General features: G+C 41.8%; 1 protein-coding gene and 1 pseudogene across 4 annotated transcripts; one reads left to right on the top strand and one right to left on the bottom strand.

Annotated features, from left to right (window-relative positions):
- Positions 1-25,436: 25,436 nt before the first annotated feature.
- On the bottom strand, positions 25,437-131,825 carry SHLD1 (shieldin complex subunit 1). 3 transcript variants are annotated; one of them, XM_082645684.1, is made up of 3 exons: positions 131,791-131,825; positions 121,211-121,392; positions 25,437-29,876 (listed from the first exon to the last, which is right to left on the bottom strand). In XM_082645684.1, exons 2-3 carry the CDS (start codon positions 121,386-121,388, stop codon positions 29,434-29,436), a joined length of 621 nt encoding a protein of 206 aa, XP_082501810.1. In that variant the 5' UTR covers positions 121,389-121,392; positions 131,791-131,825; the 3' UTR covers positions 25,437-29,433. The 3 variants fall into 3 exon arrangements, with proteins under 3 accessions (XP_082501810.1, XP_082501809.1, XP_082501811.1); XM_082645683.1 differs by lacking the exon at positions 131,791-131,825 and adding an exon at positions 123,196-123,316; XM_082645685.1 differs by lacking the exon at positions 131,791-131,825 and adding an exon at positions 123,099-123,173.
- On the top strand, positions 106,186-111,016 carry LOC309817398 (RNA guanine-N7 methyltransferase-activating subunit-like protein; annotated as a pseudogene). The gene has a single exon. The product of its transcript is annotated as an RNA guanine-N7 methyltransferase-activating subunit-like protein (transcript).
- Positions 131,826-144,179: the final 12,354 nt, after the last annotated feature.

Raw genomic sequence — 144,179 nt, 5'->3', positions numbered from 1 at the left:
TGTTTCCTGAGTGTACCCGCCAAGTTCATCATGTTCAAATGCGTTATGTGTAACATAGGATAGAAAAATGCTTGCACATTGTTTACACATATAAGTACTGTAGTATAAGGGGGAATGCTCCGATAGGACCAGAAATCATGAAGAATCCTCGAGAGATAAAGGCATCTGGGTAGAGAGTGAAGGAGAAAAATCACAGCTCCTAAGATAGGACTAATGCAAAAAATCAGAGGAGGTTTGGAGTTCTGTCAAGCCCAGAAGCAGGGGAGGAACGTGGGTGTGAATATTGAGTTTGAGTGGGGTCCCTAGTGGAAGCACACACAGATGGTGTGGTCCTCCCCTCTTCCAGCACTTGTGCCAAGCAGTAAGTAGCAGAGATGTCAAGACCTGCATCCTGTTCCGTTGGGTTCTTTCCACCTCTTAGGAGCAACCTCTTTCTATCTCTGATACCTTGATGTCCAGGGGCCTATTTCTCCTCTTTTCCTAAAAAATCCTTCTCTATATGACACTCTTCATAGGGATTTTTGAAGTTTGGTTTCATTCCAAAATATGTATCTCAATTTGTGGAATTTCTAGCAACAAGCCAGAAATAATGGTCATGACCTTGAAATCACAGTAACTTCAGGCCAACATGTCTGATACTGGAAAGCAGAAGCAGTCCTGTGCTGATTGTTTTGAAATCTCCCTCGTGTACTCTGTCTGGCCTTTTTCTCTGTGCTCATCCTCAGGAGTCATGAGCTGTAAGTTGGTTCCATCTCGTGATTCTGAGAGATCTGGTGGACTTAATAAGCACTCTTTGCTCTGAGAGGAGGCATTCTTTTGGCGGTGCTGAATTTTAAATTATTTATGATGAAGATTAGAGCTTACCAACTCCCAGGCAGGCCTCTCCTTTACAAAAATGTATTCTGTAGAAGTAAACTCCAGAAAAAATCCATGTAGGCTAATTACAGTTTTATACCTATGAATATTTTATTTCTCAATAATTCATAATGGTCCTCAAGGAGCCATTACCATTAAGTAAATATGCATAATCAGAAACCTCCCAAGACTGTAATTGCCCATATTCTTATTCTGGGTAACATGTATATATATAGTGGGCCACTTATCAGTTTTATTAAAGGATTGTTCTCCATCTCTTTCTCCCACTTTCCTAGCTGCTTTCCTTTCTTTTGCATTCACTCACAAAGCTGAGAAAACACACCGAATAATATTATCCTGCCATAAAAACTCAGTACTGCCTAAAACTAAGTTACCAATGGATAGGCCAGTCTCAACGTTTTTGTCTTTTAGAAGGCATATTATCCTATTACATATGAAAATAAATATTGGAAGACTTACTGGATTTGGTCTTTTCCCCCCAGAAGTAAAGTGAAGGCAGACTTCATAGCTAACTAAGGAAAGGAGAAAGAACCTTTGCAGGCATATGGCCCAAGGGGCAAATAGGTACCCGGCTCCTGCAGACTAAAGCAGAAGTCTCAGGGTTCATCAGACCTGAATCTTGGGCCAGTTTCTAGCCTAGATGTGGAAGAGGAAGTAAAGGGGCATCCAAAAGTCCCCACTGAATCTATAGCCCAAGGAGAGGTTGAAGAAAGGCCAGAGCAGCCCGAAGGAAAGCAGTTGCTTCAAGGGAAATGGTTGGGTCACTGAAAAGTGAACTTGAATTACCCCCACTCCGGAATTCACCCAAAATGCCATGAAATGGATAGACAATATTTCTTCAAAGCTAGAGCAATGGTTTGTCTGCATAATAAGTAAGTGTTTTATTGTGATACTCTGGACACTGTTTTGACAGTGGGAATGTAGAGCAAGAAAGAAAACAAGAAGAGTATATAAGGGACAGAGTGTCATACACACAAGTTCCTAGCCCCTGCTCTAAGTAAACCCACACAAGGGTGTTCTTGGATGCTGCTACCTCTTGATTTGAGGTAAAAGGGCACAAAGAGGGACTTCCCTGGTGGTCTAGTGGTTAAGACTCCATGCTCCTAATGCAGGGGGCCTGGGTTCAATCCCTGGTCAGGGAACTAGATCCCGCATGCTGCAACTAAGAGCCCGCATGCCACAGCTAAAGATCCTGCATGCGGCAACGAAGATCCCACATGCCACAACTAAGACCCAGCTCAGCCAAATAAGTAAATAAATAAATTTTTAAAAGGCACAAAGAGGCAATGAAAAACTCAGAGAAGGCATTGAAATGCCAAGTCAGTCAATGGCCCCCAAGCCTCTCATTTCCATAATCTCTTTTCCATTTCTCCCAGGCCCTCTAGACAAAAGGGAGACACCAAGATAACTTTGGGAGGTAAGGAGGAAGTAACTTGGGGATGACACTCTGTCTCTTGTCATTCTGCTCTAGAGTAAGCATCCAGATGACCCAGCTTCCATCATCTTCCTGTCTCAGTACCTGATAACATCCCACCATACCAGTTCTAAAAGTGAAGGGGTAATCTGTACAAAATGTGCTATTACAAAGCGCTAATGAATGCTGGGAGGCTCCAAACAAAGCCAACATTACTCCTGGAGGCATTTCAGAGCAACATGTCCCTAGAGACCTCCAAAGGGAGAGAATCCATGAGTACAATGTCACACACAGCGAGAGGTTCCCCAGGGACCCACTTCAGTTAAGGATCTTCTCAGAATCTCTCAGCTCATACCTGTGGGTTATGGCCCACTTGGTGGGCCAGCTCTGCTCTTGCCTCACACGGAAACAATAACTCCCATAATTATATTCTTGGGGTGAGGGTGGGGCTGCTTAAGTGGACATTTCTGTGAACACTGCAAAGTGCGTGGTGGGAAGCCCTTCCAGAACTCCTGGGAGGAGGGTGCAGGCGTTTTTTAATCTCTGTCCCCTGACAGCATTTGATCCAACTTCAGTGGGTTAAGGAGGTTTTTGTCTTGGGGTGTCACTTGATTGCCTCTGCTGATTTCAAGTGTCCACAACGAATACACTTTACCCTGTGCCTATGGGCTCAGCCTTGCCCGAATCTTAGGACCCCTCTTAGCGTCTGTTAGGAGAGATTCACAGAGTTTAGCATCAGGCCACGTTTCTATGTGGTCGGGTTCAATCTGGAGTCTGACTTTTTGTGACTAGTCTCATTTCTGATTCGTCTCTGACCTGTCCTCAGCCAGCTCTACTGTAGCCCAAAACTATACAATGTATGATTAAGAGTTTGGGACCTCACTCCTGTAAATGGTGTCTCCATATTTTCAGGTGCTCTCAAGACTTGGGGTCATCCTCAACTCCTCTATTCTCTCACACCAATAGCTGATCTTTTAGAAAATCCTGAAGACACTTAATTGAAAATAAGTACAGAATCTAACTGCTGGTTTCCACCTCTAACTACTGCTACCACTACAACAAGTCACCACCATCCCTCAGCTAGCTAAATGAATGACCTCCTCACTGCTCTCCCTGCCTCCACTCTGGTCTCCTTATCGTTCATCCTCCATATAGTAACCAGACAGAGACTGAAATGTTTAGTCATGTCACTGCTCTGTTCAATATGCTCCAGTGGCTCCCATTTCACTCACAACCAGCCTTTCATGATTTGGCTTCCTTTACCCCTCTCACTTCTCGTCTCATGCACCCTGCTCCAGCCACACAGGCCTCTGTGCTCTTCCTAAAACATGCCAAGCATCCTTCTGCCTCAGATCCTTGGCGCTTTCTGTGGCTTCATTGCCACCTTTTCAGGGAGGCCTTCCCAGACCTCCCCTCTCCCACTTTGCCAGGTTTCCTTATCCTTTCTCCAGATTTATTGTTCTCCAAAGTACTTATTACCACTAGTAAAACAGCACATTTATTTTACTTATTTGTTTGCTGCCTACCTCTCCCACTAGATTGCAAGCTCCATGAGGGCAGGGGTTTTTGCCCTTTTCATTCTGTACTCTATTCCTGGCACCTAGAACAGGGCCTGGTACATTGTGGCTGCTCAGTGCATGCTGCTGAGTGAATGACTGATGCACAATCAAATGTGGGAATCGTGATTAGGGAGGACATTCAATCAATAGGAGAGTGGGTGGTCTACTTTTGAGAACATTAAAACTATGACATTGTGTAGCATTTACTGGGTTAAATTCAAATGTTAGATTATTTTTAAAAACTATTCAATTATGTTCATTGGCATTTACAATGTTTGGATATTTGCTATAGGCTACAGTTTTTTGTAAATACTGCTAAGCTGTATGTTTCTTATATATTGAAATATTATAAGAAATCCGTAATAATGAGTAAAGAATTGCTAATTTTTCACTTTCAGTTTCTAAAAATTAATAGTTTTTGAAAAGTTAGAAACACTACAATGAGTGAGGATACAAAAAGTTTACTGAGAATCTGTTTTGAAACTTTACCCAGAGTCAGTCTTATTCCTGGAGGACAAGTAACAGTTTCCAGGAGGCGTGGGCTTCTACAGGAAGCATAGATATTTAGTAAATGTCATAGGAAGCCACAGACAGTTGCTTTTGTTTGTCTTGTCTCCCATGTTCTCAATTTCATTTAAAACATCATTTTACTTTTGCCTTGGCTGACAAGTCAGCTCATATGCCCATGGGGGCTTAAAAGAATGTGGCAACCTGAGTTGCCGTTTGGTTGTAGGATAAGCAGTTTCTTAACTACTCTGAGGCCCAAGTGCCCAGGGTGAAATCACAAGATCTGTGGCTTCCCACGTGCCGACTGTATGTTTTCCAGCCCAGATGAGTTTAGGTGGAGCAAGATGTGATCCAACCATACCAAGTTCTCAAAGGGCAGTGACTGCTCTCTTGAAAGTAAATTATTCTTTATCACAATAGTAGAGACAATTGTGTCTGCAGCAGATGCCCTCTGGTCCTGGGGGCTGACAAGCAAAGAGAGAGCGTGAATGAAAATCATCAAGCACATGCTTAACTTCTCACCTCAAGCCAAGTCAAAATGGAAGTCTCTTTGGCTTCTTCTAGCAGGAACCCAAGTTGTCCTTTGAAGCCAGGACAAAGCCAGCAAAGAGTTCACAATTCTTACACTTTAGCAAGTGTCATCGACTGTGGTCATGCTCTGTTCCACTCACATTTTAGTATGTGGCTAGAGGAGGGAAGAATTAAAATTAAATTTTAATTTTAGATTAAATGGACCATTCAATCTGATGTAACATATTTGTATGTGGCCTGTGATACTGTGATCTATAATAAGAAATATACATTTAGTCTCTGTCCCTGTTTCTGGCAAAGAGCTCTTAAAACCCTTGGAATTTCCTAAGAGTGATAAAGTTGCCTTGATATTCAGAACAAACATCTTTTGACTGAGTTTATGTTAAGAAGGTGACTTTTGAAAGCACCTAAGGATGGGAACTGGTTGCTGGGGGAACCAACCACATGACTGGAGAGTTGGAACTTTCAGTCTCATCCCCTGACCTCCGGGGAAGGGAGAGGGGCTGGAAGTTGAATTCCTTAATCGATCATGACTATGTAATGAAATCTCCATAAAAGTCCCAAAGGATGGGGTTTGGAGAGCTTCCTGGTTGGTGAACCAAAGTGCTTGCGTGTGCCATCATGCTAGGCCCCAAACTCCATGAGAACAGAAGCCCCTTTGTCTGAGACTTTGCCTTGTGCATGTTTTCATCTGGCAGTTGATTCATGTCTTTTAATATCCTTTGTAAAAAAACAGAGGTCTAGTGACTAAACTGGTTTCCTGAGTTTTGTTAGCCACTCTAGCAAACTAATTAAATCCATGGGAACCCTTCATTTACAGTCAGTCAGTCTTGGACTTGTGATTGGCACCTGAAATGGAGGGCAGTCTTGTGGAACTGAGCCCTCAACCAATGGCATCTGATGCTATCTCTGGGTTGACGGTGTCAGAATTGAGTTGACTTGTAAGACTCCCAGTTGCTGTCTTACAGTTGCTTGGTGGTGTAGGGAAACCCCAAACTGCCCCCCCCACCACACACATTTGAATTGGTTCATCAGAATCTTTATGGTCAGAGGAGGGGAGAATTAAGATTAGATTTTAATTTTAGATTAAATGGATCACTCATTCCAATGTAACAAACATGCTCTGAGCTGCTAATTAGATACACAGGTAGATGTAGATGTAAAAGATGTAGGTTACGTAGATGCAGGTGCTGATATAGATGATGTGGTTTATGTAGGTATTGTAGATGTTGCTGTCAATCACATAGATGTAAATGCACATGTAAATGCTGTAGATATAAAGACAGATGTAGACAGAGTAGATTTCAATACAGGTGCAGATGTGCATGGCATAGCTGTAAACATGGATGTAGATTAAATTTTTTCAATCTCAGCACTATTGATATTTTGGGCTGGATATTTCTTTGCTGTTAGGGGCTGTTCTGTATATTATCCTAGTTTCCAGGGGCACTCTCTCCCCCACCCACAAGTTGTGACAATCAAAAATGTTTCTGGATGTTGCTAAATGCCTCTTGGGTGCAAAGTTGCCCGGGTTGAGAGCCAGTGATGTAGCCAACGTAGGTACCGATGTAGATTTAAGCATCAGTGTAGATGATGCATATGATGAACGTGAAAATGTAGCTGTAGATGATATAGATGTAGGTAAAGTGTATTTAAATATGGATGTAGATGATGATGTAAGAGTAGATATGAATGATATAGCTCTAAACATAGATGTAGATGATGTGTTTGATAGAGATAGATGGCATAAATATAAATTTTATGATCTGGGCAGGAAAATGTAGGTGTTAATGATGCAGATGACGTAGATTAAGTATAGGTGATGAGATAGATATCTAGACAGATCAATATAGAAGTAAGTTTCCCAACTTGAATTTAAGTTCTTTGAAGGTGGTATATATTCATATCTCCAAGAGTCATTTGGAGGTGTTCATTAATGATCTGTTGATTGTTTAATTAGTTCTACCACTTAGGAGCCAATAAAGTTCTCTTTAGTATTTCAAGTATGCTTTCTATTAAGAAAAGATTATCTTTAGGAAACTTTGTGGTAATTTAAAACCCCAAGTTATAAACAAATGTATGTGGGTAGACATTGAATACACTTAAAAAAATATCCTTCAGGGCTTCCCTGGTGGTGCAGTGGTTGAGGGTCCGCCTGCCAATGCAGGGGACACGGGTTCATGCCCCAGTCCAAGAAGATCCCACATGCCGTGGAGCGGCTGGGCCCATGAGCCATGGCCGCTGAGCCTGCGCATCCAGAGCCTGTGCTCTGCAACGGGAGATGCCAAAACAGTGAGAGGCCCGCGTACTGAAAAAAAAAAAATCCTTCATATATTTTCCCAACATTTGATTATGAAAAATTTCAAACATGCAGAAAACTTGATAAAAATTTTTTATTTATTTTTCGTTGCACTGGGTCTTCATTGCTGCATGCGGGCTTTCTCTAGTTGCGGCGAGTGGGGGCTACACTTCATTGCGGTGCATGGGCTTCTCGTTTGCAGTGGCTTCTCTTGTTGCAGAGCACGGGCTCTAGGCGTGCAGGCTTCAGTGGTTGTGGCATGAGGGCTCAGTAGTTGCGGCACGTGGATCCTAGAGCACACGGGCTTCAGTAGTTGCAGTGCTCAGGCTTAGTAGTTGTGGCGCACAGGCTTAGTTGCTCCACAGCATGTGGGACCTTCCCGGACCAGGGATAGAACCTGTGTCTCCTGCATTGGCAGGCAGATTCTTAGCCACTGCACCACCAGGGAAGTCCCTTGATAAAAATTTACAAATAAGAGCTGTATACCCACCAGCTTTTACCATTAACATTTACTATCCTTACTTATCTCATGTCTATCCATCTAGCCACCATCTGTCCATCCATCACCTCATCTTACTTGTTGATGAATTTCAAAGCAAGTCCTACTTATGTTTTTAATTGATTTCTTAGAAGACTAAATTCCTGAAAAACTACTTACTTCCTATATTTAAATACTATAATTTTACTTGTGATGGTCATAGGTCACTTGGGATGTTCTGCAGAATAAATCTTTGTATTTATTTAGTGTTGAGAAGGTCACCATGACATTTACTAAAAATTTGAAGCTGAAATTCAAGCAAGGATAAGCACAGAGCTTATTAAGGAGAGACACTGAGAACAGGGAGGCTGTGGCATTTCTCCCACCTCTCTTTTGGGAGAGTCTTCAGACCAAGGGTAAGCAGCTTCCTGTCAGGAATGGTTTAGTGTGGTGTTGCCTGAAGGCAGAGAAACTTCCCAGGTGATCTATTAAGGTCCTTTTCATTAGAGCCAACTGACCGAGACCTCCCAGTCTTTACTAAAGGTTGATAATCAGGGTGGAAGAAGAAAAAAAAAATGATGAAAACCAGAAAGACATCAGATTCAAGCTATCCCTTCAATAATATAAGATTATACATCAAGCCTCAGATGGACTTTCAACTCACTCAGTGAATCTTGGTAGGATGTTCATACACCAGACAACAACTGAGTAAATGTTTCTGCTCTCACTGAGGTCCCAGCCTTTCTTCCCAGACATCGCCACGTTGCCAACTCACAGCTGGCTGGCCCACAGTTTACACTGATGCTATCCATAGTCCTAAAGGAATCTGACCTTCTCCTTTGGAGATGAGAAATACTATATCCCCTCAAGATCCCATACCCCAAACTTATCATGTTTAGCAAATAGTAAATCTCTCCAAAACATCAAAGCTGACAGGGACCTGTCTAACGTTCATTGGCTGTGGACTGTGGCATTTTCAAATATCTAGGATGTTACTGAATGGATGGAGGTTGGAGTCAGTCAGTCAGTGAGATGTCTTCAGTTATTCCAGGGCTGTGGTCAGGGTCTGAGTTGCTAGCATGTTACCAGACAGGGAGGAAAGAGGACTAAGCCACAGAGTGACCCTGTAACATGGGCGGAGAGCTGCTGAACAATGAGTAGTGAAGTAAGCAATCTGTATCAACTGGAAATTTGGTTTGGGGGAGGCAGAGGATGTGCATCTCCCAGTTGATTCTGGGAAGATTTACTCTGGGCTCTGAATGGATGGGAAGCAGAAAGTTTGTCCACTAGTCTGGAGGAGGAGAGAACACAGTGTAGCAGATGCTGAGTATACTCTGCCCATATCACCCTGGGTCTTGACATTTTGTGCACAGCAGACTGACTTCCAACTGCTGGAGGGCTTTGTCTGGTGGTTTGGGTTTGCTCTGCCTAGACACACAGCAGGCCAGAAGTGCTGGGGAGTTAGTGCCTTCCCAGCTGCAGCCTTCGACCAAACACTGTGGAACTGGTGTTTTTATACCCCATCTCCATAACTCCTTGTTCAGGATAACTGAGGCTTACATTCTGCACTGCCCCCCCCAGAGTCCTCCAATAGGGTTGAGTTCCAATTGTCCACAGTCGCATCTTCCTTAAGCAAGCACCTCCTATTGGCTTCCGTCCCTCATGTCTCAGTTCCCCACTCCCCTACTCAAATAAACTACTTGCACTTGAACTTGTGCCTCAGAGTCTGCTTCTAAGGGAACCTAAACTAAGACACACAGGCAGCTGACAAATGCTTTGAAGATCCCTCTGTCTCATTATTTTCTCTCTTGTAATCTGTTAAGACGATCAGAAAACAGAGAAGACAGGGACTGCCAAGCACTCTTACCTCAGCCCAGGAAACGCAAGGACATCTTTTCCTGGTAACAAAAAAATTCTTTGCCTTTGGGAACAGCTGTCACAGTGTCAGTTCTGGCTTCATATTACTTACTCATACAATACTACCTTCCATTATAGAATTTGAGAGCCATCAGAAATACACTGAGAGAACAGTGGCAGAATCCTAGCTGTTGCCTCAACAAATCTCCTATGTTCCAGCTCATCTCTGCCCCAATCTGATATGTAGCAACATGAAATATTTTCAAATGCAAATCCAGTCACTAATGGAATCCTTGTAGAAGAAGTTTTAATGCCCTTGGAAGTCACTGCTCACACTGAGCATCTGAGTAAAAGTCAGGTGGACAGATCGATCTTCAGTGTTCCCCCAGAAATTAGGCCAGGAGACAGTCATTGGACTACTAGGACACAAAAGAAACTGTTTCTCCTTCAATGAGGTTAAATCCTTTGCAAAATCAGCACTTAGAATAGTGATGTTTGTCTGGGGATGTAATCCATTTTCTGGAGGTGGTAGGAAATATCTCTATATTTCGTAGAATTAAAATAACTCCTGTTGTCTATGTCCTTACACTAACAGAAGTTCAATTGCGGAGATAAAGTGTCATCTGCTATCATGGGAGGATAATTAGCATCCTAAGGCTCTTTCCTCTATGATGTGGGTCATGGTGGGAAGCAGGATTCACTTCCTACTGTAGAAGCAAGCCAAGCTAGATGGCCCTTTCCCTGACCCCTGGCTGAAGAGGACAGTCACATTATCCAGCCTCAGCAACTCAGGTGTTCCCACCCCGGATTTTTAATTTAGACTCAGGGACAGTTCAGAATTCCATGGCAGCAGAGGCACTTGGGCTCTTGGCCTCAGCTGTGGTGGTGTCCATCGGCCAGAGGAGCAGCAGGGCCAGGGTTAGAGACATTCAAATCAGTCCGTCCCTGCAGCATGACCTCAGCTGTGTTCCTGCTGCCCAGCCTCTCTCAGATCCTGCCTGTCTTTAAAACCCAGTTATCCAGGCTTCTGGTCAATTATGTTAGCCCCCATTATCCTTCTACTAAAGTTAGCCAGAGTCTACTCCTGTTATGTGCCATCCAGAACCCTGAGGGGCACAGAGAGTGATATCCCCAAGTGTACAGGGTCTCCCCTGTAGGTCAGAGACCTAGCTCTTGTCTAGGGGGCATCTAGATGTCTAGATAACTAGTCAAAGGGGCCTTATCTCCTTCGCTGCAGGGGGCTTGATTGCATAATTGTTAAGTTTCCTTTCCTGTTCTAAAAGTCTATGACTCTACATGGAGTGTTGGACAGTGAAGACACAAAACCACTTGAGCTTCTGTATCCTTAGTGGTAATAAGAGGGTTTCTGGAAAAGAAAAATGCCATTGTGTGAAGCCCACAGACGGATCTGGTCCAAATCGAACAATCAAAGAGTATCTCAAGTCTATATTGTGCATATGTCGCCAAATATCTCAATTCTATATCGTGCATATGATTGTATCTGGTAAACATTGTTTGGGGCATATCAAGGCAAAGGAAACCTATAGTTCAATTAACAATGTTCACAGGTGTCTGTTATATGAATGGTCCTATTGGAGACAAAGAATCAGAGAGATGTTAAGACAGGGAGAGTGACTGGCACTTTTACATACTCAGTAATGTGAATGACTTTGTAGCCATGAAAACAGTCTGGAGAGTGGGCAGTGTGGTCATAACATGCATAGATCATGGAGTTTGGTGGGGAGAGTAGAGGTCATTTGTTTTTAAGCCCTTCCCATGGTCACACTATAACAATTTCAGGAAAAACCCACTTGAAACATTATGAATCAGGGAAACTTTTGTAGTTAATGATAAACCAATCTAGAGAGTGGTTCAAAACAGTTTTTGAAGGAAAGGGAGACGATTATAGATTAAAAGAGGCTTAAGAGATATATCAGCCAAAAGCAATGGTAGATCCTTGTTTAAATCCTGATTCAACTAAAACTGTAAGAACACTATTTGATGATGTTAAGGAGTTATTGATGATTATCTTGGAGGTATTAGTGGTATTGTGGTGCATTTTTTCCCCCAAGTCCTTATCCATTAGACATACATGCTGAATCTATGGGTGAAATAAAAGAATGTCTTGGATTTGCCTTAAAATACTGTAGCACAGTGTTACTAAAAGTGTGGTCTGTGGATCAGTGCCAGTTTGCCAATTGTGTGCTATTTGTCTATGGTAAGTGCAGACATTGACAATGAGTGTTTAGAAACTGTGACAGCACTTTGCATTGTCATGGCATCCAAGCAGCTATGAGTGGACTTGTCTCATTGACCAGCACAGAGCCCAGTTGGGTATTGTTGAACTTGCATGCCCAACTGCATGTGGTCCATGACAGATTGGAAATTAAATAGAAGGATTCTTCACCACTGATAGCTTAAGAAGAATTGCTTTAGCACACACACAAAGAGGGGCAGGGGTGGGTAGAGATAGATGAAAAAGAATGGCAGAAAGTTGATGACTGTTGAAGCTAGGTGATGGGCACATAGTACAATTCTCTCTATTTTTGTGAAGGCTTGAAAATCTACATCATTTGGTTTATTAAATAGTTTTTAAACACCCAGCCTGTTAATGGAGACATTTTAAATACATACATTTTCAATGCATATATTTATATCTAAACATATAGTATATATGTATGTGTGTACTTCAAATAAAATAATATAGAAATGACACAGAATTCATAGCTCACACAGCTTACATAACATATGTAACTTTATTTTACAGAAATCTTAGGTAAACAAAGTAATTTCCTGGATCATAAGCTTGGTGAGCTTTTATTATATAATTATAATAAACAGATTATATAATAAACGCCTTAAGGCCAAGGATCCTGTGAGATATCACCTCTGTTCCTCCACAGCACTCAACCCACAGTACTGCAGAGTTAATGGTCTCTAATAAACCCTGGCTGATAGGCTAAACTCAGGAACTGAATTGTTATGAAGAGTGGTTTAACTCTCTATGCACTAACAACACACCACTCAATCAATTTGAAAATCAGTTTCCTGAATCCACCCTCACAGAGATTTGTCACGGAACATTTGAGACTGAGGAGGACTTGGAGCTTTGCTAATGTCCTCATTTTGCAAATGGAAATGAGGGTCAGAGAAGTTGTATGAGCCTCACTGGATGTTCTGCTTGTTCGTGGCAGTGTTGTTGCTTCTGATGCCTACAACTGGACTGTTCCTTCTGCCATGATGTTTCTCAGAACGTACAAGTCCACCTCCCACCCCCTGCCCCTTGCTCCTGGTTTAAAATTATATGGTTTCAGTTGTAGGAAAGAGAAAGAAGTTGTCAAGCTGACTCCACCAGGAGGCTGAACAAGAGGTGCGACTATAGAATAGGTTCATGTAATGGTCAGTATTTGCCCAACACTGCTCTGTGCCTCTGGCCTTCAGGAACTTTCTGTCTATATGGGGAAAACAGATGTACACATGTTAATAGAGGATGGTCCTGATGTGTAGGATTAAAGCATAAATGAGTAGCTGGGTACAGCCAGGGGTGGGGGGTGGGGCTGGAGAAGGGAGGAATATCTTGGAGGCCATAAAGCTTGGGCATGAGGTCAGAGAACCAAGGAGAGGGAAGAATCCTAGGGTTAGAATCACACAGACCTGGGTTTGTGCTTCACCCTGTTGGTATTAAAGAGCTTGGGAGGTTTCTGTGGGGAACAGGATGGGATCCAACACTGACTGGATTTAGAAAGACCAATATGGTAGCAACAGTGTGTGGAAGTGTCTGACAGCAGGGAGAACCATGAGGAGGGCCTAAGGAGAGGAAAGCGTGGAGCAGGTGATGGCAGTGGGAAGAGAGAGAAAAGGCAGATGTGAGAACTTTGACTTTTAAGTAAAAAAAAAAAAAAAAAACACCCCAAATCCCCCCAAGACTATGTGATGTGCCAGATGCTGTTCTAATACCATACAAATCTGAACTTATTTCAACACCCTGAACTAGTATTATTGTTATTCCTGTTTTACAGATGAAGAAACTGAGACACAGGTAGGTTAAGTCACATGCTCAAGGACACACACTGATAAATGGTAAAGTCAAGATCACACCCAGGCATTTTGGCTGCTGGGTCTCAGCTCTTCACCACTGCATGCTATAGTGAAGTAAAGGCGTTAGAGGTTAAAGTCATGATGACTCCATCATGACTAAGTGACTTAGAAAATGTTAATGCCATTGACAATTTAGATACATTAAATGAGAATATTAGCCTGAGGGAAAGCAGATACATATACTTGGATTTTATATATTTTGTTTAAGTGGACAAGGCTGCATCTGAGTAGAATGTCCTGTGGGAAATTAGAACTACAGGACAGGAACTCAGGAGAGATGTGGTTGTTAGTTCCTTTCTGTCAGCACTTGAAAAAAGTTGTGCCACTTCATTCCGGCCTCCGTGATTTCAGATGAGAAATCTGCTGTCATTTGAATTGGTATTTGCCTGTAAGTAATGCATCATTTCTCTCTTGTTGCTCTGAAGATTTTTTTCTTTAGTTTTCAGAAGTTTAATTATGATATGTTTTGATGAGGAGTTTTTTAGATTTATCTTATTTCAGGTTCACTTAGCTCTTGAATCTGTAGGTTTCTGTCTTTCACCACTACTTCAGCCATTATTTCTTTAAATGTTTGTTTAGTCCTACAGTCTCTCTTGTCTTCTGGGATTCTGATGATATATATGTTAGAGCTTTTGTTACTGTCCCACAGGTCCCTCTTTTTCCCTAGTCTCTTTTAGCTCTTTTTCAGATTGAGTGAATTTGATTGAATAGTCCTCAAGTCCAGTGATTCCATCTTTTGTAATCTTCACTTTACCATTAAGCCTATCCTGTGAGTTTTTTATTTTAGTGGTTGTAGTTTTCAGTTCTATAATTTTCACTTGGTTCTTTTTTGTAACTTCTATTTCTTTGCTGAGGTTTTCAATTTTTTCATGTTTCTGGGGATTTCATAATTGCTGGCTGAAACCATTTTATAGTGGCTGCTTTAAAATCTTTGCCAGGGCTTCCCTGGTGGCGCAGTGGTTGAGAGTCCACCTGCCGATGCAGGGGACACGGGTTCGTGCCCCGGTCCGGGAAGATCCCACATGCCGCGGAGCGGCTGGGCCCGTGAGCCATGGCCGCTGAGCCTGCGCATCCGGAGCCTGTGCTCCGCAGCGGGAGAGGCCACAGCGATGAGAGGCCCGTGTACCACAAAAAAAAAAAACACAAAACAAACAAACAAACAAATAAAATCTTTGCCAGATAATTCCAACAAATGATTCGTCTCAGTAGTGGTGTCATTGATTATCTTTTCTCATTCAAGTTGTGATTTTCCTGCTTCTTGGTATGACAAGTGATTTTTTTATAGTATTTGGACATTTTGCATATAATGTTAAGAGACTCTTGATCTTATATAAATCTTCTATTTTACTAGGCAGCCACCCTTTTTAGTTTTTTCTTTAAGGCTTACTTTTGTAGGCTATCATTTCAATGACAGTTTAGTTTTCTGAGCCCTTGCAATGTTGTTCTGATCCACATTGTTCTTCGGGCTCTGCTTATGCTCCAACTGGATCCCTACACATGATGCCTACATGGGTTAAAGGTGCTTCCCTGGGCTGCTTGGTGTCATTAGGCAGATGAAGGGAGACGCCCTGGGTTACCTTCTGTCACTGCATAGAAGGCTGGAGACACTGAGCCTGCTGGCACTACTAGTGAATTTGGAGGGGCTTGCCTGTTGTCACCTGGTGTGGGACAGTGCATGAGCTTGGCTTCTGCTTTTCTCTGTTTCCACCGATGTGGGCAGATTGGGTTGACTGTTGTTGGGGGCTGGAGGGTAGGGCATGGGATGGGTTGGCCGACCTGCATTTTGCTGTTACCACCACTATGGGCAGATCAGTCTGCTGCTGTCTGTGACTGTGGGGTGAGGGATGGGTTGGAAATTCATTTCTGCTTCTTGCTGCTGCTGTGAGCGGGTTGGGCCTGCTGCTACCACAGGGTATGAGTCTCCCCACTAAGGCTTTGCTATCATTGTCTTTTCCTGGTCCTTTAGCCAGAGAGAACAGGCTTTTCTTCCTTCCTCCTCTCCTTCTTTCCTTCTTTCTTTCCTTCCTTCCTTCCTTCCTTCCCTTTCTTGCTTGCTTTCTCTCGCTCTTTCTTTCTCTCTCTCTCTTTTTGTCCACTGTTGTTGTTTTTTTAATCTGTTGTCTGTTGTTGGTTTCAGGTTGCAGGTTGGCTGGTACCCAGGATCTATGGAAGATAAAAGAACACCCAGGGAATTCACCGTGGTGTTGTTCTTCAAGACATGAGGTCCACTTTCTTCTTTCCATCTTTAAGAGTCCTTCAGAGTAGGATTGTCTGTAGAATTCTTTCCATGGCATTTGGTTGTTTTTAGATGGGAGGAGCCAGGAAAAATGAGTCTATATCATCTTCTCCTGGAACTGGAAGCTGCCTCAGGACTTTGAGCAAATGTTTTTGTTTAAGCCACTGTATTAGCTGCTGACTGCTGCTGTAATAAATTACCACAACCTTAGTGGCTTAAAACAACACAAATATATTATCTTGGGGCTGCATTCCTTCCAGAGGCTCTGGGGAGAATCCATTATTTGCCTTTCCAAAGAATTCTATCTGTGGTCCCCTTCCAGCAATGGCATCCCTCTGACCTCTGCTTCCATCATCACATCTCCTTCTCTGACTCTCAAACTCCTGTCTCCCCTATATAAGGACACTTGTGATGATATCAGTTCTACCTGGACAATCCAGGATGACCTTTTCATTTCAAGATCCTTAACTGAATCATACCAATCATATCTGCAAAGTCCTTTTTGCCACGTAAGGTAACATATTCCCAGGTTTCAGGGATTAGGTCATGGACATCTTTGAGGACCAGTCTTCTGTTTGTTACAAAGCTAATAGATGTACTTTTGGATATAGATTCCCCAGCTCACCAGCTCTTCTTCACAGAGGCAGCAAGAGTTATGTTTCTTCTGCATGTCTCCAAAGATAGCTTATGCATCCACAAACATTTCTCTTTTGCCTCCATTTCCCCCACACAAATTGTAATTTACTGCATAGGCTCTTTTTCTCCTTGCTTTTGTTTTCCAGTTAATAATAGAGTTTGGAGATCTTTCCAAATCAGAATAAAAAGAACTTCCTCATTCTTTTACAGCTGCATAGTGGTCCATAATGTGGATATGCCATAATCTATCTAACCACTCCTTACTATGGGACATTAAAGGCTCTGCTGGGATTTGAGGGGGTGACTCACAATGGCCTTACTTTCAAGGGGGGAGGGTGCTAGTCACAGTCATGGCTGAAAGGGACTTCAATTGAGCAGCAGTAGGGTAGAGGCCAGATTAGAAAGGGATGATGAACTAGTGAGCACAGAACATTACTGCCATTCTTACAAATTCACAATTTCACTGTGCTCTATAATTTACAAAGGGCTTTCAGGCACATTTTATATTAAGATATGTTGAATATTCATTAACTTATGAGAGTCTCATAAAGACTTTGAGACATAACAATCACCTATTATCTATAATTTGCAGATAAGTAAATTCAAGCCCAGAGAGGTTAAGTGACATGCTTGGGGGTGAATAGCAGCAGAGCCATCTCAGGGTCTTCTCTGTTTCCAAATTCCGGCATCTTGTGTCTTAGCTATTTCCTTGGACCAGAAGGTGGAAGCAAAGGGAAGAAGAGGAGCTGGACAGAGCTAACATCATTAAATGAAGGTTTTTGGTTTTTTTGTTTTTTTGTTTTTTTGCTGTGTGTGTGTGTGTGTGTGTGTGTGTATGGGTGCGTGTGTGTGTAAGTTTTTTTTTTAAGATAAAGGAAACCTGGAAATACATGATGGAAAAGTGAGAGGAAATGGGAGAAGGCTGAGGGTACAAGACAGTGGGGAGAGAATGTGAAAAATCAGGGAAGGGTTAGGCAATGCATCCTTGAGCCAGGAGTTCTTGAGCCAGAGTATCTGAGAATTCCACACCTTATATCCAAATGGGCCACACACCTTCTAGAGAGTTAGTGGGGCAAGCATTAATCAGGATCCCAGGGGTATCTGGCAACGGTAACCAGAACACTTTCATAGCTCGAATACACATGAATTACATTCTCATAAAATAATAAAGTGTGCTTAAGGCATCTGACATTAAGCTGCAAATGCTGAAGGAGGCCAAGGAAAAAATAACTGCGACAGAGTGGTCCTGAGTCTTGTGTCTTCTGTGAATGCGCTACCCGGAGAGACCGCAGTTGGAAAGGATTCACTTGCGTGGATTTGTAGAATTCTTTCTTCAGCTGCTGGTAAAACCACTTTCTCCAATGCACAGCTTTCAGGTATTTAAGAAAAAAGCAATGAGAGAATAAGGCCAGTGGGTTGCAAGCAGGTAAGCAGGCTTGAGTCTGGTCCACAAGCCTATTTGCTGAGAGAATCATTTATCCCAAAGGGGCTGTCATTTGGGTCTCCTTAACATGGGCTTTCTCCATCCAAGCAAGAAACTGGCGTAGGTCGCCACAGAAATGACTGCGCAGAGGTAGTCCAAGCCCGCAAGGGACAGTTTGGGTTTTCTGAACACTGTGTTTTTCTGGTAAACGAACCATGAGGACTGATCAGCTCTGAAAGGTCTAAAACCATGGCCCATGGACCAATAACATTCAAGGATGTGGCCATAGAGTTCTGTCAGCATGAGTGGGAATTTCTCGACCCTGTTCAGGAGAAGTTGTACTGGGATGTGATGATGGAGAACTATAGTAACTTGGTCTCAGTGGGCCATTCCATTTCTAAGCCAGACATAATTGTTTTATTGGAGCAAGAGAAAGAACCCTGGATGGTTGTGAGGGAAGAAACAAGAAGCTGGAGTACAGATTTGGATTCAAGTTATAAAATAATCAGCGATAGAAAAACTTTTATATCTGGAAAACGTTCATCTCTTTTTCTGCATCAGAGAATTCATAGTGGTGAGAAACTCTATGAAGATAAAGAATGTGGGAAGGCCTTTAGTTATGCCTCAAACCTTGCTCAACATGGAAGAGTTCATATTGGAGCAGATAGCCAGGACTCCAAGATGGCATCAGTCGTACCACTGAAGGAGAAGTTCCTGGATGTCAAATTAGGGGAGCTGCCACACTGGATACTAATGCAGGATTTCATCCTTAAATACATTGCTGGAGCATTTCAAAGAGGTTATTACCGGTATTACCACAAGTATTTTAACGTGAAGAGGGGAAGTGTTGCTGGGCTTTCTATGGTGCTGGCAGTTTATGTGCTTTTCAGCTACTGCCATTCTTGTAAGGAACTTAAACATGTGAATTCCCTGGCAGTCCCGTGGTTAGGACTCCACACTTTCACTGGCTAGGGCCTGAGTTCAATCCCTGCTCACGGAACTACGATCCTGGATTTGGGGGTCTTGGTTCCCCAGCTGGGGGTCAAATCTGAGTCCCTGTGGTGGGAGTGCCAAGTCCTGACCGCTGGACCACCAGAGAATTCCTGGCCCCAGGGAATATTAATTGGCATGAGCTCTTCCGGAGGTCCCCATTTCAGCACCAAGACCTGGCTCCACCCAACAGCCTGCAAGCTCCAGTGCAGGACGCCTCATGCCAAACAACCAGCAAGACAGGAACACAGTCCCACCCATCACCCATCAGCCTAAAGTTGTACTAAGCTCACAGACACCTTAAAACACACCCCTTGACATGGCCCTGCCCACCAGAGGGACAAGACCCAGCTCCACCCACCAGAGCACAGGCACCAATCCCTCCCACCAGGAAGCCTACACAAGCCCCTGGACCAATCTCACCCACTGGGGGCAGAGACCAGAAGCAAGAGGAACTATGACCCTGCAGCCTGCAGAAAGGAGACCACAAACACAGTAAATCAGACAAAATGAGATGACAGAGGAATATGTTGCAGATGAAGGAATAAGGTAAAAAGAAAAGAAATCTTCCATAAACATGAGTAGCCAAATGAGTACCACTGAAGAGGGCACACTCTACATTCCTGACCATGACCTTTGCCTGGAAGCCCAGAATCCTTTCATATCCTAATGGAAAATTAACAATAAAAGATGACTGGTTAAAAAAAAAAAAAGGATCTCTCTCTCAGCAACTTTCAAGTATGTAATACAGTAGTATTAACTCTGCTCACCATGTTGTATGTTACATTCCCATGACTTATTTTATAATTGGAAATTTGTAGCTTTTGACTACCTTCACCCATTTCGCCCACTGCCTCTGGCAATCATCAATATGTTCTCTATCTATGGCTTTGGTCTCACTTTTGGGGTATTTTTTTTAGATTTCACATATAAGTGAGATCATACAGTATTGGTATTTGTCTTTCTCTGTCTGACTTCACTTAGTGTGATGCCCTCAATATCCATCCATGTTGTCAAAAATGGCAGGATTTCCTTCTTTTTATGACTAATATTTGACTGTATATATGCCACATTTTTAAAAACCCATTCATCTCTTGATGAACGCTTGTTGTTTTCATGTCTTGGCTATTGTGGGTGGTGCTGCATTGAACACTGGGTTATAGATATATTTTCAAGATAGGGATTTTGTTTCCTTTGGATGGATACCAAGAAGTGGAACTGCTGAGTTATATAGTAGTTCTAGTTTTATTTTTTTGAGGAACCTCCTCACTGTTTTCCATGGTGGTTGCACTAATTTGCATTCCCTCCGGCAGTGCATAAGGGTTCCCTTTCTTCCACATCCTTGCCAACACTTGTTATTTCTTGTCTTTTTGGTAATAGCCATTCTTACAGGTGTGAGGTGATATTTTATTGCAGTTTTGATTTGCATTTCCCTGATGATTAGTGATGTTGAGCACCTTTTCCTGTACCTGTTGGCCATTTGTATGTCTTCTTTGGAAAAATGTCTATTCAGATCCCCTCTCTATTTTTTAATTGGGTTGTTTGTTTTATTTTCTATTAAGTTGTATACATTTTTGAAAATATATTGTGGATTGTAAATCAACTATACTCCAGTATAAAGTAAAAATTTAAAAAAAAACAAAAACAAAAAACGTGGGCTTTCTCTGAATGTAAACTTGCTCATGGAGATTGTGCTCTCTGACAGATAGGGAAAGTGGTTTTCCCCTGGAAAAGAAAGTAGAGTCTGAGAGAGTCAGCCACTGCAAAGTAACCTGGGAAAATGGGAATAGAGAGAGGAAAGGAATAAAAAAATGTTTTGAGTAAAAATGCAGACAAAAGCAAACTGGCTTGTCATTTACTTGGATGTACACAAACCAACATGTGAATGAAATTGATCGTATCTGCTTCATCTTGCTTCCACTGAAGTATTTTAAAGTAAATTACAACCATCAAAATGTTTTACCGCTGAATGCTTCAGTACACATCTCTAAAAAATACGGACATTTCCTACATTTTACTTTATAAATATAAATAAGTATCACTGTTTGCCAGCCTGGATGTGCTAGGCATGGGTGAACAAGATAGAGCTCATGTTCCTTTGGTGGGAGTGGGAGATAGAGAGGCGGGAAGAGACTTAAACCATGTACCACATCGTTACATTTGTTTGGTGTAATCAAGTTATGAAGGTGATGCTCTGTGCTGTAGCCATCACCTATGGAAGGTAGCCCCTCCCATAAGGGAAGGTGGGAGGGAGTGGTCCCAGAAGGCTTCTCTGAGGAAGGCACACTGTGGGTGACCCTGGGGTGGGAGGAAGGCCAGCATTCTGGAGCAGGGAGCAGAGAAGGATAGCTTGGGGTTAGGTATGGGCTCTGACACCACCTCCACTACCTATTAGTTCTCTGTGCCTCTGTTTCCCCATCTGTAAAATGGGGCCAGTAACAGGGGTGTTTGAAATGATGGTTGACACTTATTAAGGAATCCACAGTCCTACCCAAAACCTGTTGGTTAAGGAGATGGCATGTTGAGCAACTGAGAAGCCACTGTGGCTGCAACAAAGTAAGGGTGAAGCCCTGGGATGGGCAGGACCAACTGCTAGACCAAGGGCAGCGAGAAGCATGGAAGACAAGTGGCAAGGTTGGGTCTATATTTTTAATTTTTCAGTTACTTATTTCATTGCAAAGGTAATACATGCTTTAATTTTGGACTGCCATGTCCCCCCACCTTTGTTAACACTTCACGGGATTGATCTTTTCAATTTCTTACCAATCATATATATTCTAAAATGGCAACACTTTTTAAAAACTGCATTTCTTTTTTCTTGGCTGTGTTGCATCTTCATTGCTGTGCACAGGCTTTCTCTAATTGCAGCGAGCAAGGACTACTCCTTGTTGCGGGCGTGGGCTTCTCATTGCAGTGGCTTCTCTTGTTGTGGAGTGTGAGCTCTAGGCACACGGGCTTCAGTAGTTGCCCTGCATGGGCTTCAGTAGCCCTGGCGTGCAGGCTCTAGAGCTCAAGCTCAGTAGTTGTGGCTCACAGACTTAGTTGCTCGTGGAATGTGGGATTTTCCCAGACCAGGGATAGAACCTGTGTCCCCTGCATTGGCAGGCAGATTCTTAACCACTGTGCCACCAGGGAAGTCCCTAAAAACTGCACTTCTGTGATAACTTACATCAAGCGGCTATTCATACTGTCCATTGAGAAAAAATTGCACAACCTAACAGTTTGGAGTTATGTTTTTATTCAAGGAACTTACTGAGGACTATAGCTTGGGAAGGCAGCCTCCCAGATAGCTCTGGGGAACTGTTCCAAAGAGCTAAGGGAGGAGCCAGGATATACAGGAGCTTTTGCTGAAAAACACAAAACAAAACATGTAGTTGAACATCAAAAGATTACTGCTAATGCCCAAAACCAGACATTTCAAGTTAATGATTTTAGTGCTTTAGTATGGGAAGATGCAAGAGTCTGGGCTCATTGAAGTTATTCCTTTGATATGCACCTTAACTATGAAGGGCCAGCATCTAGTTTTTCTCTGTCCTGAGTTCCCCTCAGGGTGCACCATCAGGGCAGCTGCCTTGGCTGAGGGCGTGATGGCTGCAACAGTAATTGTTTGCTGAAATGCCAGGCAATGCTTTTTGTCCACAATATTTACTGACAATTTGCATTTCTTCTGTGAAGTACCTGTTCATACTCTTAGTTCATCTCTCTATTCATTTGCCATTTTAGCATTTATTTACAGAAACTCTTCATATATTACAACATTAAACTCTTGTTTGTTAATATCTGAGCAAATTTTTTCTCAAGTCTATCTCTTGTCTTTCAACATTTCTTTCCTTCTTTTTTAAATAAACATTTTTTTTCTATTATTAAGATTTCATACATAGAAAAGTAGAAAGACTAGTGAATCTCCATATACTCATTACCTAGATGTGGTAACTGATAACATTTTGTCATATTTGTTTCATTATCTTGTTTCTGATAAAGTATTTTAAGTATTATAAAATTTTTTTAATTTAATAAAAAATTATAGACATTAAGACATTTACCCTAAATCCTCCAGTATACATCTCTATTTTTTTTACAAAACCATAATACCATTATCACATATTTATATCTTTCAAAGTTTTTTACTTTTATGTAGTCATAACTGTCAGTCTTTTATTGTTTTGCATTGCTGTTTTAGGAAGTGCTTTCTCATGCAAAGATTATTAAAAAACTTATCTTTATTGTCATCTGAAATTCTATAGAGTTTTTTTTTTGCACTTAGATCTTTAATCATCTGGAATTTATTTTTGTATATATTGTGAGGTGGAGATCTCACCATTTATAGAATATTTAGGTAGTTCAACATTTACCAGAGTTTTGAAATGTTGCCCTTAACACAGACTAAATTCCCATGGGGACTTCCCTGGTGGTCCAGTGATTAAGAATCTGCCTTCCAGTGCAGGGGATGTGGGTTCAATCCCTGGTTAGGGAACTAAGATCCCACATGCCGAGGGACAACTAAGCCCACGCGCCACAACTACTGAGACCGTGTGCTCTGGTGCCTGCATTCCACAACTAGAGAGAAGCCCGTGAGCTGCAATTAGAGAAGCTTGTACACCGCAGCAAAGAGCCCGTGTGCCGCAACGGAAGGATGCCACATGCTGCAACCAAGACCCAAAACAGCCAAATAAATAAATAAATAAATTTTAAAAACTTCCATGAATATGGCAACTTATCTTAATTTTGCTTAAAATCTTAAAGTCCCACTGTCTTTAGAATAAAATTCTAATTCCTCATCTGGGCTTAAAAGGCCTCCCCCTGCTTACGAAACTCATCTACCACTCTGCCCTCTGCAGACTGTGCTCTAGCCCCAGGGACCTCCTTCCATCTGGGCACTCAGAGCTCATACCAGGCTGTTTCACACTGATTTCGCATATGCCATTCCCTCTGCCTGGATGCTCCAGCCTCTGTGCGGCTGGCTCTGGCAAACCTTGCAGCTCTTAGTTCAAATGGCACTTCTTAGAGTCCTTCTCAGACCACCCAGTCTAAGCACCCACCCCAGGCACTACTACATCCCTTTTATTGCCCCAAAGCACCTCTCACTATTTGAAGTTACCTTGCCTTTGTCCGTCACCCTCACTAGAGGGTAAACTCCATGACAGCAGGAGACCTTCCAGGTCTGGTTCCCTGCTGTTGGGTCAAAGAAAGTAGACTTTCATCATTTTGATAGGAGTCGCCAAATTGCCCTGAGAAAAGCTTTGCCACTTTACTTTCCCCTTGATAGTCAATCAGAGCACTTGTCTCCCTGTACCCTTGCCAGAACTAGCGTCCTTCCAACTTTTTACCACCTCCAAAATACAAAAATCAAGAAACAAAAACAGACAAACCCAAAACAACTAAGGGTATCTTATTTAAATAAATTAAAATTTAACCTCATAAATTGCAGTTCTTCATGTTTGAGTATGGTTGTTATGCTTATTAGACATTTTTTTCCCTCATTTTGATCTTGTTTATGACCTTAAATATTTTTTGCCTGCAGAATTTTAATATTTCTAAAAAGTCAAATTTATCACATTTTTCCTTCAGGATTTTCAGGTTTTGTGCCATTCTTAGAAAGATCTTCTCTATTCCAAAATAGCTAGATAGCTCTTTCCATATATGTATATGTATACACTCATTTTTTATTCTAACATTTTTATGATTTTATTTAAAAAATGTGAACTCTTTAATCCATCTGGAATTCATTTTGATATCAGGAGTGAGGTGAAGAATCTAACCTTTTTTCTTTTCCTTTCCTTCCCCAGGGTGGGGAGCCAAATGTGCTAAGACCATTTGCTAAAAAATCCACTTTTCCTCATGGATTTGAAATGCTACCTTCATCATATATTCACTTTCCATCTACATTTATATCTATTTATGGGCTGAACTATTTTTCTTTCTCTGTTTTTCTTCTCTAGTTGCTTTAATCACTGTAGAGTTAGAAACATTTTCACATTTGACAAGGCTAGCTCCTCTTTAATTTGCTAGCTATTGATGCATATTTTGCTTTTTAAAAGGATTTGCACCGGGAATTCCCTGGTGGTCTAGTGGTTAGGACTCTGCCCTTCCACTGCTGGGGTGGGGGTGGGGGGCCCAGGTTCCATCCCTGGTCAGGGAAATAAGATCCCACAAGCCACGTGGTATGGCCAAAAAATAAAATAAAATAAAATGATTTGCACTACGGCTGCAGGGTAAAGAGAATGGAAAAGGTGGATGTGGCTTCACCTGATGGAACTTCCTTGCAGTATTCCAGGAGAGAGATGGTAGAATAGAGAATAGAACACAGAAGTTACCATAGATTACCCCATTGTATTCCAAATTTTAGTCATTTTCCAGTATACCACCTTTCATAATTATTGATATATCTAAATGTCACCTACACTATTAAGTTAATTTTTCACTACTTCAATTCATTTTAAAATTTTAAATACTTACATTAGGTGTATCCTATGTAATATCTGTAAAAGCATAGATCAGACATAGTAGTTATAATATTTTATAGTTATAAATGAATAGATAACAATGAAAATAAACATTGTCCATCTAGCGCCTAAAGTTCTTTTGTGTACAACCAGTGGTTTGAGAAACACTGATCTGAGCAAACCATTCTGATCAGTTCTTTGAAAATCTCCACTCAGCCTGGGCTGGCTGGTAGTGCCTGCTGCCTGAGCAGGACGCTGGTTAACAGGTGGGTTCAGTTTGCAAAAATCTTCAAGATGTTCACTTATAAATACTTTTCTGTGTGATTATAACCAATAAAAAGTTTAAAAAGTAAGTTTTTAAAAGTTTTAAAAGTATCACTGTATTGTTTCGTGCTAATTACCGGTCATAAAATCTATTACATATACAGGTCATGCAAAGAAACAGATTAATGAAGTGAATAAGAGTTACACAAACTTAAAACACTGGTAGCAGTTCTCTTCCTTAGAATTCTGAGGTTTCTGCAAGTAAATCCATCCTCCCATAGATCTCTGAAATGGGCCACAGATGATATCCTAGATAGAATGCTCAGAGGATCATAAGATGTCAGTGAAGTGATCTGTGGGGCAGAATTAGACAATGATGCCAGAGGCCAGAGCCTTAATATCCTTATCTCTTAGTCTTTATTAAAGGTAAACAGTGATAAATGGAAAATGCCATCCTAACTGCATGAAGATCAAATTAAGGAGCGAGATTGCAGGGAATCAAATATTTTGTACTGACCTGTCACAAGCACTTACTCAGAAACAAGTAAACACACACCACAGTCTTTTTTTACCCTAAGGTGATCCTGGTTTTTAGACTTCTAAATTCTCTGCTTTCAGAGTTTACCTTTTTTTCTGAACAGCCACAGCACTGATATTAATAAAGTTTACAAAGTCACTGATATTAAAATCTCACTGCCAAACAGAAGCTGCTGCTTCCCAGCATGGAAATTCAAATAGCTTGTATCTTTTGTCCTTCAAAAACAGTATAAAATAATCTAGTTTCCTTCTGTTGGTAGCCATGGAAACTAAAGTCCAATATTTCGGTGACAGAATCATGCTACAGACTACAGCATTCAAGGGCATCTATGGATTTGCTACACATCAATAAACAATAAAACTAGCAACTTCAAAATTCAACCTGTAGATTTTCAATTATAAGTCCCCCTGGTTTCATAATTATTGGGTGGGGGGCCATTGAAGTGGAGAAAATGCAGATGATTGCTTGTCAGAGGAAGATCTGGAGTCTTGTTTTCTCAAAGACACGTTCATTTCCTATTTCCTTTCTGTTAGGTCTCCTTCCAGTGGTGCCTGACCTTCGAGGTGGATATTCTTCCTACCTCTAATCATCCCAAAGCTGGAAGCCTGACTATGTAATTCCCGACTTTTAAAAGGGCTTCTCTCTCCAGTCAAGCGTCCCTAAGAGACCCGGCCTGAGGGGGTGCCCTCACTCTTAACATACACATGTAGGCTGATCTATTTGCATAATCTGCTTTCTGGAAATCTTACGGAGTCTTATGCCAATTAAATTTCATCCAGAGTTTCTCAAAATCGAATTGTTCAGTATTTCCAGCTTCTCTCACTGTTCCCCCAGTCAAGTGATAGAGCCCTTTCTGTCGGTACAATTTGTTCGAAGGACCTTCGAGAGAGGGATTAGCGCGGGGATTAGCGCGAGGCTTCTGATTACAATTTCAGGGAGCTCAGTGCAGGGAGATGTCCTTCTACCAACCAAATCTCAAACGAATATTCGGGACACAGCTGAGGAGGAGAGAACCTGCCAGCACAGGCCTGCTCAGGCTATTTAAAGCTGCTCTCCCTAAAAAAGAATGAAATAATGCCATTTTCAGCAACATGGACGGACCTAGAGATTGTCATACTGAGTGAAGTGAGACAAAGAAGGACACATATAATATGATTTCACTTATGTGTGGAATCTACAAGAAAGGGTACGGGGACTTCCCTGGTGGCACAGTGGTTAAGAATCCGCCTGCCAATGCAGGGGACACAGGTTTGATCCCTGGTCCGGGAAGATCCCACATGCCGCGGAGCAACTAAGCCCATGTGCCACAACTACTGAAGCCCGTGCGCCTAGAGCCCATTCTCCACAACAAGAGAAGCCACCGCAATGAGAAGCCTGCACACCACAACGAAGAGTAGCCCCAGCTTGCCTCAACTAGAGAAAAGCCCACGTGCAGCAGTGAAGACCCCAAACAGCCAAACATAAAAAAATTAAATAAAAATTAAAAATATAAAAAAAAGGGTACAAATGAACTTATCTACAAAACAGAAATAGAGTCACAGATGTAGAAAACAAACAAAACAAAGGGGGAAGGTGGGGAGGGATAAATTGGGAGATTGGGATTGACATATACACACTACTATATATAAAATAGATAACTAATAAGGACCTACTATACAGCACAGGGAACTCTACTCAATACTCTGTAATGGCCTGTATGGGAAAAGAATCTAAAAAAGAGGGAATATATGTATATGTATAACTGAGTCACTTTGTTGTACACCTGAAACTAACACAACATTGTAAATCAACTAAACTCCAATAAAAATTTTTTAAAATTATAAATAAACAAAGCTGCTCCCTGGCAAAGCAAGGGAAGGACAGGGGTGAGGGGCCAGCCATTCAGAGGGTGACAGAGGGTGCTGGCAGCAGGCAGGCAGAAGACAAAAATAATGAGAGGAACGAGTCCACTTGGGCAAAGGATTCCTTTTTCTTTTCCACCACAAATTGACAAGCCTGCATCCATCAGCCTAGCTTATCATAAGTGAGCTTACACGTACTTTGGTGGGTGGTACACAATTTTTTTTTCTCACCTTTAATGTTTACAATCTGGTGGAGATGAAAAGACTTTTAAAAAAAATTTGCAAATCTTAGCTGTCATTTTAGATGGTTCAAATGTTCCTTCCATACCCAGTTAATGTTATAAAACAGGAAACTCTGGCTTTGGAGAGGCAAAGGTATGATTAAGATGTGATGCACTTTTTGGAACCATATTTAAGTCTTTGTATTACTGGGGGACGTACGTTCCCAATCACATGGTCACAGTTTTACAATTTGTTAAAATTCTTATACTTGATTCAGCATAAGGCTTTGTTCCCTTCAAAAAAACTCACTGAGGGCTTCCCTGGTAGTGCAATGGTTACGAATCCCCCCGCCAATGCAGGGGACACAGGTTTGAGCCCTGGTCCGGGAAGATCCCACATACCGCAGAGCACCTAAGCCCGTGCTCCACAACTACTGAGCCTGCGCTCTAGACCCCGTGAGCCACACCTACTGAGCCTGCGTGCCACAACTACTGAGGCCCGCGTGCCTAGAGCCCATGCTCCACAACAAGAGAATACAACACAGTGAGAAGCCCGTGAACAGCAACGAAGAGTAGCCCCTGCTCGCCGCAACTAGAGAAAACCCCCCATGCAGCAACGAAGACCCAATGCAGCCAAAACTAAATAAGAATAAAATAAATACATTAAAAACAATAAAAAAAACTCATTAAACGGAAGCCTATTCTCTTAGGTCGGCTTCTTCCAGAAGTAGAATCTGAGTCAAGGGTTCAGGTGCAAGAGATTTACTAAGGAAACGCTCCCAGGAGACACCAGTGAGTGGGAGAAGGACAGGGGAAGGAAGGAGCCAGGCAAGAGTGAGCTTTCACGTGAAGCCCCAGCCTTGGCTTGGTCAGGAGGAGAGCTCTGGAACTTGAATCACGCCTCAGAGCATGTCCTTCCTGGAGATAAGGAAGCTGGACTTTCAGACTCCCAAACCAGTTGGTCACCAGCCTTAGGTCAAAGGGTCGGGTAGGAGATGGGGTGGCCATGGAGGCAATAAAACCCCCAGACACTGCTGGCTCTCCATTTGGGCCGAACTGGCTCCAGGACCAGATCACAGATGCCAGCCTTTGCCTGCAAAGCACTTAGCTGGGGGTTGGGCACACAGAGCTGGCAAGAGACCTGAGGGGTTCTGGGTGATGCACCAACAGTCTCAGCCACAGGGCTACCCCCCATATGCTTGCTCTCACCACCAGGCAACAGTTATGGGTCTTTCATCAAGTTCTGCTGCAAGAGGAAATGAATAATTTCTTTTGAAAGTCCTGGGGTCAGCTTTTCATCCTCCAGAGACGCACTTCCTTCTCTGGTTGGGTAAAAGTGGGCGTCCCTGGAATGCTTCTGTAAGATGGAGCAGCCGTCCCGGTTGAAGATGACCCGCGCCATTTGAAAACTGCGGAGGGTGTACTTTTGGTTCTCCTTGGCCTTCAGTTCATTGATTTTCTGAGACAGGCACTGGTAGACAGATGTGGAGAGTGAATTTCCAGAGGCTGGCTGTGGATGGCCAAATACTTCATAGAATCTGTCCAGAGATTTCCGAAGTCCAGCATCCTCTGCCTTGGTCTCTGGTGGGCCCTTCCCAGAAGGGTCAAGCCAGGAGTTCTCAGAGGTCCAGGAATCATTTTGTTCAGTATTTAAGTTACTACTGTCTGCAAGACAAAACATATTCCAATACTCAGACACATATTTTAAAATATCAGAAAGCAAGGCAAGAGCAGATGATGTTTCTTTTCAATGTAACACACTCACTATTCCTGGGTAACTGGCAATGGACAGAATTAGCTGATTTCAGAATCTGTTCCCACTATCCCGGGGTTCTGCCACTTGTTTGCTCAAAGTAAGATACTTGCATGTGTCAGGGGTTCTTAACCTGGGAGTCCTTATATAGAAATTCAGGGTGGCTGTGAACTAGTATGGGGGAAGAAATCTTATTTTCATTAACCTCTACCTGAAATTAGGAATTTCATGATGAATGTAGGCAACAAACTTATTAGCAGCAGCCCCTGTAACCCTGTTACCAACAGATCACAGTTCTTTTCATTTCATATTAGAGCTTGTTGAAGATGTTTTAAAAATACCATTTATGCTTATCATTATGCTATAGAACAAACTGTGTCCCTCCAAAATTCATATGCTGAAGGCCTAATCCTTAATGTGACTATAATTGGAGATGGGGCTTTTAGGAGGTTCTTAAGGTTAAGTGAGGTCATAAGGGTGTGGCCCTAATCAGACAGGACTGAAGGCCTTATAAGAAGAGGAAGAGACCCCCCTCTCTCCCTATTGCCTCCTACCCCCCACCAGATGTGCAAAAACCAAGGAAAGGCCATGTGAGCCTGTGAGGACACAATGAAAAAGTGACCTTCTGTAAGCCAGAAAGAGAGTCCTAACCACAACATGACCATGGTGGCACCCTGATCTCAGACTTTCAGCCTCTGGAACTGTGAGAAAATACATTTCTGTTGTGTGAGCCACCCAGTTTACAGTACTTTGTTAGGGCAGCCCGAGCAGCCTAAGACACACTACTCTGAAATCACCATAGTTATTAGTTCGGACACTAGATCTTATTATGTAAGTCAATAAAAAAGCATTACAGGGCTTCCCTGGTGGCGCAGTGGTTGAGAGTCCGCCTGCCGATGCAGGGGACACGAGTTCGTGCCCCGGTCCGGGAAGATCCCACATGCCGCGGAGCGGCTGGGCCCGTGAGCCATGGCCGCTGAGCCTGCGCGTCCGGAGCCTGTGCTCCGCAACTGGAGAGGCCACAACAGTGAGAGGCTCGCGTACCGCAACAACAACAACAAAAAAAAAACATTTCATATTCTTTACAATGTCATATCTTTGTTCTTTAAATATTTTAATAACTACATTTCCATATTTTTTCCTTAGTAATCCTATATGTTTTACTTCATGCATTTAAAAACATTATTCTGAGAAGGGGTCGAGAGGCTTCACCAGATGCCAAAGGGATCCATGGCACAAACACAGCAGTGACCCCTAATGTAGACGATTCTGGGCATTTATGCAGTTCAGACATTTTCTTTTCTACCCCCTACAATAATCCTATAGACTCTTTACCTCCAAATTAAAATTACCACCTTTGTGCTTTTTAAAGGAGGGGTAACAAACTAAGTGATTTAATAATAGACAAGAAGAAACCAGAACTGAAGACAAACCCTAGTTCTTGTAACTTTCTGTACCTCTCTGGACACCCTAATTCTTAACATAGGAATCTCTTAGGTCTTTTGAAACAGAATGTTCCTATCGATGTGTTCTAGAAAAGACTTCATACAAAAAATTAATTTGCAAGTTGTAGAATTCCTTATAAAACTACCAGGTTTATTCTTTAAAATTTCACACTTTAAATCAAAATATATTTTCCTTTTTTCACTCTGATATAAGCTTTATTAAATTACTAACTTTAATTCCACACACACCCCACCCTTGGTAATTCAACAAGTAGTTATAATAAAAAATATTTGTACTTGCTAATGATGAGGAATGTTGAATGATGCAGTGGGTGAAGTTTTAGAAAAGGAGGCAGGATTTGGGGTTTTGACTCTAGTTTTACTACCAGGTAGATATGACACCTTTCTGAGATTCGGCTTTCTCATCTACAAAACAAGAGTTTTACTAAACAATCTCTCGCCTAGACCTTCTATGGTAATACAGGGAATGGAGAAGTATAATCCAAAGCATTAGAGTATCCAAAAAGAATGTGGACACACGTTCTGTGAGACACATGCAGGGTCACACGTGGACAAGCATTCGCTGACTCAACACACATTTACAGAAAGGTGATGATATAAATGTAACTCATTACAAGTTGCTACAAGATAAGCAGAGAATGCTGAAGACCATGTTCTTCACCTGAGATAGTTAGACCTTAACTAGGAAGAGGGGACATACTTCTAGACATCAAACAACTGGAAAATACTCACAGGATATACATAAATACACAAAGATGTGATGACACTGACTGGGGACAGTGTGGATGCAAAGACAAATGCAGAGTAAGGGAAGGATCAGCGTGTAGCAGAATTAGTGAGGAGTGCCTCTTTGGAGAAGGCTACGTGCAGTCTTATTAGGAAGGGACCAGAATCAGAAACTGTGGAAACAGGAGGGTTAATGAACAAGGCCATATGGCAAGAAGAAGCAGAAACTAAACTACTCCATGGCTGGTTGTCATTATCCCCCTCTGCCAGCTGGCTGTACCTTCAGCAGCCTGAGACCCAGCCTGGAGGCAGAAGGAGAGAGAATTCACAGAGTGGCCAGACAGGCTCCTGGGACAGACAACAGCGACCATGCTTTTTAAAGAATTCAGTGGCAGGGATGGCTTACATTACACTGGATTTCAGCAAGCCTAGTTTATGTCCCAGGCCCCTCAAGCCTAAAAAATAAAATAAAATTTTTAAAAGAGGAAAAGAAATTTCCTTTGCTGCTGCTATGCCCAGAGCTCCTGCCTAGTTCTGCCTAAGTTCCTCCCAACAAGCCCATTGCTGAACTGCAGGCTCCTGGACGGGCAGAGGGTGAGGGAGGCAGAGGCTGGCCTCTTTAGAGTCCTGAGTCAGAGAAACTGCAGGAGAGGGCTTCCTGGCCACCTCACTTGGAATGCTGAACACACTTTCCAATAGCAACTTTCTTATCCACATAGGCCAATAGGTTCTACAACGTGGAAGTTGATGTGGATAGAGTGGAAAGCTGGGGATCATCTAAAGCAGAGTGATGTGTAACACAGCCTCCAAAGTCAAGCAGACCCAAGTTCAAATCCCTGCTCTGCCAAATTCAAGTTGTGCAGCACTAAGTTACTTAGCATCTCTCAGACTCGGTCTCCTGGTGTGCAAAATGGAGACACTACCAGTTATCGGCTCATGATTCTCATGTTGTGAGAATTAACTAAGATAATATATGCAAAGCACTTAGCCCACCTTGAAGAATGGCTGATTCCAGGCTGGTGATAAGAAAGTACAAGATGAGCCTGGAACATCTCACCGTTCTCTAATGCTCGAAGAATGCTGGGGGCACAGCAAGGGGGAGCTGAGGCCGGCTCAGAAGGGATGACCTGGCCAAATCTGGAACAACTTGAGCATCAAAATAATGAGAGTTAACAGATTATAACCCATTTATTAAAACAGAAAACCATGAATCCATAAAATAATTGAAAGTTTGAAGAGGAATGGGATACTTACAGCCTCAGAGTACCTCCCCATAAGATACTTATTAGTTACAAAGGGAAAAAGAATAACTTTAAATATAGTGGAGAAGCGTGGCAAATATCACCATCCACAAGTCCCATCAGTAACGGGACAAATCAAAATCATGTGCCACCTGACCAGGTGTAACGGGAAGACCCGGCATCACTTCTTGGATAGTCCTGCCAAAGGTGCATCACCTGAACCAATATGAGGAAGCGGCAGACAAAACCAAATCAAGAGACATTCTATGAAATAAATGGCCTGTATTCTTCAGAAGTGCCAAGTTCATGAAAACCAAGGAAAGGCTAAGCAGTTGTTCCAGACTGAAGGAGACTACAGAGACAGGACAACTAAATGCAGCACATGATTTCCTCTGGCTCCTTTTGCTCTACAGAACATTCTTGGGCCCCGTGAATGGGGTCTGGGGATGAGATGGTAGTAATGTGTCACTGTTAATTTCCTGATTTTGATGGTTTCATCGGGCTTTGTAGGAGAATGTCCTTGTTTGTAGGAAAATCAAGGATGGTGGGCAACAGGTTGGTGGCTTACTCTCAAATAATTCATGAAAAAAATGTTACTTGTACTTGCAAGTTTTCTGAGTTTGAGATTGTTTCAAGAAAAAAATTAAAACAAACCTCTGGAGGAATAATTGTTAACATTTCTTTGGGTGGCCTACTTTCAAATTAAAACGAACAAAACAAACTTAGTCCAGGGCTTGGCAAATGTACCTGCCTAAGGAAGGTACTGCCATTAGAGAGGCGAGGGGAAAGGGGAAGGGGAAGGGTCCCATCATGGCAGGATGAGGTGTTCCTTCCCCACAGATGATCTGGTCCTGGGGGGTAAGGCAGGAAGCCAGAGGCTGAGAAGTGTCCATGGGAAGAGTGGGAGAGAGAAGGAGAGCTCAGCAGCGACACTCCAAGTAGCAGGGCCTGTACTTACTAAGTAACTGGTCAATAACTTTGATATGCAGATTTAAACTTTTTCATCTGTGTCTCACTGTTATATTTCATTTAATTTTTGAAATTCAGTATCCACGAAAGAATGTAAAAAACTAGTCTGTCTCCTCTATTTTACATGCAAATGCCAAGTAGACAGCAGCTCATCTTCAAAGAAACCCTCCTTCCCCTTTCCAGAAGAGTAATGACAATATGCATTGAGTTATTTACTACATCCGTTCTTTTGAACACTGCCTCCAGTTCATTTCAGACTCTGATTTCCTTTGAAAATTTGCTCTACTTCCAACTACAAAGCCATCTCTCTAATCATGTGGCTCGTATGGCCTTTTGGGTATATTAAATGTTTGGGTAAATTATTTAAATGTAAAACATTTAATTTAAACATTTAATATGTTTGGGTAAATTTAATCTAAAAATTCGTAAGAGTTATTGTACGCTGTTCAGTTGCTAGGGAATGCACTGCCATTCATGCATGCTGCACAAAGCAGGTGTCAGCACTCACTCAGCATTGACTGTGCTCCCACTGGGTGTGAAGCACGGTCCTGGTGGAGTAAATCCAACCAAGAATGAGGCTCTGAGGCATCTAGGCTGTCTTCCTCACTCCATCCTGGGAGGAAGGCATCCAAATCATTTTTAAATGTTTTTATTCTAACATAAAGTAAGCCATTTCTTGATCTGTTCTCTAAGACATGAACTTTTCGGTCAGCTCTATCCTGTTGCTGTTGCAGTTGAAGGGTTTTGTTTTGCTTTGATTTTTATTTATGTGTAAAGAAACCTGCTGCAATGATTTCACAGATGAGAGACAGGCAGAGAGATACAGGGGTTTAAAAATTTGCACAGCTAGTTAGTAGTGAGGCTCACACTTGACATTGGGATCCTGACATTTCATTTCTCAGATAATTCAAGGATCAGTTTTGGCTTGCAAACAACTCCTTATTTTTACATTGGCTCATACTATTTCTTAGCTATTTGTACCTGCCATTCCCTTGACCCATCTCCAAAAAAGGTAAACATTTCATTAAAGAATTCCCAATTAACATTTATAGTACAAATAAAAAACATTATATCATGAAAAAAATTATTTAAATTTAAACTTACCCAAACATATTAAATGTTTCTTCACCAATATACAAAGCCCATCACTTCTCTTCCTGATGCACCTACACATGGACGGAAGATGGATCTCTGATAACTTGGTCAGTTCCTGCTCAGTGGAGCATCCTCACAGCTATATTCAAACCCCACTTTATTCTACCTGTTGTTAGAGCTCAGACCTGTAGGGCTCTCAACTGGGGACTCTACTCTAGGGACAGACGGGGGACATTTTTTTGGTCAGTGCTTGGAAAGCGCTACTTGCATTTAGTGAGTGGGATCAAGGATGTAAACATTCTACAATGCACAGGACAGTCCCATATATCAAAGAATCATCCTCCCCCCAAATGCCAGTAGTGCCCTCCACCCCCAGAGAGCAACACTGGCTCAAAGGATTCTGGAAGGAGTGGGAAGTGAATGCTGAATCCCACTGAGTTGTAATAGATTGATTTGCCTTGAGCTCCCCAAGGCACCTTTGCTACTGAGCCCTGCATAGTGAAGGCCCTTCTTGCTGGCACCTATTTGCATCATGGTTTCCTTCCCTCTCGGACCTTGAGATGGCTTTTTTTTTTTTCTCAGTAAGGGCCCCAGTCCTAATGATTTTGGCATTATATAAATTGGGTGGAATTTCCCTTTTTATTTCAATATGCTTTCCATCATGAATAGATTTCTTTAGGATTTGCAAAAAGAGAGAAGGATGGGGCTTGACGCCACAATGCTCTTACATGCATTGCTTCCAGGTCATCTACCCACCCGAACATCCGTTTGTTAAATTTTCTTTTGACCAAAGAGAGGAGAGATAACGTATAGATATTTGAGGTTCTTATAAACCTAAAACTATGTTTATATCTTGAGGAGTTACAGAGGTTATTTGAGTTTAGTAATCCGAGATAGTGAATTAGCATGGAGCATTTGAGATTCATGGCTGCGTTCTGAGATGAATGCCATTGGCCGTCAGAAACCCGGATATTTGATGGGGGTTTCTTCCAGTGACACTTCTGTGCCTACTCCTGCGGCTGGTAAGTGCACAGCGGGGTTTGACCTCTGCGGCACATTTTAGCTTCCGTCCTTAACAGGTTCCCTTTCAATGGGCTTGACGTCTAACTCTGCCTCCTCCAGGCGGCGGCATCAATAGCCGCCCACTCTGCCTATTTGTCCAGAGTTTCTTTTACCAGCAACTGCTAATTGGGAGGATCTGTGGCTTAAAGGCTGTACAGAGCTGAAAGAAATCTACTCTAAGACAATAAAAATATGGCAAATTATCAGGATTCAAGGAAAGAAGGAACATGTGCTTTGTATGGTCTTCTATGTTGCTTAGAGGGGAAGCTGCCCCTTTCTCAGGGCACTGCATGGCACACTCCTAAGGGTGACCCTGCTGCCTTGGTTTGTCTGTTGGAGGCTCTAAGAAAAAGTCACGGGCATGAGAACAAGGTGAATGGGAGGAGGGCACACTTTGGAGGCACTGACTCATCTTCCTGACAGCAGTCAGAGGCCTCCCAAGGTCTCCACATGGGTGAGCTACCAATTTTAGTATATTACGGTTTGTGGTCCAAGGATGTGGGGCACCACTCTGCTAGGCTGCATCTTCCTTCTCACCTACCTTTCCTTCATATCCTCTCCTATGCCTCTCATGCCTGCCTCCCCACCCCATACTTTGTGGAGGATTGAGCAGGATCACTGGATGGACAAGCATAAGTCCTACCTCCAGCCCCACAGGCTGCAGGGTGCTGATACCTCTGCATCCTGGCTTCTTTCCTGATCCTGGGACGCATCAAGAATGTTCCCTCTTCAAAACCTTCCCACTTGCTGTTCCTCCCTGTGGAACACGCCTTTTCCACATATCTGCACAGTTGGTTTCCTCACAACCTTCAGTTCTCTGCTCAGATGTTACCTTCTCAGTGAGGCCTTCTGTATGAGTCAGGATGGGCTAGGGTATGCTACTTAACAAGCAAGCCCCACATCTCATACAACAACAAAGGATGGTTTCTTACTACTTGCACTCTGTGTCATACTACAGGTGGATCTGTGTCATCCTTGCCCTTTCCCTGGAACCCAGGCCACTGGGGCAGCCACGACCTCAACATTGCTTAGTGACTATAGCAGAGGGAAAAGAGCACGGTGGAGCAGACCGTCACCAGGAGAGCTCTGTGACTTCTGTTCACATATCATTGCCAATGTTAAGTTGTATGGCCAAACCTGATTTCAAAAGAATGAGGAAGAAAAATTCTCCTGTAGGGAGAGGCAGAGATTACTGGTGAACAATAATCTAGTCTGCCATACGTTCCTTGAGCACACCATTTAAAATTACATTTCCTTCACTCCCTAGACCCTGGCTGTCCCTATCTCCCTTGTCTGCCTTATACTGTCTATATAAACCTAATAGTACCTAATAATATATGATTTGTTTGTTTATTGTCAATCTTCTCCTACTCAAGGTTTTTTGTCTCTCTTGTCACCTGGTGTATCCCCAGGGCCAGCACATGGCAGATACATTTAAAAATTTTTGATGTTTTGTTTTATTTGATGAGTTTTACTTTCAAATGCACATGTAAATGTGTGTATTACTAGGGTGACCACTATTCACGAGCGTGACTGGGGTGTTTGCCCAGGAAATCCCCAGTTTGTGCCTATTGTCTCAATTAATTATTAATAGCACCCTTTTTCACTCTCAAACGGGCCTTGGATTACACAATCCACTAGGTGAATACATGAATCGTGATAAATTACATATATAAGCTGATGCTGGAGGAGGGGGCAGATATATCTTGGTCAACAGTGAGACGTTCCACCACACATACCTGGGGCGGGGCGGTGGGGGTTGAGTTTGATGCCAGAAATAATCCCAGTCTGTGGTATAGATAATGTACCTACAGACTTTTTTTTTTTTTTTTGCTAAACCTTCTGTGGATTTTTTCTACTGTACTCCAAGACCATCCTCTTTTCCTTTCTCCTCTTTTTCATACCTGGTATTTCTCCTACCCTCTTGCTGTCCAAGGACCTTTTTATTACTGCCCTGCAAGTGAAGGGCCTCAGTTCACCCTACCCCATCAGCAGCTTGCTTAGATTCCTCTTTCTGGCTTCATCTGACTGTCCCCCTCCCCTTAAGGTATAACACCAGCCCTGTTACTTACTTCCTATCTTATTAATAAGTAAAATTAATGACAAGAAAAATCAATCAGCTTAAGCCTCCTTTTGCCTGATGGTTTATACACTTTAGAATTTGCTGCTGTTCCTTTAAAGGACAAAAACCTTTAAAGGGAGCCCAAGGAGGTGTGGACATCAAGATATTTAATCTCAGTTAACACCTCAAAGGATGGATGGTCTGGTCAGGTGCTTTTGAAACCACAGTCTAGGTCTGTACTTACTTACATCTGAAAGTAGAAACTGGATGAATCACCCATGCTGTCACCTTTCATCCTAATGACGAACAGATGCAATGGGCAGAGGACAGAGACCTCTAAAAGGCAACTGCTGAGAAATAAAATGAATGCTGGAAAAATACAAAAATATGTGTGATAGGTGAACAGCCCTAAAAGTAGGTGCCCAGGGCAATTAATAAGGTCAATCTCTACTGTCTGATTCATAAGCTATCTTAATTTTACCTTGGCATTTTATGTTTTTTTCTAAAGAAATTAAAATGTTCTGAAAATTACAGGGAACTATAATATCCAAGTTCACACCACTCCAGATTGACAATTAACATATGTCATATTTGCTTCAAGTCTTTTTTCCTATTAAAGAAGAATTAAACAATTCAATTAAAGTTGACATAGAAATAGAAATTCCTACATAGAAATTGATTCCTTCCAGCCCATTTTTATACCTTACGTATATACGTATCCCTAAGCAAGACAGAGTGTTGCTTTATGTGTCATGATCTTTTTAATCTTATTTTCAATATACAAAGTTTTGCTTTTTTTCACCCAACCTTATGATTTTTTACTTCTAGCCATTATTGATATATATATAGATAGATAGATATATAGATAGATAGATAGATATATATACATGAATTTAGGGACAGGCTGCATTAGTTTTCATCCATTCTCTTGCTGAAGGACACGTAGGTTGTGCCTAATTTTTCACTATCACAAACAAGGCCTTAGTGAGCCCTTGTGCACTTGTGAGACTTTCACTGGAAATGCATACAGGAGTAGAATTGCTGAGTTGAAGGAAACATGCGTTTGCAATTTCACTAGATCCTGCCAGATCACTCTCCAAAGTGGTTGCAGCATTTTCAGTCCCACCAGCAGTGTCTAGTTTTTCCTGTTCCTCCACAGCTTGGCCAAACCCTGATATTGTCAGACATTTCAAGCGGTATCTCATTATTGGGTTCACATTTCTCTCATTACTCGCATGGCTGAGCTGCTCTTCATATACTTATTGGCCACTTGAGTTTCCTTACTGTGAACTGCCTGTTCATATTCTTTACCATTTTTCTTTCTGTTTTTTTGTCTCTTTTCTATATTCTTTTTAACGGCATAGAAAATGAACTATAAAGAAAACAATATCTTTGTCTGACTTTTCTCCAATTAATCTCATGACTAGTTTCTTTCCAGTCTGAAGGGGATTTAAAAAAAAAATGTGAGGATGAAAAAAAGACTTCACGAGAAGCCTCAAGTTCTGTTTTTGTTTTAATGGGAAACCTTCTAAAGCAAAACAACTCTCTTGGTGTCAGCTTATCATTACCAAAAAGTGATATTATGTTTCCACTCGATTTAATAAAAAAGTCATACACCAAGCCTGATCCAGGGGCAGGGATCACATCCAGCTTACCGAGTCTCATTTTCCAGGCAAGAAAATTAAGACAGGACCAAGTCTCCAGAGTCATTTAATGCAGGGATTGGAAACTAGAACACAAAGAAAGGCTAATCTGCTCATTAATTTTCTTAATTAAAATCATTTTCATGTAACTATCATTTGCCATAATGAGGATCGCTGTTGGTTTTACATGTTGGTGATGATGAGCCAGGCAAGGGGTTCAAGAGCCTCCCGAGATGATTCATAATTGACGTTTAGAGACCACAGGCTTGGATCCTAGAAATGCATAACAATTCTCTTCTTTACTATGAGACTGAGGATTAGCCTGAGGCTTGATTTACAGCTTGGTTTTGTATTTTGTTAAGTAGTAACCAAGTTAATGGGACAGAGAACCTGACCCTTTCACAGCTGGAAAAGCCACGGGGAGTTACCTTGTTCAACTCTCTCACTTTCTGGACCAGAACTGTTTAGCTAGAGTTGGAACAAGAACTGTGGTCCCCACAGACATAGAGAATAGACTTGTTGCCAAAGGGAAGGGTGGGTGGGGGAGGGATAAACTGGGAGTTTGGGGTTAGCAGATGCAAACTATTACGTATAGAATGGATAACGACAAGGTCTTACTGTATAGCACAGAGAACTATATATAATATCCTGAGATAAACCATAATGGAAAAAAAAATTTTTTAAATGTATATATATATATATGTATAACTGAATCACTTTGCTGTACAACAGAAATTAACATTGTAAATCAGTTTTTTCAATTAAAAAAATTGTTAGAAATAAAGTACTGTGATCCATTGATTGTTAAAAAAAAGAACTGTGGGGCCTCCCTGGTGGCGCAGTGGTTGAGAGTCCGCCTGCCGATGCAGGGGATACGGGTTCGTGCCCCGGTCTGGGAGGATCCCATATGCCGCGGAGCGGCTGGGCCCGTGAGCCATGGCCGCTGAGCCTGTGCGTCCGGAGCCTGTGCTCCGCAACGGGAGAGGCCACAACAGTGAGAGGCCCGCATACCGCAAAAAAAAAAAAAAAAAAAGAACTGTGATCCATTGACCCCGTCCACGTCTGGGTATGAGGAGCCCTGAGAAGGGATGACCAGGAGAGGCCATCAGATAAGGGACCTAAGCTCCTTCAGGAGCCACTGCAAATTAGGAGCTTCACAGTAACACTTAAAGCCTTTGTTTTAAAGTGTTTTTCCCCCAGGTGGTTTTTAAAATCTCTTTTACATGGGATGTTTCAGCAGATTTGTTTCAAATCCTGGCCTAGATAGTAAGGAACAATTGTGAGCAGAAAAAGCAAATGATTTGGATTTAGGTTGCTATGGCAACGTTACCATTTTTGAATATGGCTGTTTACTTCAGCAGAGTTGATTTAAATTTGAGCCGCTAATTAAGATGATGCTTGAAACTTTAACCTTAACCTTCACTGTAAGAAAAAAGTAAGCACTTTAAAAATGTTGCTTGAAGTGTTGCTGGAGACATATTTAGCAAGAATATCATTCCCCTTTGCTGGAGAAGCAGAAACCCAATCCGTTTTCCTTGAAAAAGAATGAGGGCCTACTCACAATCTGTCCAAATCCACAAGTCAGTATTTCCTAGTTTTAAGATTTAAAGAGGAACAGAACAGAATTCCTGTCAAAACTGAGACAGTTCCAGTGTTGACACCAGCAGTAAGACTTTCTGAGAGTGACAGACAAGGGAAGTCTGATACTTCTCTACACATAGCAATATTTTTGTTAGACACATATTTGTGTAAACAGATTTCACTCCACATCAAATCAAAGTTAAGTACATCTATGAAGTGACAGATTGAACTGGAAACAAATACACCAGAATGTAAATATATAGCTGAGTGTTCCCCCTTCAAAGTAATCACCCTGGGGAGTGGGGGGCAAGCTCTTATTTTAAAAATGTTGATGTTGCTGAGAACATTTTGGAGCCTCTTAGAAAGTGACTTTGCTTGCTCTGGAAACTTTTTTTTTTAACATCTTTATTGGAGTATAATTGCTTTACAATGGTGTGTTAGTTTCTGCTTTATAACAAAGTGAATCAGCTATACATATACATATATCCACATATCTCCTTCTTGTGTCTCCCTCCCACTCTCCCTATCCCACACCTCTAGGTGGTCACAAAGCACCGAGTTGATCTCCCTGTGCTATGTGGCTGCTTCCCACTAGCTATCTATTTTACATTTGGTAGTGTACGTAAGTCAATGCCACTCTCTCACTTCGTCCCAGCTTACCCTTCCCCCTCCCCGTGTCCTCAAGTCCATTCTCTACGTCTGCGTCTTTATTCCTGTCCTGCCCCTAGGTTCTTCAGAACCTTTTTCTTCTTTTTTTTTAGATTCCATATATATGTGTTAGCATATGGTATTTGTTTTTCTCTTTCTGACTGACTTAGCTCTGTATGACAGACTCTAGGTCCAGCCACATCACTACAAATAACTCAATTTCGTTTCTTTTTATGGCTGAGTAATATTCAACTGTATATATGTGCCACATCTTCTTTATCCATTCATCTGTCGATGGACACTTAGGTTGCTTCCATGTCCTGGTTATTGTAAATAGAGCTGCAGTGAACATTGTGGTACACGACTCTTTTTGAATTATGGTTTTCTCAGGGTATATGCCCAGTAGTGGGATTGCTGGGTCATAGGGTAGTTCTATTTGTAGTTTTTTAAGGAACCTCCATACTGTTCTCCATAGTGGCTGTATCAATTTACATTCCCACCAGCAGTGCAGGAGAGTTCCCTTTTCTCCACACCCTCTCCAGCATTTATTGTTTGTAGATTTTTTGACGATGGCCATTCTGACTGGTGTGAGGTGATACCTCATTGTAGTTTTGATTTGCATTTCTCTAATGATTAGTGATATTGAGCATCCTTCCATGTGTTTGTTGGCAATCTGTATACCTTCTTTGGAGAAATGTCTATTTAGGTCTTCTACCTATTTTTGGATTGGGTTGTTTGTTTTTTTGATATTCAGTTGCAAGAGCTGTTTGTAAAATTTGGCGATTAATCCTTTGTCAGTTGCTTCATTAGCAAATATCTTCTCCCATTCTGAGGGTTGTCTTTTCATCTTGTTTATGGTTTCCTTTGTTGTGCAAAAGATTTTAAGTTTCATTAGGACCCACTTGTTTATTTTTATTTCCAATTCTCTAGGAGGTGGGTCAAAAAGGATCTTGCTGTGATGTATGCCACAGAGTGTTCTGCCTATGTTTTCCTCTAAGAGTTTTATAGTGTCTGGCCTTATATTTAGGTCTTTAATCCATTGTGAGTTTATTTTTGTGTATGGTGTTAGGGAGTGTTCTAATTTCATTCTTTTAAATGTAGCTGTCTAGTTTTCCCAGCACCACTTATTGAAGAAGCTATCTTTTCTCCATTGTATATTCTTACCTTGTTTATGAAAAATAAGGTGACCATATGTGCGTGGGTTTATCTCTGGGCTTTCTATCCTGTTCCATTGATCTATATTTCTGTTTTTGTGCCAGTACCATACTGTCTTGATTACTGTAGTTTTGCAGTATAGTCTGAAGTCAGGGAGCCTGATTTCTCCAGCTCCATTTTTCTTTCTCAAGATTGCTTTGGCGTTTTGGGGTCTTTTGTGTTTCCATACAAATTGTGAAATTTTTTGTTCTAGTTCTGTGAAAAATGCCATTTGTAGTTTGATAGGGATTGCATTAAATCTGTAGATTGCTTTGGGTAGTATAGTCGTTTTCACAATGTTGATTCTTCCAATCCAAAAACATGGTATATCTCTCCATCTGTTGGTATCATCTTTAATTTCTTTCATCAGTGTTTTACAGTTTTCTGCATACAGGTCTTTTGTCTCCTTAGGTAGGTTTGTTCCTAGGTATTTTATTCTTTTTGTTGCAATGGTAAATGGGAGTGTTTCCTTAATTTCTCTTTCAGATTTTTCATCATTAGTGTATAGGAATGCAAGAGATTTCTGTGCATTAATTTTGTATTGTGCTTCTTTAACAAATTCGTTGATTAGCTCTAGTAGTTTTCTGGTAGCAACTTTAGGATTCTCTATGTATAGTATCATGTCTTCTGCAAACAGTGACAGCTTCTTCTTTTCCGATTTGGATTCCTTTTATTTCTTTTTCTTCTCTGATTGCTGTGGCTAAAACTTCCAAAACTATGTTGAATAATAATGGTGGGAGTGCTCAACCTTGTCTTGTTCCTGATCTTAGTGGAAATGGTTTCAGTTTTGTACCATTGAGAATGATGTTGCCTGTGGGTTTGTCATATATGTTCTTTATTATGTTGAGGTAAGTAAGTTCCCTCTATGCCTACTTTCTGGACGGTTTTTATTATAAATAGGTGTTGAATTTTGTCGAAAGCTTTTTCTACATCTATTGAGACGAGATTAGCTAATCCAACAGCACATTAAAAGGATCATACACCATGATCAAGTGGGGTTTATCCCAGGAATGCAAGGATTCTTCAGTATATGCAAATCAATCAATGTGATAAACCATATTAACGAATTGAAGGAAACTTCTTTTGGATGTCCTCATTGGTGGCAAATCTCCATCCACAGAGGAGAGAATTATCCTTTTGGAAAATGTCAAGAGGCATTAGGAGTGAAATCTGATAAATAATGTAGGTGATCCTGCAGGGTAACTGGGCATGGGTTAAAAAGCAAGGTTTATCTCCAAAAGGAAATTGCTTTTCTTATGTTTCGCATGCTGGTTCTGAAAGTAGTTCTCACAAAGGAATTCCAAAGTCAGTTCTATGTAATAGCAAGCAGCATGGTTTCAATGTACATATATGTTCAAATTTGCTACCTTCAAGGACAGGCTAATGGGGATATAAGTTCTGGCTATTGTAAAAAAGCTCATAGTCATAGATTAGAAATCTGAATATTTTTGTCCTGACAGATAAGATGTTGGCGAGCGTGGACTTTGTATTTAGAAGACTTGAGTTTAGTCCTACCATGGTCACTTACTGCCTATGTGACCATGGGCAAGTTACTTAACATCTCTGAATCTCCATGTCTTCATCTGTAAAATGGGAATAATAGCTCTGCCTCATAGGACTCTTGTAAGAATTAAATGATTTTTTAGTATAAAACCTAGCATGTAGTAAGTGCTCAACAAATATAAGCTACTTTATAATTATCACAGTGACAAGAGTAGTATCAGAAGCAGAGTTGTTACATGTAGGTATTAAGCTATTTGCCATTTAGCATCTAGGACTTTTTTTTTTTTTGGTCACGCTATGCGGCATGTGGGATCTTAGTTCCCTGACCAGGGATTGAACCTGAGTCCCCTACATTGGAAGCATGAAGTCTTAACCACTGGACTGCCAGGGAAGTCCCAGCACCCAGGATTTAAAAAAGTGAATTGTAAATGCTCCTGTAGGTCTTCTCTGCAGTGATAAATTAACATTATAAGCAAAGTCTAGATGAACAAGCATTCATTCCTGACTGGAAGGAACATCACTTTTACTTACTGCTCCATCCTGGTGTCAGAGTTATTGGGATGAATCATAGTGAACATTGCCCATCTCACAGCAGTAGGACTATGATTACAGAGAGGTCCCAAGTGCATGCTCTGCAAAGCAAACACAGTCCCACTGTGGGTGGAAACAGCAGGTTCCTCAGCATGTGGGCATGTCAAACACAGAAGCCCAGGCTGGTGGAGCCCTCATCTGTCCCAAGGAGCACCAGCACCAGAGTGTGGGTGGGACTGAAATGACTCAACCTCCAGGGAGTCTGTGGGGGTGGTTGTTTTAGAAGTAGATGGAGATCAAGTGAAGAACTTCAGGGAAAGTTTAGGTTAATAAATACATATGAAAGAGAAACAGGTTACATTAAAAATAAAAAAAGATTTAGAAACTAGGAAGAAAAGATCTGGGTTCACAGAATGACTGCTGGCTGAGTCAGAATTGTAGTGCTGAGTTAAATTTTAAAAGGCAAGATGAGACTGGGAAATACAATGAGAACAATTATAGGAGATAATTCTTAATTTCCTTCTCTTCTCCCTTCTCTAACTAACAGCTGATTCTGAAGAAAGGCAAAGCTTTGTGCCTTCTCTTCTGTAACAAATAACTTCAGAGAACACAGAAAACTCAGTGGAAGTGGATAAAAGCCATCAACAAAATTTTTAAATAGCATAATATACAACCTATGCAGAAAAGGCCTATAAACAGCAGAGAAATGAAAGCTAAGGCTGACTGAATGACAGAAAATATGGGCTGTGAGGGGTTTAGGATGTATTTGTGTTGAAAATGTTTCTAACATGGAAACATGAGCTAGAAGGGCTAGAAGTGGGTGCAGATATGGAATTTGGAATTTTCACCTTTACAAGGATATGACAAATCCTCCCTGTGACCAAATATCTAAAAATGCTGGCTAAGATATTTTTTTAAAATCTCTTACAGTGCATGACTAAGCTGGAATAAAGTAAAGAAAGTCCTCAGAGACCAAAAGGAAAACAAGAATGGGTGTTCCAAGAGGTAAGTGAATCCTGAGCTGGTGCCTAAACCTAGCATACCAGCTTTAATGGTCACACAGCATTCAGGACACAAAGTCTAGGTCATGGCCAGATGGGGTGCTTGAAAGGAAACTCACTGCACAAGGCCGAGAGCCCTGTAGCTCCACCCTCAGAGAAAAGATGAACTAGAAAGAAATGTGCCTTGGAAAGGGTTGTAGGAACTTCCCTGGTGGTCCAGTGGTTAAGACTCCAAGCTTCCACTGCAGGGGGCATGTGTTCAATCCTTGGTCGGGGAACTAGGATCCCACATGACATGTGGCGAGGCTAAAAATATTTTTAAAAAATAAAAAAATAAAAATAAAGAAAAGGGTTGCACTAAAAAAACTTGTCTGTCTTGGCTTTGCTCTGAGTGGAGAGAAAAAAAAAAGAACCATCTCTCCAGAAATATAACCATGAGCCAGACCTCACATATATTTGTGGCCTGAATTGAGACTATTCTGTAGTCTAAAATCCTCTATGCCAGGTATTTATTTTAATATGGTTCCAGATTAATGTGCTCTCATATGTTTAGAGAAAGCAAATGCAAACCCTTTTTAGAAGACTGTACTCTCACTCCAAATCTCAAAAGAAACCCTACACACAAAGTTCCATGGAATATGAGTTTACAATAAAAACAATACTCACAAAATACCTATTTAAACAAGGCACCTTTGTTGAGAGGGAGTAAAGAAAAAGCACCAGCACTAGAATGAGACTAACAGAAACAGATTATTTGAGTTAATAGAATATAAAATAAATGTGCTTTTGTTAAAGAAATAAAATAGGGATTCAGAAGTTTGACTAAAGAACAAGAGACTACAAAAAATAAACAGGTAAATTAGAAAAAGAGATAAAAAAGCTTAGAAGAATGTAAAATTATAATAATAGGTATTTATACCTCAGTAGATAGGTAAAACAGAAGATTAGACACTGCTGGACAGAGAATTAGAAAATGGAAATCAGATTTGAAGATTCACTCAGAATTTACCACAGAGACAGAGATGGAGAAAACAAAACAAAACTGAGATGTGTAAGTCGAAGTGAGATGTTCTAACGTGCATCTAATGGGAATTTCAGAAAAAGATAATAGAGAGAATGTAGGAAAGGCAATGACAATAAGTTAATGAGTGAGAATTTCTTAGAACTGATAAAAGCATGAATTCTCAAATTTAGCAATCACAGTGTTTTGCAAGCAGGATAAATAAAAAGAATTCTGTGGCTAGGTACCAGAAAAAACTGTAGATTATCAAAGGCAAAAATCAAAATCCTAAAACCAGCCATAAAGAAAAGACAGATTACCTATAAATGAATGATAATTAAGTTGACTGTTGATGTCTCAATAGCAGCAATGCAAGCAAGAAGGCAGGAGAATAATATCTTCAAAGTTCTAAGAGAAAATAACTGCCAACCCAGGGCCACTCAGGAAATGATGAGGAAATTAAGACATTTAACTGGCCATTTAACAAAATCATAAATGTCATAGCCAGACTGCCCTCATATCCAAAGCTCATTCTCTAAGAGTGCTTAAAATGGACAATATTCATACCACCTAAGTCAATTTATGGAGATTTTATCTTAAGGCAGAGGAATGAGCTACATAGAATTTTCATGTTTTCTATTCCTTTTGGTGATTCACTAATATAGTTCAGCTATCCTTGAAATGGTATTCCAAAGCTAGACTTTGATCCCAAATCACAGGTGATCACCTTAAAAGTGTAGCTTATTCTACATTTTGTTTCCCAAAAGTTTCATTCTGTAGTGAATTAATTATGCAAAATCATTCAACTTCAAAGTTGTTCTAGTTGGTTTTATTAAAAATGTAGATGCTTTTAATGTTTTGCAGATGTCCTTTTCTCTCTGTAATCAACTGTTTCCATATGTTTTTCAAAAATTACTAACTTGATCTTCCTAAGTAAGCTCATGCTGCTACTCTAGTGCCCTCAGTATTGCAAAATTAATTGTGCAGCCATTGGCCTACAGACCAAGCACTCTTTTGGGAAAAAAAGGAAAGTAATTATTTTTACTCTCTCATGATATTCACTCTCTTTGAAGAGATCACATGAAAGAAGAAATATAGCTTAATTTTAAGAAAGCAAACTTTCTTTTAGCCAATGAACTATGCCAGTCATAAGAAGATAAACAGAATAGAGGTGATGACTCACAAACTTATTAGCGGTAACATTTACTGCCTTATTGATTTTTTGTTACCTAAGATCCTTCTTAAATTCATTTCATCTCACATATAAATGAAACAGTTTTCTTGCATAAACCTAGAAAGTGGTACAAATTTGTAGGGGATTATGAAGAAGGAAAAAGAGGAAAATGACCTAGTTATACTGGTCATTCCAAATAACTAAATTTCTTTGACCTCTGAGTGGCAAAACCTCAGATGCATTTGAAACTTCAGCTCTTTTAAAAGGAGCCCCCCCAAACCCCATGCACACAATAAATCTTTCATGCATATTTCTGTTTTCCTGTACCCTGACCTAGGTAGTAAATAACTGGGTATACACATATGTAAAAATCCACCAAGCACATAAGACTCGTGCACTTTATAAGAATTGTATCTCAATTTTTAAAATATCTACATACACAGACACACACACACACACACACACACACACACAATCCCTGTCTTCAGTAAGTCTTGAATGTGGCATAGACGTTAAGATTTTTTTTTTTAAAGATTCCCAGATGATTCTAATGTTCATCTAATGTTCAGTTAGGATCAGCTGCCCTAAGATAGCTGGAACATGTCTTGATTAGAATAGCCATTCAGCAAATATTTGTTTCAATAAATGTATGAATGAGTGAATGATGAACCAACAAACTAATAAATATCTATGTTATTCACAGTTGTAGGTATACCATTGATTGAGGCCAGAAAAAACCCTAAGAATGTCCAAAAAAAAAAAAGGCATGCCACATGTTTTAAGCACTTTAAATGCCTTATCTTTCCTCACAACAACTCTGTGAGGAAAGTTTACTGTTCCTGATCTTTAGTTGCAGCCAACATCAATCACTTTGGCTACCTTAAGCAGAAAGAGAAGTATTAAGAAGTATAACATAATTCACACCATTGTTAGGAGAACTGCAGAGACAGAATCTAAGCTAAACTTTTAGGAATTACTCCTTAAATCACTAAGCAGAACTGAACAGCCAAAGGGGCTGCTGGAACCTAAAGAACCAGGAAGCTGCTGCTACAGATGCTGCTCCAAGCTTCTCAATCAGGAAGCTGCCTGTCAAGTCAGGAAGCTATTACTACAGTTGCCAGTTTCAGAACCATGCTGCCTCTGCCATTATCCACAACAGCTAGGAATGAAGGTCTCAGCCCCATCTCTCTTCACACATAATCTAAGCCTGAATTCAGAGGTTTATGGGAATGCATTTGATTAGCAGATCTAACTCACATCCAGAACACTAGCTGCAACAAGTTCTACAAGTGAAAACTGCCACTCCCTGTAAGACAAGAAATGATGCTAGGAGGAGGTAGGAATGGGCATTAAGTGGGCTAATTAATAGACTCACAGATAATAAAACTGAGGCACAGAGATTAAGAAACTTGGTCAAAGACGCATAGCTAGTAAGTGGCAGGGCCAGGATTCAAACTCAGGAAGTGGCCCCAAAGACTAATAAGGCATTGGAGAAAATGATAATAATTCAGTGAACAGGCAGGCTCATGGGTGTGAGGTTTCCAGTCCTGACATACAAACTTTTTTGCTTATAAAGAGCAACTTCTAATTTACTATACTTATTAATCCTGACATCACCTCTAGAATTTTAAGTCTGGTAGTTTCTCATCTTCAAAATTCAAAAATATATCACTAATTTATTTGACCATTTTAATTTTGGTCTAGAAAGTGTTCTTAAGTGTTTCAGGGTGGCAAGGGGGCAGGGGAGAAAGCTGAAAAAGGTTATGGCACCAACTAGTGACGGAAGACATCCATACTCAGGCTTCAATGACCACCTCCAACTCCAGCTCCTCATATTACTTCCATGGTACAAATTAAAAGAACATTTAAAAGTATCTTGAAGTTATTTAGGACTTTCTAATGGAACATCTTACTGATTCTACTTTCATCAAAAATTTTGAGAAACTATATTGCATGAAGTAGAATGATGGTTGTTTAGCTTCTGCTTGGAAAGCTGACCATTATACAGCTCTTATGGACTGGAAACCTTGAGAGTAAAACTGCGGTGTATTCTCTGTTATCTGGAACTGTATTTCCACACATCCTTAGCACAGTTCCATCTGTCAGTCTGCCTATCCCTCTCTCTCTCCATCTATTCACCCACCCATCCATCTCTCTATGAGAATGACCCAGATAGCCGAATAAAAACACTAAACTGTATCCAAAATAAATATATCAATAAGTACGGACTAAGGCTGAGAGGAGTGAGAAGGGTCATTTCCAAATCATAGGATGGAAATGTTGAAAGTTCCCCACAGAGGAGAATGTGTCAGCTACTTTTTAAAGACTATAATTTGGAACAGAAACCCTTCTGGGGTGGGGGAAAGAGGAAATGCTTCATCTGACATGACAAGTTATAAATCACAAAACTGTCAGTTTGGGAAGGGTAAATATTTGCTGAAGATTAAGTACATGGCAAAGGTACGTCATTAAATCTAAAGTGATTAAAAAGCTCAATTTGTTACCACATACCTCTACTCCATCTTTAATGAGCACACAGCCTCAATAACCATGAGCTGTAGTCTTATCTATCTCCACAGTGCAGAAGGAAATGATAAATGTTTTCAGCATGACTTCCAACAAAGTGAGTCTGAATTAATTATTCCGTGTGCAAGTGCAAATGGATTTGGTTAAACAAATGAGCCTACCCACCAAAGACATCAGCCAGATACTGGACTGAATTCATATTAATCAAATGTACATCAGACTGAATCAGTGACGTGCACAGAAGTAGGACTGCTCAACACTTACATTTTATTGATAATTCCTAACCAACTTTTATGTTTATAAAAGTAATATGTGTTCAGAGCTTTTAAAAGTCAGATGAGGCTAAAAGTCTGACAATGAGCAACAATACTTTGGAACATCCCTGGTGGTGCAGTGGTTAAGAATCCGCCTGCCAATGCAGGGGACACAGGTTTGATCCCTGCTCTGGGAAGATCCCACATGCCACGGAGCAGCTAAGCCTGTGTGCCACAACTACTGAGCCTGTGCTCTAGAGCCCACAAGCCACAACTACTGAGCCCATGTGCGGCAACTGCTGAAGCCCGTGTGCCTAGAGCCCTTGCTCTGCAACAAGAGAAGCCACTGCGATGACAAGCCCACGCACTGCAACAAAGAGTAGCCCCCGCTCGCCGCAACTAGAGAAAGCCCGCACGCAGCAACAAAGAGCCAACGCAGTTAAAAATAAATAAATAAATAAATAAATAAACTAGCTTAAAAAAAAAACAATACTTCCCTGCCTCCTCCATCCTCCTCCCCATTCCTCAGCGTCTACATTCCAACTTGCTGTTCCTCCTGGTTTTTAAAATCTTTTTATGTCTAATGACCATGATCCTATATGATAACTTAGTCTTAGACACTATATGTTGATATCATTAGGCCTCATCACATACACTTACACATGCCCCTGTGCATAGAGACTTACTTTCCCCTGTTCTCTAAATACAATTATGTCACATTTTTAAATTAAATCAACATTCAGTGTTTAAGTTATTATAACTATATAAAGTTGATCACTGCTTTATTGTATGATATTAGTGTTTCTGTGCTCAATAGTTATTTCTCTTTTGCATTTGCTTGCTTTGCTTTGTAACTATCCCTAACTCTACCTACACCCCGCAAGAGCCTCTCAGTGTAACGTCCACATGTCCACCTGGCAGAACAGGCTTTCAGTTCCCCAGCCTCCTGAGCACTTGCCTTTGCAGCTCTCCACCCTCCAGCTCCAGGCCTGATCCACGGCTGTTACCCGGGTCTCCCCTTTGTTGCTCTCCTAAATTTTTTGTATTATTTCTATGATGACTTCCTCTGCCCCACTTTTTGTTTTGTTTTTTGCAGATTTCTTCTGCTCCATCATCGTCTCTGTTTCTTCTGAGTTCTTTATTTCATATTAGTCTTGGTTTCTACATTTTACAATGGAGGATTTCCACAAATACCTGGTGATCTTTGGCTATGAGTTCATAATTTAAGGGTGAGGTATTAAAACTCTAATTGGAAGCTCTTGCCATGGGTAGGGCTTATAGACTGGTGGACTTCATATAGGGTGACTGATTTTCATTCAGGTTTTCCAGAGATGGATCCTCTCATCTCCGCAATGGCCAGGGAGTGATGCATGAGGATCCTGTTTTAGACAGAAAGGTCCAGACAGTCCTCTTTGATGAGATGACATTGAACTGGGAAGCCCTAAATGCAACGAGGGAGGAAGCAATGTAAATATCTGGGGCAGATGGGTTTCAGCAGAGGAAATGGCAAATGCAGAGTCCCTGAGATAGAAACAGGTTTAGCAAGTATGAGGACCAGCCAGGAGGGCCCTGTGGCTAGAGCAGAGGAAGCAACGGGGAGACAGAAGGAACGATGTGCATTTATAATTTATGGAAACGATTTTCACATAGACCTTGTCAGAGACATTAAAAAGTCTAATATCAAAATATTTAGTGACAGTTTATAAAAACGAATCTGGGGGCTTCCCTGGTGGCGCAGTGGTTGAGAGTCCGCCTGCCGATGCAGGGGACACGGGTTTGTGCCCCCGTCCGGGAAGACCCCACATGCCGCGGAGCGGCTGGGCCCGTGAGCCATGGCCGCTGGGCCTGCGTGTCCGGAGCCTGTACTCCGCAAGGGGGGAGGCCACAACAGTGAGAGGCCCACGTACCGCAAAAAAAAAAAAAAAAAAAAAAGAATCTGAACCATTTTTATGGTACTTGACATCAGACAAAAAAGATCACGATGACTTGCCTTTGTTTGGTTAATCAGGCAAGCTTATAGCTATGTGAAATTATTTACCCTTGTTCAACCTTGTGAAGATTGTGAAAATTGAAAAATCTATACCTCATAAACACGTACACTAGAGACTCTGAATAAGGTATAAATCTGTCCACACATCTTAGCTAAATCAAAGGAAGCAGCTCATGTTGGGAAAAATCGAAAGCTTAAAAAAAAAAAAAAACCAACCAGTTGTCAAGGCAACAAGAAAAAAAATTAGACAGAAAATATATTTTCCATCTCAAACACTATCACATTCGAAAGCTGAGTATCTTCTGGCCCTGCTTTCGAAGTTTTATTTAACCTTTATTCAGTCATTCCTGGAGACGGTGGAAGAATTGAGAATCCACAGAACCTAGGCCTCTGTCAAAGGTGGGGGGTGGGCAGCACACTAGTAAAAAGCACTGTAAGGGGAGGGGAATAAACCCTCTGGTTCACAGGCTAAGGCATAAGAACTACCTTCTTTACTTGAAATTATTCTGCGACTTTTCCTGCATGACACGATTTTGCAGAGAACTTCCACTTATGAGCTAGACACCAAATGGTTATTGAGAGACTGGAAGGTCAAATAATGTGCTGGAGGATTTCCAGATCCTTCCCCTTGAACTTGTACAATTTCAAAGGGTGACTCAGAGCTGACATTAAACACCATCTGTGCTCCTCAACCAGCCACCCCGCTAAAAGCCCTGCCGCCTGCAGGCTGCCAAACACGGTCCCAACTATCCCCTTGCCAGCTTTCTCCACCTGGAGGCTCCAGTCCTTCTTGGGTTCCCTGTGCCCCCTCCTCTATGAAGCCCCCGAAGGTCCCCAGGCAGAGCTGACTGGCCCACCCCATGCCCCGCAGGGTCCAGTGTGCGGCACCCAGTGGCTCTTCCACATCCTGCTGAAGGCCTGTGCGCAGCCATTTTCTTAGATCTGATTGTGGCTTCCTCGAGACAGGGACCCTGTCCTAGCTACAGTGAGACACTGGGCCCAACACGAGCCTGGGGAAAGTGGTTTTAGCGAATGAGACAGAATGAATTAATATACTGCTCTAGATTTTAATGCTAAAGAACAATCTCAAAACACCATCAACAGGAAGCGGGAAGAATCTGGAAAGCTGGTGGAGGGTAGAGGGAAGCAACTGTTTGTGGCCCCAGCTCAGGCCCTGGCCAGCCGTGTGACTGCTGATCCTCTCTCATTTTCCAAACTGAGTCTGCAGAACGCCTCCTGTGTCCTGAGAGATGGTGGCAGGTGTTCCATGAAAAAGGGGCTCAATTTTCCAATAAGTTCCAGATGGTGGGGTCAAAAGCATAAGTCAGGTCTTTTTACCATAGGCCTTTGTGCAATAGTGTCTCACCTGGAGGAGGATGGAAGAAAGCGGAGCAGGCCAAGCCCCTGAAAACACTGACTCTCATTTTCATTATTGTTGCTCTTCTCATCCATCTACACTCTGTAGATATTTTTTTCCATAATGACTATAGATTATTTTTAATTTTAAAAAAAGCTATTTTACTAAAAGAATTAGTCAAATTAGAATGAACCTAGTTGGATGAGCTTGTATTTATTTTTCCTGTATTATTATAGAAATGATCCTTTTTCTAAAGTTACACACTCTTAGTTTCACTATCAAAAAAATTTTTTTTTAACTTTGGAAAGTTATATTTGAAGAAAAGCACTCACAGGATAGGAGAACCTCTCACCCTGGGTATGGGAAGCCTCCACCATAAACCTTCCTCCTGGCAGGCAGTTCTGTTCCGGCTTCCAGAAGGCTTGGGCTTAGAGGGTAGCTCCCAATCTGCTTTCCCCAAAGCTGTCACTGTGTTCCTGACAATGAGGGCATAAATACCACATCTATGAACACACACTTAAGCAGATATCTGCATTCCAAGGGTCACAAAGATGAAGGGAATCAAATGTAAACACACGTGAAGTTTTGTCTCCTCAATGCCAAGGACAGCAGGCACATCTTAGATGAATGGGTTCTAGGCAAGAGAATTATAGGACCACTCAGGTAACGGAACATAGGCCAAGGGTTAGACAAAATGGAAATGATAAAGATGCAAATCCAAACTTTAGCCTCCTTCTCTTTTCTATAACTATTTCTACAGCTAGCTTTTATATAACTATTCTGTGTGTGTATGTGTGTGTGTATTTCTCTCTCTGTCTCTCTCTCTGTCTCTCTCTCTCTCACACACACACACACAGCACAGGACCCGCATTAGATGGACTCTGTTCAGGACAATCATTTATATTAACATGGTGAAGCAGAGACCTAGAGATAATGCAGATGTCACGAGGCCCCCAACCAGAGCTGAGCTGAACAAACAGTGTTCCCATTAAGGTATTTTAAAGATGAAGAGAAACAGTTTTTCAGGGTTACAGGGGTGATTTTTTTTCTTACCAATGAATAATCTCATTTAAATGAGTACCATTTAAATCCTTTAAGAGTCTAAAGAGAAACTAGGGACAATACTCAGAGGAATCTGGAGCAAAAAACTGAAGAAAGGAAGAGGAGAAGCAGAGAAGCCTATTTTGGGACTATTTTAAGAGGAAAAAGCAAAAGTACAACACTGTAAGGTGTGTGCACGCACCCAAGGGCACGACAGATGGGGAGCTCCGGGTGTGACAGGGGGACAGACCCACCAGCCACATAGCACTGCTGCAGGAAGGCAACGACCACCTTGCTCCAGAAATGTAAAGAACAGCACAGCCTTGGACAGCTGCCCAGAAACCTCCACCTGGAGAAGCAGATTTTCTGTAAGATTCTTGAGCAGAGACCTAGGATGAATGGGATGTTAAGGTCTAAAAGATGTTAAACTCTAAGAGATCTAAAAGATCTCATCCTGCTTTCAGCATGAGACTGAGAACAATACTATTAGTAAACAGAATGGCTCTATGCTGGAAGAATTCTAAGTCTTTTCAGTGATTTGGAGTATAATATACCCACCAGCCATGCTAATCTCAAAAATGTAAGCAGTGATGAAGAGAAGCTTCAGTTAAATATCATGAAATACTATTCTACGGCCTAGCGCTCCATCTAAGCTCCCCCTTCACACAGGGAGAGTAAAGGAAACCGAGGCAGGAACACATGCAGTTTCCACTCGACCCAAGAATCCTTCAAAAATGTGGAGAAGTCTCTCCTAGGCTCACTTCCATTCCTCTTACGAAATGAAAAAAAGAAAAAAATAGGGGGAGAGGAGGACAGGGAGCATGAAAGCAATGCATCGTAAGAAAAGAAAAAGAAAATATAGCAAAATTGTAAGAGTTTCTCTCTGAGTGGAAGGATTATGGGTGTTTATCTTTTTCCTCTTGTGCTTTTTTATATTTTCCAATCTTCTACAGTAAACATGTAAACAAGAAAATGTTTAAAGAGAGAGAGAGATCAAAGGGACTAGAGAATCAAATTGAGACGACTCAAAGGAAGCGACACAACTATTGCCACTTAAAAGCAAATGCTGGGCTTCCCTGGTGGCGCAGTGGTTAAGAGTCCGCCTGCCGATGCAGGGGACACGGGTTTGTGCCCCGGTCCGGGAAGATCCCACATGCCGCGGAGTGGCTGGGCCCGTGAGCCATGGCCGCTGAGCCTGTGCGTCCGGAGCCTGTGCTCCGCAACGGGAGAGGCCACGACAGTGAGAGGCCCGCGTACCGCAAAAAAAATAAATAAATTAATTAAATAAAAGCAAATGCTTGCTCTGTCTTAGGCAGTGTCTCTGCTCATCTTCCTGTTTCTTCAAGGACAACAGTCATTTGTCAAATATTTATTAAATGTGCACCAAACGCCTGACCCTGGATGGAGAAATGAAAGGTGGGGCTGTTGTCCTCAACAAACTTGCAGTCAAGAAAGACTCCAAAAGAAATAAAACACCAAGAGCACTATAAAATGCTAAACCATGTTCTTTTGATGACAGCTATACTCAGAGCTTATAGAGAACAGAGTCAGAGGTGCCATAAAGAGTTCACTGAACCGGGACCCCAGACCTGGCTCCTAAAAGAAATGGGGATTTGGATAAACTCCCATGGTTCTCCACAAAATGATCAAGGCTAGGTGGAAGTGTCTCTGCTTTCTCTTGGTAGTTAATTAATATGGTCCTGTTTAAAGACAATGCAGGTCTTGTGTGCCCTTGAACCTTTTGTCAAAGGGTCACTGTAAACGTCTACCATTTCTAATGAGTTGGCATGAAAATTATAGCCATGTTATATTTGCAAATTGATATGTTTTAAACTTTTTATAAATTATACATATATGAAAGTGCATAAATCATAGCTCTATTCATCTTCACAAACTGAACATACCCGGTATAACCAGCGCCCAGATCAAGAAACAGAACAGCACCAGAACCCCAGGAGCCCTTCTTGTGCCCCCTTCCAGTTACTACCCTTCCAAGTGTTACTCTCATTCTGACTTCTAACACCTAGGTTGCTTTGTCTTTTTCATAGTGTATATAAATGGAATTACACAGTAGATACATTTGATATCTGCCTTCTTTCACTCAAACTTCTGTTTGTGAGACTCATCCATGTTGTTGTAGAGAGGAGCAGTTAGTTCATCTTCAATGATGTATGTGTTCCATTGTATGAATTCATGACCATTTAGTTATCCATTCTACTGAAGATGGGCACGAGGGTGGCTTCCACTTAGGGATGTTATAGTTGGTACTGCTACGACTATTTCAGTGCATGCTTTTCCATGAACATATGGGTGCATTAACTGCTGGGATACAGGGTACACAAATGTTCAGTTTTTAGAAATCCTGCAAGTAGGTGTCATAGCTTACCTGAGAATTAAGGGCCCATCTCTGCGTTTTCCTGTTCCTGGCTCTAATGATGGAGTCCTATATCAGGCCTGGTCCAATCTGATCTATCACCGAAGATGGGGAGCCCCCAAACCATTCTATTTTCATCTACCTTAAGACTACTGTCTTCATAGACATTGCCTATGCTTATTTTTTCCTAAAGAAAAGGCTGTTAACTAAGACGGGCAGAAGAAATTACATTGTTATTAAAGGCAAATTATAAAGGACAAGCTGTCTAGTAAAACACAACTTATAATTACAATTATCTTCAAAATAAATCAAATTATCTGTATAAACCCAATGACTCACTGGTAAATTAATGAAAAATATGACAGTGCTGAGCTTTTAATTGCTTCTATTGCAAAACCCCCAAACCCAAACTTCAGTTATCAGGCAGAAAAGAGACAATTAGTTTGTAACAGATCTGTCAGTAAAAACCTGTTACAATGTGGCCCCAGAGTTCATAGTTTCCAAATTCATGAAGTCCATCTGTCCAATTTTTTCAGGTTTTCACTTTAGAGAATCCTACTTAGATAGTCCCTCCAAACGAATTGCTTTTTGTTTTTTGCTTTTGATCGGGGTCTTTTTTAAAAAAATATTTCCAGTATATAAGCTTCATATGAGCCCTGTTATCTCAAACTCCAAGTTTAATTTCTTTTCCAGAACATTTTTTTCATAATATTAAACCTCAGAAAAACAGCAGATGACAAGATTATTGAGCAATGGTAGGGCTGAAACAAATTAAGGCTTTCAGGCTGTGTTGCTACTTCTGTTTGCAAAAAGTAATCTTTTTCAGGTTATCAAACATCACTTGTGACCTTTAAAAAGAACTCCCTGAAGTCATTCATTCATAATAAAATCTGGTTAGACTATTACAATAGTGAATAATGTAAAATGATGCCAATTTTCAATTATAAGACCTGATAATGCTTATTACACGTCTTCAATATTACTGAATAGGTTTGAAATGATCCAAATAACAATCAAATATATTTTGCTTGGCACCATCAGATGAAGAAACTACAAATAAACACAGTAAGGAAAGAGATATGAGAAATAGAATAATTTCAGGGAAAAAAATTCCCCCAATAGTATATCTCCTATGGAGATGGAAGGAAAAAAGAATTTGCTCTTGGTACAAGATCTACTCGTATTCGAGTAGAAAGAGTGGTTACTCTACTGATGGGAGAGTGGGGTCATAAAGAAATGACCCCTTAAAGCATTAAGGAATAACTTGAAAGGCATGAAAAGGAACTTCATGGGCCCTTACATGGCACCTAGAATCCCTACTCTGCTGGCTTCCTGAGGTTATGACATGCCACAGACCAATATGTTTATTCATTCAACAAATATTTATGAAGAATCAATTATGTACCATACACTGTTCTACAGTCTGGAGATTTGTGATGAACAACACAGCTATGGTCCCTGCCCTCATGGAGCTAAAGATCTAGAAGAGGAGGTAAGACAAGAAATAGATAACTCCACAGATAAATTCTAGTAAGTGACATATAGGGTGCCCCAGACAGCAATTAAATACTGGATATTGTAGGGAGAGGTGGTCGGGGGTGACTTAGTTACATGCGACATGTGATACCAAGTGTTAACCAAGTGTTAAATATGCTGAATCCATTATTCAGAACTAACACCATCTGTAGCCAGGTAAGTGATGTCAATATTTACTGCATCTTTCCATTAGTCATTTCAATATAACTATTTGGGGGGGCACTTATTTTTATGTCAACCACAAATAAAGGCAGAGTTGAGTATGGTGTCATCTCTCTTCAAAGAGTGGATGATCAAGTCTACAGAGGAAGCAGCCCCACAAATAACCCTCCAGACCACAACATGAAAGGCACTGTAATGAAGCTGTGAGGGAGTCTAACTGAAGGCAGGGTGAAGACTGCAGAGAACGAGGGTATCCAGGCTGGACCCTGTGAAAATGTAGCCCTTCTCCAGGCCTAGAAGGAGGGAAGGGCACTCTTGGGAAAGGGAATGGGCATGAAAAACCTTAAAGTGGTACACAGCTCATGGCATGTTTTATGGGCAGCCTGCAGACTGTCTGAGTGGCAGGGGAGGGGACCAGAGTGGTGGATTCCAGGGCCGAGACAGGAGGGCTTATGGGTGGAGAGATGGGTGTGGGCCAGACTACAAGGGGCCATGACTCAAGGCCGAGTGGGGGCTGCAGAGCAGGGGTACCACAGGGCACTATGCAGACATTTTTCACCCACCCCCTTACCTAGATCCACTCTTTACCTGGCTCCACCTTGCTCTGCCCTGGGAGGCTGACCACATGGACTGCACAAATGGGCACCCCTGCCCTCTCTCTTGGGGTTGAGAACCAAAGAGAGGCCTGGCAGGAGATGCAAGGAGGGAGAAAGGTAAGGTGGGACTACTTCCCTGGCTCCCTTCCTGGGTGGTTGCCATGGGCTGACTGCATCCCTCCTCCAAGCTCACAACTCCCGTCAGGCAGCCCACCCACCACGACTCCTGGGAGCACGCTCTCTCAGGCCCTGGCCATGTTTCCCCTTGTGGTTTTCTCACTCCTGCTCACAGCTTTGTACATAATCTCTTTATTAAGCTTCCCTCAAATTACCTGGTTGGGCTGTGTTATCTGTTCCCCACCGAGACCTGAATGGATGCAGTCATGCAGCAAGGAAATCTGGAGGTGGTTGAGGAAGGCATTAGAGGCAAATGCAGAGAGGGAGATGCCTGTGGGAGAAGGAGGGGACTGGGGGATGGAAGGTCATGATGACAGAGAAGAGTGGGTCATTGGGGATGTGGAATGCCAGACTAGCCACAGATTACAGCACTTATGTGAAAACTGCTGTGTGCCAGGCACTATGCCACAGGCTCTAACAAAACTCATTTAACTCTTACAGCTTCCTAATGAGGCATCCCATTGAACAGACGAGGAAACTGAGGCACAGAGAGGGTGAGTGACTTGATTAAGGTCCCAAGCTAGTAAGTGGTGAAGCTCAGATTTAAACCCAGGGAAGTCTAGTACCAGAGTCATGTCCTGAAACCTCTGTGCTAGCCTGACCACTCTGGCTGGGCAGAGAAGGGCCCTTCAGAATTCAAGATCTTGGAGGAGGCAAGGCAATGGTGACAACTCTGGGGAAAGCCATCTGTGTAGATTGCTGAAGTAAGGCTACTTGAAGAAAACCTTGCTACCCTGTACAAACTCTGCCTTAGTGACAATGTAGAATCTTGTGCAGAAATCTAAAAAAAAAAAAAAAAAAAAAAAAAAGACTATGTCCAAATAAATTACAGTCAGTTGGGAATTCCCTGGTTAGGATCCTGGGCTTTCACTGCTGAGGTCCCAGGTTCAATCCCTGGTTGGGGAACTGAGATCCTGCAAGTTGCGAGGTGTGGTCAATAACAGAAACAAAAAACCCCACAGATTTACCATAAAACCATAATTATGTTCCTAAGAAACCTCACACTATCAAAACACATATCACATAAATAGTTATTTCAATATGGGAAAAGGAGGATGGTGGTGAGAGCTGGCAAGACTAGATAATTTTTCCTGTAGGAGCTTCGACAATAAAGAGTTTAATTATATTTTGTTTACCATCTAAAAAGAATAAATGCCTTGATCACAGACCAACAGAGAACCAAAAGCAAAACCTGAACAGCACAGAAAAATAACCTGCATCCAAGTTCACAACCAATGAAGACAAAGAAAAGCTGGCCTCGGGCCACTCACATAGTGCGGCCATGTGCCCTGTGCTCCACGGGCAGCCGCTTCCTTCCTCCAGCCCAGGGGGAGCCTGTGAGGGCGCTCACATCACAACCGCTACTGGTCCAGAAAATGCAAAACATGCTTCCAACACACTCAGATGCATAATAACCAGTTCTCAGAATGAACTTACACCGTAAGGAAAATATTGGTCAATAATGTTTGTGTGGGGTCTCCTGCAGCAGATAAAGTCATGAAATCAACAGGGCTCTGTGATGTGTAATTATAGCAGGGCATGTCCCGTGACTTCTTTTAAACGGCATCTCACCATCTCAACTCACTACCTTAACTCAAATAACTTCCATAGCAACAACTTTCCTTTCCTTAAGGAGAAAGAGAGGAAGGGAAAATGCTCCCTAGCCAGACTCGGGTCCGCTTCTGTGGTTGTTCCCTTGACATCAGGGCAGGTTGCCATGACTGTGTGTACACTTAACTTCTTTTTGCAAGAGGGGGCAGCTGGCAGATGACATTTGTTAATCAGTACTGTTCCATACACTCATATTAAAAGGAGCCAAGAAAACCTACGCTACTGTGAATATTTATCCTTTCAGGTTCAAACTGCTAATTTGTTTTAAAGGAGGACACCCTCTCTTTGCTGTATAACAGGAGACAGTCCATAAAGGACTTTGAAAGGGATATGGTTTAGCTGAGTGTATTGCCAATGTTTAAAACTTCCTATTTTCTTGACATCTCAACACCCCTGAGCAGAGGCTGTGAGCACCCGCCAGGCGACCAGAGGCGCAGTGTGATGAGGCTGGTCCCTTCTTGCCCTTCCCTGACTGTGACTGAGTGACATTCAAACACACCAGTAAAAATCCCTTCACACCTTTTGCTTGTGTGGGGATCGTGCCTGAACCTGGGTGCTCACTCTCTCTCAGCTCCTAACCCTCTTGCTGAGTCTGTTCCTCCAGTGCTCCTCCCACGAGGCCCCCTGCCTAGCCTGCATGCCTCCCTCCTCTAGGACCTGTGAGTATATAAACCCTCTCACTTCGTATGCTTCTCCAAGTGCAGCTGTGCTGACAGAATCCTTAAGGACCCCACGAGGGGCACTGGCTCCCCATTTTCAACACACTAAGCAATCTGGTGTTTCTGAAAAGGAAGCTAAGGCCTCTGATGACTGTGGCAGTTAGGAAGACACAAACTTCAATCCACATTGCAGAAAACTGGAGATTTCATCATTAAACTCTTCCATGGGGACATATTTCCCTTAAAAATGCCAGTTAGGGAAAGAGAAATTTTTTTAGCCTGGATATGGTCAATTTATATACAAATGTATATAATTTTATCTAATTCTATTTCTTATGTTTCTGATCTATTTTAAAACATTGAATCCAGATTTCTTTTAATATGATTTATCCAATGACTGGTACCATTTGCTTTCAGCTCACTCAATTCCCTAAGCCCCCTCCTTTTTCCAAGAAGGAGAGGTTCATTTCACTCAAACCATGATCATGGGTAAAATTCATAGTCAAAATTCTAGTCCACTATAAACTACGTTTGAGAGCTACCATAAAGAGTAGCACCTCTAGTCCTCTTGACTAAAGGGTAAAAGTAGACAGTAGATAGCTGTAGGCTTTAGATCCTTGTGCAAGATGGTAACTTGGGCTGCATCTTGTCGACTCTACATCGCTACTGCTTCATTTGGGAAATAACACTTTAGATCAAGGCAAAAAGTGGATACACAGGTTAATATTTCATCCCAGATCTCTACTGCAGTGTTTAAACGATAGCTCTTCAATTATGGTGGAAGAGGAATATTAATTAATTCATTCATTGTTTAACACAAATTTCTTGAACAGCGGTTATGTGTCAGGCATTATTCCAAATGTTGAGGATACAGCAGTGAAGAAGAGAAACAAACAGCTTGCTCTCATGGAGCTTATGTTCCCACTGGTAAAACAGACAATAAACAAGCAAATAGAGACTTTAACTAGAGACAGTGATAAATCCCATGATGAAGATAAAGTAGAGGAAGGGGATAGAGAATGATGCGGATGGGGAAGCCAGGTTGGATAGGGTAGGCCAACAAGTCTTCTGGGGAGTCACATTTGAGTAGAGATCTGAAGGAAGAGAGGGAACAAACAATGTTCCAGTGGAAGAACATTCCAGGCTAAAGGACCTGTAAGTGCAAAACCTCAGAGGTGGGAATGAGCTTGTGTGTGGCTGGTGAGAAGTGGGTGAGGAGGAGGGAGCATAGCCAGGCAGGGAGGGGCCAGATCACGTGGAGCCCAGAGACCAATGGAAGAGATTTGGATTGTGTCCTAAGTACACTGGAGGGGTTTAAGCAGGAGAGTGAAGTGGCAGAACTGAAAGTTTACAAAAAGGTTGCTCTGGCTGCTGCTGGAGAGTGGATCAAAGAGGGCAAGAATGTGCCTGGAGGCCAGTTAGGAGGCTACTACGGAGTTAGTGCAACATGGCAGCTTGGGCTTGGGTGGAGTGATGAAGGTGGTGAGACGCTGCCGTACCCGGAACACATCTTGGAGTTAGAGCCTGTGGGACTTATTTGCGCTGGACACAGAGGATAGGTTTGGGGCCTGAAGAACTGGGTGAAGAGAAGAAAATTAGGAGGGAGGCTGAGTTGTTTGTTTGTTTGAGGGGGATCAAGAGTTCTATGTGAACTTAAGTTTGAGGTGCTTATTAGACGGCCATCTAGAGCAACTGAGTAGGTAGCTGAATGCACGTGTCTGGGGCTCAGGAAGAGCTGGCACCAGAGAAGTTAAAAGAGATCACCGAGGGACTGAGGCAGAGGGGGAAGGGAAGAGGCCTGATGTCTGAGCCTGAGATGCTCCAAGGGGCTGGAAATCAGTTAGAAGAGCCAGAACCCAACAAAAGGAGCTGAGAAAGAGCAGCCAATGAGGAGGAGGGAGAAGCAAGAGGAAGGAGTGTCCCAGAAGCCAAGTGAAGAACAGGTGTCCAGGAAGGGGGTGAGCAGCTGCATCAACTGTGCTGTTTGGTTAAACACGATGAGGACTGAGAACTGGCCACAGGATTTGGGAGACAAAAGGCACCACAAGTCCACAATAATAGCAGGGGTGCAGTGTGTGGAGGGAGGGGAGGGGAGGGCTGGTGGGGAGGGGAGGCAAAAGCCCGACTGAGTGGGTTGGAGAGGAATTACGAAGAATGAAGAGAGTGTGTCAGACAAGCTAGACTCCTCTTTCACAGCCCCCCTTTGCTACAAAAAGGAACAGAGAAATGGGGCAGTAGCCGAAGAGCAATACGGGGTGAAGGGAGGATTTCTTTTTCTCAAGATGAGAGATTTTACGCTGGAAAGAATGACCCCGTCAAGAGGGGAAAATCAATAATGCAGGAGAGAGGAGATAATTGGAGGTGTGATGTCCGTGACCAGGAGAGAGGACTGGGAATTGCGTACGAGTGGAGGGAATGGCCTTAAACAGGAGCACAGACTTAGTCACTGTAACAGACAGGGGCCTCTGGGGACAGAGGCAGGTGGTAGGAGATGAGAGGGTTCTTTTTCTGCTGTTTGAATTTTCTCAGTAAAATGAGAAGCAAGAAGCAAGGTTTATGGCTCATAGGGTGATGCTTAATAGAGACCGAAATGACCCTGCTTCCTCTAGACCCGGGCAACAAGCAGCCGATGGTCCGATGGGGGCACCAAAGTCCACTGGGCAGCCCAGCTCCCCACGTGAGAACTGGCAACTGCCAAACCCAATACTTTTTCTTTGTTTCTTTTTCTTTCTGTCTCGCTCTTTTTTTTTGTTTGTTTGTTTTTTTTGTGGTTGATTCCCATTGCGGAGTTTACTCATGTTGTAAACTGAGCTACAATTTAGTTTTAGCAAAATAATACAGTGTATAACATTTAAATTAATGCTGTTAATTTTTTAGTTTTGTCGTTTATTGCTTTGGTTTTTTAATTGTATTAAGCACAGTTAGCCTAAGGAGCTTTTTTTTTTTTTTTTATCTTAAGCATTCTTACCGCACACACACAAAACTTAAATTAACTCTGTGAGGTAGTGAATGTGTTAATTATTTTGATCTTGGCAATCATTTCACAGTGTATAAGTATATCAAACCATCACACTGTAAACTTTAAATATATACAATTATATTATTGTCACTTATTTCTCAATAAAGCTGTAAAAAAAATGCTAAGCCCACTTCTAAGAAGAGGAAACAGTTGGGAGAACCTGACTTAGCAGCCAGGAGAAGGCAAAAGAAGGCAAATCTCTGAGGAATCAAAACCAGGCAGGGAAAAACTACTAATCCTTCAGCAACACTTAAAAAATTAAAAATATTTGATCCATTTGCTTTCAATTTCCCTAGTGAACCTTTCCTACTTAGTGAGAAAAATATTAATGTTCCAATAGGGAAAATAGGATAAGGACATTTACAAAGAATTCATAGGTAAAAAACGTGAATGGCCAATCCATACGAAAAAATTACTGCATTTCACCCATAGAGGCAGAAAGTAGAATGGTGGTTGCCAGGGGTGGGGGTGAGGGAAATAGAGAGTTAGTGTTTAAAGGGTACAGAGTTTCAGATTGGGAAGAAGAAAAAGCTCTGGATTTGGATGGTACATAAAAAAAATTCTGGATTTGGGTGGTATAAAAAGTCCTGGATGGTACAATGTACGTATTGCCACTAAACTATCCATTTTAAAAAATGGTTAATATGGTAAATTTTATGTTATATGTTATATACCACAAATTTAAAAAAATTACATTTAATTGGTAAAGAAATGCAAATTAAAACAACGAGATGGGGACTCCCTTGGTGGCGCAGTGGTTAAGAATCCACCTGCTAATGCAGGGGACACGGGTTTGAGCCCTGGTTCGGGAAGATTCCACATGCCACGGAGCAACTAAGCCCATGTGCCACAACTACTGAGCCTACACTATAGAGCCCGCGAGCCACAACTACGGAGCCCGTGTGCCTCAACTACTGAAGCCTGTGCGCCTAGAGCCCCATGCTCTGCAACAAGAGAAGCCACCACAATGAGAAGCCCGCGCACCGCAATGAAGAATAGCCCCTGCTCGTCGCAACTAGAGAAAGCCTGCGCAGAAACGAAGACCCAATGCAGCCAAAGGAAAAAAAAACAAAAACAAAAACGAGATGACAGTTTGCACCCATACTCTATCCTCAGTGAGGTCACCGGGTGGGTAAGACCCTGTGGAAAAGGTGGATGTTACCCAGGATGCAGGTAGACCAGGAGGGCACCACCAATGGATGACAACTTGGAGGAGTGTCTGGAAGACACAAAGCACAATGGGCAAGACAGACCATAAAACTCAAAGGTGCTGGACACCCGCACCCCACCCAGCTGAAAGAAAATGGAATGCAAAAAGTGAGTTTTCTAGCAGAATCTGAAATGATCCTGCAGTAAGAAGCAGGAGGAGCTGGAAGGAGAAAGTGTGGGGAAGGGAGGAGGAGGAGGTCTGTCTGGATATTATTTAAAGGGATCAGTAGAGTTGAGCCAGGTCTCCCCCATCACACACCATAAACATGTTCCTTCTCAGAGCTGCCAGCTCTGGTGTGTGTCAGCAGGATGCAACACAAAACGCATGCAACACTGATGTGCACAGTGGCATTATCTGTAAGAGTAAAAATATTAATAATAGCTGGCAAAAATGGTTAATAAATTATGGCATATCTATATAACGCAATATTTTTCAGCAATTAAAAATGATATTTTTGAATTTAGATGATATCAGAAAAGGCTCACAGTATAATGTCTAAAGAAAACAGACAATTGGCAAAAATTGAATCAGGTCTGTGGAATAATCCACAGTGGAGCTCTGTATAAATGTTGATTTTTCTGATTTTGATAATTCTACTGTAGTTGTATAAGAGAATGTCCCATTTTAGGAAATACACACTGTACTAAAGTATTTATGAGTGAAGGAGCATTATGTCTACACTTACTCTCAAATGATTAAGAGAAAAAATAATATAATTCTCAAATGAATAAGAGAATGATGAAGCAAATGTGGTAGAATATTCTCAATGGGAGAATATGAGTGCAGGGTATAATTTTTTAGAAAGGCAAATAACCCAATTTAAAATAAAGAGCCAGTGATATGGACAGATAATTCACAGGAGAATAAATTAAAATATCTAAGGAAATTATATAGGATGATGCTCAAACCTTACTGGTAATCAGAGAAATGCCAATTAGAACAATGAATTCTTGTTTTTCACCCATATCAGTAAGGATGTGGGAAAACAGTCACACTCAGACATTTTTGGTACAGGCTTTTGGAGTGTTAGCAGTACTTATAACAAATTTGGAAATGTGCATGCCCTTTGATGCAGTAATTCCATCTTCTATGCACCTATTCTACAGAATGAAAAAAGGCAGCATGCAAAATTATACGTAGAGAATGACCCTTATTTAGTTTAAAAAAAAAAAGAGCTACAAGTAAATCACAAAAATGGTAACAATGATTAAGGATTATCTCCAGGTTTTAAAAAGGAGATGGTTTTCTTCTCAGCATTGCTTTTAAAAATGTATGAAATACTCAAACAAGCAGGAAACGTGCAAAACCGAAAACAGCAAACCTCCATGTACCCAGCAACCATAGTTAAGTGATGTTAAGAGTTATGAGAAAATAAGTCATTAAATATATTTGAAGACCATCCCAACTTCTTTCCATCCTTTTCATCCTAGAGTTTCTTCTTTCTAAGCTTTTTTCTTTAAGCTTGTTTGTATTTTACAATGTTAACCTATTAGCATTATAACAAACACGAACCTTTTGAAAAGCAGCGTTGAATGGAAACAAGCAAATCATTTGCACACTGCTCAGAATGCCTGGGAGACCTCGGTAATTCCCTCTATTTGTTATTGGAGAAACTGGGGTACTGTCAGGTACCTCCACTTGCATGCCATAAGATTGGCTAGTTACAGGTCTCTGAGTGGAAACAAAATGCCATTTAGAAACCAGTAGATTTCACATCTGAATGCCCAGGTAACTCTTCAGTGGATCAGTACCTGGTGAAACAGCAGTTGCAACATGACTGAGCGGGAAGGAAGGCCTGTGCAGATCACCTTTCTTTCTAGTACAACCACTTTGTTACTGTTGAAGAATTTAAGTCCTAGAGCAAGCATGTGACTTGCTCAAGACCAGGCCAGGAACTCATATAGGGGAAAATAAAGGAAGGGCTCTACCAGCAGCCTGGTACTGGATCTCTCTTTCCCTTTTTGGAAAATGAGGGCTAAAAGGCACCATAGCTTTGAGAAGGTATCCCAGGATGTTCCACTGAAAATAGGTTCCCTCCAGATTTCCCACACCTTGAGCCTGGTCAGTGCCCCCTTCAGTGGACACAAGAGAAGGGGCTTTTCCCTTGTACTGGGTCCCTGGTCTTGTTCAGGTTGAGATTGTTCATCCAAATCCAAAAGTCTGCTTGGTGATCAATCTGTGCTTCTCAAGTATCAGCTCTTTGGCCCTACTGTATGATAAGAAATTATATAATTGGCCTCATTGTTGGGATTTAAGGACACACACATGAACGCACACAATCACAGCCCCACAGCTCTGGATTTTCACTTTATATTTCTCAAGAAGATGAACAACAGAAGCAGTAAATATCAATTCACCTGACCCAACATGATGGACTTTTAAATGAAATGACCACCTGACCAATAGCCCACGTGGTTGCCAAGACTCCAAGATGACCCCTAATGATCCCCATCTCCTGGTATTCACACTCTTGAGTAGCCTCCTTCCATGCTGTAGTGGGGTAGGCCTGTGTGATGCATAGAACATGGTAGAAGTGATGGTCTGTTGCTTCCAAGACTAGATTATAAAAGGCACTGTGGCTTCTGTTTTGAGCACCCTCCACCTCTCTCTCTCTTTCTCTCAACTCACTTGGGGGAGAAGTCACCTGTTATGTCTTGAGGACACTCAGCAGCCCTGTGGAGGGGCCTGGAGAACGGAAAACTCCAGCCAGGAGTGACATGAGTGAATCTTCTTGGAAGCAGATCCTCCAGCTCCAGTCAAGGCTTTGGCTTGACTGTAACCTCATGAGAGACTTAGAGCCAGAAGCCCCCAGCTAAGCCACTCCCAGATTTTTGACCCCCAGAAACTGTGAGGTAATGAATGTTTGTTGTTTTAAGCTGCTGAATTTTGGGGTAATTTGTTTTCACTCCCAATAGGTAACTGAGCTCACTGTCCCTCAATACCCAGTATGCTACAACAAAGTTTTTACCAAACTGTATTTTAGAGGTTAAGAAATGTTGGTCACAGACTTCCACATGATTTTTTTTGAATTTTATTTTATTTATTTTTTATACAGCAGGTTCTTATTAGTTATCTATTTTATATAAATTTATTTATTTATTTTTATTTGTTTATTTTTGTCTGCACTGGGTCTCTGTTGCTGTGTGCAGGCTTTCTCTAGTTGTGGCGAGCAGGGCCTACTCTTCATTGCAGTGTGCGGGCTTCTCATTGCAGTGCCTTCTCTTGCTGCGGAGCAGGGGCTCTAGGCACGCGGGCTTCAGTAGCTGTGGCGCACGGGCTTAGTTGCACATTGGAATGTAGGATCTTCCCAGACCAGGGCTCGAACTGTGTGCCCTGAATTGGCAGGCAGATTCTTAACCACCGAGCCACCTGGGAAGTCCCCATAATTTCTTATGTTCTCAGTTGATTAAACTCTGATTGTAAAAGATGTTTCAAAGGACTACAGATTGTTGCCATAACCCAATACCTGAGCAAACTGTGCCTTTCAAAGTAGGACTGGGAAACTCTCTCATAAAGGTTTTCAGGGGGCTGCCTCCCAGAAGGCTCCCCCTCAGCAGGCTGCTGAAATCATCCATGTGCCTCTCAGATGGCTCTGGATCTGGGACAATACATCAGGCTCTTAGGTATGGCCTGGCTGGCTTTGTCATCCCTGGTCTCTTTCTCCAGGACACGGTAAATCAAAGGCTCCGGCTAAAGCTTATCCATTAAACCCAGAGATGAAAAGAAGACAAGACGAAAGGAGACATAAATAAAACCTTTCCCCTGTGAGACAGCCTGGCAGCAGCCTAAGCGATCATTTAATATCAGCCTGAAGCAACATTTTCCTTTCTTTATTTTATGAACTTTACTTGGACTTCCACAGTCATTTTTTTTTAAACCTACCCGTGACAAACAACTCTGAGTTTGCTGATAAATATATCACTGTGGGAAAATGTCTTCTAATCTGGACATTTCAGAAATGGGTTGCTTGGGTTTTCTATCCCTAAAGGGTAAATGTAAATTCGAAGACAGCAGAGACTGTATCTAGTTCACACTTTCTCCCCAGGAGCTAGCACAGTGCACTTATTCACCAACTATGAATTTACTTTCCTTCTTTGAAGGCCTATCAGTCAAAGGGTATCTGCTGAGGGCCTATGGTACAGCATGGTGGAAGGAGCTGTAAGGGCCATGAAACTTAACATGGCATAGACCTGAGGCACTGAAAAATACTATCAGGTCCCCATGTGTGTCCACTGGAATTCAGTAGTTCTTTAGGCATAAACACAAACATGTGACTTTCTTAGCAAATTACCTGCTGTTTAAATAGTCTATAGAGTTGCTATGGTGCCTGAAATCAATAAACATTCATTGAGTATTTATTATATGTAATGAAGGCAAAGCAGTTACAAAGGTGAGCATTACAGTTAATAAGCAAAGTTTGAGATTGAAAATAATGGATAAAGGTAAGAGTATAGATGATTTTTTTCCTTCTCATGTTCTGTATTTTCAAAGTATCCTAAAATTAGCATGCATTGGTTTTAAAAATCAGAAGAAAATGAATGGTATTCCTGAAGGGGTGGAATTAGGTGAAAGGGGGAAAAATATTAGGCAAGTCAGCAAAAATGAGTCAGGGAAAGGCGACCTCTGCTGGTGAACCATTACGATGAAGAGCACGCGCTTTGGAGTCTGCAGGTCTGGGTTCAAATCTCAGCATTGCTGCAATATTAGCTGTGTCTGTGGGGAGGTAATTTTGCCTTTCTGAGCCTCAGTTTCCTGATCTATAAAATAGGGATAATAGTGTCTTCTTTAGGTAGAGAATGAAGATTAAATGAGATAATACACTGAAGGATCTCAGCTCAGTAAATGGTGGCTATCATTTCTATATTATTATGGGTGACAGTGAGTGATATCTGATACAGCTCTTGGTGTTACTATAGCAACCCCAGATTCCTCTCCTGATACACAGCTGTAGAGCTCTCTCCTACCCCATTTTTCTACCACCTTTCTTTTTTTTTTTTTTTTTTACCGTTTTCTCTTCTCTTTTCTCCACTGCTTTTGTCTCTGCCAGTTGGAACCAGTAACACTCACTGGGGTGCTTAGGTCTGCAGGCGGGATGTGGTTTAGTAAGGCAGGGCCAGATAATGTGGTCCACAGTTCCTGCCATCCTGCCAACTCAGTATGTGATCTCAAACCTCTTAATCACTCTTGGCAACTCTGTCATCTAACTTATAACATGGGGACAAGATCTCTGCCTTTACTTACTACAGAAGAATAGTAGAAAAAAAAATCTAAGTAAATAACCTCCAGCAATGACAGACTAACTGGTACCAGACTTGCACTTCTGCTGGAAACAACTAGAAAACAGGACAAAATGTATGGAACGACTGTCTTCAAATATTGGACACGGGTAGTATAGGACTTTGACCTCTGAGAAAAGGGAAACAAAACAAGATGTGCCTGCGACTGCCCCAGCTTCCTGCCTGGAGGCACTTTTTGGACCACAGTGCAGGGAGTGGGATCCAAGCAGAGCACAGCAGTCTCCACAGTGAGGAGACAGAGATTTGAGCTTAAGGTACCTGGAATTTGTGAGGTTAAGTCCTAGAGAGAAGGGAGCTACACAGAGAAAGAGCTCCAGAGACTGGAACAAGGATTCTTTTTGAGTCTTCCACTGAACACTAAGCTGTGCATATTTATGGTGAAACTCCATAAGGCCAGGCAAAGCCAGGGAGGGAAGCTGAGCTGAACAACTCCAAGAACTTGCACAGGGCTGGGAGACCTCCAAGTTCTGACAACCACAGTGGAGAGAACTTGTTGAACATCCAGTGTATTCAGTAGAGACCCAGCAAGGGCACACCTTGGTAGTAAGTTAAACTAAGTATAGAGTAAAGGCTACTCCAAAATCTCTCTAATGAACTTAAGAACAAGCCTGAAACCATCAAGTTGATAAGCAAGTAACTTAACTGCCTGCCAAAACAAACTTCAGTACTTTTTAAAGACAGCAAATTCCAGACACTTAACAATGTAATATCATGAAGTCCAACCATCAAGTAAAACTTGATGGAGAAGAGGCAGTAATAGGTATTTTGAAAAAACCTGGCTCATTTCTAGATAAGTCCCAAACAACCATCAGTCCTTTTTGTTTGTTTCTTTCTGCTTTGTACTTTGAGGAAATAGTGCTGTAAATATATGACGATTTCTCTAATTGTTATTTTCTGATATTTGCATTTTCTCCTCTTCCATAGAAAAGTATAGAAGAGGCTCTTTATCACAGAATTAACTTTACAAGCAAAGGAAAAATGTACTAATTTACTCCACTAAAACTAAAATTCCTCCAGCCTCTCTGCACATGTCACCTGTCAGAGGCCTTTCCTGGCCATGGTGCTTAAATTGCACCCCATCTCTTATGCTGCATGCCTTTTCTTCATAGCACCAGCTGATACAGTATTTATTTATTTGTTTTGTTGTATATTTACCCCTTCTGTACCGCCTCCAAACAGGACCCTGGTAACTGGAACAAAAGCTCCTTGAAGGCAGGGTCTTCATCTATTTTGTTCACTATGTATGCCCAGTGCCAAGCACAGGGCCTGGCACATAGTAGATGGACAATAAACATTTATCGAATGGATAAATGAACAACAACCACTGCATTTTAAAGAATCCAGTCATCAGGGGTTCAGGTAAACAACCGATTACAACATGGAGAAAACAGTAAAGAACTCAGCATGTTGGTGAGGCATTAACACCTGGTGAGAGAGCTACACATGGAAAAATTACTTCTCATTAACCTAATGATTTGCTCTAGAAAGCAGAGAGACATTTTAACTGAGCTTGAATCTTGGTATAATCCACTAAAAATATGACCCACAAACTTTACAGAAATCTCTCCACCACAGAAAATTTAATCAACAGAAACGAATAGCCAGCCACCCATTCACTTGTTCAAAGATACCAGATTTTTTTTTTTTTTTTTGCGGTACGCGGGCCTCTCACTGTTGTGGCCTCTCCCGTTGCAGAGCACAGGCTCCGAACGCCTAGGCTCAGCGGCCATGGCTCACGGGCCCAGCCGCTCCGCGGCATGTGGGATCTTCCCGGACTGGGGCATGAACCCTTGTCCCTGGCATCGGCAGGCGGACTCTCAACCACTGTGCCACCAGGGAAGCCCAGATATGAGAATTTTTAAAAATTGAAGGACTCAAATTTCATGCATCATAATCTCTAAGAAATAGTTATTAATAGTATTTATTACCATTTTCCAGTTGCCTATTAAGTACCAGGGCACAGTAAGCAGTGCTTTATATGCTCTGTACATCAAAGCGTCCTGGCCTATAAACTCATGCTGGGCCATGATGAAATTCTCACCAGTCCACGGCCAAGTGGGAAAACTAGTGACTAGAGACTAGTTATTTTGGGATTAGGTTCTTCTTCCATTTTGGATATTAAAATATCCTTCCTTGGGCTTCCCTGGTGGCGCAGTGGTTGAGAGTCCGCCTGCCGATGCAGGGGACATGGGTTTGTGCCCCGGTCCGGGAGGGTCCCACATGCTGTGGAGCGGCTGGGCCCGTGGGCCGTGGCCACTGAGCCTGCGCGTCTGGAGCCTGTGCTCTGCAGCAGGAGAGGCCACAACGGTGAGAGGCCCACGTACGGCAAAAAAAAAAAAAGAAAAAGAAAAAGAAAATATCCTTCATTTCACAAAATGATGGGGGATTTGTGGAGTGACTGGTATAGGCTGTTTTTAAGATCTTTCGCTGGCAAAATAAAAAGTTGGGCCAATCTCTGTTGGGCCTCAAAAAAAGCAGGAGGAAGGGCCTCCCTGGTGGCGCAGTGGTTGAGAGTCCGCCTGCCGATGCAGGGGATACGGGTTCGTGCCCCGGTCCGGGAGGATCCCATATGCCGCGGAGCGGCTGGGCCCGTGAGCCATGGCCGCTGAGCCTGCGCATCCGGAGCCTGTGCTCCGCAACGGGAGAGGCCACAGCAGTGAGAGGCCCGCATACTGCAAAAAAAAAAAAAAAAAAAAAAAAAAAGGAGAAGGAGGAGGAGAGAGAAGAGGAGAACCCAAACTGTATCCAAACACTGCCAAATGTCTCCAGGGGACAAAATCACCCCTGGTTGAGAATCACTGGTATGGAGTGAAAACTTGAGTTATCTACACAAGTGAGGGAGCATGGATACATTGTTATAAGACATAGAATAATAGTAATTAGAAGAAAATTTGTCCTGGCCTGTAGCTGGAGCTGCCGAGGGCCATTCTTAGTGGCAGAGTGGCAGTCCCCTCAGGAGCAAGCTGGAGTGTGGCACTGGGGACCCACCTCACAAGAGACACACAGCTTTCCCAACGTGGACGCCGCTAATCAGACACCTGACCGAAGGGATGTGCCCACAAAGGGAAAAGGGGATTTAAGTGTGAACGCAGAACAAATAAATCTAATTCTAAGGATCTGTTTAAGGAGAGCATATCTGTTCCCCACCCCTGTAAATTATTTTTTTATTTTTATTTTATTTTTTAAAATATCCTGTTGGAGTATAATTGCTTTACAATGTTGCGTTAGTTTCTGCTGTACAACAAAGTGAATCAGCTATATGTGTACATATACCCCCATATCCCCTCTGTCTTGAGGCTCCCTCCCACCCTCCCTATCCCACCCCTCTAGGTCATCACAAAGCATCGAGCTGATCTCCCTGTGCTACGCAGCAGCTTCCCACTAGCTATATCTATTTTACATTGGGTAGTGTATATATGTCAATGCTACTCTCTCACTTCGTCCCATGTTACCCTTTCCCCCGTGTCCTCAAGTCCATTCTCTACATCTGCGTCTTTATTCCTGCCCTGCCACTAGGTTCATCAGTACTATTTTTTTTTTATATTCCATGTATGTGCATTAGCATACGTTAGCATAGTATTTTTCTCTTTCTAACTTCATTCTGTATGACAGTCTCTAGGTCCATCCACGTCTCTGCAAATTGAATAATTTCGTTCCTTTTTATGGCTGAGTAATAATTGCATTATTTACATATGTATCACATCTTCTTTATCCATTCTTCTGTTGATGGACATTTAGGTTGCTTCCATGTCCTGGCTATTGTAAATAGAGCTGCAATGAACATTGTGGTACATGACTCTTTTTGAATTATGGCTTTCTCAGGGTATATGCCCAATAGTGGGATTGTGGGTCACATGGTAAATTTATTTTTGGCTGCATTGGGTCTTTGTTGCTGCACACAGTCTTTCTCTAGTTGTGGCGAGCTGGGGCTACTCTTCACTGTGGTACGTGTGCTTCTCATTGTGGTGACTTCTCTTTGTTGTGGAGCATGGGCTCTAGGTGCGCGGGCTCAGTAGTTGTGGTGCACGGGCTTAGTTGCTCCACAGCATGTGGGATCTTCCCAGACCAGGGATCGAACCCATGTCCCCTGGTTTGGCAGGAGGATTGTTAACCACTGTGCCACCAGGGAAGTCCTTATTTTTAGTTTTTTTAAGGAAGCTCCATACTGTTCTCCATAATGGCTGTATGAATTTACATTTCCACCAACAGTCCAGTAGGGTTTCCTTTTCTCCACACCCTCTCCAGCACTTATTGTTTCTAGATTTTTGATGATGGCCATTCTGACTGGTACCTCACTGTAGTTTTGATTTGTATTTCTCTAATGATTAGTGATGTTGAACATGTTTTCATGTGTTCGTTGGCACTCTGTATGTCTACTTTGGAGTGGTGTCTATTTAGGTCATCTGCCCATTTTTGGATTGGGGTGTTTGTTCTTTTGATATTGAGCTACATAAGCTGCTTGTATATTTTGACGATTAATCCTTTATCAGTTGCTTCATTTGCAAATATTTTCTCCCAATCTGAGGGCTGTCTTTTTGTCTTGTTTATGGTTTACTTTGCTGTGCAAAAGCTTTTAAGTTTCATTAGGTCCCATCTGTTTATTTTTGATTTTATTTCCATTACTCTAGGAAGTGGGTCAAAAAGATCTTGCTGGGACTTCCCTGGTTGCACAGTGGTTAAGAATCCACCTGCCAATGCAGGGGACATGTGATCCAGCCCTGGTCTGGGAAGATCCCACATGCTGCAGAGCAACTAAGCCTGTGTGCCACAACTACTGAGCCTGTGCTCTAGAGCCCATGAGCCACAACTACTGAGCCTGCGTGCCACAACCACTGAAGCCCATATGCCTAGAGCCCGTGCTCTGCAACAAGAGAAGCCACCACAATGAGAAGCCCACACACTGCAATGAACAGTAGCCTCTGCTCACTGCAACTAGAGAAAGCCCGCATGCAGCAATGAAGACCCAACACAGCCAAAAATAAATAAATAAATAAATTAATTAATTAATTAATTAACTTAAAAAGAAAAAGGATCTTGCTGTGATTTATGTCATAGAGTGTTCTGCTATGTTTTCCTCTAACAGTTTTATAGTGTTTGGTCTTACATTTAGGTCTTTAATCCATTTTGAGTTTAGTTTTGTGTATGGTGTTAGGAAGTGTTCTAATTTCATTCTTTTACATGTAGCTGTCCAGTTTTCCCAGCACCATTTATTGAAGAGGCTGTGTTTTCTCCATTGTGTGTTCTTGCCTCCTTTGTCAAAGATAGGGTGACCATATGTGCGTGGGTTTGTCTCTGGGCTTTCTATCCTGTTCCATTGATCTATATTTCTGTTTTTGTGCCAGTACCATACTTTCTTGATTAATGTAGCTTTGTAGTATAGTCTGAAGTCAGGGAGCTGATTCCTCCAGCTCCGTTTTTCTTTCTCAAGAATGTTTTGGCTATTCGGGGTCTTTTGTGTTCCCATACAAACTGTGAAATTTTTGTTCTAGCTCTGTGAAAAATGCCATTAGTAATTTGATAGGGATTGCACTGAATCTGTAGATTGCTTTGGATAGTATAGTCATTTTCACAATGTTGATTCTTCAAGTCCAAGAACAGGGTATATCTTTCCACCTGTTTGTATTGTCTTTGACTTCTTTCATCAGTGTCTTATAGTTTTCTGCATATAAGTATTTTGCCTCCTTAGGTGGGATTTATTCCTAGGTATTTTATTTTTTTTGTTGCAATAGTAAACGGGAGTGTTTCCTTAATTTCTCTTTCTGATTTTTCATTGTTAGTGTATAGAAATGCAGGAGATTTCTGTGCATTAATTTTGTATCCTGCTACTTTACCAAATTCATTGATTAGCTCTGGTAGTTCTCTGGTGGCATCTTTAGGATTTTCTTTGTATAGTATTATGTCATCTGCAAAGAGTGACAGTTTTACTTCTTCTTTTCCAATTTGGATTCCTTTTATTTCTTTTTCTTCTCTGACTGCTGTGGCTAAAAATTCCAAAACTATGTTGAATAATAGTGGTGAGAGTGGACAACCTTGTCTTGTTCCTGATCTTAGAGGAAACGGTTTCAGTTTATCCCCACTGAGAATGATACTGGCTGTGGGTTTGTCATATATGGCCTTTATTATGTTGAGGTAGGTTCCCTCTATGCCCACTTTCTGGAGACTTTTTATCAAAAATGGGTGTTGAATTTTGTCAAAAGATTTTTCTGCATCTATTGAGATGATCATATGGTTTTTATCCTACAGTTTGTTAATATGGTGTATCACATTGATTGATTTGCATATATTGAAGAATCCTTGCATTCCTGGGATAAACCTCACTTGATCATGGTGTATGATCCTTTTCATGTGATTCTGTTTGCTAGTATTTTGTTTGCTATTGTTTTGTTGAGGATTTTTGCATCTATGTTCATCAGTGATATTGGCCTGTAATTTTCTTTTTTTGTGACATCTTTGTTTTGTTTTGGTATCAGGGTGATGGTGGCCTCGTAGAATGAGTTTGGGAGTGTGCCTCCCTCTGCTATGTTTTGGAAGAGTTTGAAAAGGATAGGTGTTAGCTCTTCTCTAAATGTTTGATAGAATTCGCCTGTGAAGCCATCTGGCCCTGGGCTTTTATTTGTTGGAAGATTTTTAATCACAGTTTCAATTTCAGTGCTTGTAATTGGTCTGTTCATGTTTTCTATTCCTTCCTGGTTCAATATTGGAAGGTTGTACTTTTCTAAGAATTTGTCCATTTCTTCCAGGTTGTCCATTTTATTGGCATATAGTTGCTTGTAGGAGTCTCTCATGATCCTTTGTATTTCTGCGGTGTCAGTTGTTACTTCAAGGAGAGCATATCTGTTAATGCTATCAAGATTTACTCTAAACAGTAGTTACTATTCATTTCATGGAATTAAAATGGGTTGCCCATTTTTGTGCAAGCATGTACATTCAGCTCCTTTCTACTATTTAGTTGTACATCTAGTTCTTTAGTGACTTTTTGTAAAGCTGTCACTTTAATCACTTATGAACACAGTTTTAGAAAGAAGAATCCACCCCAACACTTCTCACCTCCTCTTATGAAAAATTCTTTTATAGTTCCACCTCTGGAAGGACATTCTAATGATGCATGTGCCACAGCTCTGTATCTGCCACTATGGAAACTCATTTTAAAATGCCACCCCCCTTAAATTCCTTCATGGCATATTAATTTGATGTTCTAAAACAAATATTTTACCACGAATTAACTCCTAGCAAATAGTAAGATCAACCTAACTAACCTGACTTCTATAGCCCTTCCGCCATCTGTAAATGTGTTTCTTATACATTCTTAAAGGGATCTTTTGTTAGTCATTAGGCTTTATTATATTCTCCACTAAAATCTACTAAATCACTAATATTTAAAATAAAGCAATATAGTTCTCAAGATATGATTCTATTAATGAGAGTATTCATTCACCAAATGCATTGGGTAAGATACGTTATGAGGAAACCCACTCAGATTGTCTGTGAGAGTTAAAAAGTGGGGATGACCTAAACATCCACCAACAGACATCACATCAGATAAAGTATGGTCCAACCATACAGTGGAATACTCTGCAGCCACCCAAAATATGAGATTTACATGTACTGAAATGGCAAGATGCCTTAATATAGCATTAAGTGAAAAGAGTAAGATACAAAATGGTATGTATGGTAAAATCCCATTTGCATTCCTAAAAAACAGATATATGAGCTGTTTGCGTTATGTGTAATATATGTGGTGTATGTGTATGTGTGTATATGTATGTATGTGTAAGTATAACTATATGTATGTATATGCTTATAATTGCATAGAAAATATCTGGAAAGATGCACAGAAGTTATTTATGATGATCTCTAGGGAGAAGTACTGAAGAGACACGAGACTTTTATATTTCATTTCATACCCTTCTGTGTTATTTATTTAAATAAATTTTTAAAATGGATGACTAATGTCTTCATCACTAATATAACTATCATACATATACCAAAGCGGGGACCTCCCTCCAAAAATGTAGCAGCAAGTCTGCAACAAGAAAGATATGCTTTGGATTTTCTCTATAGCTCATTTCCTGAAATCACTAATGGCTTCCAGGGAGCACGAATCCTGAAGCCTGACAAAGAAAGGCTATATCTTTAAAAAGGAAGTCTCCAGGGCACTGCTTTTCCAGTAGTGTTCAAATAATTCTAGGGTTATCTGGTTTGCCGAATTGGGAACATTCCACAGAAATAGGACTCTAACTTATGAAACTGCTTTGAATAATGCAGTATCCTATATATTATTTTCAGAAATATTTTCAGAAGTCAGGAGTTTACACTGTATTTCTGGATTTTAATTTTTTTAATACCAAAATGATATCATTGTCCCAATTTTGAATCACAATTCAAGCAGAATCAAATGTGGCCAAGAGCTGCCCTTGGCCCAGCATAGGAAAGGGACCCAAGACAGACAGCACAGCCCTGCGGGGCTGCAGCTGAAAGCAGTGGGCGCTGTCCCAGCATGTGGCTGCTAGCCAGCTGACTTCTAAGCTAGTGTGCTCATGAACACAATGAGGATTCAAGGCAGAAAATTACAGGTGATGGTTACAGGACAACTCACTTGCTCTCAGGTACTAAAAGCAAGTCTTGCCGTGAAAGACACAATGTGTGGCATATCAGTGGAGAAGATGGTGACAGAGGGCTGGCAACCATCGCTGCCACTCCACACCCTCTCTCACCCCAAGTCACTCAGTTTACATCCCCTGGGTGCACAGAAACAAAAACAGGGGATACAAATAAGGAATGTTGGTACCTTAACTGATCAGCACAGCATAGGCAGGCAAGATGGCTAGGAAAGTCAATTCTCCCATCACTCTGAAGAGACATAGTGATGCTGAATCTCTCTGTCCATGGCCAGAAGCAGATGCCAGCGACCTCAACAGATCCAGGGACAACACTGTGGGCCTCTGTTCCACTTCTATCAAGATTATTGTTTGATTTCTTTTAGCCCTAAACCCAATTCCTTCAGAACTTGGGAAGTAGTTTATCAGAACTCAGGCCTGACTGGTAAGAGTAGAAATGGGCAAAAGGCATTTATTGCAGATAATACGCTTTCTCACAGTAATACAGGAAAATGATCAGTGCTCTTAACCATCACAAGAGATGGATATATGATAGAAGAAAAAGAGACAAGTGTCTTGATTTTCAACAGGGAGGAAGAAGGTATAATCCAGAAATCTATACATTATGGACCATTGAGCCTGATGCTTAAACAAGAGTTAAAAGTATAGAGGTGAGGACTGTCATTTGTGACACCTGTTGTGTGTCCAACCCCATTGGTTAGGTGTTATTAGCCCCATAAAACAGATGAAAAAACTGAGGCTCAGAGAAGTTCTTAACATGCCTAAGGACACCCAGTAAAAAATGATAAAGCCCTTTAAACCCCCAAAGCTGTACTTTCGCCCCATTCAACAGAGAAAAGGAGGTCGCCAGGCCCAGCCCTGTGTCCTACAACATTAGGCTCACCTCTGTCTGATCACAAATTTAGCAGACAGTTCAAATATTTACATTCTTACTTTGTTGCCTGCCCCAAAGTACCTTTTTCCTGTCTAAAGAAACCGAAAAATGTACCACTTGTAGAAAGGTCTAATTTCTTTATTTCAAGAAACTAAAAGGGTGATGGGGAACTGATTGATAAAGGACAGTGAGCAGGGGAAACACAGTCATGTTACAGCAGCTTCATGACTGTTAGACCAAGAGTTGAGCATCAGGTACAGCTTTCCTAGGTCTGGCAAGACAAGATTATCTTCTGGGAGGGAAAGGGGGCATTTGGGGACAGCGCTGTAAGATTTTTGTTTTTCCCTCAGCTGATCACCGTGGGATGCTGCCAGGGTTCCTGCTGCCTGGACTCCACAAGATTTCCCGGGCTGGGCAAAGGCCCTATTCACCACCAGCACATAACTCTCTTTTCAGTAAATAAACTGCCAAAGAGTCTGAATATGTGGCATCTCTTGGGTTGTTTGTTGTTTTTCCCCTTGTCTTCAAACACTTCAAGTTTACCAAGTCAATAGGAAATATCTCATGCAAAGCTGAACAAGAGGGCTTCCCTGGTGGTGCAGTGGTTGAGAATCTGCCTGCCAATGCAGGGGACACGGGTTCAAGCCCTGGTCCGGAAAGATCCCACATGCCGCGGAGCAACTAAGCCTGTGAGCCACAGCTACTGAGCCTGCGCGTCTGGAGCCTGTGCTCCGCAACAAGAGAGGCTGCGATAGTGAGAGGCCCGTGCGCCGCGATGAAGAGTGGCCCCTGCTTGCTGCACTAGAGAATGCCCTCACACAGAAACGAAGACCCAACACAGCCAAAAATAAATAAATAAATTTATAAAAAAGAATTATTATTTAAAAAAAAAAGCTGAACAAGATCCGGCTTCTAAACATAAATCCCTGTTAGATGCACCAGCACATGTATCCACATATCCATGCCAGTGGAAAAATGTCAAGTGCACTGGTCTACAGGGTTAGGTAGGTGACAGACAGCTTCATCTAGGGCAATGTCTGCAATGGAATTCCTGTTAGGCCATCACGGAAATGTTCTTCTACAGTCCCAGATTGGTTCCAAGACAGTGAAAGATTTTTACAGGATGTGGCAGACCCTGAACAAACAAAACTAGCCTGCAGGGACCTTAAAGTCACGTAGAAAACACACAAGAGACCGAGTGGAAGATAGATTATTCTTTTCGGGAACTATACTCATGTTTTGCATTAATTTTAATGATCAAGTCATAGGAACAGGCAACTTCCTCTTTTGATTGAGGAGGAAGGAGACAGCTTCCCAACCCCTAGTTAGCAAGCCCACCAACACCTCCTCTTGTCATTGTTGTTTTATTCCTTTAAATGTTAAATCAAGGCCTAGGCTTCTGGCGGGGGTTCCCCCCAAACCGCATGCTACATTTGAGGCCCCCTTTTTCCCCCCATGGGGAAAGTTTTCATTTTTTCTATCAGATTCTTTTTTTTTTTTTTCCGGCTGCGCTGCGCGGCTTGCAGGATCTTGGTTCCCCGACAAGAGATTGAACCTGGCCCCAGCAGTGAAAGCATCGAGTCCTAACCACTGAACGGCCAGGGAATTCCCCAGATTCTTTCTTTTTAAAAATCATTTTTAAAAAATTGAAGTATAGTTGATGTATAATGTTGTGTTAGCTTCAGGTGTACAGCAAGATGATTCATATATATATACACACATCTATCTATCTATCTATATACACATCTATATCTCTCTCTATATATTCTTTTTCAGATACTTTTCCATGATAGGTTATTATCAGACATTGAATATAGTTCCTTGTGCTGTACAGTAGGTCCATGTTGTTTATCTATTTTATACATAGCAATGTGTATATGTTAATCCCAAACTCCTAATTTATCTCCCCCTTTGTCTCTGCTATCCCCTTTGGTAACCATAAGTTTGTTTTCAATGACTGTGAGTCTATTTGTTTTGTAAATAAGTTCATTTGTATCATCTTTTTAGATTCCACATAGAAGTAATATCATATAATATTTGTCTTTCTTTGTCTTACTTCACTTAATATGATAATCTCTCGGTCCATCCATGTTTCTGTAAATGGCATTATTTCATTCTTTTTTATGGCTGAGTAATATTCCTTTGTGTATATGTACATCTTCTTTATCCATCTATTAGATTTTTGAAGGAATCTTCAGTCAAACAAGGTGAAGAACAAATGTCCTCATGCCTCTCTGGTCTTCAAGAATGTTGTGTTGAAATTCAGCCCCTCTTGAGTTACAAGTGTTGTGGGCTTATTGAGCATATGCTTAGGGTGAGAATAAGCCCAGGACAGTGAAAAGGGAAGGCCAGGGCTGGTGATCAAGCCAGATGGGAGCCAGAGCAAAAAGTCACCCATTTCCCTTTATCCTGGCCCTGGCCCAGGAGTGTGTGTGACAGAGAACTTGATGGTGTAAGTCTCGGAGGAAACCTCGAGAAGCACTGCTGCTTGAGGGAACCACTTGGGCAATATTGTGTATGGTGGTCACTGACAAAGCTCTGGAGTGAGACTGCCTAGTTCTACCATAGCCTTGGTTAAATAACCTAGCTGGGCCTCAGTTTTCTCAACTCTAAAATGGGGATGAGGGAGTTCCCTGGTGGTCCAGTGGTTAGGACTCCATGCTTCCACTGCAAGGGGCACGGGTTTGATCCCTGGTTGGGGAACTAAGATCTCACATGCCACACAGCCAAAAAAAAAGAAATCTCTAAAATGGGGATGAAAACAGTATCTCTCCCCTTGCTTATTGAAGGATTACCTGGGATAGGGCCAAGGAAACAATAAATGTCAGCTATTGTGATGACTATTTATAAGTGACTTTATACTCCCTTTGTAATCATTCTTTTGTGTGAACTTTGCAGTGAGCACTTCCTGAGGGTGAGAGATGTATTATAATCTCTATGTTAATTCTTCTTTTTAAGAACTTCCAGCCACATGTCTTAAAAGTATATTCTAAAAAAAAAAAGTATATTCTTAGCTCTGCTACTTAACTATTCCAGAACTTCTATCTTCAAAGGCCCAAATAAAGTTTATTTCATCCACATTTTTCTAATATTTTATCTTCTGTAGATATCGCATGAAGTCTACAATGATTTGAACATTTCTAACCTAACAGACAAAATGACAAAGTGGATTTTCCAACCTCTGCCATTGATAACACTCACTGGCTAAAAATTTCTCATATGTGTGATGCTTTGAACTTCTTTCAGTGCTTTCATAACTACTCTTTATTTTATTTATGTGGTTCTTTACTTACTTATACCTCTTCATTTTCCCATCAAGGACTGAAGGTGGCTTTAAGGACACACAAAATCACAAGATAGCATAAAATAAAGACAGAGCCAAGGAAGAAAAACAAGGAAGAAAGAACACCAAAATCCCTGGGAATTGGGAAGAAAAAGGCCTTGTTCCTATTTCATAAGAAGGAAAGCAGGGCACAGAACCACTAAATGACTTTTGAAGCTGTGTGGGTTAAAAGCTAGAAATATCTGAGACTAAGGCAGTGTTAAAAATGATAACCTGGGACTCTGGAGTATTGGGAAATTAATTCAAAACAAAACAAACTAATGTCAAAGAGACACCATCCAGGTCAGCGGAGCTCCAGGGAGAAGTCCTGGGAGCTAGATGTGGATGGACCTTGGAGGGGAGGTGGTGTAGACAGCCATGATCATAACCGTTGGTACTCACAAAGTGCTGGGCACCATTCTAAGAACTTTCCGAGCATCACCTCATTTAATACCACAGTGCCTTATGACATATATACTAGTATTATTCAGATTTTGTAAATGAGGAAAATGAGGCCCAAAAAGATGAAGTAACTTGCCCAAAGTCATGGAGTGAGTAGGTGGCAGATTTGGGCCCAGGCAGTCTGACCAGAGCCCACTCCCAACCTCCAGTATCTCCAGAGACCTGATGCAGACAGAGGTCACCAACAGGAAGGCTAGGCCTGGAGGACCAGGGACATCCTTTCTCAAAGCTGAGAGGGAGAGAAGAGCAGGCATGGTGGGTGGGTCAAGAAAGTTGCAAGGAAAAATGAGGACTCAGCTAGATAAAAAGGGAACTCAGGATCTAAAGCCCCAGGCTTCAGTGCCCTTTATTTGGACCCTGCCAGCTCACTGGGCAGGAGAAATTCCTTAAAGTGACCTCACAAGGGGTCAAGACACTGACTTGTTTTCAAAACCAAATGTATCTCTGAGACAAGAGGATGATGATGATGATGATAAATAATAACAACAATGCTTGCTTTTTCCTATTTTCCTAAGTTTAGAGCTATCATTCAATCAATTAGTATTTATTGAGCACATACTATCTACCAGGCACTGTACTAGGCACACTGACTTTGAACACAGGACTTTAAGGAAGGAGATTTTTTGTCATTTCCATAGCACACTAAATATTTTTTAAACATTAAAAAATTTCTAGGGACTTCCCTGGCGGTCCAGTGGTTAAGACTCTGCCCTTCCAATGCAGGGGGCCTGGGTTTGATCCCTGGTCTGGGAACTAAGATCCCACATGCCACATGGTATGGCCAAAAAAAAAAAAAAAGAAATCTAAATTTTAAAATAGAACACCCCTACTTCTCCCAGCTCTAGGGTATGGGTGGCTATCAATCTCCCAGGCTATTCCTATTACAGAACTCTAAAAAATTGCTCTATTTTTGGTACAGGTTCCCTCCTCCTCCCAGTGTCTTTAGGAGCCACTCCACCTCCGCAGTTCCTCTCTGTGCACACTCTGAGCTGTGGCTTCTTCCTTCCGTTAGGTCCCCTCTACCTTCGCCTTTTAGGGATCAGTAAAGCTATATGCCAAATATGTCTAATTCTCCCCTCTCCAGGCCACTGACAGGATTGCACTTCCTGGCTTCTTTGTGGAAATGGGGCCACATCATTAGTTTTGGGCAATGAGCTGTGAGTAGAATTCCTGATTTAACTGCCAATGAGAGGCTCTCTGGAGTTCTTTTTTTTCCCTCTACATGACAATGGCAGCATGTGAGATGGTGGCTAGGTCCCGGGGTGATGAGCCATCCTAACTGCCCAAAATGAACGTGCAACATGAGTAACAAACTATAGAGTTTAAAATCACTTAGATTTGGGGATTGTTTGTTATCACAGCATAACTGACTGACTGACACAGCCTTTCAATGAGGCTCAAAGTTTCTGGTCCATAGTTTCTGATCACCCCTTCTTTTCCAAGAAAGAGACAGAGATACATAGAGTCATATATAGATATAATCACAGAAATAATTTTTTCTTATTATTTCTTAGATTTTGAAGTGGGAGGAAGAGGGTAGAACATGTGGAAAGCCTACCAGCCATCTCAATCCAATCTCTGCATATAAATGATTTCAATACAAAAGTAAATAGAAGGGCTTCCCTGGTGGCACAGTGGTTAAGAAGCCGCCTGCCAATGCAGGGGACACGGGTTTGAGCCTTGGTCCGGGAAGATCCCACATGCTGTGGAGCAACCAAGCCCGTGCGCCACCACTACTGAGCCTGTGCCCTAGAGCCCGCGAGCCACAACGACTGAAGCCTGAGTGCCTAGAGCCTGTGCTCCGCAACAAGAGAAGCCACCGCAATCAGAAGCCCGCGCACCGCAACGAAGAGTAGCCCCCGCTCGCTGCAACTAGAGAAAAGCCTGTGTGCGGCAACTAAGACCCAATGCAGCCAAAAATAAATAAATAAAATAAATAAATTTTTAAAGAAAAGTACATAGAAGTTGCAGCTTTAAGAGCCCTAGAGAAATCTCACAATTTGAATCTGGAAATATACAGATAAAAGATTTTTTTAATCTATAAAATGAAAGGCACAATAGATGTCTTGGAGTATAAAAAGCAATGTGCTCTGTATGAACTTACAAGACAGTATGGGAAGAATCTTTGCTCTAGCTCAGTGTTTCTCAACCTCTGAACTATTAACATTTGGGGCTGGAAAATTCTCTGTTGTGGGGGAAGGGCCGTCCTGTGCACTGCAGGATATTTAGCATCACCTCTGGCCTCTACCCACTAGATTCCAGTGACACTGCCCCCAACCCATTTTGACATCCAAAAATGCCTTTAGGCATTGCCAAATATTCCCTGAGGGACAAAGTCACCTTCAGTTGAGAACTTCTGCACTAGCTATGGTCACAAATAGACTTAAACCTTCTCCTACAGACTGGATAACAATTTTCTTTCATAAGAGATTAGATAGTACCATGTTTATGTACTGACACAACCGGACCCAAAACAAATCAGTCCAGGTTCTGAATGTTTAGGCCAATGATGTCTCACTACCTTTTCCAGAATTGCTTCTGGGACACGAACCTTGAGCCTGTGAGTGTCCTTTTAAAAGACTTAGACTCAAGGCAAATTTAAAAGAAAGTGAGGTTTACTATGTTGTAAGATGGCCACTCATCAACTCCTTCCCCGCTCTGTATGTCATTCCCAAATCAAGAGTGGAGTCAATTCCTTCCCCCACTTGAGTTTGAGTTGGCCTGTCACTGCTTTGACCAGTAGATACAACTGGTCAAAGAAGTGAGCCAAGCTCCTGAGAGGACTGGGAGTTTCTGATTTTCTTCTCTTGGAATGCTCACTCTTGGGATTTTCCCTGTAGGAACTCAGCCACCATGCTGTAAGAAGCCCGGGCCACCTGGGCATGGAAAGGCCACATCCAGGTGCTTCAGCTGACAGCCTACCTGAGCTCCCAGCTGATGCCCATCATCAGCTGTTAGTGACATGGATAAGCAATCTTGAATATTCCAGACCATTCAAGCTCCAGGTGACTGTAGCCTCAGCCAACATCACTTGGAGCATAAGAACCATCCACCTGGGACTTCCCTGGTGGTCCAGTGGTAAAGAATCCGCCTTACAATGCAGGGGATGCAGGTTCGATCCCTGGTCAGGGAAGTAAGATCCCACATGCTGCGGGACAACTAAGCCCACGCACCACAACTACTAAGTTCACACGCCACAACTACAGAGCCCACGTGCCCTGGAGCCTGCATGCCACAACTAGAGAGAAGCCCGCACAGTGCAATGAAAAGCCTATACACCGCAACGAAAGATCCTACATGCCTCAACAAAGATCCTGCGTGCCACAACTAAGACCCGACCCAGCCAAAAATAAAAATAAAATAAATAAATGATAAATAAATCTTAAAAAAAAAAGAACCATCCATCTGAATCAAGTCAACCCACAATATTGTGAGAGAGAATAAAATGTGTTTCAAACCACTAAGTTTGGGAGGAGCTGGGCAGCAACATAACCAAAACATGACCTCAGATCCAACTGTCGTTAGTGACAGAGACCAGACGGGTCACATATACATGTGGGACAGGCATAATGTTCAAGGAGTGGCCCAGGAAACAGTGAGTGGAGAAGCCTGTGACAATGGCAGGGTCTAGGATTGCATGGCCAGGAGTGTGAAATTCCCAACTATCTCAGAGATGTCAGTGAAATCAAGTGATTGAATGTGAATGAGTGGCAAAGTAGAAGGTGACTTGCTAAACAAATGTAGACATGTGTTCGAATACTATTCCCTGGGATGTACAATTTTACATGACCATCATCATGGCAGATATTATTAATAGTGTGTCTAGCATGTGTGAACACTGTACTGGGTGCTTTACATACATTATCCTTAATCCTTGAAACAGTCTTGGAAGATAAGCACACTTGTCTCTTCCTCCACCCTCCTCCTTCCCTACCACCCTTCCTGCTTCCTTCTTTTATCAAGAGGGCAGTTAAAAAATTTTTTAAATCGTATCATATACTGTTAGACAAAAGAAAGCTTCCTGTCACTACTTTGAGCAAAACACAGAATCCAGAGCTCTGTTTTTGTTTTTCTTCCCAGGTCTTAATATGCTGAAAGACACTCGACAACCCTTTTTAGGTTCCAGGCTAGTTGCAAACAACTTCAACTTCTCATGCCTGTTGAAGGTTAATATTTGAAAAGTTATATGTAAGTTTGTAGTCTAATACTGGGAGAGACCAAGTATCTTTCAACTCACCTCCCATGTTCTAACTCACGCTGTAATTGTTTACTGAGTGCCTACCACATGGGTACACATCATGTCACCTCCTCACTAGATGAAATCTAGAGACAGATCACAAGTAGGAAGATTCTATTTGGAAGGACTTAAACAGCTTCAGGTAGTGGCAAGGGTTGTGTCCACAATCTAGCAGTAGGAAAGACATTTACTTTCTACCATTCTGTAAAGCTCCTGGATATCCAATACAAGACACAGTATTCAAAACAGAGCATGCACTTATTCAGTGCTTACTGGATGAATAAAAAGCATTAAATAGACAGTAACGTGAATGTGTGGAAATAATGTAAGACAACTGAGTTCACTGTATAGAATAAGTATGATTATCTGATATTATTAGTTCATACTGACCCCACAAAATTCACCTGAATGTATAAAAAAATTCTCATTTACAGCATTATATAGCCAATTCCAAACTTGTTTTTCCCAATTTCTGAATCCTGCCAATTTCTATATTTTTTCAGGCTGCTATTATCTTGGGATAGTTGCAGGGAGTTATCACATAATCCACATCAGTGAGCTCCAAGTTTGAGAGACAGCACATTTTGATCACCCATTCTTTGAAGGAAGAAATCATGATTAGCCATGGACTTGGCCACAAAGATCAATGATCTTCTCATCTTCACAAAGTAACTCAAATTCAAATTTAGGAAATTAGCTGAGAGTTTATAGGCAGAGGTAAAGCAGCAGGAAACTCTAGGGTATCTGAGATGTACCATAAAAGGAAAAACTCAGCTGGGACCACCTTAAATCATAACTGAGCAATTACCGATTCCTTATTATGACTATTTTTCTCTATATTTTTATTAATAATATATTTAAAAAAACTATAGCCAACTGGGCAATTTAAAAAAATAATTTAAAACTCTACAGGTAATTTTCAGAACACTCACAATAAGAAAACTGAGGTCTAGTAATAAAGTTATAAAAATGTTTCCTCTAAGATCTGATTAAATTTGGTATTACTGCTCTTCTGCCATAAATGTAAAATAAGATGCTAATTTCTAACCCCTGGGTAATATTTTTAGTGTCACGAGAATGTAATAGATTCAACAGCTAATCTTTTCATAGAGGATTCTGACATGGGAAAATAAGAAGACAACTGCTCTTTTTTAAAAATTTTTGGCCGTGTTGGGTTTTCATTGCTGTGCGCAGGCTTTCTCTAGTTGCGGCGAGCAGGGGCTACTCTTGGTTGCAGGGCTTCTCATTGCGGTGGCTTCTCTTTTTGCAGAGCACAGGTTCTAGGTGTGTGGCCTTCAGTAGTTGTGGCACGAGGGCTCAGTAGTTGTGGCTCGTGGGCTCTAGAGTGCAGGCTCAGTAGTTGTGGCACATGGGCTTATTTGCTCCGTGGCATGTGGGATCTTCCCAGACCAGGGCTCGAACCCATGTCTCCTGCATTGGCAGGTGGATTCTTAACCACTGCGCCACCAGGGAAGTCCCAACTGCTCTTTTCTTGAATGAATTTGTTCATTTTATTTGTTCTGTGTAGCCTTGAAAGTCACACTGCCTGATTTTGTCCCCTCTTATTTTAAGTTTTATTTAAGATTTTGCATATCTTATTTTCCTAACTAGACCATCAACTCCTTGTGTACAGGAATCATGTATTCTGAGTATTTTATATCACCCTCAATCTATAGCATGGAGCTTAACACAAAGACAACAATCTAAAAACTCTTTCATTTGACTAGTTAGACCTGTAAGAAACATGCCATGTAACACATTCTCACAGACCCAGCTATACTTAAAGCCACCTCAAATTAATTGAGAGCCTTCATCATAAGATTATTTATAAAGACTACTTAGCAAGGAGCATCTGCAAATACTAATCAAAGCACTTTGCAAACGAGAGGCATCTGTTGACAAGCACAACATTTGAAATGAAGAGTTTATATGAGAATAGGATTAGATGATTTGCCTAAAAATATATCCAAAGTTAGTGGGCTTCCCTGGTGGTGCAGTGGTTAAGAATCCGCATGCCAATGCAAGGGACACAGGTTCGAGCCCTGGTCTGGGAAGATCCCACATGCCGCGGAGCAACTAAGTCTGTGCGCCACAGCTACTGAGTATGAGCTCTAGAGCCCGTGCTCTGCAACAAGAGAAGCCACCGCGATAAAAAGCCCGCGCACCGCAACGAAGAGTAGCCCCCGCTCATCACAGCTAGAGAAAGCCCGCACAGCAACAAAGACCTAACACAGACAAAAATAAAAATAAATAAATTTTGGGCTTCCCTGGTGGCGCAGTGGTTGAGAGTCCGCCTGCCGATGCAGGGGATATGGGTTCGTGCCCCGGTCTGGGAAGATCCCACATGCCACAGAGCGGCTGGGCCCGTGAGCCATGGCCGCTGAGCCTGCACTTCCGGAGCCTGTGCTCCGCAACGGGAGAGGCCGCAACAGTGAGAGGCCCGCGGACAGCAATCAATCAATCAATCAATCAATCAATCAATAAATTTAAAAAATACATATATATATATATATATATATATATATATATATATATATATCCTCCAAAGTTAGTAGAAAACATATACGTTAATAGCAAATGCTAGGAAGTAATTCTACAGATACTTTGGGTCAGTGTTAATAACTTCTCTGTAAGGGCTCTGTCCAGTACAAATCCCTTTTCTTGCCCAGCACTGAGCAACTTGAAGGGGGACAAGGCTTGGTCTCCTCCTGAAAGGAATTCCGTAACGAAGACACGGGAGTCCAGAAACATCCCGAGAGGCAGTACTTGTTCTAACAGCAGCAGCTGTACTGGCTGCCACTCAGTGTGCTAAGCTCCAGGTGCCTCACTCAGTTCTCAGGACAACCCGTGAGGAAACTGAGCAAAGCAAAGTACAGCAACTGGCCCAAGGTCAGAAAGCTACTAGGTACAGAATCAAGGTCAAACCCAAACTACTCTGGCTCTCAAACCAAAAATAAAGAATAAATTTTTTTTTAAGTCAGGACACCATTTAAAACCAGAGCGAAAAGGATAAAAGTAAATAAATAGCATTAAGACAATTGGTTCCCATTTGGAATAATAAAGCTATCACCTTGTCCCACACCTTTCACCAAAACAAAGATTTCAAAGTACAAAAAAAACTAAACCTTAAAAATTCCAGGAGGGACTTCCCTGGAGGTCCAGTGGTTAAGACTCCATGTTTCCACTGCAGGGGGCACGGGTTCGATCCCTGGTCGAGGAACTAAGATCCTGCGTGCCACATAGTACAGTCAAATAATAATAATAATAATATCAGGAGGTATCTATCTATATAATCTTGGGAGTGAGAATGATTTTCTAAATATTACACCACAGTAGAAGCACTGATTGATAAAACTAACTACACAAGAACCTAAAATCTCTCACATCAATAAAACAATGTATTTATTTGTAATTATCAGAACTTGGAGATGAATTAATGGCCATTAATAGGGAGATAGATAGTTAAAATAGTATAGGATATCTGCACTCCAGAATACTATGCAGACATTAAAAGGACTGAAGTATTAACATTTAATAATGGCTGTTATAGAATGTGGTATTTTAAAAGACAAGTTGTAGAACAATATGTTTTTGTTAGAGATATTTTGGGTAAAAATTGTGCATAAACAACTTACTAAAATACATAATTCACATGCACAGATTTACCCACACTGAGACATATTTATGGGTACACTACCAAAAACAAAATACACGCAACACTACAGGTTACTACTAGGACATAGAAAGGGGAGAGTGAGAATAGAGAATGTCCCATTTCTACTTCCTTTTGGTCTTCAGTATTTTAATTTTTTTTTAAAGTACATATTACTTTGGTCACTTTAAAGAAAAACTTTAATCAATACATACAATTAATAATCAATACATTAAAAGGCAAAACTGGAAAAAATATAACTGCATTCCCGATGTATAGAGAACTTTCACAAATTAGTAAGAAAAGATGAAAATTTTAATAGAAAACAGGCGATTCATAGAAGAAAAAACATGTCCAAGAAAACACAATCAGAGAAATGTAAATTGAAACAAGAAATCATTTTTTGCCTATAATAGAATTATCAAAGTATTTTTAAATTATAATACTAGTGTTGATAAAAGTCTTGAAAAAAGTGATTTTTTTTGGTCCCCAAAGCACTGTATATAAGTGGTATCAAACTCTATGTATCCTTTTGCAACTTGCTTTTTTCGCTCACCATTAATGATTTATATAAGTTGACACTTTGTGGGTAATAATGATACAGGTAGCTCTTGTTCATTCATCTTAACTGCTACATCATATTCTGTTATACATTTACCTTAATATGTTTACCCGTTCTCTGGTGGACATTACTTTGTGTCCATTTTTTCCTTCTGTTTTAAACAATGTTGCAATAAATATTGTTATAAATGTAGGAGCACAGGTGCTAAGATTTCTCTCTTGGATATTTACTGAGAAGAGTAAACTGAATAGGTGGGGCAAAGACTATGAGCAACTTCACTTTGCTCTCCAAGGGCTTACACCAACTGACACTACCAACCATAAAGGAATTTCATTCCTCTACATCTCCATCAACAGCTGTATTGTCAGATTTTAAGTTCTGCTTAGGTGGTAAATGTAAAATGGTATCTCATTGCTGTTTTATTTTGCAATTTCCTTGATTACTAGTGAGGCTGATTTATATGTTTGTTGGTCATTTGGGGTTTTTTTCTTCTGTGAATTGCCTCTTCATTTTTTTTTTTTTTTTTGAAAAAAGTGATTTTTATCCCTTTCGTTCTGGAGAACAAACAAGCAATGCGTATTAAAAAATTTATTGTGATACAGCAATTTTTCTTATAGGAACATAGCTTGAAGAACAATTTAAGGTATATAAAAGGTTTTAACCATAAGGATGTTGAACACAGCCCTTTATAATAGCAGAACATTAGAAACAGTGAAAATGATAAAAGATAGGCAACTGTTTGTTTGTATAATGATTTTAAAAGTTGTTTCAGAGAAATATAAGGCACAACGAGGAAAAGGTGATCTGACAAGCATTTTAAAAGAAAAAGGTCCAGTATTTCTTGAGATGTCCAACAGATTTTTTCACAGGAAGTTTTATTGAAATAAGCCTGAGAAATAATGCAGATAGACCCTGTGAACTTCTACCCACTTTCTCCTAATGTACTGTACTTCTAACTGTAGTATGTTGACATTGATAAATCCAACCATCTTATTCATATTTCTGTTTTACTTAAAATCATTTATGTGTATCTATACGATTTTATCACATGTGTAGATTCACACATCCACAATCACCACGAAGATATAGACTATTTCCCTCACCACAAGGATCCCTCATGTTGCCCTTTATAACCAGGCCCACATCTTTCTGCCCACCCCAAACCCTGGTGTCCACTAATCTGTTCTGAAATTTCTAAAAATACTGTCATTTCAAAAATATTATATAAATGGAATACAGTAGGTAGCCCCTGGGAATTAGCTGTTTTTTCCCATGCAGCCTAATTCCCTGGAGATTCACCCAAGCTATTGTGGATATAGCTAGTTCATTCCTCTTTACTGCAGAGCAGTGTTTCATGGTATGAATGCACCACAATTTAACAATTCTCCTATTGAAGGATAACTGGACAGTTCACGTTTTTAGCTATTATGAATAAACCTGCTATGAACATTCATGTACAGGTTTTTGCACAAATCTAAGTTTTCAATTCCCACAGATTAAATGTCCAAGAGTCCAATGACTGGATCATGTGGTGATTGCATGTTTAGTTTTACATAAGAAACTGCCAAACCATTTTCCAGAGTGGCTGAACCATTTTACATTCCCACCAGCAATGTATGAATGATCCAGTCTCTCTACCTCCTCACCAGCATTTGGTACTGTCATTATTTTTTATCTTAGCATTCTGATAGGTATCATTATGGTTTTAGTTTGTATTTCCCTGTGGCTAATGATGTTGCACATATTTTCACATGCTTATTTGCCATCTGGATATCCCCTTCAGAGAAATGTCTCTTTGTGTCTTTTGCCCATTTTCTAATTGGATTGTTTATTTTTTCTGTTGAGTTTTGAAAGGTTTCTACATACTCTAGAGATACTGGTCCTTTGTCTGATATCAGATTTGCAAATACTTCTCCCAGTGTGTATCTTATCTTTTCATCCTCATCATGTGGGCTTTCAGAGAGCAGAAGTTTTAAATTTTGATGAGGTTCAATTCATCAGTTTTTTGGCTGTTGTATTTTTCATTCTACCATTTACATTTGCTTCTTTTTCTAATTCTCTGCTGAGATTTTCTATTTTTCATTAATTTCCAGAGAATTTGTAATTGATTGTCAAACATTTTTATGTTGGTTGCTTTAAAACCCTTGTCATTTAATTCCAAATCAGTGTGATTCATCTCACTGTTGGTGTCTGTGACTGCTTCTTCATTCAAGTTGTGACTTTTCAGCTCTTGGTTTGACAGGTGATTTGGGGTTGTATCCTGAACATTTGTCCACTATGTTTAGAGACTATTCTGTTTAGAGAATCTTGGTCCTATTTAAATCCTTCATTTTAGCAGGCAGCCATTCTCTTTAGGTTCAGCACTCAGGTTCTGGCCTGCTTTCATGGACTGCGGTCTAATTTTCAGAGACTCTGCTGTTCATTGTGGTTTGTCTGGTGCTGCTGAGGCCCCCACAGGTCCCTGCTGGTATTGTCTGAGGGCCTGGCTTGGCCTATAGGTGTTCCTTGGCAGGGGGAGATCTCAGGTCCCTGGGCAGACTTCCCAGGCAGGACTGCTTGTAGAGGTGGGGTTCCCCTTTACAGTGCCCCCCTCTTTGCTGCTCCCCAGCTGCCCGAGTGAATGTGGGTAAAGGTGAGTCTCAGGCCCATGAAGATAAAGGGACTTCCCAGGCTGGGTCACTTGCAGTGCTGGCAGAATCCCCCCGTTTGTGCCTCCTGGATGCCTAGGTCTGGCTTAGTAGGGGAGGGGCATCTCGGGCCCAGTGGAGGAGAGCGCTTCCCCTGGTCACTTATTGTTACGGGTCTCCTATAGGCTCCCCCTTGCTGGGTGCTGGGTTCTCCTGATGATGTTGGACAGACAACCAGTCAATCATGGGGCAAGAGGAGCCTAAGTGACCCCTTCTTGTTGCTAGATGTAGGTCAGGGTGCACTGGTCCTGGTCACCTTCTCTATGCTGTTCCTTCAGTCCTGGGGCCCCCAAACCAATTCATCTTCTTCTTACCACTGCAAATGTTCTACTTTGGATGCCACTTGTGTTTCCAGGGTTTATAGTTGTACTTAGCAGAGAAAAGCAGGGAGAAATAGGTCTACACTATTTTGTCAGATTACGAAAGATTTTTAAAACCTCTTACCTTTTAATGCTCCTATAATTTCATCAAATAAGGCATATGTAAATCCTTTGATCTTATCTTTTCAGAAGAAAACATAACATTTACTTGGCAAATGTACAAAAAAAATCAGATAGTATTTTTTATATCTGTATTCTAAACTGTCATCAATCAAGCAAGATATGTGAAAATGTGTCCTCAAATTATATAACAACATGTGAAGTAACTAGGCCTAATTAATAAGTTAGCTTCTCAGACTTCAAATGAGTAAAATAATCTCTAACAACTTTAAGTTTTAAGATGAAAAAAACTCTGCAAAGAATAAATTACAAAGGCTTAACACATATGGTACATTTAAATTCTTTTTCTCTGTAAGGCTCAGGAACATGAAAAAAGTGGCCACAAGAGGGCAGCAGACTCAAACTCTGCCCCATAGCAAGAGCCTGCCAAGCACGTGTCCAGGCTTAAGTATTACTGGCTAAAAACACGGGGATATTATTTTAACCCATTCTCCCCTTACACACTTCACTTCTAAAATGGCACTGGTCCATGGATAACGTCCTCATCTTTTTATCTATACTGTGCTTAACATGCCCCAATATTTTCCCAAAAGTTCTTTGTAAAAGAAAATTCTGGACATAACAATTACTGAATACATTGTAAAGAAATGAAGTTAAACCTCTTTCCTTGTTTGTTTTTAGAATTTATCTTAATTTTCCACTCATTTGTATTATTTTGTAAACAGGAAAAAACTCACAATACTATAAAATATAAGAATACAGTTTTCTTAAGAAAATAGCTTAAAAAGACAGTCTTTAGGGGTATCCTTAAAACTGTAATCTCATGTACTACAATGAGAGAGATTTTTTGCTAAAAAAAAATGAAGGAAACAATATACTTTCTTCATGATGGGGAAATGTAGTGATAATTCTCTACTCTCAGTAGCATTATAGCTCCTCACATATATTCATTTCTCGGCTGTTTTCTTGACTTTTTTAAAAAAAATTATTTATTTGGTTGTGTTGGGTCTTCGTTGCTGCATGCAGGCTTTCTCTAGTTGCATTGAGTGGGGGCTACTCTTCGTTGCGGTGCGTGGGCTTCTCATTGCAGTGGTTTCTCTTGTTGCAGAGCTCAGGCTTTAGGCGCCCGGGCTTTAATAGTTGTGGCACGTGTGCTCAGTAGTTGTGGTGCATGGGCTTAGTTGCTCCGCAGCATGTGGGATCTTCCTGGGCCAGGGATCCAACCCGTGTCCCCTGCATTGGCAGGCGGATTCTTAACCACTGCGCCACCAGGGAAGTCCCTCAAAGAAAAAAGCTGGGGGCTTTAGAGAGAGACCAGTCTGGGCTAGTCTGAACACTTCATATGAGAGTTGAGCCAATCTGCAGAACTTATGTGAGAGTACACGCTATTTTTTAAAATTTTATTTATGTTATTTATTTTGGGCTGCGTTGGATCTTCGTTGCTACGCGTGGGCTTTCTCTAGCTGCGGCGAGTGGGGGCTACTCTTCATTGCGGTGCGTGGGCTTCTCATTACGGAGGCTTCTCTTGTTGCAGAGTATGGACTCTAGGTGCATGGGCTTCAGTAGTTGTGGCTCACGGGCTCAGTTGTTGTGGCTTGCGGGCTCTAGAGCACAGGCTCAGCAGTTGTGGTGCATGGGCTTAGTTGCTCTGCGGCATGTGGGATCTTCCCAGACCAGGGCTCAAACCCGTGTCCCCTGCATTGGCAGGGTGGTTCTTTACCACTACGCCACCAGGGAAGTCCCATATGTGCTATTTAACTAAGAATCTTTTTTGTCCTAGAGTACACATAAGCTCAATCACAGCTTAAATTTAATGGTAAAGTTATAAACTGGTGAACAAGGTACCATGATACTTGATATCTATTTTTAAATCTTGTCAAATTTCACTTAAGTGTGTTGTTCATTTATTCAACCAGCCTCCGCTGAGCACCTACTATGTGGAAGGCACTGTACCCTTATTCCTTACAGGCCAGGGTTCAGGTGCAGACAGTGGCTGCAACAGGCACTGTTCTTAGACCAGGCAGAGAGCAAAACAAGAACCCACATAGGGAAGCACCAGGCTCCCAGGAATGAATTAAAAAACACTTATCCTTGCAAGTTATGCCAGCCAGTAAGATGGGTTTTTGTAACTTCGAGCATGTTAGCAAAACCTAGCTCCATCAAAAACTCCAGGGAGCTGGCGGGTTGGGAAACAGCAGCCACTCAGCAAACAAAGAGCATGATTTACAGCTTCAAAGGGCAAAGAGCCAAGAATAAGAAGAGTTCCAGGTCCAGGTGAGAAAATCTTTTCTGGACAGAAAGAGTTATCGAGAGTTCCATCCATTCCAGCAAAGTTAAAAAAAACCCTGACTTTATTTTCTTCCTTCAGTTTTAACATAAGAAGTTGGAACCTGCCTGGTGTGAGAAATTTATCTGTAAAGGAAATGCCTTCTTTCCGACAGGTCTACAGGTAGGTAGAGCTTCTTCAGTGATGGGAAGATGAGAGGCTGAAAGGGGAGCTCAGTGGGCAACGGACATGATGCTGGTCAATGAACCAGAGTCCTGGTGGCCCGAGACAGTGATGAGACTGCTGTGAAGATATTCAGAGTTAGAGAAAGAGGCCCGCAAGGACTTTCCAGAAGAGGTAACTGCAAATATTTAAGACAATATTTATTACTTAGTACTTACTCATACCTTGACGTTTGCATTTCTTTAAAGTTCTGCCTTGAAGTCAACGTAACCCAGATTTGAGTCTCAGTTTTCCAAAGTTTGTGGAGTAAAACATTAATATGTTACATATTAACCTTTCTATGGCTCCATTTCCTCATGGGTCACATGGAGATCATAACATTATTTACTGCTTGGGGTGGTTGTGAGAATCAGAAGGAACAATGCATGTAAAACGCATAGCACAGTGCCTGGAATGCAAGTGTACAATCAATGATAAACTACTGATCTTCCTGTTTCCCCTTAACTTTTTTTGTGTTTTTTATTTGGCTGTGCTGTGCGGCTTGCAGGATCTTAGTTCCCTGACCAGGGATCCAACTAGGGCCCCGGCAGTGAAAGCACCAAGTCCTAACCACTGGACTGCCAAGGAATTCCATCTCCCCTTAATTGTATATGATCTTCTTTGTCCTACCAATATATGACAGTGAATGCAACTAGTGATTGTGTATGTTTGACTGTTTCCACCGAGTTGTTTCCTCATATTGTAAGAAGACACAGCTGAGTGACGAGTCAGGAATGAATGTTCACTTGGAGAAGCCCCTGAAGAGAGTTATATGGTCAGGCCACTGCTGTACGCCTGGACTGAACAGTAAATGCCTGTTGGTGCAGCTCTCGACAGGAACACAGCCTGTCTTTAAAAACTGTAACTGCAGGGGCTTCCCTGGTGGTGCAGTGGTTGAGAGTCCACCCGCCGGTGCAGGGGACACGGGTTCATGCCCCGGTCTGGGAGGGTCCCACATGCCGCGGAGCGGCTGGGCCCGTGAGCCATGGCCGCTGAGCCCGCGCGTCCGGAGCCTGTGCTCCGCAACGGGAGAGGCCACAACAGTGAGAGGCCCGCGTACCGCAAAAAAAAAAAAAAAAAAACCCAAAAAACTGTAACTGCGGGCAGAGTGCACAGAAGTAAACAAGCCTCTTCTCCCACAGCGAGTGTCCTTGACACTCAAAACTAAGGATGATGAGAGACGGCACAGATCACAAATAGCATTCCTGAGCCTTAAAAATAATTCTACTCGGGCTTCCCTGGTGGCACAGTGGTTAAGAATCCTCCTGCCAATGCAGGGGACAAGGGTTTGATCCCTGGTCCGGGAAGATCCCACATGCCACAGAGCAACTAAGCCCGTGTGCCACAACTACTGAGCCTGTACTCTAGAACCCATAAGCCACAACTACTGAAGCCAGTGAGCCACAACTGCTGAAGCCGGCGTGCCTAGAGCCCGTGCTCCGCAATGAGAAGCCACCACAATGAGAAGTCCGCATACAGCAACAAAGACCCAATGCAGCCAAAAATAAAGAAATGAATAAATAAATTTATTTTTAAAAATTCTACTCAAACTGTTATCACCTCTACTATTTAACATTGTCTACAATTTAGCAGGCTAAAATACAGAACTATATGTATGTATGTATGTATGTATATATATATATATATATATATATTTTTTTTTTTTAAGGGATAGAAAAGTCACAGAAGTAGTCTATAAAGAGGGTCTCCAAGGAAATAGGAGTTGTCAGGTCACTATGTGACTTCGGGTGACTTTCTTCAATATCCTGGGGTTCAACTTCCCCTTGGAGAAAATGAGACAACTAGGAGACCTTGGTAGTTTTCAAACCTTTTTTTCCGCCCTGACATCCTTTCTTCCAATGAATAATTATCTGGAGGATGAGCAAGAGTGGAGAGTCCAGGGCTCACTACTGTCTCCCAGTCCTGACCTGAAGCTCTCAGAAAGCTGCCTGGAGCACAGTTTGGGCACACTGGCCCAGAAGCTGTACCATTCTCTAACTCTGTGGGCCTTAATCATGTAGGGTTTACCCTTCACTCCTTGGGCCACACAATTAGGACACATTGCTGCCTTCCAACAGTGGCAAGAAAAGAGTTCAAAATCCGTTTAGAACCTGAAAATTAAGCCTAGTTGGCTGAATCTGCATAACTCAATCCAGGAAGTGGTAACAAAATGCAGAGATGCATTGCCATGAAGAATACTCAAACTTCCCAAATAAAACCCATCAACTTGAGATGTGATAGGAAGTTTCAGACTTTGTTCTATGATTTCTCAGAGAATTGGCTTATCAGTCTCCTTTCCCTTCCTGAGTGTATCTTAGGTCCAGTTTAGAGGAGGCTCTGTCATTAGCTACTAGGTTGGGTACTATTTAATGCAGCTATAAAGAAAATGTCTTTAACATTATTTCCATGTCTGAAATATACCCTGACTCCTGTTTAAAATGACAACACCACATCCAAAATTCCACAGTTATTATGCAAATTCTATTTTGAGATTTTGAATTTAAGAGCTTATAATTTCTTATGGAAATAAAATTTTCAAGAATTACAAATGGATACCACATGCATAGCAGAAAGGAAAAAGACATACTTATCTACTCTTAAAAAATAAATTCCTTAGATGAAATGCCTAAATACACAGGTTATAAAATGGCCTTTGAAGATTGGGATGTTGACAGATTCCGAAAGAAGAATAAGGAGCATCAAACCACCATTTACTTTAAACTTATAACCACTTGTCAGCAGGGCCTTTAATCATCAAAGACACTGTGTTTAATATTCAACTTGCTGTATACACTCAACCAATTTCCCCAACAACTGCTCTTAGAAGTTCAAGTTGGAGGAAAGGGCTGAGGTTTCCCACCTCCACGCTGCAATGTCAAAGCAAATGCAGAGGAACCCTGTGTCCTGCATTAGAATACATCTTAGGTGCTCTCCAGGATAAAGGTTTGCGAGCGCTCTCGTGAGACAGGCCACGTGAGCTACCCAGAGTTTATCAAGCTAGAATGGTACACACAGGACTGCACCTCCAGGAAGCTTTTGTGACCTTGAGTTTGAGAGGTTTCTCCAAGACTATTTGCCATTTCACTCTGCACTTTCATTCTGTTTACTATATGCTTTCTTCGAGCCCAGTAATGAAAGAGAAAGGAAATGTGTACCTAAGAGGCAGGGAGTTCAAGTCCATCAACAAAAATGTACTTGGGACTAATTGACAGGTTGAATTCATAAGTCTCTGGAGTGGACTGGAGCTAACCGGGGAGGGGAGAGCACACTTCAATGAGGGAAACAATGCAGCTGAGGCACCAGGGTCTGACTCAGCATGGAAACAGGCCCAACTGGAAAGGCAGGCCTGTGTTAATGAGCAGGGGCTTGTATTCAGCTGGTGTGCACCTGCACAGCCTTGCCAGTTGTTAAAATATTGCAATACTGTTGAATTGGTTGTTAAATATTTTGAACAAATACCCCAGACATCAGATTACCCCGTCCTGAAAATGAGGCACAAGAGCCTTGAGAGGAGTTGGCAGGAAAGTGAAGTGGATCAGGACATCTCAAGGGGATTAAATAGAGGACGTGAAGACAACTGTGCTTCGGGACGAACTTCTTGGCGTGTGGCTCTTCTGCCTGATCTCCCGAGGAAGCGCAAAGGGCGGGGGTTTCACAATCCTGTGCTTGGCCAAGGTAACAAGTTGATGTTTGCTCCCCAGCAATTCATAGGAAGTGGCTCATCAGTCACTTCAGGACAGATGAGCTCTGTTTATTTAGACAGAGGCCGGCCTCACCTGCCTTTGGTACCCAGACAGAAACGACCAAGGCTTTGAGGTTTTTCTGACTAATACTCTCAGATTCTTATCAACCCGCGCACTTCTTGGAAAGCACTCTCGAGCCTCACGTCCTTTGCCACCAATCCCCTCCCCCGGGGCACGGGCAGTGAGGTGGCAGCTGGGCACAGCAGATAAGGGCAGAGGAGTATCTGTTTCGCTCCCGGCCCCTGAGCAGGAGCAGTTGGGGCGGAGGTCACGGCCGGAGAATGAGGAAGAGTCTTGCGTGAGGTGACGAGGGAGGAGGCAAAGCAGGGCCTCCTTCCAGAAGCTGGGTCAGTGACAGGCCCACCACAGAGGCAGCTGCATGGTGACACAGGGAATCCGTACAAAAGGAGCCAAGTGCCGTGAGTCCCAGGTTGGATGCGCCCAATGCTGGGCGACCCTGGTGTCTGCAACTGGAAACTTTTGACCGTTCACCAACCCCCAGAGGAGCAATATCCTAACAACACACAGCAGCAAAAAGCAAACCAAGAATGAAGTTGGCTTGGGAAGTGGATGTGTTGAGAAGCTGAGACGGGATGGCCACCATCAGGACACGTGCAGATAGGCCGGTTCTCTGACAAACTAGGGATCCAGAGTTATTGGACTAGATTAAAACATGGGCCAAAGTCTCCAGAGGACTGGTGAGGGAGAGAGCCTGTAACCACAGGCACCTAAGAACATGCAGTGAGGGGAGGAAAGCGACTCAATTTACAAGTAGAAAGTGAACCCTCAGGCACCTGGACAGTCTGAGAAACACGTGGTGGAAGACGGTCAGCACAGAGCCCATCGGCTGGGCACACAGGGCAGTGACTCCCCCAGAGGTTAAGGCTGTCCATCTCAAGTTCATGGCTTGCTAAGGGCCAGATTACCAGTGACAACCTAAGTTTACTTGGTAGAAAATCTTCTCACCAAAAGCAGATCTGGAATGTTTACAACAAAATAAACAGCTTTCCATGTAAGCATCTCCTACTGATGTCAGAATGAAGTTCTTTTGTCGTGGATAGACCTGAGCCCAGTTATTTCCATTTAGCATAACCTCTCAGATGCAGGCTCTTAAATAAACGGATGGCTGCCTCCCATTTGACCCCAGCATAATCCTTGCTCCCATCATGGCTCAAAGATACCATTTCCACTTAGTTCGCAGGAACCTCTGGGTGATCTGGTCCGTTTTTAAAACAGTCACGAGTATTGTCAGTAATACATGGCATAACCTACAAAAGTACTACAGAGTGGCCGAGTGTACAGCCAAAGAAAATTTTTGAAAATATTTAAGTCTGAATAAAATAGTATCAAAACCTAATATTCCTCCCTAAAATTACCCCCTCCCAAAATGAGCTGTTTGCTCTATCAAGCTAACAAACTTGCCTACATTTATTTCCAGCAGCTCCTTGTCCCAAGGCTATCAGCCCCTTGGTTACTTTCCAGGTTAGAAAAAAGCAAACTTGTCTCAAAGTATGACTCAAAATGCTGCCTTTGGATTCACCCCGGCTCTGCCATTTAATTAGTGACACTGGGCAAGTTTCCTAACTTCTCTAAGCCTCATGTCCTCATGTATAAAATAGGGCTAATTTCCATTTCTCAGGTTTGTGGTAGAAATGGAAAGTGGCAAAGGTTTGTGAAACACTAAGCGTGGAGCCCAGCAGCACAGAACCTGACGGGCGGCAAGCCCTCCACAGACAGAAGCAATCATTGCTCACCCATTCTAAGACATTCCAGAACCCTGTTGCACAGAGAGAAATGCCCAGGCACAGAACCTTCCTTGGGGGACTGTGTGCAGCCCAGCGGGAGTGCTGGGAGTGCTGAAGAGGGTCACGCACAGCCACGGGTAAAAGGCGGGAGATGGACACTAAGGGTGGTTCCACTGGGGAAGGTCAAGCTCGGGGGTGGGGAGGGGAGGGGAGTGTGAGAAGGTGTGGGGGCGGGAAACCTAAACAGGATGCTTTTCAAGGACAGCAGACAGGCAAATCCCCAAATCTCTCTCCTACCTGCCCTGATTCCAGAAATTGAACCTCTCTTTTAGGTTAAGGCTCAGTACTCTTAAGAACTGGGACTCCAAGAGTACAGAGGTGGGTGACTCACCTGTGTGTGTGTGTTTGCCCTGACAGAAGCGACAGAGTTTAAGCCGCTGCACAAGAGTCTATAACTTACTTTACACATGACATATATATATATATTTTTGCGGTACGCGGGCCTCTCACTGCTGTGGCCTCTCCCGTTGCGGAGCACAGGCTCCGGACGCGCGGGCTCAGCGGCCATGGCTCACGGGCCCAGCCGCTCCGCGGTATGTGGGACCTTCCCGGACCGGGCCACGAACCCGTGTCCCCTGCATCGGCAGGCGGACTCTCAACCACTGCGCGACCAGGGAAGCCCCACGATATATATTTTTTTAATATTTATTTATTTGGCTGCGCTGGGTCTTAGCTGTGGCATGCAGGATTTTTGTCACTGCGTCCGGGATCTTTGTTGCAGCATGGGGGATCCTTTCTTTAGTTGCGGCATGCGGGATCTTTAGTTGCGGCATGCGAACTCTTAACTGTGGCATGTGGGATCTAGTTCCCTGACCAGGGATCAAACCCGGGCCCCCTACATTGGGAGTGCGGAGTCAGACACTGGACCACCAGGGAAGTCCCACTTTGCACATGTTAAATGGCTGACAGTTCTACCGTGTCTCCATCAGTTACACATTTTGACTTTTCTTTTGGGAGGCAGAGGAAATCTGACAATCTCCTCCTCCAACACTGACCATGCTATGGGGCTAAATTTAGGCTTTGAAACTGAGGAGGACCCTGTGGGGCTCCCGGGCATGGAGACTTTTCTGTCCCCCGTTTCTTGTGAGCAAGACTCCAGCCTCCATAACCTTCCCTGAGTTCCAAAGGGCAGATTTGAACTGCTGCTAATCAAGGGAGGAGCAGCCAAGAAACCACCTGAGGCAAGATGAAAGGGACCAGAGAAGCTCATCAAGATGAGGAGATCACCTGAGACTCTGCACACACCCTCATCTTGTCAGCAACCCCACCCTTGAACTATTGCTATAAACTCATCAAATCCTCCCAGGTGGGGACACATAGTTTTTCAAGACAGGAGCCCGCTGTGTCCCCCTTTGCTCAGCAAAGCAATAAAGCTATCGTTTTCTTCTTCACCCAAAACACTGCCTCCAAGATTCACTTTGGCACTGGTGTACAGAGAGGCTGAACTTTCAGCATCAGCTTCACCTAATTCAGTGCTGCCTATGACTCCCAACCCTTATTCTGGAACCTTCCAAAGTTATCCATAAGCATCCTTAAGCTATGTATGTGCATGGGGAGTGGGGAGGGGAATGGAGACATTTTATATTGTGATCAACTTCAGCCCTAAATAAACGTGGGCCTGTGTCGTAATGAAATAATAACAGCATTTACTCATCCATTCTTTCTTTTTAATTTTTGTTTTGTTGTTGTTGTTCTTTTTATTTTTACTCATCCATTCTTCATACAGTACCTGCTATCCTGGAATTTATGTTCTAGTTGGGGGAGACAAACAAATAAGTTAACAATAAAATACACAGGGTGCCCAGTGACACTAGCGCTGTGGAAAAGAATAAAGCCAGGGAAGGACATGACGAGGGAGCATCACCAGGAGAGAGGCAAGGCTGGGCCTCTCTGAAGGGTGAGCATGCTAGGCAGCAGCCCAGCCTGGGGTGGGAAGGGCGGGTGATGGTACAAGGTGAGGTCAGAGAGGCCAGGCCCAGGGCCCCAGGGGTATGGGGCCAGGTTAAGTCCTCTTAAGTTTGGCTTCGGCTCTGAGTCAGATAAGAAGCCACCAAAAGACTAACATAATATGATTTACACTTTAAAAGGATCCTCTGGTCTCTGTGTTAAGAAGAAACTGTAGGAGGGAGGAATCAAGATGGCAGAATAGGAGGATGCGGAATTCACCCTTCCTCACAAGTACATCATGAATACATCTACAGGTGTGACCCTGTTACCTTGGAGAGCTGAAGGGGTCTGGAGGTCCTGTGACGGTGTTCTGGGACGGAGACCTAAACAATATAAACATTGAACAGTAGAGCTGCCTCAAATCCCTGGGAATTTCAGAATGACTGACACTTCTGACGCTGTTCCAAATTTTGAAGAGATGTTTGCCAGTAGATTCACAGAAGATGACAAAGAGTACCAGGAATACCTGAAACGCCCTCCTGAGTCCCCTCCAATTGTTGAGGAATGGAATAGCAGATCTGGTGGGAACCAAAGAAATAGAGGCAATCGGTTGCAAGATAACAGTTTAGAGGCAGGGATAGCAGACGGGGGTGGCCAAGTGACAACTGACCCAATCAATGGCATGGACGAACCTGGGATAACAATTGCTCACAGCACAGACAAGAACCTTACTACCCCCATCAATATGGACACTATGGTCACAACCAACGGCTTCCCTGTGGCTACTACTGATAGAAATGTCAGCAGCTTTTAGTAAAACCATTTACTCTGTTAACATGACAAAAGTTTATGTTGTATTTTCTGTTGGTCATCGTTTTACATCTGATTGTAGAGAGTGGATTGATTTTTTGGAACTTGAGACTTTTTTTAAATTAGAACTTACTGGAGAGATATGCTGGCTGCTGGAAATATCAATAAATACTCCCCTAAAAAAATACATCTACAAATGGAACAATTCTCACAGAGCACCTGCTGAACACTAGCGGAAGACCTCGGACACCTAAAAATGCAATTAAAAATCCCCACACAACTGGGTAGGATGAAAGAAAGAAAAAACAAAAGACAAGAAATGAGAAAGGACAGCATCCCTGGCGGGGAAATGAAGGTGGGGAGAGGTTCCTGCGCTCAGAAAAGCCCATTCATGGCGGGAAAATCAGCTGGGGCAGAAAGGGACCTTTGGGGGGATTGGAGGTGAACACAGCAACCGGTCTGTGGAAGGCAGGACAAAGTAAGAACTGCGCACATGGTCCGTGCCACAGCCCTGCACACTCCAGCCTGGGTCACGTGTCTCCTGGTGTGGAGGGGGCTGGGTGCTAGAAACTGGGGTTTGGAGAGTGGACCCGGGGAGGACAGCGATTGGCTGTGAAGAGACAGCCTGAAGGGACAGGAGTGAGGAGCTCCACAACAGGGAAGGTTTTTGGAAGAAACCCGGGCTGCTATAGAAGTAAGGTAATACTGTTGAGTGGCACACAAGGAGCGGAGCTGCCATTGCAACCCCCTTCCCCCCTGCTGGCCCCTGCCTCCACGGGCACTGGGAGGAACTCCCACCAGAGCGAGCATGTCTCAGTCTGTTGCAACTTCCTGCCAGTCTCTGTCACCGCAGACACTTTACACGACCCAGTTGTGGCTGCCTTATCCCTCCACAGCCTGAGTAAGTTCCCCAGTCAGCCTGGGTGCCTCAATCACCGCTGCTTTCGCCACCTTTCGCCTGGGTGGGGAAAAGACACCTAATGGTAGCCCACATGCAGAGGTCTTTGAGCAAAACCAAAGCTGAGCCCCAGGGGCTGTGCTACTAAGGAAGAGGAATGGAATTCTCTCTGTGCAGCTGCACAAGCTGTGGATTAAATCCCTGTGATCTGCTTGGTAAACCCTGCATCTGCGGAATATCTGAATGGACATGTGCTCCCACAACTAAGACCAGTCTAGCTTTAGCAGCTGTGGACTCTGGGGGCAAGTACATGTGGGAGATGGGCCAGGTCAGAGTCTGGGCTGCCCCCACAGGGCCCACAGCGGGTCCAGAGACCTACCTAGAGGTATTGAAGGGCCTCCTGGGGAGGCAGGGGTTGGCTGTGGCTCACTGTGGGGTCAAGGACACTGAGAGTGGAGGCCTCAGGAAAATATTATTATTACTATGGTTTTTCTATTTTTTAATTAATTTTTATGGGGTATAGTTGCTTTACAATGTTGTCTTAATTTCTACTGTACAGCAAAAAAGTATGGAACGCTTCATGAATTTGCGTGTCATCCTTGCGCAGGGGCCACGCTAATATTCTCTGTATCATTCCAATTTTAGTATATGTGCTACCAAAGCAAGCACTCTTTTTTGGTTTGTTTGTTTCATTTTCTGTTGTTGTCTTGTTTTAATTTTATTTAATTTTTAAATATATTTTTTACTTTTCTATTTTTACTTTATTGTGGTTTTATTCTTGTTTTTCCTTTTGTTCCTTTTTTTAATCGTCTTTGTGTGTTTGTTTTATGTTATCTTTGCTTTTTTTTTTGCGGTACGCGGGCCTCTCACTGTTGTGGCCTCTCCCGTTGCGGAGCACATGCGCCGGACGCGCAGGCTCAGTGGCCATGGCTCACAGGCCTAGCCGCTCCGCGGCGTGTGGGATCTTCCAGGACCGGGGCACGAACCCATGTCCCCTGCATCGGCAGGCGGACTCTCAACCACTGCGCCACCAGGGAAGCCCCATCTTTGCTTTTTTAGCTTGCTTTCTGTTTTTGTTCTGTTTTGCTGTTTTTGTTAATTTTTTATTGTTTCTTTTTGTTTGGGGGTTCTTTTGTTTGGTTGTTCTCTTGGGTTTTTTTGTTTGTTTGTATTTTCTTTTTTTCTGTTTGTCTGTTTGGTTTTGCTTTTATCACTTGTCTTGGGTTTTGCTTGTCTGTTTGTTTTCTTTTCTTCTTTTTTTTGGCTGCGCAGCTTGTGGAGTCTCAGTTCCCCAGCCAGGGGTTGGGATAAGAGTGCCAAGTCCAGGACACCAGACCACCAGAAAACTCCCGGACCCAGAGAATATTAGTCAGCGTGAGCTCTCCCGGAGGTCTCCATCTTGACACTAAGACCTGGCTTCACCAAACTGCCTGCAGATTCCAGTGCTGGATGCCTCACACCAAACAACCAGCAAGACAGGAACACAGAACCACCCATTAGCAGACAGGCTGCCTACAAGTCGTACTAAGCTCACAGACACACCAAAACCCACTACCTGACACAGCCCAGCCCATCAGAGGGAAAAGACTCAGTTCCAATCAACAAAGTGCCGGCACCAGTTCCTCCTACCAGGAAGCTGACACAAGTGCCTGATCCAACCTCACACACCAGGGGGAAGACACTAAAAGCAAGAGGAACTACGACCCTGAAGCCTGTGGAAAGGAGACCATAAACACAGTAAGTTACACAAAATGAGACAACAGAGAAATATGTTGTAGACAAAGAAGCAAGGTAAAAATCCACAAGACCAAATGAATGAAGAGGAAATACGCAGTCTACCTGAAAAAGAATTCGGAGTAATGATAATAAAGATGATACAAGATCTTGGAAATAGAATGGAGGCACAGATCGAGAAGATACAAGAAATGTTTAACAAGGACCTAGAAGAACTTTCAAAGAACAAATAGTGATAAACAATACAATAACTGAAATGAAAAATACACAGAAGATAGAATAAGTGAGCTGGAAGATAAAATGGTGGAAATAACTGCTGAGGAGCAAAATAAAGAAAAAAGAATGAAAAGAAATGAGGACAGTCTCAGAGACTTCTGGGACAACATTAAATGCACCAACATTCGAATTATAGAGGTCCCAGAAGACGAAGAGAAAGAGAAAAGGGTCTGAGAAAATATTTAGAGATTATAGTCAAAAACTTCCCTAACATGAGAAAGGAAATAGCCACCCAAGTCCAGGTAGCACAGAGAGTCCCATACAGGATAAAGCCAAGGAGAAACATGCTGAGACACATATTAAATACACAAAAAAAATTACAAAGAAAAAATATTAAAAGCAGCAAGGGAAAAGCAACAAATAACATACAAGGGAATCCTCAGAAGGTTAACAGATGATCTTTCAGCAGAAACGCTGCAGGCCAGAAGGGAGTGGCAAGATATATTTAAAGTGATGAAAGGGAGAAACCTACAACCAATATTACTCTACCCAGCAAGGGTCTCATTCAGATTTGACAGAGAAATCAAAAGCTTTACAGACAAGCAAAAGATAAAAGAATAAAGCACCATCAAACCAGCTTTACAACAAAAGCTAAAGGAACTTCTCTAGGCAGGAAACACAAGAGAAGGAAAAGACCTACAAAAACAAACCCAAAACAATCAAGAATATGATAATAGGAAAATACATATCAAAAATTACCTTAAATGTGAATGGATTAAGTGCTCCAAGCAAAAGACACAGTCTGGCTGAATGGATAAAAAACAAGGCCCATATATATGCTGTCTACAAGAGACCCACTTCAAACCTAGGGACACATACAGACTGAAAGTGAGGGGATGGAAAAAGTTATTCCATGCAAATGTAAATCAAAAGAAAGCTGGAGTAGCAATACTCATATCAGACAAAATAGACTTTAAAATAAAGAATGTTACAAGAGACAAGGAAGGACACTACATAATGATCAATCCAACAAGATATAACAATTGTAAATATTTATGCACCCAACAGAGGAGCACCTCAATACATAAGGTAAATACTAACAGCCATAAAAGGGGAAATCGACAGTAACACAGTAATAGTGGGGGACTTTAACATTCCACCTATACCAATGGACAGATCATCCAGACAGAAAATTAGTAAGGAAACACAAGCCTTAAATAACACATTAGACCAGATAGATTTCACTGATATTTATAGGACATTCCAACCGAAAGCAGCAGAATACATTCTGTTCTCAAGGGCACATGGAACATTCTCCAGGGTAGATCACATCTTGGGTCACAAATCAAGCCTTCGTAAATTTAAGAAAATTGAAATCGTTATCAAGCATCTTTTCCGACCACAACACTATGGATTATAAATCTATTACAGGAAAAAAAAAAACCTAAAAAAGATAAACACATGGAAGCTAAACAATACATTACTAAATAACCAAGAGATCACTGAAGAAATCAAAGAGAAAATCAAAAAATACCTAGAGACAAATGATAATGAAAACACGATGATCCAAAACCTATGGGATGCAGCAAAAGGAGTTCTAAGAGGGAATTTTATAGCAATTCAATCTCACCTCAAGAAATAAGAAAAATCTCAAATAAACAATCTAACCCTACACCTAAGGCAACTAGAGAAAGAAGAACAAAGAAAACCCAAAGTCAGTAGAGGGAAAGAAATCATAAAGATCAGAGCAGAAATAGAAACAAAGAAAACAATAGCAAAGATCAATAAAACTAAAAGCTGGTTCTTTGAGAAGATAAACAAAATTGATAAACCTTTAGCCAGACTCATCAAGAAAAAAGGGAGAGGACTCAAATCAATAAAATTAGAAATGAAAAAGGAGAAGTTGCAACTGACACCGTAAAAATACAAAGCATCATAAGAGACTACTACTACAAGTAGGTATATGCCAAAAAAATGGACAACCTGGAAGAAATGGACAAATTCTTGGAAAGGTACAACCTTCCAAGACTGAACCAGGAAGAAATACAAAATATGAACAGACCAATGACAAGTAGTGAAATTGAAACTGTGATTAAAAATCTTCCTGCAAACGGGACTTCCCTGATGGTGCAGTGGTTAAGAATCAGCGCTCTCAATGAAGGGGGCCTGGGTTCAATCACTGGTCAGGGAACTAGGTCCCAGATGCATGCCGCAACTAAGAGTTTGCATGCCTCAACTAAAAAAGATCCAGCATGCCACAACTAAGGAAACAACGTGCCACAACTAAGGAGCCAGCAAGCCACAACTAAGACCCAAGCAACCAATAAATAAATAAAATAAAATAAATATTAAAAAAAAATCTTCCAGGGCTTCCCTGGTGGCGCAGTGGTTGATAGTCCACCTGCCGATGCAGGGAACACGGGTTCGTGCCCTGGTCTGGGAAGATTCCATATGCCGCGGAGCGACTGGGCCCGTGAGCCAAGGTCGCTGAGCCTGCACGTCCGGAGCCTGTGCTCCACAACGGGAGAGGCCACAACAGAAAGAGGCCCATGTACCACAAAAAAAAAAAAAAAAAAATCTTCCAGCAACCAAAAGTCCAGGACCAGATGGCTTCACAGGTGAATTCTATCAAACATTTAGAGGAGAGCTAACACCTATCCTTCTCAACCTCTTCCAAGAAACTGCAGAGGGAGGAATTCTCCTAAGCTCATTCTACGAGGCCACTATCACCCTGATATCAAAACCAGACAAAGAAGTCACAAAAAAGAAAATTAGAGGCCAATATCACTGATGAACATAGATGCAAAAACACTCAACAAAATACTAGCAAACAGAATCCAACAACACATTAAAAGGATCGTACACCATGATCAAGTGGGGTTTACCCCAGGAATACAAGGATTCTTCAATATATGCAAATCAGTCAATGTGATATGTCATATTAACAAACTGAAGGATAAAAACCATATGATCATCTCAATAGATGCAAAAAAAGCTTTGGACAAAATTCAACACCCATTTATGATTAAAAACTCTCCAGAAAGTGGGCATAGAGGGAAACTACCTCAACATAATAAAGACCATATATGACAAACCCAAAGCAAACACCATTCTCAATGGTGAAAAACTGAAAGCATCTCCTCTAAGATCAGGAACAAGACAAGGACGTCCACTCTTGCTACTTTTATTCAACATAGTTTTGGAATTCCTTGCCATGGCAATCAGAGAAGAAAAAGAAATAAAAGGAATCCAACTCGGAAAAGAAGAAGTAAAACTGTCACTGTTTGCAGATGACATGATACTATACATAGAGAATCATAAAGATGCTACCAGAAAACTACTAGAGCTAATCAGTGAATTTGGTAAAGTTGCACAGATATCTCTTGCATTCCTATACACTAACAATGAGTGATCAGGAAGAGAAGGAAACAATCCCATTCACCACCGCAACAAAAAGAATAAAAAACCTAGGAATAAACCTACCTAAGGAGGTAAAAGATCTGTACTCAGAAAACTGTAAGACACTGATGAAAACAATCAAAGATGACACAAACAGATGGAGATATACCATGTTCTTGGATTGGAAGAATCAATATTGTGAAAATGACTATACTACCCAAAGCAATCTACAGATTCAATTCAATCCCTATCAAATTACCAATGGCATTTTTTACAGAACTAAAACAAAAAATCTTAAAATCTGTATGGTGACACAAAAGACCCTGAACAGCCAAAGCAATCTTGAGGGAAAAAAATGGAGCTGGAGGAATCAGACTCCCTGACTTCAGACTATACTACAAAGTAACAGTAATCAAGACAATATGGTACTGGCACAAAAACAGAAATATAGATCAATGGAACAGGATAGAAAGCCCAGAGATAAACCCACACACCTATGGTCAACTAATCTACAACAAAGGAGGCAAAGATATACAATGGAGAAAAGACAGTCTCTTCAATAAGTGGTGCTGGGAAAACTGGACAGCTACATGTAAAAGAATGAAATTAGAACACTCCCTAATACCACACATAAAAATAAACTCAAAATGGATTAGAGACCTAAATGTAAGACCGGACACTATAAAACTCTTAGAGGAAAACAAAGGAAGAACACTCTTTGATATAAATCACAGCAAGATCTTTTTCAATCCACCTCCTAGAGTAATGGAAATAAAAACAAAAATAAACAAATGGGATCTAATGAAACTTAAAAGCTTTTGCACAGCAAAGGAAACCACAAATAAGACGAAAAGACAACCCTCAGAATGGGAGAAATTATTTGCAAACTAAGCAACTGACAAGGGATTAATCTGCAAAATATACAAACAGCTCATGCAGGTCAATATCAAAGAAACAAACAACCCAATCAAAAAATGGGCAGAAGACCTAAACAGACATTTCTCCAAAGAAGACATACAGATGGCCAACAAACACATGAAAAGATGCTTAACATCACTCACTAATTATTAGAGAAATTGAAATCAAAACTACAGTAAAGTATCACCTCACACCAGTCAGAATGGCCACCATCAAAAAATCTACAAACAATAAATGCTGGAGAGGGTGTGGAGAAAAGGGAATCCTCCTTCACTATTGGTGGGAAGGTAAATTAGTACAGCCACTATGGAGAACAGTATGGAGGTTCCTCAAAAAACTAAAAATAGAACTACCCTATGACCCAGCAATCCCACTCCTGGGCATATATCTGGAGAAAACCATAATTCAAAAAGACAGATGCACCCCAGTGTTCATTGCAGCTCTATTTACAATAGCCAGGACATGGAAGCAACCTAAATATCCATCGACAGACGAATGGATAAACATGTGGCACATATATATAATGCAATATTACTCAGCCATAAAAAGGAATGAAATTGTGCAATCTGCAGAAACGTGGATGGACCTGGAGACTGTTATACAGAGTGAAGTTAGTCAGAAAGAGAAAAACAAGTATCGTATAATATTGCTTATATGTGGAATCTAGAAAAATTATACAGATGAACTTACTTGCAAAGCGGAAACAGAGACAGAGACATAGAGAATGGATGTATGGTTACCAAGGACGAAAGAGGGGAGTGGAATGAATTGGGAGATTGGGATTGACATATATACACTACTATGTATAAACTAGATACCTAATGAGAACCTACTGTATAGCACAGGGAACTCTACTCAATGCTCCGTGGTGACCTAAAGAGGGGATCTATGTGTACGTAGAGCTGATTCACTTTGCTGTACAGCAGAAACGAACACAACATTGTAAAGCAACTATACTCCAATAAAAGTTAATTTTAAAAAAGGAAGAAATGCAATGTTTTTGAATATTCATATTTAGTTGACTGGGTGTACCTAGTTAACCATTATTATTAAATTATTAAATTATTTGTTTGTTTATTTATTTATTTATTTTGGCTGCATTGGGCCTTTGTCGTCGCACACAGGCTTTCTCTAGTTGCGGTGAGCGAGGGCTGCTCTTCATTGTGGTTCGCGGTCTTCTCATTGCAATGGCTTCTCTTATTGCAGAGCATGGGCTCTAGGTGTATGGGCTTCAGTCACTGCAGCATGCAGGCCCTAGAGAGTGTGGGCTTCAGTAATTGCAGCACATGGGCTCAATAGTTGTGGCTTGCAGGCTCTAGAGTGCAGGCTCAGTAGTTGTGGCTCACGGGTTTAGTTGCTCCGTGGCATGTCGGATCTTCCTGGACCAGGGATCAAACCTGTGTCCCCTGCATTGGCAGGCGGATTCTTAACCACTGCACCACCATGGAAGTCCCTGTTCAATGTTTAATTTAGTGACAATTTACTGTAATTATAGATGTCACTATACACAAAGCTTATTTTTATTATGAATTATTTCTTTAGTTTTGGTTAATATAACTGGAATTCCTGCATGAAAAGTAAAATATTTCTAAGCCCATGTATATGTATTTCCATATAGTTTCTATATGAATATGTGAAAGCACAACTTATGAGTGAAGTTTCTCTGCTTTTATATATTCCATTAAAGATAATAATAGAAATAAATAAAATTTTAAAAAAAGAAGAAGAAACTATAGGAGGATAAAGACCAGATGTGAGAAAAGCCAGTTATGAGATTAACAATAATCCAGAAGACAGATGTTACTGGCAGGGACCAGGGTGGTGGCAGTGGAGACAAAGGAGAGCTGACAGGATTTGCTGATAGACAGGATATGAGATTAAAGAGAAAGAAAGAAGTTGAGGATGACTCCCAGGTTTCTGCCTTCTGAACAGAAGGATGGAAGCACTTTTTTGAGATGAGAAAGCCTCAAAGAACAGGTGTGTCTATGTATATATGAGACGGTAGAGGAATCAGGAATTTGGTTTAGGATATGTCAAATTTAGGAAGTCTAATAGAAATCTAAGTGATGATATGAAATACATAGATAGTATAAATGTCAAGCCAAAGATCCAAACTAGAGAGAGAAATCTGGGACTGAGCGGGGTACTGACAGCATATAAGGCCCCGAGACTGGATAAGATCACTCAGGGAAGGGTGTGATGACAGACAGGAGAGCTGAGGACTCAGCCCTGGGCTCTCCAACACTAAGGGGCTGGAGAGGAAGGAATCAGGCAAAGAAGACTGAGAACAAATAAGACAGAAAAGTAAGAAAAAAACCATAAGATGCTGCTTCCCAGAAAGCCCACTGAAGAAAGAATTCAAGAAGGAAAAAAGTCAATGCTGCTGACAGATCAAGAAGGAGAACGCTTGAGAAGTGACTACTGGATTTAACAATGTGGAGGTCATGACCTTGACAAGAGCTATTTCCATGGAGTGATGGAGATAGAAGCCAGGTTGGAGGGTTTTAGGAGGAACTGGGAGGAGACGAACTGGGGACAACAGGTGTAGATGACTCTTCTGAGGGTTTTCTGTAGAAGAGAACAGAGGAATGAGTCTGTAACTAGATGGGGATTTGGGGTCTAGGGTGGGCATTTTGTTAAGATGGGAGCTATTAAAGCACGTTTGTATGATCATGAGAATGGCCAGTAGAGGTGGGATCTACGATGCAGGAGATTACTAGAAGTGACGACCTTGAGTAGATGAAAGCAGACAGGAAGAGAAGGACAGGCAGGGATGGGTCTCCCACGGAAGGAGGGAAGGAAGCTGATGGATGTGAAGTGTGAGTGTGTGCTCATTCTCTTTTGAGTGCTTCTGTTTTCTTGATTAAATAGGAAACCAAGATTATCAGCTGAGAGAGAGGTTGAAGGAGGTAATGGGGATTTGCAAAGAGAGAAGAAGATACTACAAAGTCATCCAAGAGTGCAGGAGGATGAACATGCTAGGAAAATAGTGGGTGATGGATGGGCAGCAAGGAGGCTCAACTTGAGGTAGGAGGTCATGAATTTAATGGATCTTGTCATGAGGATGTGGAGAAAAGGGAACCCTCCTACACTGTTGATGGGAATGTAAATTGGTGCAGCCACTGTGGAAAAAAGTATGGAGTTTTCTCAGAAAACTAAAAGGAGAACTACCACGTGACTCAGAAATTCCACTCCTGGGTACCTATCTGAAAAAAACAAAATCACTAATTAAAGAAGATACATGTACCCCAATATTCATAGCAGCATTACTTACAATTACTAAGATATGGAAGCAACCTCAGTGTCCCTCAACAGATGAATGGATAAAGAAGATGTGGTACACACACACACGCACAATGGAATACTGCTCAGCCATAAACAAGAATGAAATTTTGCCATTTGCAACAACATGGATGGACTTGGAAGGTATTATGCTAAGTTAAAGAAGTCAGACCACTTACATGTAGAATCTAAAAAATAAACTAGGGACTTCCCTAGTGGTCCAGTGGTTAAGAATCCTCCTTCCAATGCAGGGGACGCAGGTTCAATCCCTGGAGGGGGAACTAAGACGCCACAGAGCAACTAAGCCCGTGCGCCACAACTACTGAGCTTGCATGCCTTAACTAGAGAGCCCATGTACCACAAACTACAGAGCCCATGCGCTCTGGAACCTGTGTGCCACAACTAGAGAGAAGCTCACGCACCACAACTAGAGACAAACCCACGGACCACAACTAGAGAGAAGCCCAAACACCGCAATGAAGAGCCCAAGCACTGCAACGAAGAGCCCAAGCGCTGCAACGAAAGATCCCACATGCCTCAACGAAGATCCCGCGTGCTGCAACTAAGAACCAATGCAGCCAAAAATTTTTTTAAATAAATAAATAAAATAAAATAAATTTAAAATAAATAAATAAATAAATAAAACTAGTGAGTGTAACAAAAAAGAAACAGACTCACAGATATAGAGAACAAACTAGTGGTTACCAGTGGGGAGAAGGAAGGGAGGAGGGGCAAGATGGCGTAGGGGATTAAGAGGTACAAACTATTATGTACAAAATAAATAAGCTACAAGGATATATTATACAACACAGGGAATATCGCCCATATTTTATAATAACTATAAGTGGAGTATAACCTTTAAAAATAGTGAATCACTATGTTGTACACGTGTAACATATAATATTGCACATAAATTACAGCTCAATTAAAAAAAAAATGGAGCCTAGTCAGCGTGGTGGTGTGTTGAGGCGCCCAGGTGCTGAACTCATGAAGAGCTGGATTTCCAAAGCCCACCACATGCCAGGCATTACACCTCATACACTTTGACCCTCATTATGGCTGCCCCATGACAAGGTAGGCATTACTATCTCCATTTTACAAATGAAGGAACCAAGACATGGAGGTCAAGTGACTTGCCCAAGGCAAAACCACAGAAAGAAGCAGAACCAGAATTCAAACTAGACAGTCAAATGCAGCACCACCCCTCCCCATGCCGTGCAAAACGGTTGTCTCAGGATACGAGTGCTCCTTCCCATGTTTAGACCTTGATAAGGGCTTCCAGAACAATCTTTTTTCATGAAATGTCTAGATTTTAAACAAGTACTCCAATATAAATAGTGCAATGGTCAACTCAATTCAAGTTAATAACAGTTGCTTTCTTTGGGATGGAAAGTAATGTAGAGGCAGCAGGATGAGAAGGGGAGAGGAAAGGTTAAATGAACTAAGATTCTGAGCCTAGAAAGAAAAAGGATAAGAAATGCTCTAATTCTTGCTCTGGAACTAAATTAAACAGCAATCTGACTGATCCTGATGACTATGTCCTGAAAATCAGAACAGAATCATCAGGGAGTTTAAAAGTATTGTTTTTTCATAGAATTCTTAAAGATAATGACAGGTACACACCCTACGTACTTACCAATGTTGAATTCATCTTCATTAAGGCCCACATTTTCTCAGTACCTGCGTGCTCTTTAAAAATGTATATTTGGGTTTCTTAATATTAACAACATCAATAATAATAGCACCAGAATACTGTAATGGCAATTGACTGAGCACCAATGTATGGCAAACACTATGATGTGTCCCTGCACTGTTCCCTGAGTTAAACCTACTCCACGAAGCAAGCATTTTGATCCCCATTTTGTAGATGATTCTGGAACTCAGAGGGGTTAAGAAATACGACCTGAGTCACACAACCAGTAAGTGGCAAAGCTTTGAATATGTGGACCTACAGGCCTGGATTAGGCAATAAACAGGGAGGAGATGGGCTTTACAACCAGAGATGGTCACTAACTATGTCAAAGAATTATCATTAAGCTTAAAAAACAGACTTTTCGGCAATTCGGTCAGGGAAACTTACAGAAAAGTTGTTACCTAAATCCAGAGTATACTTCATAAGAGGAACACTAAAGTCCCTATGACACACAACAGGCCCACATGGCTCTTTTCTGAAGTTTTAAAAGAACAAAACAAAAAAAACAATTCTACCCTCTCCCTAGTGAACCAAGTGCTCCCTGCCTCTAAATGGATTTGGATGGAGATCAGAAAGGGACTCAGACAAAAAGGCCTCCAGGAAACAGCTCCTTGTCCTGGTTCCACCAGGGAGGCTGTCCTTTGAAGTCTCTCCCAACAGTTTTGCTTAGATAAGATGTTTTTCTCCCTGAGACAATGAATGATTCCTCAGAGATCTGCCTTTGGAAGACAGAGAAACAAACTATCACATATAGGTATATGTCAGGATTTGTTTGTTTGTTCAATGTTAGTTTGTTTTAAACTGTGCTTCTTACCTGGATCCGTATCAGAAGAGCAAGGAATAGAAAGGGCTTCCTCAGAACTATAAGCCTCACTGTTGGCCTCCTGGCTGGGTCTCTGCAACACGTAATCCCTTATGTCATAAGCTGATGGCAGGTCCAAAGCACTGCTCTCCTCTGACTGGCTTCCTGGAGTGGCTTCCTGATTTGCCATAGTCCTGCCATGGAAGAAATAAAACAATTCAATAGAGAAGGCATTGTGTAAGAGGAGCCTCCATTATAGCCATGGCTTAAAGCACCTTAAAGGCCAAACAACAGTAGAACCAAAATAATTTACTTTCCTGTTATTAACAGTCTTCCTTGTCTTCACTTTACTTTCCTGTTATTAATGGTCTTCCTTGTCTTTGCTTTAGACCCAATATTTGTTTACCATGTTTCTTCATCATGAGAAACAAATAACTCTCAGCAGAGAAAGAAACCATGAATCATTTCAGCTGGAAAGTGAACTGCTTGCCTGATAAGGATGAAATACTGTACAGCACTATAATCCAAGGACTACACAAATATTTAATGAGATGGGAAACGGTCCATGATATGTTAAATGGAAAAAGATTTAAAAACTATAGGTAGGGTTTGATCCATATTTTATAAAATATCGTGTGTGGGATGTGTGTGTATGCAATATGCAGACCTATAGCTAGAAAAGAAGGTCAGAAGGTTATATCCCAAATTAATTCCAGTGATAATTAACTCAGTGGTTTAATTTCTGGGTAGTGAAATTACAGGTGATTTGCATCTTCTTCTGTGGCCTTCAGACAACTGTTAACATGCCAGGCCCCAGGGATGCAAGGATGAATGTGATAGACACCTCCTTTGAGTTGCTCAGGTTGGGATGATCCAAACACAGAGACAGACAGTGCTAACACCATGATAAGATGAAGAGGCGCCCAGAGAGGGGCAGTAGGCTTTCTGGAGGAGGCTGTCCCCAAGTGTGGGGCAGGCCATGGCCAGGGGACAGTATGAACCCCAGAGGAACCAGCTTGGGCAACCACAAGTGGCAAGAGGTGTTGAGAGTTTTGGACATTTCTTGTTAAAAATTAGGTGTCCCTCACCCCTCCTGGTTGATGTCTATGTGTGGGCTGGAGGGTTCTTTGCAGTACATCCAGCCCTGCCCACCTCTCTGTAAAATAATTATGGGCCTGGGGAGATCCTGGACCCTCTGCTACTCTCTGCCTCTTAAGTTGTCATCAGTAAATCTTACTATGGTCAACAGCACACCCTGTGACTACCACAGGCCACCATGTACCATGCAGAGGAGACACATGGTCAGATCTGCAGATTTGGCAGCTGGACAGCAGGCAACCTCAGGAACAACAGGAATTCAGACAACTGTTGTGGTCCCGGTGAGAGAGGAAGAGCATGTGAATGAGGGCAGGGCACTAGCAGCCAAGAGCAGGGGACAGATTAAGAAGATATTTAGGAACAGAAATAAGAGTCGAACTTAATAACTGAATGGATAAAAGGGCTAAAGAGGAACCAGAAGTCAACAAAGAGTGGTAGCTTCAGTGACAGGGTTGTATTCTCAACTGAGTGAGAGCAGACAGGAGAAGGATAGGTTTGGGAGGAGGCAGTATGCCAAAGTATGGGATATTATCCAGCTGTTAAAATGACAGTCAGAACTTGAAAGATCTATGTCTGAATGACAGAAGCAATTTCAGAATAACATGAACAGTATAATAATGCGAGTAGTTAGCATTTATTAAGTGCTTTTTGGTGGCCAGGCATTGTGCTAAGAGCTTCATCTGCAACAGCCCTATGAAGCAAGTAATCTTATTATTACCCTCATTTACAGTCAGATAGTCGGCCCCAAACACAGGAGAAGTAGAGTAACTAGCCCAAGGAAACCCGTCCAGAAAGTACCAACCTAGGATGAACCCAGCTCCAGAGCCTCCCGACTGCAGCCCAAACTGCCACCTGATCAAGGAAAGATAGAAGGTGTAAAAACAAATCAACAGAGAGACCTGGCAAGACCCCTCTCATTTGAGGACACCCAGTCACATGCTGTTGTGGACATTCGCTCAGGCAGACAGTGAGCCAAGACATCAGCTGATTGCTTCTGGAAGGAGTGAGGTGATCAAGATTCCCAAAGAAGCAAGAACATCCTGTCTTTGCACGCTGCTATATTAGCCAACCAAGCCCGGCGTTTCAGCAAACACCTCTGCTGCAGGCATCTGTGGCTCCTCTTTCTGCCCTCATCTTACCAAACACTGCTCTGGAGGTTTCTGGAAGGGAACAAACAGGTTAATAAATGACAGCCACGTATCCTGCTTGCCTACAAAGGTGCCTTGAAATCAGCCAGCAACAGAAGTCGTTATTAATGACATGGAACAAAAGGAATCCTTTTTGAAAACACATAGCACCTTGATGTGATATCTATCTTTTCTTTTATAATCACTTATATTAAATGTCAAATACGTCCCAAACTGGTTATTTGAACAAAAAAAGAAAAAAAACATCTACTGAAAGGCAGAATCCTGTTTATTACAAAATAAGTACCTGTGCAGTAAAACAGTATTTGGGACTCAATGAATTTGTACAGGAGAAATCAAATAATAGGGACAGGTGAGACCCTTCTAATGATCTGAAACTACCTAGGCTGGCCAAGTAGAATGCAATGATTATCCTTTGCCCCAAAACTTTTGATATGTGGTTTAATTTCCTTCTCCAGAAGTACTTATTTCCTTCTCTTAAAGGTGCTTTAATTACACAATCTAAGTATTATTTTCCAATACTTGTGAGTATAGGATGCCTTGTGACTGCAGGCACAAGAAGTTTCTCAGTACATAAATACCTGCTTACCAAGAGAAAGCAGCCATTGCTCTACAGATTCTTACAAATCTACAAAAACAACTCAGTCAGGGTCCATGTATAAGAAGCAGTTTAATTTCATTTACTTTTTTCTTTTTCTTTTTTTTTTTGGCCACACCATGTGGCTTGCGGGATCTTAGTTCCCCAACCAGGGACTAAACCCAGGCCATGGCAGTGAAGTGCCAAGTCCTAACCACTGGACTGCCAGGGAACTACGTACTTTTTTTGTTTTTTTCCAATTAAGTCTCTTTCCTCCCAATATTTTACATGAAAAATTTCAAACAAAGGATAGTGGAAAGAATTTAATACAGTGACCATCCATATAGCTACTGCCTAGATTTCTTTATTCTTACTCAAGTTACTTAAACACCAAAACAAAACCAAAAACAGTTCACCCATTTCTTCCACCACTCTCCCCCAGCCACTTCTGACAACCACCAATCTGCTCTCTGTATCTATAAGCTTAATATAAAGTATTTGTATTTCTCTGACTCATTTCACTTATAATGCTCTCAGGGCTATTCATGTTATTGCAAATAGCAAGATTTCATTCTTTTTTATGGCTGAATAATATTACACTGTACATATATATCACACCTTCCTTATTCACTCATCCATCAGTGGACCCTTAGGTTGTTTTTCTATCTTGGCTATTATAAATAATGCTGCAATGAACATGGGGGTGCATATATCTTTTCTAATTAGTGTTCTTGTTTTCTTTGGATAAATACTCAAAATTGGAATTCCTGGATCATATGGTAGTTCTATTTTTAACTTTTTGAGGAACCTCCACACTTTTCTATAGTGGCACCAATTTACATTGCCATGAGGTTTCCATTTTCTCTACATCTATGCCAATACTTGTTATTTCTAGTCTCTATTTATTTATTTATTTATTGGCCTCACCCTGCGGCCTGTGGGATCCTAGTTCCCTGACCAGGGATCGAACCTGCACCGCTGCATTGGAAGCGCAGAGTCTTAACCACTGGACCACCAGTCTTTTTGATATTAGCCCTTCTGACAGGTGTGAGGTGATACCTCATTGTGGTTCTGATTTGCATTTCCCTGATGATTAATGATGTAGAGCATCTTTTCATGTACCTGTTGGCCATCCATATTTCTTCTTGGGAAAAAATGTCTATTCATATCTTCTACACATTTTTTAATTGGATTGGTTGTTTTTTTGCTATTGAGTTATATGGGTTCTTTATATATTTTAGATATTAGCCCCTTATCAGATATATGATTTGCAAATACCTTCTCCCATTCAGTAGGTTGCCTTTTCATTTGTTGATGGTTTCCTTTGCTGTGCAAAAGATTTTTAGTTTAATATAGTCCCACCTATTTATTTTTGCTTTTGTTGCTTTTGGTTTTGGTGTCAGATTCAAAAAATCATCATCAAGACCTATGTCAAAGGGACTTCCCTGGTGGCACAGTGGTTAAGAATCTGCCTGCCATTACAGGGGACACGGGTTCGAGCCCTGGTCTGGGACGATCCCACGTGCCACAGAGCAACTAAGCCCCGTGCACCACAACTACTGAGCCTGCGCTCTAGAGCCTGCGAGCCACAACTACTGAAGCCCCTGCGTCTAGAACCCATGCTCCGCAACAAGAGAAGCCACCACAATGAGAAGCTGGTGCACCGCAATGAAGAGTAGCCCCCACTCACCGCAACTAGAGAAAGCCCACAAGAAGCAACGAAGACCCAATGCAGCCAAAAATAAAGAAATAAATAATTTTTAAAAAAAGACGTATGTCAAGGACTTTATCACCTCTATTTTCTTCTAGGATTTTTACAGTTTTAGGTCTCAAGCTCAAGTCTTTAATCCATTTTGAGTTAATTTTTGTGTATGGTGGTCCAATTTCATTCTTTTTCATGTGCTGTCAATTTTCCTAGCACTATTTATTGAAGAGGCTGTCCTTTCCCCATTGGACACTCTTGTCTCCTTTCTCATAAATTAATTGATATATGCACAGGTTTATTTCTGAGCTCTCTATTCTGTTCCACTGATTTATGTGTCTGTTTTTATGCCAATACCATAGTGTTTTAATTATTATAGCTTTGTAATATAGTTTGAAATAAGGGCACATGATGCCTGCAGCTTTGTTCTTTCTCAAGATTGCTGTGGCTATTTGGAATCTTTCATAGTTCCAAAATTTTTGTATTTTTTTGTTTGTTTTATTACTGTGAAAAATGTCATTGGGATTTTGCTAGGTACTGAATTGAATCTGTATATTGTTTGGGGTAGCATGGACATTGTAATATTAATTCTTTCAATCCATGAGCACAGAATATCTTTCCATTTATTTGTGTCTTCTTCAGTTTATTTCATTAATGTCTTATAGTTTTCACTGTACAGGTCTTTCACTTTCTTGGTTAAATTTATTCCTAGGTAAAAACAAAAATCTTTTAAAAAGAAAAAGAAAAAACTTATTCCTAGGTACTTTATTTTATTTATTTCATTTATTTTATTTATTTATTTTTTTTTTGCAGTACATGGGCCTCTCACTGCTGTGGCCTCTCCCGTTGCGGAGCACAGGCTCCGGACGCACAGGCCCAGCAGCCATGGCTCACGGGCCCAGCCGCTCCGCGGCATGTGGGATCCTCCCGGACCGGGGCACGAACCCATGTCCCCTGCATCAGCAGGCGGACTCTCAACCACTGCACCACCAGGGAAGCCCTATTTTATTATTTTTGATGCAATTGTAAATGGGACTGTATTCTTAATTTCTCTGTGATAGTTCATTATGCAACCGACTTTTGTGTGTTGATTTTGTATCTTGCAACTTTGCTGAATTTGTTTATTAGTTCTAACAGTTTGTTGATGGAGTCTTTAGGGTTTTCCATATATAATATCATGTCATCTTCAAACAGTGACAGTTTTACTTCTTCCTTTCTAATAGAGATGCCTTTTACTTCTTTTTCTTGCCTAACTGCTCTGGCTAGAGCTTCCAGTACTATGTTAAATAGAAGTGGCAAAAGTAGGCATCACTGTCTTGTTCCTAATCTTAGCTGTGGGCTTGTCACATATGGCCTTTTCCTAGATTTCATAATTAACATTTTACTATGATTTTCTTTATCAGATAACCACCTATCCAGCTCTATTTTCATCCATCAATTCACTTATTTTTATACATATTTCCATTTAAAAATTGATATAATGAAAGCTTCTGAGGGGATGTGTATGATATAATCAATTTGCATCTTCAAAGGCTCACTCCGTCAGCTGAGTGAAACACAAATGAGAGGAGGGTAAACATGAAGTAAGGAACACAGCTAAGAAGCTCTGGAAAAATGCCCAGAGATGTGCAGGGGCTCTGGAGTTGGAGAGACTGCTCTCACTTTTTAGCTGTCACCTTGGGCAAGTCACTTAACCTCAATTTCCTCATCTATAAAAATGGCTTGATTACTATGCTTACCTCATAGGGTTGTCATAAGGATTATATAAAATGAATGCATGTAAAATACTTAGTACAATCTCTGTGCTCATGATGGCTAGCTCCAATAAGTAAAACAGCAATAATTAAAAAACAAATCACAGGCTCCTCTCTTCCCAGCCAACCACCAGCCCATCTGCCCCTCTACTTCCCATCCTATAGCCATCCTGCTTCTTTTCCAGTAGATTCTACGGTTCACAGTCTTGTCAATACCCTGAACTTCCCTGCCCTGCCCATTCTGTCTTTTCATCACACTCCTTTGGCAAAATTCAGCCTAGACAACCTCAACTATCTCCCTATTTTCCGTGTGCTGGACATGAGAGTCATCAAATAGGTCAGGGCAGACTGGCTCACTCTAAGTGTCTGAGCACCCACCTGGAATGGGCTATCTGGCTAAATGAATCCTGAGATGTTTATCTCATAACTTCCTCTCAACCCCCCTCCTTGACTCTTTCATATTTTCTCCACTCTTCTTCAACTCAGACCCTCTCCATCACTCACAGACCTTCCTCCTCTTTTCAGCATATCATCTCACTTCCTAATTGACAAGGGAAACAGAAGCCAGCAGAGAGGAACTTCTTCAGCTCTATCAACATAACAAAGGCTCCCACATCTGCACACTGCTTTACCTCTCGGTAAAACAGGGAGCTGTCCCTTGGGTGGCAAAGGCCAACCACTCCACCTGGGCTTTAGATTCCACTCTCTGGACCTTTCCAGAAGCCTTCGGAGACGATAATCCCTTCTCTGGCTTCTGTTCCACTGGACCTTCACTTACGCTGTTCAACAGGCCCAAATCACTCCCATTTTCAATAAAACCTGGTGTGTAAAAGAATATCCTTATTCTTTGGAAATACCACTCAAATATTTAGTGTTAGGGAGACATGATGTCTGCACTATATATATATATATATATATATATATATATATATATATATATATATATATGTATGTATGAAAGAGAGAGAATGATAAAGTAAATGGGGCAAGTGTAGACAATTGATGAATCTGGAAAATGTTATTTGGGAGTTCCTTGTACTAGTCTTGCAATTTTTTGAAGGTATAAAATTATATCAATATGAAAATTGTCAAGAAAGAAAATCAAAAAGAAACCCTTTGACACCTGCCTTCCTCACAGCCAATCTCCTCTCACTTCCACAGACTTCTCAAGAGTCTAGAATTGGCTCATTTTCTCATCTCCACCAACTCAATCACTCCACCATAACTTCTAGAAATTCCTTCTTCTGACATTCTTTCTTTACTTTTCAGGAAGCCACTCACCGAGCTGACATCCCAGCTCTGTCTGTTCCTTCCTGCCTGCTCTGTGGCTCATCTTCCATCTCCAATTGGACTTCCTCAAGGATATCCCAAGGTTTTCTCCTCTTCTTTCCTCCTCTGAAACATTAATTACCACCCAGAAACTTCTAGCCTAGTTCCCCCAACCTCTGACCCCACTGCTTTCTTTCCATCAGGTTTTCCAATAAGCCTTGCTTCTTCCCACTGCACCTGTCCTTCCCTCTTGTGGATAACTATTCTAAAAAATGGAAGAGGGAACACTTCCCAGTTTACCCAATGAGCCCACCGTTATCCTCACACCAAAACTAGACAGAGACATCACAAGAAAACTATAGACCAGTATTATGAATACAGACACAAAAATCCTTGACAGAATACTAGCAAAATGAACCGAGCAACATATAAAAAGGATTACACTCCCTGACCAAGCAGAACTTATCCCAGAAAGCAAAGTTGCTTTAATATCTGAAAATCAATGTAATACACTATATTAGGATAAGGGGCAGAAACCACAACAGACACACACACACACACACACACACAATCAACTGACAAAGTCAAATACCCATTCATGATCAAAACACTCAACAAACTCGGAATAGAAGGGAACTTCCTCAATCTGATAAAGGGCATTTTTGAAAAACCCATAGCTAGCATCATACTTCATGGTGAAAGACTGAACGCTTTCCTCTTAAGCTCAGGAACAATTTAATATTAACTGCTCTCATCACTTCCATACAACATTGTACTGGAGCTAAAACCTTTAGCTGCACAATTAGGCAAGAAAATGAAATAAAAGGCTTCCAGATTGGAAAGAGAGAAGTAAAACTATTTCTATTAGCAGAAGACATGATCTTGTGTATAGAAAGTCCCAATGAATCCACTTTAAAAAAACTACTAGAATAATTAAAGTTAAACAAGGTTGCAGGATACAAGATCAATACAGAAAAATCATTTGTATTTATATACACTAGCAATAAACCACCTAAAAATGAAATTAAGAATATAATTTTGGACTTCCTTGGTGGCACAGTGGTTAAGAATCTGCCTGCCAGTGCAGGGAACATGGGGTTCTAGCCCTGGTCTGGAAGATCCCACATGCTGCGGAGTAACTAAGCCCATGCACCACAACTACCGAGCTTGCGCTCTAGAGCCCACAAGCCACAATTACAGAGCTCATGTGCCACAGCTACTGAAGCCCACGTGCCTAGAGCCCATGCTCCGCAACAAGAGAAGGTACAGCAGTGAGAAGCCCGTGCACTGCAATGAAGAGTAGCCCTCGCTTGCTGCAACTAGAGAAAGCCCACATGCAGCAATGAAGACCCAACACAGCCAAAAATAAATAAAATAAATAAAATTTTAAAAAAAGAATGTAATTTCATTTACAATAGCATCAAAAAATAAAATACTTAGGTACACATAATGAAAAATATGTAAGTCATGTACACTGAGAACTATTTTAAAATGTTGAAAGAAACTAAAGTTCTAAATGAATGGAAAGACATCCTATGTTCATGGAAGTGAACACTTACTATTTTAAAATGGCAATATTACCCAAATTGATGTACAGATCAATACGGTTCTTACAAAATCTCAGTTCATTTTTTTTTTTAATTTGCAGACATTGACAAAACTGTTTAAAAGTACATATGGAAATGCAAGGGGCCCATAAAGCCAAACCAATCTTTTTTTTTTGCAGTAGGCGGGCCTCTCACTGCTGTGGCCTCTCCCGTTGCAGAGCACAGGCTCCGGACGTGCAGGCTCAGCGGCCATGGCTCTCGGGCCCAGCCACTCCGTGGCATGTGGGATCTTCCCAGACCGGGGCACGAACCCACGTCCCCTGCATCGGCAGGCGGACTCTCAACCACTGCGTCACCAGGGAAGCCCAAGCCAAACCAATCTTGAAAACGAAGAACACAAATTTTGAGTACTCATACTTTCTGATTTCAAAACCAATTACAAGCTGCAGTAATCAAGACTGTGTAGTATTGGAATAAAAACAGTCAGTGGAATAAAATTGAGAGTCCAGAAGTAAAATCTTACAGTTATCGACTGAAGTTCCCCAGGATGACAAGACAATTCCGCAGGGCAAGGACAGTCTTTTCAACGCTAAGACAGCTGGATATCCACATACAGAAAGGTAAAATGGCTCAAGTACTTTGGAAAACAGTTTAGCAGTTCCTCAAATGGTTTGAGTTACACTTGGATCAGGTGATCCAACTCGTAGGTATATGTGCTCAAGAGAAATAAAGACATGTGTCCACACAAACTGTACACAGATGTTCACAGCAGCTTTATTCATAAGAGCCAAAAAGTGGAAACAATCCAAATGTCCATCAACTGATGAATGGATGAACAAAATGCGGTATATGAATACAAGGAATATTTTTCTGTAATAAAGGAATTAAGTTCCGATAAATGCTACAACAAGAACAAACTTTTAAAACATTATACTTAGTGAAAGAAGCTAGTCAAGAAAGACCACATACTGTACGCTACTATTTATATCAAATATGCAAATTGACAAATCTATAGAGACAAAAAAGTAGACTAGCAATTGCCTAGGACTGGGAGGCCATAGTGAATAGAGAGTGACTGCTAATGGGTACAAGGTTCTTCTTAGAGTTGATGAAAATATTCTAAAATTAGATTGTGGTGATGGATGCACAATTCTGGGGATATATGAAAAACCACTGAATTTTACACTTTAAATGGGAAATTTTTACAATATGTCAATTATGTCTCAAGAAAGTTTTTTTTAAAAAAGAAGAACCGAAGCTCATTTAGACACACTGCACGCAAATTCTGGGGCTTCCCCAAGGCGCTCGCTGCAGAGGCCGCCCGTGGTGGGGGAGGAGAGGTTTGGGAGCAGGCCAGGGAAAGCAGCCGTAACTTCCCAATTAGGAGAGAACGGCCTGATGCCTTGCGGAGACCCCCTCCCTTCCCCCAATCCGATCCACTCGTGAGTCCGCAGAGAAAACTGGCCCAGAAAATCACCCGGCCCCGATTTCACTCACCGCCCCGCAACAGCAGCCGCCTCAAACCGGAAGCGGTGGCTCCACGTTTGTTACCGGAAAAGCAGAGTTTGAAAGGAAGTCGCAGGAACCATCTTTGCTGAGGTCAGGAAAGAACGAGGGAAGGCAGTTACGGCCATCTTGACTGAGGGCATTGGCTCCGCCAACACTGCTTTCCACAAATGGCTAGTTCGGGCAATTTCTAGAGGTTTATTGATAAATGTGCTTGGTGGACACTAAAGGGAAAAGGAGAAATATTTTAAACGTTTAAAAACTTGGACGTCTACATTTAAATAAACATTAAAAAGTAGAGTGAAATTAACAAAGAGAATGTTAATATTTCAACATGTTGCGTTCAGGTAGCTGGACACAACTGTCAGAACTGCAGGACCACGTGAAAGAGATGAGGGTTATTGTTCCATTTCATCATCTTCTTGAAAACGTCCTGTACACTCACAGCCTCCTATAGATGCCTACACTGGGATAGAACCCCATAAATCAGGAGTCCTACACTAGCTGAGGTTTGGCCAATTACCTGCCAGATACTTTGAGCTTATGGCAAGTAAGCTGACTGATGTGGTGACCTTTTGAAGGCAAATTTTTTTTTAATAAATTTATTTTTGGCTGCTTTGGGTCTTCGTTGCTGTACGTGGTCTTTCTCTAGTAAGTTGCAGTGAGCAGGGGCTACTCTTTGTTGTGGTGAGCAGGCTTCTCACTGCAGTGGCTTCTCTTGTTGCAGAGCACAGGCTTTAGGAGTGCGGGCTTCAGTAGTTGTGGCACACGGGCTTTGTTGCTTCACAGCATGTGGGATCTTCCTGGACCAGGGCTTGAACCTGTGTCCCCTGCATTGGCAGATGGATTCTTTTTTTTCTTTTTTTTTTTTTTTTGCGGTACGCGGGCCTCACTGTTGTGGCCTCTCCCGTTGTGGAACACAGGCTCTGGACGCGCAGGCTCACCGGCCATGGCTCACGGGCGCTCTGCGGCATGTGGGATCTTCCCGGACCGGGGCACGAACCCATGTCCCCTGCATCAGCAGGCGGACTCTCAACCACTGCGCCACCAGGGAAGCCCATATTTAGACAAACCTAACAAAGTGACTGTAAATTTCACTTTTGCTTCCAGCTTTGTGCTTTGATAATCAGTGTATAATTTTTTTAAATATTTACTTATTTGTTTATTTGCTGCACAGGGTCTTAGTTGCAGCATGTGGGATCTAGTTCCCCGACCAGGCATCAGACCCAGGTCCCTTGCATTGGGAGTGCAGAGTCTTAGCCACTGGACCACCAGGGAAGTCCCAATCAGTGTATAATTTTTTTTTTTTTTTTTTTGCGGTACGCAGGCCTCTCACTGCTGTTGGCCTCTCCCGCTGTGGTGCACAGGCTCCGGATGCGCAGGCCCAGCAGCCGTGGCTCACGGGCCCAGCCACTCCGTGGCATGTGGGATCCTCCCGGACCGGGGCACAAACCCGTGTCCCCCTCATCGGCAGGCGGACCCCCAACCACTGCGCCACCAGGGAAGCCCTCAGTGTATAATTTTGATTTTCACTTTTTTCCATGTGTATCTCACAAAAACCACTCTTCCAAAGTAGCATGATAGATTGTGATTAGAGAAAGCCTGGAATGACATTAAGTTATTTTCCTGTCCGTTTTAGGAATGACAAACTCAAATATAATTGAATGAAATTAATTATCTGATTATGCAACCATTAAAACTGACTTTAAAAATAACAACTTGTTGGGGAACTACGATCCGGCATTCTGTGAGGTGAGGCCAAAACAAAAATTATGACTTGCTACAGGACTTTCCTGGTGGTCCAGTGGTTAAGACTCCGTGCTCCTGATGTAGGGGGCCCAGGTTCGGTCCCTGGTCAGGGAACTAGAACCCGCATGCTGCAACTAAAGGATCCTGCATGCTTCAATGAAGATCCCGTGGCTCACCCAAATAAATAAAAAATAAATAAATAAGTAAATATATATATATATATATATATATATATATATATATATAAAGAAAATCCTGGATCATGCATTGCATTCTCAGTTTTCATGTCTCTTTAGTCTCCTTTTACCTCCGTTTCTGTCTTCGTATTCTTGACGTTGACATTTTTGAAGAGTACAGGTCAGTTACGTTGTAGAATGTCTCTCAGTGTGAGTTTGACGCTACCACCTGGTTCTCAATGGCATTGAACATTACTGATCACTCCCTCCCTCTGGAAAGCCCTTGTCCATGAGCTCCCCTGATACCACCTTCTTCCAATGTTTCTCTTTTGCCTCTCAATCATCTAAATCACCTTTACAAACTCTTTCTCTTCAACGTGGACCTCTCTCAGTGTTCTTAAATTGTCTTCTCTTTTCCCTCCCATGCAGATGATTCCCAAACCTCTAAGCCAGTCTCCTCCTGCGATTCAACTTAACATATCCTCCAGTGCCTTTATCTCAACCTCCGCCACCTCCCAATCAACCTGCTCCTGTTGCCTGAAAACAGGGTCCTCCTCTTGGTGGGTGTGGAGCCAAAAGACACAATCCAGCCAAAAATTGTAAGAAAGAAGTGTTTATTATTTGCCGCAAGTAAGAAAAACATCAGGATCTTTCCCAAAGCAGTGTCTCCCCAAACAGCATAATTGGGGAATTTTTAAGCTAAGCATACGCGCTTATTCATGGAGGGGTCTAAGCAGAGGATAATTAGCATAGAATTGGGGCAAGGGTTGACAGAGTCCAAGCTTTCATCGACTGAAGTCATGAAGGTCAGTAAATGTCAATATCTTCATCCCTTAAGTTCCAATTGATCTGGTGGTTGAGTGCTGGTGGGAGCAGTGGTTAAATTCTGCAAAACAGCTCAAGAAATTGCTTCAGGCTAATTTTTACCACTGAAACAGAACTGGGAGTATTTACAACAGATTTATTATCTTTGTTATTGTTACTTCTCTTGCCTGATAACAGTCATTTGTTCCTGCATTCTTTTGTTCCCTTAAGATCCTTAATTACTGAGACTCGTTCAAGGGCAAGCATTGTGCCCAGGCTTAGATCACAAAATTGGCTTAGGCCAAAAATGGCTTCTCTTATGTCAAGAAAGCCATGCCTGGTTCTCTGCGGAACCCCTACCCTATCTGCTTACACTCCCCACCCACCCCAAATCTCCTGTCTCAGTGAGTCAGACCGTTTAGTTGCCAAAGACAGAAACTTTTTCTCCTCCTTTGTCAGCATGTCCCATATCCATCAGTAATCAAAGCATCTTACAGATTCTTTCTCTTAAAGATCTACTGAGTAGATCTTAATTCTCTCCATCCTCACTGCAACTTTCTGAGTACAGCTCACCATTATTCACCACCTAGATGACCAAAGCTTTCCATCTCCCCCTGAAGCCAGAGTTCTCTTTCTCTTCTTTTTTTTTCTTTTTTCTTTCTTTCTTTTTTTTTTTTGGTCCCATGGCTCAGTGCTGAGCCCTAACCACTGGACCACAAGGAAACTCCCCAGAGTTTTCTTTTTTAAATGAGGAGGAATCATACCACTCTCTTGCCCTCCCTCAGGCTGAAACCCAAACTTTTTTTTCTTTCAATTATTTTTTATTTTTTAAAATATTTTTTGGGGGGCCATGCAGTGTTGCATGTGGGATCATAGTTCTCTAACTAGGGATTGAATGCAGGCCTCTTGCAATGGAAAGGTGGAGTCCTAACCACTGGACCACCAGGAAATTCCCTGAAACTCTTAACCAGGCTTAGAGGACCCCTACTCCTTATCTCCCATTACTATCCCCCAACTCTCCACCTATGCACCATTTTCTTTTCCTTAAATACTCCACACTTGCTCCCTCTCGCCTCTGAGCTTCTTACCCATAAAATTTCCTCCGTAGGAACACTCTCCTCTCCTCTTCTTCTGTCTCTCCCATGCTTCTGATCTCAGCTTTAGGGAATTCTTCCAGGAAACCTTCTCTGACTTGTCAAATATGAGTTAGTTGTCCCTCCCAGGAAAGCTCACACTCCTCCTGATTATACTAAACTCCTTTGCCTTTTCAGTTTCCCCCACTAGACTGTAAGTGCCTTGAGGGCAAGTACCATGTCTATTTCAGACTTGTAGTCTAGAGCCCCGCCTAATGACTCACATGTAAGTACTCAAGAAATTTGTGTTATATGCAGGAATAAATAAATCTCTTCCCAGGTCTCCTCCATTCCCCACCCCACTCAACACTTACATCCTCCAAGAAGTGTAAAAAACATGCCTTTTCCCTGACCTGTTATCAGTGAAACAACCCTTGGAGCCTTTTGCCACTGTCACTCTTTCCCTGAAAAACAAGTTTGTTTGCTTATAAACTACTTCTCATTTATTCTCCTGTGGCCTTTCTGTGATAAGTTTTATCTTTCTGATGGGAGCAATTTTCTGGAGCAATTTCTGAAGACTAGAGTGACTTTCTTTGCTATATAGCATGCCTCAGACCATCCTTTTTGGTAATACCACTTTCACTTGGTCAGTGCACAAGAAATGAAAACTAATTGAAGTCATCATCGAATCAGAATAGTTAATAATTGGGATCTTTAATCTGCAGAGATGGCAAAACAGTTTATTGCATTCCAAAAGGGCCAAAAGGGAATGCTGTTTGGCCATTGATTGTATAATGACTGTATAAATTGAGTTATGTCACAGTTTTATGAAACTCTTATATTTCATAGTTGATTTTTCTACCATCAGCTAAGCAAGCTACTTTAGCCAAATCTATTTCAGCAGAAAGAAGTCATTTTAGGTGAAAGATCAAAATAGCTCTTTCAAAATAGAATAATGTTGTTTGCAATGACCTTATCTCTCTTTGTCATTCTGAACCTTGTCTAATTGCTCTTCCATCTGGGGATTTACCTTTAAGAAAGAAGAAAGGAAAACATACTTCAAGGGTAGGTAACTGATGAATTTCAAGGCATTTTATTGTTTTTCAGTCATACAATATTATAAAACCATAACTAAGCAATAAGTTGATAACAAAGGAAAGAATATCAGATAGATATTCCCTGACCAGACTGGAAGATCCATAAGGGTGGAGGTGCAGGTTTTATTTACCAATGAATACCCAGCACTGGACAGTGTCTCACTCATTATAATGAACATAAGCTTGGACCTTAAGATCTAAAAATCAGTGCTAGCACAGTACTAGGCAAATAGTAAAGACTTTAAAAATACTGCTATTGGACATTCCATGATACTGGAGAAAAACGTCTATTCCTAGCACTTCGACCCTATGAGGACTTAACAAATAACATACGATTTCATGATGAAGGGGACAGATATGTCTGACCAACAGCCCAGAGCCACCATGGACTGTCTACACTCAACCGTGGAGCAACAGGTGCCTGAATGTGCTGTCAGGAGACTGAGCTTCAAACCTAGCTCTCTTACTAACCAATTCTATGAGTGTAGCCATTTAACCTCTGTGAGCCTTAATTTTCCCATCTCTAAACCCTTTCCAGGACTATTTAAAAAGAAAAAAAACTGCTTGATGGAGTAAATGACTGGCTGATGGCCAAAAATTCTAAATTCGCTTTTCTCCCAAATTAATGATTTGAACAATGCCAGTGTCTCCCTTGATGTAACAGGAAGAGGAGAACGACCAAATCTCTAGAAACTCTTATCAACGGAGAAGGCACTAACTTAAATCTGCATAACAGCCTTTCCCTTGTTTACTGTGCTTTTCCTGTGCTCATAACTGACTGGCCCCACCCTCAACATCCTCTCTTGTCTTTAGCTGAGGGTATTCTTTAAGGTGAGAGTTTGGGCCATTTTGGTGAGTTACTCAGTTTTCCTGGGTCTCTCCCATGTACACATGTTATTAAACTTGTATTTAATTTTCTCCTGCTCTTCTGTCTCATGTCAGTTTAATTCTAGACCAGCCAGAAGAACCTAGAAGGATAGAGGAAAATGTCTTCCTCCCCTACAGAGGCTTATTATCCCTTAGGGTTTCTGTGGGCCAGTTTTCTGGCAGTGGCATGGTTAGATGCAGTTGTGTCCATACTGGCCTCTTCACAGAGCTATAAGAGTGTGCTCACAGCAAGGTGCCTGGATTCCTCAAAGCAAGGGTAGCAAACTTTTTCTATAAAGGACTAGATAATAAATATTTTAAACCTTGTGGGCCACCTCCAGGTTCTGTCATAAATTCTTTTTTTAACTATAGTTTAAGAATATAAAAACCAATCTTAGCTCACAGTTTATACAAAAACATTCTGCAGGCTGGATTTTGTCCATAAACCCTAATTTGCTGGTTCCTGCCCTAGAGTACGCAATCCAAGAGACCAAGATAAAGCTGCCGCCTCTTTAAAGGCCTAGCCTGTGAAGTTACACGCCGTCCCTTCCACTGTATTCTGTTGTCACTTATGGCCTGATTCATTGTGGAAGGAGAACTACACGAGGGTTTGAAGACTGCTGAAGGCAAGGATCATCTGAGGCCACCCTGGAGGCTGACCCACATGGTGTGTTTAAACGTGTCTGAGAAGCATACATTTGATTGTCTCCAAATGATTTTTTTATTATCTTTGACAATGACCTTCTGAAAAAAGGAGAGATCATGCAGAAAACTGTGCTTACCATAAAATAATCTGCTCCTAATTGCTTGGTATTCTTCTAAATTATTCCCTGAAAAGGTTTAGAAAATAGCAAAGAATATAAATAACTAGATAGTGAGTGGAGACTATGATTTCCTTTTTCCTTTTAAAAAAACTTTTTGGCCATGCCGAATGGCATGTGAGATCTTAGTTCCCTGACCAGGGATCAAATCCGTGCCCCCTGCTGTGAAAGTGCAGAGTCTTAACCACTGGCCCACCAAGGAAGTCCCAAGACTATGATTTTCTATTTTCAAAAACCCCACAACTCCTAACAAAATTATTTTGAAATAGTAGACATTAATAAATGTTTGTTGAATTAAAAATATATATATTTCTTTCCACAAAATAGCCCTTCTTTTTTTAATTCCACCCAATTATTTGGTACTCTGTAAGCCAGATGTAAAGATTGTTTAACTATTTTTCAGCTAGTTGTACTGACTTTATACAGATACAATATGATTCTTTTTCTGAGAAAAAAAGAAAAATGTAGGAAAAAGCATGTTTTAAAAAAAGTAGAAATGCCTCACAGTCAAAGATACAGCAATCACCCTTTTTTTTTTTTTCTTTTTAAATATCCACTTGTTGGGACTTCCCTGGTGGTCCAGTGGTTAAGACTCTGGGGACTTCCCTGGTGGCATAGTGGTTAAGAATCCACTTGCCAATGCAGGGGACACAGATTTGATCCTTGGTCCGGGAAGATCCCACATGCTTCGGAGCAACTAAGCCCATGTGTCACAACTACCGAGCCTGCGCTCTAGAGCTTGTGTGCCACAGCTACTGAAGCCCATGCACCTAGAGCCCGTGCTCTGCAACAAGAGAAGCCACTGCGATAAGAAGCCTGCACACCACAACAAAGAGTAGCCCCCCGCTCACTGCATCTAGAGAAAACATGCGCACAGCAACGAAGACCCAACACAGCCATAAATAAATAAATAAATAAATGTTTTAAAAATGCAAAAATAAAGACTCCGTGCTTCCACTGCAAGGGGTCCAGTTTCAGGGAACTAATATCCCACAAGCCTCCCAGGGCGGCCAAAAAAAAAAATTAAATATCCACTTGTCTTTTTGACATATACCTTTGAGTGATATTCTCAACAATAAGTCTCAATGCCCAGATGTGAGCAAGTATGCAGCGGACTTGGTGGACCTTGCAAAGAACTACTGGCTTTGGCTGGCTTTATCAGTCACTTTTGAGTCTCCAATTATTTTGCTTGTCATTATCTTTGACAATGACCTTCTGAAATAAGGAGATAAGGTTAAACCACTTTCTTACACACCATGATGGTTAAATCACAGGTTCAAACATCAGGCACCAAATTACCGACCTTCTCCTTCCTCCCAACACCATGACGTAGAGGAAGCCCGTGGGGTACAATTCAGAGACCTGTGCAGATTGTGGTGTCCTCAGGCCTGCATTTCTCATCATTAGCTGAAGATAGCATTCCCCATGACACCTAAAAGCATTTCAGTCATTTGCCCTCTTCCAGGAAAAAGTAAAATACACTCACATTAATGGATCACAAAATTTAATGTCGAAACTGTTGTCAACCCAGGTACATGTGCCTGACGCACGGTGGGGCCAAACAAACTGAAACGTCAGAGTTCAGAGCAGAGAGAGGTTTACTGCAAAGGCCAAGCAAGGGGTATGGGCTGCTTGTGCTCAAAAGACCCTAACTCCCCAGTGGTTTTGGGGGAAGTTTTTAAAGACAAAATTTGGGGTGAGGGCTATAGGCGTGTGACTTTCTTCTGATTGGTTGGTGGGGAGGTAACAGGGTGGTGTTCTAGAACTCTTGTGCTGGACTTGAAGTTACCATCCTCCACCTGGGCGGGGGGCCTTAGTTCCTGTCGAACTTAGAGATTGTATCAGATTGTTCTGTATATCCACGGAGGAGGAACTAGAACTCTGCTTTATTGATGCACTATTGTGTGCCCTAAGTAGTAACTATTTGAATCTGCACTTTGGAACTCAGGGAAGATCTAGGAAGCTGAGGCCTTTGTTTACAAATAAAGAATGGGGAACGCAGAAAGGCTTTTGTACCTGTGATACAGAGCAGGGCTCTGTGGGGCTGCTGGGCACAAAGTCTTTCTGTGTCCTCCATTTCTTTGATTACAGGAAATAGCCTTCATTCAGCCTCCATGACCTTCCCTGAGTTCCAAGGGGCAGATTCAAGCAGTTGTTAATTAGGGAAGGGAGGATGTGAGACAAGCGAGAAACAAACAGTCAAGAGAAGCAATAGTGCAGCCTTAGGGCAAGGTCCTCAGTCCCCATCAAAGGATACACACAACAATATCTTTGAGCTGTTTTGCAGATACTGAAACTCCCTCCAGGCGGGAGAAGTTAACGATTAACAATGATATGCTGCCCACAATCATGTAGACCCCAGACCAGTTGGAACCTGAAGGTTGATGATGCTGACTCCTACTTACCTCACCACCAACCCATCAGAAGAATGTCCACGAGCTGATCACCCCTCTTTGAACCATTACTGTAAAACTTCTGACTATCCTCTCCAAGTGGGGACACATTGTTTTCAAGGCAGGAGCCCGCTGTGTCCCCCTTTGCCTGGCAAAGTAATAAAGTTATCCTTTTCTACCTCACTCAAAACTTGGTCTCTGAGATTCGATTCGGCACTGGTATACAGGGAAGCTGAGCTTTTGGCATCACCTGGGGGAGCCTTGCAGAGCCCTGCTTGGTTTCAAAACTGAGTCTCCCTAAAACCGAATTCCATTACCAAGTTTTTGATTAAGCTCTCTATCCAAAAGTTTATTCCCTTTCTTGTCCCCTCTGACCTCAGTCCTGTGCTAACTGAACACTAATAAAGCAGAGTCAGATGACTAAAATTGCTGTTGTCAATAACATCGTTAATGTACTAAAATTGCTATTATAGACACCACCATTAACATACAAACTCAGGTTGTTTCTCCAGGGCAAGATGAACTCACAGACCCCCGAGCCATGGATGACCCGGCCTGAGAATCATAGACTGGAAACATGCTGACTCCCAAAACTGGGAACTGTCACAGAAACATCACAAAAGAGTGATTAATCCCAGCCTTTTTGTCTTTCCCTTTAAAAAACCCCCTAAATCAAAGGCCAAGATGGACTGGATCTGAGGCTTGTCTCCTACTCCCTTGCTTGGTGCCCTGCAATCAATGATGTACTTCCCTTCACCACAACCTCCTGTCAGTAGATTGGCTCTTCTGCGAGTCGGGCAGGCGGACCTGAGTTCAGTATGGTCCACTTTGTATGTTCCAAAAGTTCTCTTGAGTTGTGCAACTCTTTGTTTTCCAGTCCTGGGAAGTGTATTTCTAAACGCTAAACATGGAGAAGGTCTTCCTAAGCATTACAAACCCCATTAGGTGTGAGAAAAAGAGTGAGGATTTGACTACAGAGAAATGTGAAAGGCACCTAAACACATAATGCAGCCACAAACAAATCAGACAAGGAGCTAATAGCCATGTTATGTAAAGAGGTGGCTCCACAGGATCTGTTCTGGAAGGATGTCCGTGGTTAGTTGTTAGATGGGACAAGCAAAGGTTTAAGGCAGTGGCATGAATGTGCATAGAAAAATTGCAGTCAATATACACCAGTTATCTCTGGGAAGTATCTCTAGGAAGCAGAATAGGGTGGGGCTGAGTGAAGAGTGAATACTATCAGTTTTTACTTTATAAACATCCATATTTTTTAGATTTCTTTTTACAAGCACCAATTGGTAATTCAATACAACTATAATGTGTTAATAATAACTAAGTTTGGTAGAGAATTCTAGACTGTGCTTGAGCATCAATGAAATGCATTTCCTTACTTAATCATTTATAAAAATGCTATGAGTAAGGTACTATTATTACGCCCATTTTACATATGAGGAAACTGAGGTACAGAGAATGTAGGTAACTTGTGATAGAGCTCGCAAGTAGCTGGCTAAAAAGATGCAGTTTAAAATATATAAACTGCAAAGAATGCGATTGACTATCCTAAAAGGAACCAGAGCTACTATTCCCAGCTTTAGAGAATAATTTAAAAGTAAGTTTTAATTAAACAAAATTGAAGTGGAGCACACTGAACTCATAAGCATTTTTTAGAAACATTATTAAAATAGAGCAGATGCAGTCCTGTACTGGATATCTGTGACCCAAATCCTTTGTGTGTTTTAGAAACATCCCTGTGTGTGCCATAAATCCCCCACGTCAGAGTGCCTCGTTGCTAATGTGGCCCGTTTAAAGGACAAGAGAGGGAAAATCACTAACAAAGCATAAATGAGAAATGTGTAATTACAAAGCGTAAGTGCTCCAAATCAGTTGATGTTGAAAATAAAAATTTAAAAACATCCGTTTCACTGGGTTTACTATCTTAAATTGGCTCCCTCCTTTGTTGTGAAAGAGGCAGTGCTTGCTTGTAATCTGCAGTGACCCTCCAGGATCAGCAGTCTCACAGTTCCTGTGGATCCTGATGCCCCTGTTGTATAAAAAGGAGATAATAAAACCCATCTTCTCTAAGGCCTTAGGGCAATGTAGTAAACATATCCTCTTTTTGCTATCAAAGTGATTGTCATGGCTCCCTTGCTGCTCTCTGAAAAAAAAGAAGCTCTTACCTACTGTCCCCTGATAATGTCCAGTTATAAATACCCATTATCAGGAAGTCCTTTGAGCAGACTGAAATCCATTAACCTCCAAAGAAGACAATGAGTCAGTTGTTCCTAAAGTTCCAAAGGGCAAAGCCAACCTCTCAGGAGGGTGAAATGGGAGGCTACCTATTAGGTCATTTGAACAGCACAAGGTAGAACATTCTGCCTCAGAGTATCTTTCATCACTGTGTATGTGAAGTTCCACCTTTAGAAATGAATTCCTTTGAAACATGTGGAGCCCTCCTTAGAATGAAAATACTTTCCCATCAACTCTCCACACTGGCAGTCAGTTTGAAGTTGAATCATTGGGAATAATGCCTAGAAGGCCCCTGGTCCTCGAGTCCAGAGGTGTGAGGGGGCTGCCCAGGAGAGAGACATAGACCATCTCGCCTTGGGCCACCCTAGGATCCCAAGGGCTCTAGACCTTCCAGGTTAGCATGTCCCTACATAAACAAGGACAAGCTGACAAGCTGCTTTCCAACTGCATGGAAACTTCCAGCTTTGGCTGGGTTCCCCTGAAGTCTCCTCCCTCCCCACCTGGGAACAGCAGTTTCCCAGCACAGAGCTGGACTCAGGCAGTGCTTAGATGTAGACCTGAGCTTCCCAGGCAGGACACTTAGAGGCTTTTCCTTCCTTTGAACCCCAGAAGACTGTTTTTTTTGTTTTGTTTTGTTTTTTTCTTTTAAATTATATTGTTACTAGAGATTTCCTAATCCTTTCCACAGAGAATGGGTCAATATTGTGCTCTGATTAAGGATCATTAAGTCCTCAATAAGCATGCCTTTTCCCCTCCACAAAAAGAACTCACTGCATCCACATTCTTTCTCTGGACATATAGCCTAACATCCCCTAAGCTCCAACACTGCCAAACTAAGGGCCATTTCCCCCAGCCCGGATGGGAAGAGGTTTTCATAACAGAAAAACATTAATGCACATTTAATCTATAGAGTGCATGGGGCTGGGGGATGGGCAAGGCGGGAACTAGCAAACTGCAGATGTTTATTTAGATGTTTACTGCCCCACAGTCAGTCATCCAGCCAGTTGAGAGGTAGACACACCCCATGTACCAGCCCCTTCAGAGAATAATCTCAGAGATTAATAGCTTTAGGAAGAATTAGGACTTTGAGCTCTGGACAAGGATTTACTCAGCCAGCCATGTCACAAAAGGCAGTAAGCTCTAGGAGTTTTCT

This window comes from Mesoplodon mirus, assembly GCF_964341445.2.
Source record: "Mesoplodon mirus genome assembly, chromosome: 15".
NCBI classification, from domain to species: domain Eukaryota; kingdom Metazoa; phylum Chordata; class Mammalia; order Artiodactyla; family Ziphiidae; genus Mesoplodon; species Mesoplodon mirus.
This window is presented reverse-complemented; position numbering and strand designations above follow the sequence as displayed.

What these genes read in the sequence shown, in the direction of transcription:
- SHLD1 (XM_082645683.1), bottom strand. Translation starts at nt 123,248, where the DNA reads ATGTCCACAACAGCATGTGACTGGGTGTCCTCAAATGAGAGGGGTCTT. An exon ending in AATGAGAGGGGTCTTGCCAG is followed by an intron (nt 121,393 to 123,195) that starts GTCTCTCTGTTG and finishes CTTCCATGGCAG; the next exon opens with GACTATGGCAAATCAGGAAG. An exon ending in CTCTTCTGATACGGATCCAG is followed by an intron (nt 29,877 to 121,210) that starts GTAAGAAGCACA and finishes TTTGTCTTGCAG; the next exon opens with ACAGTAGTAACTTAAATACT.